Source organism: Zootoca vivipara, chromosome 1 (assembly GCF_963506605.1).
Source record: "Zootoca vivipara chromosome 1, rZooViv1.1, whole genome shotgun sequence".
Classification (NCBI taxonomy): Eukaryota; Metazoa; Chordata; class Lepidosauria; order Squamata; family Lacertidae; genus Zootoca; species Zootoca vivipara.
Window position 1 is genome coordinate 75,015,572 of NC_083276.1, and position 144,179 is coordinate 75,159,750.

Consider the following 144,179-nt stretch of genomic DNA (forward strand, 5'->3'; position numbering starts at 1 on the left):
CTGCCAGAGACTGTGGCAGATGCTTCCCCACCAGGGGGCAGGGATGACTCCAGGGTGTGGTCTGATGTGCCACAGTGGGAGGATTCGGAGGTGGAGACACACCCGGCGTTCTCCCAGGGAGAAGAGGAAAGAGGAGATGTGACCCCCAAGACTTACAACCCTATATCTTGTAGGAGTCCCTATATTGTATCTGGCTCTTTCCATGCCACTGACTCTTGTGTACTTATATGTAATGCACCTGCTGTCATGGTCTGGGTGGGAGCCAGGACAGTATGTTGTATGTGGACATTTGAAGAGGAACTTCTGGGTCCTAATCACAGGGAATCCCCGATTTGTGAACAGCTGCTCGTCTGAAGGGGTTCCTTTACAAATGTGCATGCTCAACACTCAAAAATTAGAATTGGAGCTAAGATGGCCACATAGTGTCAGAGTGGTGCCAGTGGTGTGGTCCCAATCCTTCTTTACCCTTTTACCTTACTACATAGGGGTAGCACAATGATAGAGCTTTAGAGACCTCATATTATTGTTGGAGCACTACAGCCCCCAAAGACCTGTGTTATACATGCATACACTTATAAAACCATCACTAACTCTCGAGTGGTATTTTGAATGGAAATGCCATTATTATTCCAGTGGAAAGAAGGTACAGAGCAACCATAGCTTTCAGTGTATTAACATGCTTTTGTTTTCTTTCAAAGTCTATTAGAATGTCAACAGGATCTCACGCGACCAAGTTTTGCTTTTGGGTGGAACTATAAACTACCCTTTAATCTATCTAATATTTGCTCACCATAACCTTTCTTTATGTGTATGCATATAAATGCTGCTGTATTAGTATAACCAGAAGTGATTGTATTACAAACCACAGGAACAAACAATCCTAGCTGTTGGGGGATTGCTTTTTCACTTTGATTCGTATTTGTCCACATAGAACAGGGGTCAGCCAACTTTTTCAGCACAGGGCCGGTCCACTGTCCCTCAGACCTTGTGGGGGGCCAGACTATATTTTTGGGGGGGAAAGAACGAATTCCTATGCCCCACAAATAACCCAGAGATGCATTATAAATAAAAGGACACATTCTACTCATGTAAAAACACACTGATTCCCGGACCATCTGCGGGCCAGATTTAGAAGGCGATTGGGCTGGATCCCGCCAATGGGCCTTAGTTTGCCTACCCATGACATAGAATAATAATAATAATAATAATAATAATAATAATAATAATAATAATTTATTATTTATACCCCGCAGCTTCCAACAGAAAAATGAAATAAAATAATCTATTAAACATTAAAAGCCTCTCTAAACAGGGCTGCCTTCAGATGTCTTCTAAAAATCTGGTAGCTGTTTTTCTCTTGGACATCTGATGGGAGGGCGTTCCACAGGGCGGGCGCCACCACCGAGAAGGCCCTCTGCCTGGTTCCCTGCAACTTGGTTTCTCACAACGAGGGAACCGCCAGAAGGCCCTCGGTACTGGACCTCAGTGTCCGGGCAGAACGATGGGGGTGGAGACGCTCCTTCAGGTATACTGGACAGAGGCCATCATTTGCCTGTCTCCAGCTTTGTTGCCCCTCAGCTGTACTCCTGGATTTCTCAAAGATGTTAAGCAGAGGTTCTCAGAGTACACAAATATGTTCTTATACTGTCACCTGAAGACTTGGACTCACCTGAAGGTATTTCCTCACCCCCAACATCTGTTGAGGAAAAAAAAAATCTTCCCTCAGGTATTTTTGATTTAATATATCTGCTTGTGATTTGGGCTAAATTAAAAGGGAAGGTTCCTCTTGTTCCTATGCTATGAAAGATTTTGCAGTATGAATAGTGACACAAATTCAGTTCTCAGATCTGTTAGTGAAACTCCATTAAAGCAACCAACAGTTCAATATGCTGAGAGAATTCTGTATAAAACCAGTACAGTATCTCCAACTTGATGCTGCAAGGGTTAACAAAGTCCTCCCTAACTTTGCCTTCCCCCAATCCCCAATGTCTACTGAAATACATGAGGCAGAAAGAAGGGGAGACAGCAGGAGAGGAAACTACTAATATATGTTTTATCCAACTCTTATTCTTTTGTCCACCCATGTCCATTATTCTGCAGCTGGGTTTACAGTATCCTGAACATCATTCCAGATTGGAATTATGGCCTCTTAAAATCATGTCTTAATGGAATGCATGCACATGCAATTTATAATTTTTGGGTGTTGGGGGTAGAATATAGCATTTAGAAGAACCTTATCACCTGGTGAAACATTCTTTGGGGTGTAACCATTCAGTTAGCATCATTTTAGCTAATATTTGCACATTAAGGGAGAAAGAATGGAATGGGTGTGCATGTATGTATGTTGCTTTGTTTGCTCTGCCTTGTAGGATTAGGTGGCTATTCAATAGTGTAGATAAATGTTCCAGGGTAACATTGCTAATAATGCCTAGATTCTCTAGCTCAGGGGTGGGGAACCTGTGCCCCTCCAGATGTTGTTGGACTCCAACTTCCATCAGCCTGAGACAGCATGGTTATCAAAGATGAGAATTATATTCCAGCAGTACCTGGAGAGTCACAGATTGGTCATCTCTGCCCTACATGTGTGCACAAATCAAGGATTACATACAGTAGAACTTCACTGCAGTAGGATCCATTTTGTGGCTTTAGTTCATAGCATGAGCAGAATGTTTTTCTGCCAGCTATAATCCAGAGTAACCTGGAATCCATGCCAAGATAAGAAGATGCAACTCATTCACTCAGAGGGTTTACTTGCAAATTGTTACCTGGGAAGATCAGTTTCAAGCCCCCTACATACAGGTAGACTCTTATTAATTCCAGATGACAGCCAAGGTGTGCCAATTTTGCATGTTAGCTTGGTATTGCAGATATTTTTTTTAATGCTTTTTGTCAGAGGATCTTGGAAGACTGGTGTCCTGAAGACAGGGAGCAGATATCGATGTGCCAACTTCCTCCTTGCACAAGAAAGGATTAGCTACCCGGATATAGAGCAATAGTTACAAAACTTTTCCATATTTTGGGTAACTGTAGTCGAATTAACTTCGTTGATATTAAATAATCGATTAATGGATAGTTTGCTTTGCATTAAAGAATAAATAAAATTATGCTTGCTGTTGATTAGAACTGTATGAAAAAAAGTTTTGTAGTGAAATATTAGGCTGCCTTTGTTGGCAAGAAGTAAGTTACTTAAGTCCATTGATTTTAATGGTTCTACTCCCTCAAGGGTTGAAGAGACCTGACAGAGGAATACAAGATAACGTGTTCCTGGTAGTAATCTGGTCCCAAGTTTTTCAGGACATCACATGACAATAGTATGATCTTTAACTCGGCCCAGTAGCATATCGGCAGCCAATGAACTTCTTTCAGTGCAGGTGTTATGCATGGTCAATAGGAAAAAACCCTTTAATAGCCTTGCTGTGGCATTCTGTATTAGCATCTTCCAGACCAACCTTAAAGGGAAAGCTCACATACAGCTGATAGCAGTAATCCAATTTGGAGATTACCAATGCCTGGGCTACCATGCCCAAGCCTCCTGCACATGTTACTTTCATGAAGGGGGCATCATCTGGTTGCCAGGGGGTGAGGCCTCATTCCTGGCCCCACCCCTATCATTGGGCACAATGACTGATCCTAATCGGTAGATGTCCACAGGTGAACATACCTTTCAGGAAGTTGGACTGCAAGACCCCGAGGGTCCATTTCAGCTCTACCATTCTATGATTCTGTGAACATGTTGTCTGCAGTGAAGAAGCCTACATGTTGACATCCTCAAGGGGCAAACTGCTAGTATTGGGCAGTGTGTAATTTTACTCCTGGCAAGCTATGACAAAACATTTCCATAAACCCAACTTTGCTGTAAAATATAGCATGTGGATAATAAGATAATTGCCATAAAGAATGCCCAGTGCAATCATTTCTGCAGAGCACCTTGTTTCATGTGGAGTCATGTGAAACTAAGTCTTCTTATATCCTCCCCTTCTTTGAAGAATTTGTTCTGTATCACTGTGCCGGAAAGGCTGTGAAAAATAAAATGTCACCCAGGCAGATTTTATTTATCTTGGAGGCGGTGTGCTGACATCCTTGTATCTCAGAGACACTTTTGAAGTGACATTTCTTGATCATTGCTGGTGGCTAAAATAATGATTTCATTTACAGTTGGAATTCTTCTCTCTTGATCCCCACCAAGCCTGAAGAAAGGTATCTTTCCTAGAAATTGTGACAGGCAAGGGATCAATGGCAAGTTGCTTGGGGAGCCCTTCAGCCAGGAACAATACAGAAGTTTGATGGGAAATGCCCACTCAAGGCCACCTCCTGCATGACTTTTTTTGTACATAATGTGATGGGAGGGGAAGAGAAGCCTTGAATGTGCAGCAGCAGGGCTGGCCTTTTCCATAGGAATTTTCCCAGGCCATCCTCATGCCTTCACCTTCCACAGTGCTTATTTGTTTTTGTTTTTTATTTAAAAAATCTATCTTGCCTTTCTGCCTCAATTAGAGGCACTCTAGGCAGCTCCTAAGTGAACCATAACAAACAAGCAAGCAAACAAAAATTAAAAATACATTCAAGCCAAAATGGGGTGTGGGAATCAAAGCAGAGAAAACCTTTGTATTTGGCATCATCTGGATTTTTTTTAAGGAACTGTTTTACATTTTTATTGTAATGTATTATTTTTATATGTGCTGTATGCTGTTAAAAAGTGTGAGTCACTTGAAGACTTTTGTGGGCAGCATGCAATAAATAAAGAATTAGTTGATATAAACCAAACAGTAATGTTGGAGCAAGCAAAAAAGTCACGAGTAAAACCAAAAGACTTGTGGTTACAAGTAACATCAGATTGGGAAATAGGGCTTCAACCCATTTCAGAGGGAGTCACTCCATTTGAGGACTCGGATTTGCAACTTGAGGGTACCCCTTGGATTCAGACCTGAACCCAAATGCCTAGGTTTCAGCAGTGGCCAGGGGCACTTTTGAACAGTTGAGGCTCGCTGCCAGTGCACCAACCACTGTACTCCTGTTCCTGGAGATGTCAGACCTGACCGTGATGACACACACCTTAGTTATAATAGAGGCAGCTTCTGCCACTGAGCCTAGTCTCCAGTGAAACACTGTGACCGCATCTATGTCACAGTTACAGGTTAGAACCAAAGAGGGTCCTACTTCAGAGACACTGTAAAGTGCAAGAGTTTTCTTATCTGACCTTATGAGGCAGCAATCGAGAAGGAATCTTTACTAATTATTAATGCTGTATAAAGGAACACTGTTATTGCAAAGGCAGGGGGATAAGATGACATGAAGAATGAATTCATTATCACACAATCTCTGTTAGTGAGCATTTCAGGTTTCATTTCATGCCCATGGTCTCAATTTTTTTTAAAAAAAATGTGGGTAAAATACAGGACCATAAGAACTAATATAAATCTTGCCATTCAGTGGGACATCGCTTGCATCCTGGGACTCTGACTGCTACCAAAGTGTGAGGAATAAAGTTCAGCGCCTGATTTATTGCTCCCCCTCCTTCTGCCCATGGCTGCCACATATAGCTCATCCCCATAGCTCATCTCATCATCTTTTCACCTGACAGTCGTATTTTGAGAAGGATTTCACGTGGATCCTGGCTGACGCACTCAGCCTTGGTTACATGGCACAGTGTACAAGCACGTCACACTGATGCAGCCAGCGCCACACCTCAAATAGGCTGGTAGGTATGAGGTGGGAGGCTGCTCCATCTTATCCCATAATAGCAAGGTCTGTCTGCTTCTTTTGTGTGATTTCTGTTTGCCCAGTTTGCTGCTACCTATTCAAGCTGAAGTTGATTAAAGAATTTCAACGCAAAGAGAAGCTGATGTTTCTCTTGGCTTCTAGATCATGAAAGGAAGGATAAAGCTGTCATCCGGGGGTGCCTGGTACCCACTGGGACTGGTAGGGTGAAAGGCAGGGAGATCAACAGTGGGTGGAGCCAGGGCTAATTACAGGCAGAGCCAGCTAATTCTGGTTTTGTCTGCATCCTCCTCCCTGCTGAGTTCTACATGGGCAAAACTGAGACTAAGGAGGAGGAAGCTGACAGCCTGGTTGTAAGTAAGAAGGCAGGCAAGAGGAACTAGTTAGAGCAGACTGAGGTTGGTGGAGCAATGCCCCATTTGCTCTAACTGACCAGTCTCCATTACTGGTAATTGTGGTCCACTGGTCCATTGCTCCATTACTGAATAGGTTTCCACCCACATTCTGACACGTTGCTGAGATTTGCAAAGGATTTCATAGCAACCAGAGACTCAACTCCCATAGAATTTGTATGCTTCCTTTTTCCTTCAAGACTACACTTGCTCAGTATTTGTTTTGGGTTTGTTTGTTTTTTTCAAAACAAGGGCCATAGCTCAGTGGCCGAGCATCTGTTTTGCATGCAAAAGGTCTCAGGTTCAATCCCTGTCATCTCCAGCTGGCACTGGGAGCCTGGGAGAAACCCCTGTCTGAAACCCTGGAGAGATACTGTTGGTTAGAGTAGACAGTACTGACCTAGATGGACTAATGATCTGACTCAATATAAGCCAGTTTCCTATGTTCGTAAGACTAAGGGTGGATTTATACTGCCTTTTCTTCATGGTGAACAGACATAATTTCTCAATTTGGCCACAAGTGAACTGCGTGGCATGTTGAGCTATTCATATGACCTTAATCCAGGTGGAACTCTGCCAGAATACCATGGGGGGAAATGATCATACAAATTCACTTTCAATAGTGGCTCTCTGGGGAGTAGAATGGTATCACACAGTCATACCCTCCAACATGCTGAAGTCCCCAAACAGGGATGCACATCTTCCTGTCCAGGCTCCTGTGTGAGTTGTATAATAATAATATTATAATAATTTATTATTTATACCCCGCCCATCTGGCTGGGTTTCCCCAGCCACTCTTGGCGGCTTCCAATAAAATATTAAAATACAATGGTCTGTTAAACATTAAAAGCTTCTCTAAACAGGGCTGCCTTTAGATGTCTTCTAAAAGTCTGGCAGATGTTTTTTTTCTCTTTGACCTCTGGTGGGAGGGCGTTCCACAGGGTGGGTGCCACTACCGAGAAGGCCCTCTGCCTGGTTCCCTGTAACATGGCTTCTCGCAGCGAGGGAACCACCAGAAGCCCCTCGGCACTGGACTTCAGTGTCCGGGCAGAACAATGGGGGTAGAGACGCTCCTTCAGGTATACTGGACTGAGGCCATTTAGGGCTTTAAAGGTCAGCACCAACACTTTGAATTGTGCTCACCTGTGTGAGGTGACAGAGCACAGAAGATACACTTTTTTTTTAGCGCTGTGCTGTCAAAATGTCCCAAAACTTGTATTTTGGTGCACCATGTGCGAATGTGGCCCTGAAAAAAGTGTGTTGGTTATTTTCCTGGGCAAGACCTCAGCACAGAATCATGAGAGATCCAGATTCTCCAAGTGTCGCTATTTTCCAGGGACAGTCCTGGATTTAAAGAAGCCGTCCTGGTTTTTTATTTGATTCTGGAATGCCCCACTTTTCCTTAAGACATCCCTGTTTTCATTGGAGAAATGTTGGAAGGTATGGAGATCACGTTGCCCAAAATGACCGTTGTTCTCTAGCGGGGAGGGGGGGGAGAGAGAGAGGGTGCCTCGGTTTTTCCGGGACACTTGTGGGGTATGCATAGTACTGGCTGATGGGGCAGTGTGGGCAGGCCATCCTTTCTCACTATGAGTCACTGCCAGTTACGAAGAGGAAGAGGGGTGAAGTAGCAGGCAGCCCTGCACAATATTAGGAAGCTAGGTGGGCAATGCCACAATGGCGGCCTCTGCTGGTACCACAGGAACCATATTCAATGTAAACCAGCTCCTAGTGACAGACTTCTGGAGAAAGGAGAGCTGTACTGAGTCAATGACAATAAAGTAGCAAACTCCCTAAAATATGGGGGGTGGCAGTCTCCAGAGGGATCCTGGTAACACTTTGCAGCTAGTGAAGGTCCTTTTCTCAGCTCTCCCAGTAAAAAAGAGCAACAGGTAGAAAAACAAAGTTGGAACTGGGCACTTTGTATTACATGAATGGCGTCTTTTGTTAAGTAATACGCAGTACCTAGCAATAGATTGTGGACTGGAGGCCAGGGAATAGGTTTTGGATGGCTACATGGCATTGCTGTCCTATAATTGTAAGCAATGTGATATCTTTGGGGAAGGTAATTCAGGGTTATTTTAACTAGGGTTTGAATTTTTAATTGGTGTATTTGGTCGTTTCTTTAAATATTGATGTTGTTGATTTTTTTGATGTACCAATAGCATGAAATAATAAAGTTTAATTAAATAATAAAGTTTAATTAAAAATGGGAGGCAATTAACTGGCGAAGTCAAATTTTAATGGGTGGGGGTGAACATTCAGAGCACACATCTATTGTTCCAGCTATAGTAGTTCTGACCATTAACAGTTATACCTAATAAAAATAAAAGATTGTCAACGGGCCCTTTCTTCTGACAAAGATTAGGAACAATTTTCATTTAATTAATAGTAACTACCAACAATACCTCAAAAAGACACCTCTCTTAAAGTCTTGGCAATGTACAAATTTAATCTATTAATGAAATTGACCAGTTTATTAAAATGCAGGTTATTAATCAACTTTTTCTTTTAAAAAAATCACAGCATAATTTTCTACAATAATACAACTGGTGTCAAATCTCATTATATTTACAGATATTTTGCCCTCATATTAGTTGTATCTCTTACTTACAGGTGGTTCTAAGTTGTTGCCGAATATCTGACAGGAGGGAATTCTAAAGGGTAGGTGCCACCACACAAAAGGACCATTTTCTCTACCACACGGAACAGACTTCTCAATAAGGTGGTATCTGCAGGAAGCTCTCTTCTTCAGGGCACAGCTATCATTTGGGTGTCTGAAAGGGAGATGATCTTTTAGGTGGTCATTACCTGAAGTAGACACCTTCATTTCACCTAATCCATGATCACTTTTCCACAATACATTTAAAGCACCGTTAAACAACTTTAACAGCCATGGCTTTCCCCCCAAAGAATCCTGAAACCTGTAGTTTGTTAAGGGTGCTGGGAATTGTACCCTCCAGATGTTGTAGACTACAACTCCCATTATGCGGACCATTTGGATCCCTTCCAATCGGGATTCAGGCCTCATCATTGGACTGAAACTGCCTTGGTCGCTCTGGTTGATGATCTCCGGCGGGCTAGGGACAAAGGTGAGAGCTGTTTCCTAGTTCTGCTGGATCTCTCAACGGCCTTTGATGCAATCGACCATAACATCCTTCTGGACCGTCTAGAGGGGTTGGGAGCTGGGAGGACTGTCATACAGTGGTTCCACTCCTTCCTCCTGGACCGTGTTCAGAAAGTGGTGGTGGGGAATGAGTATTCAGACCCCTGGGCTCCCACTTGTGGGGTGCCTCAGGGTTCCGTCCTCGCCCTCATGCATTTTAACATCTATATGAAGCCGCTGGGAGAGATCATCAGCGGGATTGGGCTGGGAGTTCATCAGTATAACTCTATCTCTCTTTTAAATCAGAACCAGTGAAGGCGGTGAAGGTCCTGTGTGAGTGCCTGGAGGCGGTTGGAGGATGGATGGCGGCTAACAGATTGAGGTTGAATCCTGACAAGACAGAAGTACTGTTTTTGGGGGACAGGGGGCGGGCGGGTGTGGGGGACTCCCTGGTCCTGAATGGGGTCACTGTGACCCTGAAGGACCAGGAGCACAGCCTGGGAGTCATTTTGGACTCACAGCTGTCCATGGAGCCACAGGTTAATTCTGTGTCCAGGGCGGCTGTCTCTCAGCTCCACCTGGTACACAGGCTGAGACCCTACCTGCCCGCAGACTGTCTCACCAGAGTGGTGCATGCTCTAGTTATCTCCCGCTTGGACTACTGCAATGTGCTCTACGTGGGCTACCTTTGAAGGTGACCCGGAAACTGCAATTAATCCAGAATGCGGCAGCTAAGATAAGATAAGATAAGATATCTTTATTGTCATTGTCCCCTTGCGGGAACAACGAAATTACTCGGTTGCTACATCCACTCCGATAAAGCATTCCGCATAATCCAAAATTATAAAAACCTAATTAAAAACAGTAAATATAATACAAAATAACAAGTTAAATAAGATGACTTCAAAGTCCAGGCTTTCCATTTAAGGCCAAAATCACTCTAGAGAAGAAACTGTTCCTGAGACGGCTCGTTCTTGCCTGCATAGTTCTATATCTCCGTCCCAATGGCAGGAGCTGAAAGAAATGGTGACCAAGGTGTGTTGGATCTCTTGATATATCTAGTGCTTTTTTATGGCACCTGGTGGTGTAAATTTGTTCTAAGGTGGTGAGTGAGCAGCCAATAATGCTCTCTGCTGTTTTAATAATTCTACACAGCCCTGCTCTGTCCTGGGAAGTACAGCTTCCGTACCACACACATAAACCGTACGTGAGCACGCTCTGTATGGCACAGTGATAGAAGCCAAGCAGCAGCTTTTGTGGAAGATGGTTTTTCCTTAAAATTCTCAAAAAATACAGTCTCTGCTGCGCCTTCTTCACAAGCCCCCTTGTATTAACACTCCAGTAACTCAATGCCTAGAAATCTAAACGTTGTTACCCTCTCCACACAAATTCCGTCAATCAAAAGTGGCTGGACCTCGTTCTTCTGTCTCCTAAAGTCCACCACAAGCTCCTTAGTTTTCTTTGTGTTTATGAGCAAGTTGTTGACTCTGCACCACTCTGTCAGCCGCTCCACCTCATCTCTATACTCAGTTTCACCCTCCTTATCAGAGATGAGCCCGATCACGGTTGTGTCATCTGCAAATTTGATGACCCTATTTCTAGGGTGGGCAGCGACACAATCATACGTATAAAGAGTATAAAGGAGCGGACTAAGCACGCATCCTTGTGGTGTTCCTGTGTTAGTCCTAAGCATGTTAGACATATAAGGGCCCAACCGGACCCTCTGGGAGCGATCTGAGAGAAAGTCCAGTATCCACCCACAGAGTGATAGCGGGAGCCCCAGATTTCCCAATTTAGTTATCAGACGTCGTGGTAGAATGGTATTGAATGCCGAGCTGAAATCTACAAAAAGCAGTCTGGCGTAGCTCCCCCGCTGCTCCAAATGTGCAAGAACAGCTTGGAGGGCAATCGCCACGGCATCCTCTGTTGATCTTTTCGTTTTGTAGGCAAATTGGAATGTGTCCAATCCCTCTGGTAGGCAGGCAATGACATAATTTCGTACCAGCTTTTCAAAGCACTTCATAATTATGGGTGTAAGTGCTACTGGACGAAAGTCATTCGGATTCTCCGGATTGGATTTTTTTGGTACTGGAACAATAATAGAGGACTTCAGGCAAGATGGGACAGTAGCCTGGGCTAGGGATCGATTTAAAATCCCAGTGAAGACTCCTGCTAGTTGGTCTGCGCAGTCTCTCAAGACTCTTCCAGCTACTCCATCTGGCCCTGTAGCCTTCCTTGAGTTGATTCTCTTCAGCACCTTCCTCATCTCTCCTTCCTCCACTTTGAATACCACATTCCTTTGCACCGATGATGGCGACGGTGGTGATGGTGGCCTAGACTCCACAGGTGTTGCTGCAGATGTTGCTTCAAAGCGGGCAAAAAAGACATTCAACTCCTCTGCGAGGGATGCCCCTCCCTCGTCCACCAAGGAATCTTTGGATTTTTGCCCCGTCAGTTCCTGTACACCTTGCCACACCTGCCTGGTGTTATTACTCTGTAGGTTATCCCCCAGCCGCTGTCTGTACGCCTCTTTGGCCACCCGGATACCTCTCTTTAAATCTGCTCTGGCTGAGCTGTACAGCATCCTGTTTCCACTTCTAAAAGCAGTATTTCTTGCCTTTAGCGGCCCCTGTACCTCCCTTGTCATCCAGGGCTTCCTATTTGGATAGATCTTTATCCGGCGCCTCTGTGTTACGTTGTCAGTGCAGAACCTGATGTAATCCAGCACTTCCTCAGTAAGAGTCTCTATGTCCTGTTGGTTAAACACCTCCCAGTCTGTGTCATGAAAACAGTCCTGTAGCTGTTGAGATGCTTCAGCCGGCCATATTGTAATACTCCTCTTTGTTGTTGGAATCCGTTTCCTGAGTGGAATGTATGCAGGAGTCAGGAGCAGGGACACGTGATCAGATTGACCTAGGTGTGCCAGCGGTTCAGCTTTATAGGCTTGCTTGACATTTGTGTACAGTCTGTCCAGAGTCCTTTCGCCCCTGGTTGCACACTTTATATGTTGATAAAATTTAGGTAGGACCACTTTCAAATCTGCTTGGTTGAAATCCCCGCATACAATAGATGCAGCCTCAGGATACTTGCATTGTTGTCTATTAACAGCATCGTGCAGGAGACCCAATGCCTCATTGATGTTCGCATCAGGTGCAATATATACTATAGTTATCAGTACTACTGTAAATTCTCGGGGGATGTAAATAGGTCTGCATTTAAGCGTCATAAATTCCACAGTTGGGGAACAATGACTAGCTATCACGGTGTGGTTTGTGCACCAGCAGTTGTTTACATATGCACACAAACCTCCCCCCTTCTTTTACCGGAGTCCTCTGTTCTATCATGACGGAACACTGTATAGCCTGTTAGTTCTATGGCTGAGTCAGGTATAAGTGGTGTCAGCCAAGTTTCTGTAATCAGCAGAAGACAGCATTCACTCACAGTTCTCTCAGTTGCCACCCACAGCTTCCACTCCTCCAGCTTGTTCACCAAGGATCTCACATTCGCATAAAAAATGCTGGGAAGTGGTAAGTTATAGTGCTGTGTCTTCAGCCTTAATTGCTTTAGTTGCCTTCCTCCCCTGCAACCTCTCTGGTGACTGGGAGTGGCCGCCGAGACCACATAACACCAGTCCTAAGAGACCTACATTGGCTCCCAGTGCGTTTCAGAGCACAATTCATAGTGTTGGTGCTGACCTTTAAAGCCCTAAACAGCCTCGGTCCTGTATACTGAAGGAGCGTCTCCACCCCCATCGTTTAGCCCGGACACTGAGATCCAGCGCTGAGGGCCTTCTGGCGGTTCCCTCACTGCGAGAAGCAAAGCTACAGGGAACCAGGCAGAGGGCCTTTTCGGTAGTGGCGCCCTCCCATCGGAGGTCAAGGAGATAAACAACTACCTGACATTTAGAAAACACCTAAAGGCAGCCCTGTTTAGGGAAGTTTTTAATCTGTGATATTTTAATTTATTTTGCTATTTGTTGGAAGCCGCCCAGAGTGGTGGAGGAAACCCAGCCAGATGGGCGGGGTATAAATAATAAAAAATAATAATCATCATCATCATCCCTAACCATTGTCCATGCTGGCTGGGGCTGATGGGAATTGTAGTCCAAACTTCTGGAGGGCACTACATTGGGTATTTCTGTCCTAATGGTTTCAGTTTCTTGGGCTGCTAGAACAAATATCTTTTATGAGTTTTAAATGCCATAAGAAACTTTATACTCATGTAAATACTGATACAGGAGCTGGTCACACACAGTCTTCCAATGTCATGAAAAAGAAATCTGAGAAATAATTGTTTGGGTAAGCAGTAGCTTTTAAACTGATTGCTAAAGCAAACAAATTGCAACACCATGAAAAGGAAACAGGTGGTTTTATTGTGCAATACTGGAATGGTAAGTTAATTCATAATAAAACTTAGCACTGAGAACATTCAAAGTGTTGGTGCTGACCTTTAAAGCCCTAAATGGCCTCGGTCCAGTATACCTGAAGGAGCGTCTCCACCCCCATCGTTCTGCCCAGACATTGAGGTCCAGTGCCAAGGGCCTTCTGGTGGTTCTCTTGCTGTGAGAAGCCAAGTTGCAGGGAACCAGGCAGAGGGCCTTCTACTAGTGCAGGCATCCCCAAGCTTCGGCCCTCTAGATGTTTTGGACTACAATTCCCATTTTCCCTGACCACTGGTCCTGTTAGCTGGGGATCATGGGAGTTGTAGGCCAAAACATCTGGAGGGCCGCAGTTTGTACTAGTGGCACCCACCCTGTGGAACGCCCTCCCATCAGATGTCAAAGAGAAAAACAACTACCAGACTTTTAGAGGACATCTGAAGGCAGCCTTGTTTAGGGAAGCTTTTAATGTTAATAGATTATTGTATTTTAATACTTCTGTTGGAAGCCGCCCAGAGTGGCTGGGGAAACCCAGCCAGATGGGCGGGGTATAAATAATTTTATTATTATTATTATTATTATTATTATTATTATTATTATTATTGCCGCCTCGGGGAGATTAAGCATACTCATACATTCCAAGTCTTAGAAATGCTCTGTGTCCATCTCCTGATGTTAACTTGTCAGGTGACTGTGCATTTGATGGCAATGTTCATCTTAATGTTGCCAGCAGTGATCAACAACTGTCTAGTTTTGTCAGTGCTGCACTTTCGGAAGGAGAGTTCACTCATATAAGAAAGCCAGTGGCCCTTCTAGTCTAGCATCCTGTTCTCCCAGTGGGATTTTAAAGCAGCAAGGACTATAAATCAACCTTATTATTATATTTCTCATTCCAGAAACCAAAGAAAATGAGTTTTTTCCCATTGTTATTTTTTTTGCTTCCTTTCCCTAGCTTTAATAATACCTTAAGAGTTGTGTTACTTGTTATTGATCACAATAAAATAAATTGGGGCTGCAAACACTTCTTTGAGAGTAAGCTCCCTCCCAGTGGGGCTTACTTCTGAGTAAATGTGCATAGGATTATGCTCCACACTGTTTGTTTCTTTTCCAAAGAAAAGCAACACGACATGTGATTTTAACTGTCTTAATTTCCTGAGAACAGAGTACTATCAACCCACACTTTCCTTATTTTGCAGAAAGCATGTCCGCCCCCCCCCCCCATTTTTAGATGGCTTCTCCATTTCATAGAAAATCTAGGCCAAAAAAAGAGTAAGACTACGTATATAAGGAATGTTACAGGACCTTATCCCACCCAAATGTCAATGGCTGGAGTGGGGTAAGATGATGTACAATTACCTCTCTGTTGTCCTATGCTGGTGGAGAGGAGTGCTTGCTGGTGTGTGTGTGTGTGTGTGTGTGTGTGTGTGTGTGGAAGGGGAGCGGGTTCTGCACAGGCAGGCAGTAAACTACCACTAGTTGCCTCACACATAGAATCATAGAATTGTAGAGTTGGAATGGGCCCAAGGGTCATCTAGCCCAACCCCCTGCAGTGCAGGAATTTCAACTAAGGCATCCATGACAGGTGGCCAGCCAACCTCTGCTTAAACACCTCCAAGGAGGGAGAGTTCACAGCCTCCTGAGCGGGTCTGTTCCTGTGTTGAGCAGAAAGTTCTTCCTGATGTTAAGTTGGAACCTCCTTTCTTATCTCTTGAATCCATTGGTTCACTGCCTGCCTGTTCACCTGCATCTCCCCAATGTACAAGTGTAACCAGAGCACAAACTTTTCTTCTTCTTTTTTTAAAAAATGAATTCGCTCCAATCCACATAGTGTGTCAGGAAATAGGTATCTACAGTACATGCCCATAATATGTAATATTTTGCCTTCTAGTGTTTGCTCTGCGTAAGTACAATCAGTTAATAGTAAGCTGACAGGTAAATCATAGTTGTTGCATATACCATTGTGCTAATTGAACTAAAACTTGCATGATTAAGTTGGTTCTCCCCCCCCCCCAAAGAGGAATCAGATAATATTCAGAGAGCTGCTGCCTGTTTCAGATACCTATCTGTAAAAATGAATACACAGCTTTTGAGAAATCATGGGTAGCTGCAGAATCTTTATGCGAAAGCCTTTAGCATGAGATTCAATTGTGCTCAGTCAACAAGACCAATGTGGCTTAAAAACAAAGCTTTTATCCCACTACATTCACAAGAATGGTCAAAGTAGCCTCTACATCTTTCCCTGTCCCCATTTTATCGTCATAACCTTGTGAGTTGGGTTGGGTTGAGTTGAGAGATAGTGGCTGGTCCAAGGTCACCCAGCTTCATGACTGAGTGGGAATTTGAACCCGGGTCTCCCAGCTCCTAATCCAACACTGCAACCATTGCACAACACCAGCTACAGTGTGGAACACAATTTAGAACTACTGTTGAATCAATTTCTTTGGAGATAATCAAGTTGTTCTGGATATCTGCTAGTGTAATGAGATTATGTCTATTTAGAATATAAGTATTTTGCCCAGTAAACCATTGGTTTTGAAATCTTGGTCCTGCTTTTTTGTTTTTTGTTTTTGTTTTGCTGATCTCCCTCAAATTGCTGTTCAATACCAAGGATTACACTGAGAATATACATGTGCTGTCTAGAATAGGCCTTTTCTATCAGATTTTGGTTTATTAAGTTTAAAATATAATTGAATCATAAAGTGGTCCGCTCTCAGACAATTCTTTTTGAAATGTGACACTGTGGTAAATTGTGTATGCACTGCCCTCTAGTGCCCTTCCATCAGCATGTGATGGAAACATCTTTTGAAAAAAAAATGCTTGATATGTACAATACACTAACGGTATTGCTAACTTCTTTCATCAGAAAAGCTCAAGAGCTGTTTGTTAAAAACAAATTGTACATGTAAAACATTTAATGCATTTCTTCCTACAACTGTATCTGGATTGACATCTGGTCTGTGTTGCCTAAACCAGAGACTCTTTGCTTGTGACTAAGGACACATCAAGGCTGTCACTGTTTTACAGGTAGAATTCAATCACATACTGGATTTGGCACTATTTCACATCAATTCTGCTTCCCCAAAATGTTGGTCTTTTGCAATAAGGAAAGTGAAAGGAAAATGCGTTGGAAACCGTGCAATAATCATGGCTTGCTGGGATGCTGCATAACCTCTACAGAAACAAATGAGAATGAATGCTAATGCTGCATAAACTCCATGAGAACTTTGTGCAAGAAAATCAGGAAGAATGCTCAATAAACAGACTGTTTTGGAAACCAGTAAGAACTCAGCAGCAGACAGTATGTACTCCGAATAAACTTAACTTTCAGCACAAGATGCAAGCTTCATCAGTTCACAAAGATCTTTAGTTGTTTTGGTGTCTTCTTTTTCTTTTTTTAAATGCAGTGGCTTTTAAATTGCTATATTTGGGTGAGCAGTGACCAATATGCGAACTGGTCCAGTTGACATCTGAGCTATGGGTGTCTGGCATAACAGCTATGGCAGAATTGTGATCACGTGTACTGCTATGCCAGTATTGTGGTCATTATATTTCTGAGGGAAAACAGTGGCTGCTGGTCAACCTGAATGACACATTGAATTGGTGTACGTCACAAAGGCAGATCAGAGTAGTAAAATAAATAAATTAAATGACACAAAAGGTGCAAAATGCTAAAATTTTATTAATCATTGAAACTCTTCTCTTTAAGAAACAAATAAAAACAGCAAAAGGTAAAGATATCCCTCAACCAGGCATCATTTGACAGATGGTGCTAATAGAGAAGAAAATAGTCTATTTTCCAGAAACAAATAAATAGTAATGGTACAACGTTAAAAAATAATTCATTGTCCTAGAGCAAAATTTATATTATTGATATTTACTACTTTGGTTTAAAAAGTTCTTCATATGACCAGTCAGCAAATATATCTATATATCTTATGTTCATTTTGTAAACATTTATATTTTTAAAAAATCCAGATCTTCATATAATTAATATGCTGATGATATCATGTAAACAGTCTTCTTCTGCAGCAGCCATACTTCATGGGGAGTTTTTTTTGCACAAAAATAGATCTACAAATAATATCTGAGTATTATAGCCCCACAGCCTTTGAGAGGTTGAAGTTTGTAGAAGGAGGAACTTGGGGAAAAAACACAAAAAAGGCTGACCAAGTTATGAAAGTGAGATCTAACTTTTGCAAAGGTGATGGAGAACAGGCCATGTTGACCAATGGAACTGAAATGGAACTGGACACTATGAGTAGCTCTTTCTGCTCCAGAGTTATGGCTGGCTTGTGCTACTTGGTGGTGGAAATTCTTCTGGATGTATTAGAAATGCCAGTGTTAATGCTTTGTTAATATTGGCATCATAACGTCACAAGAGTTCAAGCTAAAGTCCACCCTAACCTTTTATCATGCCAAATACTTTCCTCTCCAAGTTATTTGTAACTGCACAGTGTAGTCTCACAAAGGCCTTGCCCCAAGAAAAGTGTCACCTAGAATTTCTAATTGTTTGGCACCCCAAAGAAAAGAAAATACTTTTCTGCCAAGAGTAGATTTAGAAGAAGAAAAATTCATCTGTATGTTCATGTTGCTGCATTGGATACTTTTTATTTCAAAACAGCAAGATTCATTTTAATTTATCTTCTGTTAATTATTGGTGTTGGTCATTTAAAAAATGTCTAGGTCAGTCCTGGCTCCTGTTTTTATTTCTGGCCAAGCTGCTGTTCTTCTTGCTGCTGCTGCTGCTGCTGCTGCTGTTCTTCTTCCTGTTGCTGCTGCTGCTGCTGTTCTTGCTCTCCTGGTGTTGGGCTGGGCTTCACATCGCATTGATTGCTCACACAATCACATGCGTCAACATGGATGTATGAATATTCAATGGTGGAGCGATCAGGGCATATCAGTGTCACTTGCCTCTCGCTGGTTTTGCTTTCCTTACAGCATGTGCATGTGTGATCAATTGTGTTAGCCTCAGAAGAGTATCTAAGAGAAAACGAAGAAGACTTTAGCTGCTGCAGAATCAAGTCCACCACTCACACCAACACGCAGTGTCATCATTCCGCTTTTGTTTGTATCGGAAGCAATCAGTCTGACATGGTACATTTAGAATAGATTGTAAATAGCTTTCACAATAAAAGCATTAAAGATAAGATGGTTTGGAGTGTCGTTGCTCTAGGGTAGCCAGCAACCGCCCTGACAAAACTTATATGCAAATTGCGAGATCACAATATAATCTATCACACTGCCTCCATGCTTTGAAAAGTGGGTATAGTCCCTGGGCCAACCTCCCTCTATCATACCATTTAATATTAGCAAGTCCTTCTGCCTTACAACTTGGGCTAAACAAAGCCCTGAATAATTACATCTATGATCTTTAGATAGACGGGAGGTTCCCCTGGCTAAGAAAATACCTGGTTCCAGAATCTGATTGTAATGGGTATACAAATTTACATCGTTTACTCCCATACGTGCGTTAAAATCCCCTGCAATGATAAACACTGCAGTAGGATATAGGGATTCCAGGGATTCTATATAATTCTCTAGGTCTGTCCATATAGCATTTACAGTAGGTTTTTTTTTTTACAAGAAAGTGAATTGCCTGATGTTAGCTGTCAAATGAGTACATAATTGAGCTCAAAAATGAAGTGTTCTGCTTCCCAGCACAATTTTCCATGTCTTGCTAACCTGGACTTCAACTGAATGACCCCTGGACTATTTATTGAGTGTTAGAGTTTGAGAGTGAAAGTTGTTCCCCGGGGGAGGCAGCAATGCCCACTTTTCTACTTACATTGAAGAACTGCCGCAGTGGCCTTCGCAGTACCGTAATTCGACAGGTTCAGTAGCTTCACATCCATTATGTCTGATGAGACTTGTGATGTTCTTTGGATTACAATCTCCCGCTGTGAGAAGGGAGAACAACCAAAAACAAAAACCATCATGACTGTGTGCTCACAAATACTGCCTAACAGAAGACTGAGTAGGGTAAGGTGGTGTGTGTGTGCGCACGTGCAAACTGTCAAAAATGGCAATGAAAAGGGAATTCTAGGTCCAGGGCTTTTTTTCCAGCCGGAACGCACTGGAACTCAGTTCCAGCCCCTCTCAGGTGAGCACCATTGCCATTATAAGAGAACAAGGGAGGCATTCCTGCTGAGTTCTGGCACCTCTTTTTCTAGAAAAATAGCCCTGGGTTGTTGTTGTTTAGTTGTTTAGTCATGTCCGACTCTTCGTGACCCCATGGGTACGTTCATCATAATCAGAACCCAATTCTTGACACACTGGAATGTCAGTAAGGGAGGAAAGGACATGATAAACTCCTGTACTGATCTAGTCTAATGCCACTAGTATGTTTTGACAAAGAAGCCTGTGCTATACATTTGACCACAAAGACTTATTGTTCCACAGTACTAGTCTCCATGCTTGCACCTATGCTGCAAAGGTGCAGAGGGAAATCTTAGCAGTTTCTCTTTGCACAGCTAATTTATTGGCTCACTTCCCGCCCAATTGTAGCAAATATAGGCAAAAACACAGTCTACTGGAGGGGTGTGGAACTTTTGTTTGTTTTTTCTGTAGAGGGCCTTTTCCCCTCAGGCATAATCCGCTGGAACCACATATTGGTGGTATTGGGCCAGAGTCGAGTGAAATTAAGTTATGGACCACATGAAATAAGGATGTGCGCAGATAATGCCACAGATTGCCCACCCCCTGCTCTAGTACATTGTGGGATTTTTTTTGCTGTGCAGGCTTATTTTAACAATTTTGTCGGAACTTACGTGGAGGTCCGCACACCTTGCAGCAGCCATCTTCACTCAGTCTCACATTCTCCTGAAAAACCAAAATAGATTAGATGAATTTAAAGATACCTAAACAATTATTATTCTCTGAACAAATACAGTTCCTTTGTGGCCACGAGAGACCCACACCATCAGGACTGAACAAAGGCAGGTAAACAATATTTGGGCCCATAGACTCCAAAGCACATTGTCTCCCACAATACAGTTAATGCCATCTATTACTTTTAACCACTCTAATTGTGATGCTTGAAGATTTTTATTGGGCTGCATTTTTAAGCACTAATGCAAAGATTAGAACATAGATAGCATTCATTTTTTGCAGTTTTCTGAATTGTGATGCATTTCTGCACTTAAAAAACAATGTAAATGTATATTTCAGGTTAGAATATGTACAAAAATGTTTATGTGCACATTTGGGGTAAATTAATCCCTCAATGAATAATTCATAACCTGTTTATTAGAAGTTATATCTTAGATCTCTTACTGTACACAGCATTGCCAACTATTATACAATTCTGTGTAGTAATGCTCCTATTCTCTCTTGCTTGATATTTTGCTTCATCTTATTTACTCTCCTCAGACCATCTAAGTTCCTTTTGTTTTGATTTTATGTGATATTTGTTGTATTGTTGTATCATTGAAATTTAATATTTTTTATGAAATGCATATAAAAGTAAAATGTATATAAAATATTGTATACCTTTGTGGGGAAAATGCATATTTGCATGTGTTTAATAATGATGATTATGATGATGATGACGACAACAACAACAATCATAATAATCTACTTTTTTAAAAATTCCCTCCCCCCAATAATAATCCACTTGATGCAGAATCAGGATGAAACACTTATTAAAGAATACATGTGAAACTGACATGGACCAAAATTAGCCCTAAACAACAATTATATAACTACATGAGTATTTCATCAAGCCATTACAGTATCTAGTGAATCACACTTCTCATATTGCATTAAATAAAGTAGGGAACCGAAGAGATATATGACCAGGAACTTGATAAGGGCCAAAGTCTGACTCTGTTAATTTAGGCTTGGTTTAGGACCCTTGTCTATCATAATAATTCCAAACTACCTAAACAAACCCATATGATTTATGCATTAAAAAAAAACATACCCTCATCCAGCTTTTCTTAGATAAACCCTGATCTCATGGAGTAGCTAATCTAACAGACACAAAGACTTTTGATTATATTGGTAAACTTACAGGTGGGCAGTTAAGTGGAGCGCAGGGTCTTTTGGTAGGGACAAGAATATACTGGTCCTCAACCAATTCACATTCATAAGTGGTGCAGTTGTTTCCTGGATGATGCCAAATCTCCCCAGGCTGAAAAAAGTCAGAGTTATAATTATATTATTAGAAGCTGACACATGATTTTTATGTCCTCCAAAGGGCTTTGATTGTATCACCAAGGCAATATAGATAGGGTAAAAAAGCAAAGGAAATTCATTATAAATTTACTATAAGGAAAGGTCCTTATTAAAACTATGTGGGAAAGAATATAACCTTCATATTCCCAGCTAGGTGAACTCAGCTCTACTGAGCTACCTTTATCAAACTATAACAAAACATGCCCTCTGCTTTTGCCATTTGTATTCATCATTGTGTATTCATCATTACACAGATGTCTTTGGTTGTCTCAAATGCACATATATACATAAAGCACACACACATTTTTTCTCTCTCCATGCCTATCTTCATGACAATCTGCACTGTGAAACAGTTCAGCATCACTTTGCTACATGCGACTTAATTGGCCTCCCTGACACAAGGATTTGGCCATATATGAAACCTTTAGCTCAGGCACGTGGAGTCGGAATTCTGCCCCCAGATACTCATGACTGCATTCTGACTCCAGAGAAACAGACTGTGCGATCAAATGTCTGAAGGCATAGCTTGGTCACATGTGGCATCTTACTTTCAAGCATTCTCTCTGGAGTGGGATTGGTTCAAGTGGTGGATGACCACGTTTCCCATACTTTATGGGGAAGGGCGGTAGGTCAATGGCAGAACATCAGCTGTGCACACAGAAGGCCACAGACTGAATCCCATGCATCTCCAAGCAGGGCTGAGGGAGAGCCCTGCCTGAAATTTTGCGTTTTTTTCCCCTAAGAAGGTTGGGAGAGAACATAGGCTGAGTGGTACCGAAAAAGGAAGAGAAATTCTGGAGAGCCAGTGAATTTAGACAATTCTGAGCTAGACAGACCAATGGTCACACTCAGTAGAAGGCAGTAGAAGGCTCCAGGTTGCAAGCCTAAGACTCAGGAGAGTCCTTGCTAATCAGACTAGGCAACACTAGGCTATATTCATTAATAAAGCTACTATAAAAACTACACTACAAATTAAAATAAGGCATCGGTATCTCCTTAACAAAATGCGGGGAGTCAGCGCAACATTGGCCTGCCAGGCTATATGGGCCAACCATCTGATGCTTCTTTTTTCTCCCTTTTTTCTATTTTTATACTGCACAATTCGTTTCACAAGCAAAAAAGATTTACACTAAAGATTTATACTCAAAATATTCAATGGAGCAGAAAAAAGGCAATGGTAAGAAAATATAACTATGGGCATTTAAATGCAGAACTATTAATTATTGCTTCAGTTAATATCATTCATGGCCTCTAGTAAATTTCCATTCCAAGCATGAGAAACACAAGTATGATAGAACATGAGATTGCATGTATGGGTATTCATAAAACATCAACTACCTTGATAACCTGAACACTGGGTCCCTCTTTCACAACACATGCTACCACTGAGCATTTACCACAGCATTGTCCAGGGATTTCCTTGTATTCATGGGCCTGTATTTGAGAAAATATGGAAAGAGATTCATAAGATCAAGGAGGTGAAATAGCTAGGTTTGCAGATAGATTCCTGAAAAGCTGGGAATTTAGAAAAACAGTTTGTAACACTAACTTACCACTGGGCAGTTTTTGTCACATACTTGTGACACACATTCCACCGTGTTTATTTGGCTTTCTGGATCTTGCTCAACAGAACATCTGCATGTTTCACAGACGCCTCTTGGAACAACTGCTCCAGGCTAAAGAAGGGCAGAGGAGAAATGGTGCTGAATAATTCTAAACTGTTTTCATAATTCAGAAATATCACAACTGTATGCAACTGGCCTTCCTCCAGTGACTGAAAGCCCATTGACCCAGTATAGGCTTCCATCAGTGTCATGAGCGGGGAGGTGATTCAGTGATTCTCTCTCCCGCTATAACTTCCTGCACCACTTGCCATGTTGTTCTGTGGGGTTCCCCAACCCTCTGAAGCAGATTTGGGGCTGGGGGGGAGGGGGCAACGTGGCAAAGTAGGAGGGGTAAACACTGTAATTTGCTTTTCTTTCTGTTCTGCTGACAGAAGCATCCACTAGATCATAGAGCTTTCTGTCAGTGAAGGATCACCAATTGGATGCAGCCTCTTCATTTAATCTTGAGTATACAAACTCATTTAATCCTAAAAATGCTTGGAAATGTGTGGATTGTCTTGCTTCATCTAGCTTTGAAAGAACCCCAGCAACCAGCAGGCCCCTTTTCAACTTATGAACCAAGGTTTTTTTTTCTTTCCACCAGGATGCATAAATGTTTCCATGAAAGGGGTATATTTATCTATGGGTTGTGGAAGGGATTTGGAATTGTTAATCTGGGATGAAAAAGACATGTAGGGTTTCTATTCCCTTCCTTTGATCTGAACTGATAGGCAACTTATTTAAAGGGAAAGAGTACTGCACCTTACTACAGGATACACTGAGAATTCTCTTGGATGCTAAAGTATTTCTACTGTGATATTTTATAATCCATAGTTTGAATCAAAGGAAGATATGCAGGGTTTTTCCAGTAACATGACAACTTCTAAAAGCTTTTCATGGAGGGCTAAACACACTCACTATTAATCCGCCTCAATCAGAGGCACCATCTTCTGAAGCATGTTGAGGGCAAAGATGCAATGTCCCGACATTGCGAGCACAACATCACACAACATCCTGACATTGTTCCATGCCCAACTCCACCAATATGGGGGCCCGGCCCCCTCAATAACAACAAAACACTGAGGGGGCCCACAGTGCTATGGCATCAATCATTTCTGTGCAGATCATTTTCTTAATAAATTATTTTATTTTATTTTTAAAATAATGCTTTATGTATATTTCTTTTGTTATTGGTTTGTGTAATCTAGTTTTGCTTTATATAGATTCAGATGTGGACTGTTTTTGTGAGCAAGTGATTTATACATTTACCAAATAAACAAACAAATTATTGCTTCTAGCATTCATTATTATAAAATGTACTTACTTTGTAGAATACGTCGTTGTCAATACAGCCCGGTATTTTCACTGTAAAACAGAAATGTGCAATGGCATAAATCACCAATTTTTCTTTTCATTGATAAGAATGGAATATTGCTGTGTACGCTACAGAGTATGCATTTTAAATGCATGTAAAACACATTCTCAGCCACAGACTCAAATAATCCTGGAAATGGTAATTTGTCAAGGATTCTGGGAATTGTAGCTCTGTGAGAGGTAAACTACTGTTACCAGGATGCATAGTGTGTCCAGAACCTTTGAAGGCAAACAAGGAAGTACCAATGTAGCTGTGATTCAAATGGTTTCTTGATGAGAGTGCAGTGGGTTCTTCCCTTAGAGTTGTTTGAGGAATTCAGTCTTTTGGGAAGTCCAATACAAGCTAACCTGATGTGGACCACACAGACTAATGCACAGATCAGAACTTAACTATCCACCAGATTTCAAACTTCACTAAAAGCCACAATGCAGTTCTCAGTAATTTGAATGTTTCAAAATATACATTTAAATACATATTTTGAGAGAAATATATATATCCTAAATAATATATGGTTTGGAAGAAAATTTGTTTAGTAAATGTAAACAGACATTTAAATTTGAACATTCATGGGGATTTCATCTGAAAAATGCAGATCAGCATGGAAATGGGATGGAATGGGTTTATGGGTACACACATGTGGACAGGAAGTGGATGGATCCACCCTAATGTCTTCTCCTAGTAACCATGTCAGGATCAAGTACACAAGCAGTAAGGATTCAACTTGAAGTTCTGCAAACCCTACCTTATGCAGGTTTGCAGAAATGTATGTGTATATGTCACAAAATATCCTCTCCCAAAAGAAAATCTTATAAAATAGCCCCATTGCAAAAGAAGCCCCAACAAAACCGGGACTTGCCAGCAGCAGCTTAATTGACCAGATCTATAACAAATTAAGCATCTGCTTCTTCAGAACAATTCCAGGATTCTTGCAACAGGAAATAAAAACAAAGAGGCAAAATGACCACTGAAATGCCAGCTCGTAGTATGGGAGGTAGGGATGGAATATGACTCATCTGGAGGGTGGGGAGTTGTAGAGAGAGAGGAAGAGAGAGGGAAGGGGGAAGGGAGATAAGTTTCAAATACTCCTGAGAAATGTCATGTTTCAGTTCTTACCACAAGTGGCTTTAATGCAGCAATCTCCTGGCAGCTTTTGTTGTTTTAATTCATATCCTACTGGACAGGTCTCAATGGATTCAGGACAGTAACTAGTGTTGCATACTATATAAGACAAAAAAAATTAAAAGCCATAAAAGAAAGTCAGGATATTTTCATTATAACAAGAACATACAGGGCATTTTTCAACACTCCAGTTATGTCCAGAAAAATATCTGCTTCGGTGTCTGAATAAGAGGTGTGAATCTCTACAGGATGTTTTCGGGCTCCAACTGCCAGACCCTGTGACCAATGGAGATGCAGTCTAGTAACAGCTGGAGGGCCACAGGTTGCCCTACTCTGCCCACCAGCACTCCTGTAGTATGGATAGATTAACCACTATGCCACATGATTTGCAGCACAGAGCTTCAGCCCAATTGTAGGACCTCCTGTGGTGTAATTAATGGGAATTTCCCTAAGTGAAAAAGGTACCCATTTGGAAGTGGTTGCTTTGAGCTATCCACAATGGATTACATCCAACATTGCCGAAGCAACTTTGCTGAAGCAGAAGTAAATTAAGCATAATGGACCTTTCCCTTTGCCTCCCCCCTCTTCAGTCCCCCGTACCCACACAAGCCTCTTAAGCCAAGAGGCTGAGAAGTGATAGCCTCTTCTACTAGACAGCATGGGATATGTGGGATAGTCACCTTGAAACTCACCGGGGGAAAGGACAGGTGTATGTATGTATGTATGTATGTATGTATGTATGTATGTATGTATAAATAAGATTGTGTCATTTGCAGTTTCAGTAGGAGGAAAGAATCACCCAAAAATGGGCAGAGAAAACTAACATTGGTACAAGATTTCTCTTACTGGTTCTGGGTATTTCCACCCTCTCACTTCAGCCCCAGATAACATTGCCCATAGTATTTAGCAATCCCCCACCATCAGCCCCGGAAAAAGGCTTTTTAGGAGAATGCAGGAGGTAGAGAGGAAGGGAAGGGGAAGATCGGTTGTGTGAGCTGTCTTCTGCTCCTGCAGCACTGGATTGAAGCATGATATATTTTGTTTCAAACAGACAAGTGATTGTACTTACCACATTTCATTTGAGGACAGCATTTATCTTCAGGTGTTGTGACAATGACAGGCACAAAGCCTTCAAATTCACAGGGCTCTGGGACAGGTGTTGCACATATCTTTGGTGTACACTGCACTTTAAGAGTATATTTTTCACAAGTACACTCCTGGCAGTTGCTGGTCCATCTTGCTCCAGGCTGCAAAAAATTAAAAATAAATAAAAGGTATTGAAAAGAAAATAAGACTCATCATCCCTAAATTTGCCTTGTCAGAGATCATGTCAGAAAGAGTGCCATCAACATATATTAAGGCTGTAAATACTTAGCTGAGTAATCAGTTTAATTACTTACTCAATTATTTTTGACAAAAAGGGTGCCTCCAATAAATCAGCTGATTAAAGCCACAATAATTACTGTACAATCACTTGGGGGGGGGATGACGACGGCAGATGCATCTTAAAAGAGGCACTCTCTACTGGGTGAGACCTCTCGCCTTCTGTTCTGCTCAATTCACTACATCAGAGTTGCAGCGCCCCTAGGCTTGGCACCCAGCACAGGCGAACCAGTTGTGCTGCCCTGAATCGGCCTCTTCTCCCAACACCTTCTGAGGTGACCCATCCACATTTTATGAAGTATGTATATTTTAGTTACCTCTTTGGGCATCCCGTCTGGTCCAGTACAACCTGAAAGAAATGTAATAACAGAGATTTTTTGCACTGCTGTTCCTAAAGAGTCCTGGAGCAAATTTAGCTACCTGAGCAAACAGGCCACGGGGCAATCTGGCATTGTTATCTGGGTCAAAGGACAGTGAAAAGGTGCTGGGACTGTGAGGTGCTGTCGAGACAGAACTGTACCAGAAAGAACGACAAAAGTTCTTGTGGTGCCTTAAAGACTAAACAACTCTGTGGGAGGAATTCATCATAGTGCTAGTTAAGTCAGCACAAGCATTTCTTGACTCCTTCAGAGCCAGGTGCAGGGTTGCATGGAGGGAGGAGAAACAGGGAATGCCCTGCTGCGTTGGTGGAAGACCTTGTGCTAGGCTTCTGCTAGCATGGCTCGTTCATTGAATCCTGCCCGTTATTTATAATTATTTAAGCTGCTACAAGATTCTTCGGCTATTTTTGTTGCAACAGACTAACATGACTATCCCTCTGGAAGTTGGAACAAAATTAAAAGAATCCTTCCAGTAGCACCTTAGAGACCAACTAAGTTTGTCATTGGTATGAGCTTTTGTGTGCATGCACACTTCTTCAGATACACTGAAACAGAAGTCACCAGACCCTTATATATAGTGAGAGGGTGGGGAGGGGTATTACTCAGAAGGGTGGTGGGAAGGGGTGATTCGCTAATAGGTGTGGTGAACCTGTTGACGACTGTTAATGACTGCAATTGGTCTTACAGAAAAAGCAAGGGGTGAGATGGCTAAAAATAGCTTTATCATGTATATTGAGATAAGAATCCAATGTCTCTATTCAGACCAGGTCTCTCCATGGTTTTAAGTTTGGTAATAAGTTGCAATTCAGAAATAGACTGGAAAGAGAAGTTGCTGAATTGCAACTTATTACCGTGGATGTCATGTTTGAAGGATACATGAAAGTTCCTCATTGTATCTAAACTCCATTTCCTTCTGAAACTTGTGCAAGGTGACCACTGATCACATAGCATTCTCTTGAGTGATTATTACTGCTTGTTGAGTTACTCCTGGTGTTTCTGGAAATCACTTTCTTTTGGGTTTCTAAGGGTGCTTCTGTCTCCCTGCTGAGGCAACCTAGATTAAGCTCGCCTGAACTGCAGCTGAGGAACCCTCCACTCCATATAGTGTTGCTGCAGTGTGGTACCCTCTTCTGTCCTTGAAATAAAAAACACTTACCACATTTTTCTACACAGATATCATTGTAGGAGTTGAAGAGCTTGGTTCCAGGAGCACAGAAGCAACCTTCAACTATGCCAGTGCCATTATGACTAACCCTGCCGCAGAAAGAAAGCATGGGTTACGGTCATACAGCAACCTTTTGCAATGTAAACATTCAGCCTGTGCCTTGAATCATCAGCACTGTTAAGAGGGTGTTGGCTCTGAACTGAGTTCAAATCCAGCATGCTATTGACTACATAACACTGGCTCCAACAACTGGAGTAAAACAGACCTAAACAGAGATTCTGTTCTTTCCTTACCTATTATCACATGTGGGTGGGTTGATAGGTCCACATGGGTCATATACTTTGCCTTCAGGACAGCTGTATGCTAAACATGGTGAGAAAAATAAACCAAGGTGAACATAAAGACATACTTTGATACGCTTTACATTTACAGCTACTGCAGCTTCAGTATGACCTTCCCCACACTTTTCCTCTCCTTTTACTGGTAGTTAATTGTATGGGGCAGCCTCTTTGTTAAAAAGAAGCAAACAGAAACCAACACCCTAAAATTTCTAGCCACATTTCAACATGTTTAGTTGCCATATATTCTGCTTATATTCATATAATTGTTTTTATTAAATATGCTTCCTGTGAACATGATGGCAAATTCCTGTGATCATAAAGATAGAACACTATACTTAAATGAACCAGAAGGGCCCAGAGTCTAGATCTCATTTGGACATGTCCCCTTCTAAAGCCTCAGTAAATGAAGAGGTTCTCAAAGGCTGAGAATGTCCTCTCATCTGTATTTTAGTGATTAAACTACAATCTACTAAGATGGATCTATTTACAAAAATAAAATTGACTTTTGCAAATTATTTAATGAACAAGACTCCCATGGCTGTATAATTTGTGAAGAAGCTGTGGCATTGATTAACACTCCAGTACTTACGGCATGAACCATTAGTCTTCGCTCTCCAGTCAATGCAAACACCTTTAGTGGCACAGAGTGAAGCATATATCTCTAAGCCTGAACACTGCATGGTGGTATTGTCTATGTGGCAAGAATCAAAGGCGCAACCCTGGTGGAAGGGCTTTGGAGGTATAATTTGATGGCAATCAGAGAAGACTCTGTAAAAAAATATCAAAAAGATATGATAATCAGGGAAGACCCTGTAAAAGATATCATAAACACTTGACATGAACATACATTTCTGAATATGACTATTTTCACTTCTGGGATTTGAAGAGCTGGAAAACAGGATTTTTAAAAAAGGTTTCTCAGGACTGAATGTTCATCATGGTATAGAATTTCACGCACATGAAATTCAGCTTTCACTAATTTCAATTACAGCCGAAAAATATGACACAAAAGGGAATAGTAAGAATTGTATTTCCACCAGAATAAAATATAACCCATATTCACAACAGAAATGTAGCTTTCTGGAAGAAAGATGTGGTATGGTGCAAAACAAGTCTGCGTTAAATGCACAGCAAATTAGTTGATTGAATCAAAGGTCCCCCAAGAGCCTAAAAAAAAAGGGCTGTCGCAAGCCAACTTTCACATTTATAACAAAGTTTCACAAGCCAACTTTCCAATAACAGCAACAAGAATATTATAACTTAGGGTTGCCATACGTCCGGAATTTCCCGGATATAGCCGGGATTGGGTCAACAACATTTATTTCCAAATTTCTACTTTTTGAAATATGGCAACCCTATTATAACTGTAAATGGATTTTTTCAGTGAATTTGTAAGTTTGATATGCAGGCATGGAGAAATGTGAAGCTAGATGTGTTAAGACACACTCCGCCCCACAGACCTTTATAGTAAGAGGTAGGGCTGTCTAGAACTTGAGCTAAAGGGCCTTTTGTATAGCTGCGCTCTTGTACAGAGAAATCCCAAGCATGTTGGCTCAGAACTACATCCCTCTCTCTTCAGTAGAGCTGACCCTGAGGAAGTTGTGCATCAGACTTTAACATTATTTCCCCTTCCCCTTCCATAGGATACTTTTATTATATTATCTAAGCAGGAAGGCATACATTAGAACAACCTTCCAACTTACTCGCTCAAAATTATATCGCAAACAGAGGAAGGTGTGCAAGGTACTGCTGGTGTTGGTGTGATAGGAAGTACTGTTTTGTTATTGCAGTAGCTCTTATTTTCATCATTGACTTTCCAATGGGGAGCCATGTAGGGACAACTGGTTATCTCACCAGTTGGTAAGCGACATTCATCTTTTCTGTCATTTGTACAGGTACCTGGGGGGAAACAAAACAGAATCAGAACAGAATGGAATGGAAGGTAGAGAGCTTTATATATTTGCAACAAACTATTCAGTGCTTTGAATTCAGTGCAATGCTAGAATCACTGAAATACATAACATTTAAATCATGCTATTGGTTGAAGAAACATTCTCCTTTCTTTTGAAGCAAATGTCTTGCTATTCCATTCTGAGTTTTCTCCTTCTCAAAATTTTCAGCAGTATCCAGGATTTCTGGCATCCAGGATTTGGGGGGAAATAAACGAGATTTTGAGGAGGAGGAGCAGTCAAATAGAGAAACCAAGGTGCTTTTTGAAAATAACAAAAGTGAAACTGAATTGAAAAACATGGTTCTGACTTTACTTTAAATTGCTAATTGGTTCCAAAGAGTGAACCAATGGTTGATGGAACAACACGGATTTTCATGGGAGTAAAGCATTTTTTCCCTTACCACACTGTCCTTCGGTGTTGTTGCCAAATTTGCTATATGGAAGTTTTATTGAGAAGATCAAACCGCTGAAGGTGATGTAAGCCTCAAGTTCAGGAATCTCAACTACCATGTTGACACCAACCATGGAGACATAAATGCCGTCTTTCTGGAAGCCTGGGTTGACAATCTTACCATCGAAGTAGATCTGTAAATGAGATTAACATCTCTTTGCTTTGCTATGGTTTTTTTAAAAAGTAATTTATCTACTTTTGTAGATATGTTATTAGAGTATTTATTATAGAATTTATATTCCACTTGCTCTACAAAAGTAAACTTAAAGTACATGAATTGAATCTACACAAATAGTACTTCTGCATCCACATAAGATGTGTGCCAATTTCCCCTTCTTGTGATAGCCTCCTGTGCCTCATGGAATACCACTGCACAGGGTCCCCTAAATGTCTGAGAAGGAAATGAGCCGTGTGATTGTGTTAGGAACTGTGAGACTGAAAATCACTTTGGATCCCAGTCTTGCTGTGCTATTTAATATGTACAATGCTGCCTTTCACAGCTGACACTCGGTTCAGATTTGTTCACAAAATGTGTTGTTCACATTTTATCTGTCTCCTTGTGTCCCTAAGCTAATCAAATGTGAGTGAGTTGACTTGCACATAGCCTTTTTACAGTTGACCATAGCTAATCTAGGCAAGATTTCACTCTGTTGAAGATCAATAGTATTTTCTAATAAGAATGAGACAGCAATGTTTTAACTTCAGAAATCTACATTTCTGATCTTGCAGTAAATTTCTGATTTCTCAGATGGGGGTAGAAATATAGGACAGGCTTACCCATGCATGCTCATCATCTGAAGACTCAGTGATCATGTAACCCAGGGACTATAACCCCCATCAACCTCAGTCAGGACCAGATGAGTGAAGGCTGCTATACAGTACTCCTACTGAAAATTATTGGACGTAGCTAATCATGTTCTCTTGAGTGGGCTTTGTCTTGGGTTTCCCTTTACTCATTAAAGCAAGCATGGCCAAACTTTTGGGAGATGTTTTGGGACTACAATTCCCATCATCCCTGACCACTGGTCCTGTTAACTAGGGATGATGGAAGCTGTAGTCCCTAAACATCTGGAGGGCCAAGTTTGGCCATGCCTGCACTAAAGTAAATATACCTAGCTCCTTCAGTCCTGTTGCATTTTCTATAAAATAATACATTAAAAGAAGCAATTCAAGTAGTGTACTTTTTTTTATTTACCTTGTTAGCTTCCACCCCATCAAAGAGTTTGCGGGTTAGCACTACCACTGAAGTTTTGTAGTAAACAATGATAGACTGAGGGCATGAAAGTCCATCTTCAGCATCACAGAAGTAATTATCAATTAGAATCTTGAAGTTGTCGTATTTAGGTGTAATCTGCTGCACCAACACATATGTGCAGTTGTCCAGGAAGGTGTAGTACATTCCATCAAATGTGATATAGTGAGGATCACCCCAGCCACTACAAACACCTGGTAAATTAGAGGGGGAGCATTAGGACTTAAGTTAGACTTTAAGAAACACATAAACAATGACTTAAACAAGAATATGTTTGAGGTAATGTTTGCACCATGAAAACGGAGTCATGAGTGCTTCTTTAGAGATTTATTTTCACTCACATTCGCATTCATAGTGATAACAGCAGCCATCTTCACTGAAGACTTTGTTTGGTGGGTACCCATTTTCACAAACAATATTCCTCACTGGTGGACACTGCACTTGCTTTACAGAAATTTTATTGTTTCCCTCACAAGTTGATACGGTGCAATTCGATACCCATTTGTCGCCAGTCTGTGAAGAGAAAGACATTGTTGCCGCTGACACTTACAGTTAGGCACAGCTAAGGTTTATGTATCATTTTATATATAACTGATAGGCATTTCTTCTTTGGTTCCTGCTTATTTATACCATTTATACTGTACATGGATTGTACAAGTGATTGCTACCCACTTAAGAAATCAGAAATCTCCCGGTATCTAGTTTTCTTCAGCTCACCAACCAACTAGAGGTTAACCATAGAAGCTTTCCAAAATGGCCGCAGCGCCAGAAGTTGCTTCTACGCATGTCTGGAAGTGCGTAGAAGCTCATACCTATGACAAACTTAGTTGGTCTCTAAGGTGCTACTGGAAGAATTTTTTTATTTTGTTTTGACTGCGTCAGACCAACACGGCTACCTACCTGTAACAAATACCTGGATAGTCACTGGGCAACCTAGGCAACCCATTACCACCCTGTACTACTTTTCCCAAGAGCACCTCTGGCTTGGACCTTTTGAATACACATGCTAAACCAGGGTTCCCCAAACTAAGGCCCGTGGGCCAGATGCGGCCCGCGAGGGTCATTTATTTGGCCCCCGGCAACTCCTCCCGCCCACTGCTGCCCCCCGCTCTCACCGGCATGGCATGGCACAGCGGGCTGCCCTCTTCCAGGTTGCCGGAGCGTCAGAAATAGCTTGTGCGCATGTGCAAGCATAATTTCCGGCGCACTTCTGGGCTGGAGGAGGCCCATGCGCACAAGCTATTTCTGGTGTTCAGGCGACCCAGAAGTGCACCAGAAATCATGTGTGTGCACGCGTATGGGTGCGCGCTCCGGCCCGCAGCGCAATCGGTGCTGGCGGGACCGGCCCTCTGTGAGGTACGTTTGGGGACCCCTGTGCTAAACCCTCATCATGGGGGGTGGGAACACCTTAGCAAATATTATATTAAAAGCCCCCAAAGTCATGACACGTGGGGGAATCATGCAGAACTGATCTAGAAGCAAATTCTTCCAATACAATAAATGGAGAAAATCCACCACCATTCCCACACCTGTACTGCAAAGATAAGAGAGCTCACTTGATACAAAGTTTGAAAACATCCGTCCGTCCCCGTCCCCCGTCCCCCAAGGATGGAGCACTCAGGTCTGGTAAAACTTTGTGGATAACTGGAGTTACACACCTACATGGCATTCAGGCTAAAGCTTACTGTGCATCGACTTCCAAAGGGGGAAAAAAACATTATTTCAACTCAAGATGAAAAGAGATTGGTACCTTTAAGGGTGGTTTAGCATCTGGGCATCCAGGTTGCTCAGTTGTGGTAGTGGTAGTGGCAATGGTAGTGGTGGGGGTGGGGGTTGTGACAACAACTGTCGGAGTGGGTTTTGGTGTTGTTAGTTTGCATGGCCCTTTGGATCTCTCAACAGAACATGTTTTACTACAAACGGCAGTGAAAAGGCAACCATCACTGTCTGTTTTATTGTAAATCGTATCACCTACAAAAGGGAATCAAAGAGTTAAACTGTAAATATTTCTTACATACAACGTAGTAGCACAAAATAATGAAAGAGTAATGAAAAATGGGCTGCATTAAAGCAAAGTAAGGTTTAGCAAAAAATATGGCAAAAATATGCAAATGAATCCATGAGCAATTTTTTTTTATATTTTTTTAAGTAAAAAACGATGTCTATAGAAATCTACATTGATTACTTACCACGTCTGTAAATGGTTTCATTAATCTTGCAGAAACAGGCAGTTGGTGTTATTGGTACTGTAGTGGTTGGTTTGGGAGTGGTGGTGGTTGGGATAGTTGTTGGTGGGCAACGTGGGTTTATTTCACAGCACAACACCCGCATCTCATAATTCAAGCACTGCTTGAATTTTCCCATTTGCTGCTTATTCTCGCACACCAGTCCAGAGTCAACATTACACTCAACAACTTGACCAACCTGGTCAAGGCTGAGGTCTGGGTGATTTTCAGCCCTGCACTGGATGTTTGATGGCTTGGCACAGATCTTCCCTCCTGCAGCCCGGATCTTGTTATATGTCTCAATGTCACCCCCGTTAGGTCCGGAAGTGGGATAGTCAACATCAAACCAGTCGGTCCACTGACATATAGGTCCACAGGTTGTTGTTTCTGGAGAGGTGGTAGTCGTCTCAGTAGTTGTGGTGGTGACTGGCACAGTGGTTGTGGGCAAGGTGGTTGTGCTTACTGGCCGAGGTGTGGTGGTGGTGGTGGTTGGCTGTGTTGTGGTGGTTTTGGGTGCTGTAGTTGTTACTGGTGTGGTGGTGGTTGTGGTGGTTGTTTCTGGAGCTGTAGTGGTTGGTTTGGGAGTGGTGGTGGTTGGGATAGTTGTTGGTGGGCAACGTGGGTTTATTTCACAGCACAACACCCGCATCTCATAATTCAAGCACTGCTTGAATTTTCCCATTTGCTGCTTATTCTCGCACACCAGTCCAGAGTCAACGTTACACTCAACAACTTGACCAACCTGGTCAAGGCTGAGGTCTGGGTGATTTTCAGCTCTGCACTGGATGTTTGATGGCTTGGCACAGATCTTCCCTCCTGCAGCCCGGATCTTGTTATATGTCTCAATGTCACCCCCGTTAGGTCCGGAGGTGGGATAGTCAAGATCAAACCAGTCGGTCCACTGACATATAGGTCCACAGGTTGTTGTTTCTGGAGAGGTGGTAGTTGTCTCAGTAGTGGTGGTGGTGACTGGCACAGTGGTCGTGGGCAAGGTGGTTGTGCTTACTGGCCGAGGTGTGGTGGTTGTTGTTGTTGTTGTTGTTGGCTGTGTTGTGGTGGTGTGGGCTGCTGTAGTTGTTACTGGTGTGGTGGTGGTTGTGGTGGTTGTTTCTGGAGCTGTAGTGGTTGGTTTGGGAGTGGTGGTGGTTGGGATAGTTGTTGGTGGGCAACGTGGGTTTATTTCACAGCACAACACCCGCATCTCATAATTCAAGCACTGCTTGGATTTTCCCATTTGCTGCTTATTCTCGCACACCAGTCCAGAGTCAACGTTACACTCAACAACTTGACCAACCTGGTCAAGGCTGAGGTCTGGGTGATTTTCAGCCCTGCACTGGATGTTTGATGGCTTGGCACAGATCTTCCCTCCTGCAGCCCGGATCTTGTTATATGTCTCAATGTCACCCCCGTTAGGTCCGGAAGTGGGATAGTCAACATCAAACCAGTCGGTCCACTGACATATAGGTCCACAGGTTGTTGTTTCTGGAGAGGTGGTAGTTGTCTCCGTAGTGGTGGTGGTGACTGGCACAGTGGTCGTGGGCAAGGTGGTTGTGCTTACTGGCCGAGGTGTGGTTGTTGTTGTTGTTGGCTGTGTTGTGGTGGTTTGGGCTGCTGTAGTTGTTACTGGTGTGGTGGTGGTTGTGGTGGTTGTTTCTGGAGCTGTAGTGGTTGGTTTGGGAGTGGTGGTGGTTGGGATAGTTGTTGGTGGGCAACGTGGGTTTATTTCACAGCACAACACCCGCATCTCATAATTCAAGCACTGCTTGAATTTTCCCATTTGCTGCTTATTCTCGCACACCAGTCCAGAGTCAACGTTACACTCAACAACTTGACCAACCTGGTCAAGGCTGAGGTCTGGGTGATTTTCAGCCCTGCACTGGATGTTTGATGGCTTGGCACAGATCTTCCCACCTGCAGCCCGGATCTTGTTATATGTCTCAATGTCACCCCCGTTAGGTCCGGAGGTGGGATAGTCAAGATCAAACCAGTCGGTCCACTGACATATAGGTCCACAGGTTGTTGTTTCTGTAGAGGTGGTAGTTGTCTCAGTAGTGGTGGTGGTGACTGGCACAGTGGTCGTGGGCAAGGTGGTTGTGCTTACTGGCCGAGGTGTGGTGGTGGTTGTTGTTGTTGTTGGCTGTGTTGTGGTGGTGTGGGCTGCTGTAGTTGTTACTGGTGTGGTGGTGGTTGTGGTGGTTGTTTCTGGAGCTGTAGTGGTTGGTTTGGGAGTGGTGGTGGTTGGGAGAGTTGTTGGTGGGCAACGTGGGTTTATTTCACAGCACAACACCCGCATCTCATAATTCAAGCACTGCTTGGATTTTCCCATTTGCTGCTTATTCTCGCACACCAGTCCAGAGTCAACGTTACACTCAACAACTTGACCAACCTGGTCAAGGCTGAGGTCTGGGTGATTTTCAGCCCTGCACTGGATGTTTGATGGCTTGGCACAGATCTTCCCTCCTGCAGCCCGGATCTTGTTATATGTCTCAATGTCACCCCCGTTAGGTCCGGAAGTGGGGTGGTCAAGATCAAACCAGTCGGTCCACTGACATATAGGTCCACAGGTTGTTGTTTCTGGAGAGGTGGTAGTTGTCTCCGTAGTGGTGGTGGTGACTGGCACAGTGGTCGTGGGCAAGGTGGTTGTGCTTACTGGCCGAGGTGTGGTTGTTGTTGTTGTTGTTGTTGTTGGCTGTGTTGTGGTGGTTTGGGCTGCTGTAGTTGTTACTGGTGTGGTGGTGGTTGTGGTGGTTGTTTCTGGAGCTGTAGTGGTTGGTTTGGGAGTGGTGGTGGTTGGGATAGTTGTTGGTGGGCAACGTGGGTTTATTTCACAGCACAACACCCGCATCTCATAATTCAAGCACTGCTTGAATTTTCCCATTTGCTGCTTATTCTCGCACACCAGTCCAGAGTCAACGTTACACTCAACAACTTGACCAACCTGGTCAAGGCTGAGGTCTGGGTGATTTTCAGCTCTGCACTGGATGTTTGATGGCTTGGCACAGATCTTCCCTCCTGCAGCCCGGATCTTGTTATATGTCTCAATGTCACCCCCGTTAGGTCCGGAGGTGGGATAGTCAAGATCAAACCAGTCGGTCCACTGACATATAGGTCCACAGGTTGTTGTTTCTGGAGAGGTGGTAGTTGTCTCAGTAGTGGTGGTGGTGACTGGCACAGTGGTCGTGGGCAAGGTGGTTGTGCTTACTGGCCGAGGTGTGGTGGTTGTTGTTGTTGTTGTTGTTGGCTGTGTTGTGGTGGTGTGGGCTGCTGTAGTTGTTACTGGTGTGGTGGTGGTTGTGGTGGTTGTTTCTGGAGCTGTAGTGGTTGGTTTGGGAGTGGTGGTGGTTGGGATAGTTGTTGGTGGGCAACGTGGGTTTATTTCACAGCACAACACCCGCATCTCATAATTCAAGCACTGCTTGGATTTTCCCATTTGCTGCTTATTCTCGCACACCAGTCCAGAGTCAACGTTACACTCAACAACTTGACCAACCTGGTCAAGGCTGAGGTCTGGGTGATTTTCAGCCCTGCACTGGATGTTTGATGGCTTGGCACAGATCTTCCCTCCTGCAGCCCGGATCTTGTTATATGTCTCAATGTCACCCCCGTTAGGTCCGGAGGTGGGATAGTCAAGATCAAACCAGTCGGTCCACTGACATATAGGTCCACAGGTTGTTGTTTCTGGAGAGGTGGTAGTTGTCTCAGTAGTGGTGGTGGTGACTGGCACAGTGGTCGTGGGCAAGGTGGTTGTGCTTACTGGCCGAGGTGTGGTGGTGGTGGTGGTGGTGGTGGTTTTGGGTGCTGTAGTTGTTACTGGTGTGGTGGTGGTTGTGGTGGTTGTTTCTGGAGCTGTAGTGGTTGGTTTGGGAGTGGTGGTGGTTGGGATAGTTGTTGGTGGGCAACGTGGGTTTATTTCACAGCACAACACCCGCATCTCATAATTCAAGCACTGCTTGGATTTTCCCATTTGCTGCTTATTCTCACACACCAGTCCAAAGTCAATGTTACACTCAACAACTTGACCAACCTGGTCAAGGCTGAGGTCTGGGTGATTTTCAGCCCTGCACTGGATGTTTGATGGCTTGGCACAGATCTTCCCTCCTGCAGCCCGGATCTTGTTATATGTCTCAATGTCACCCCCGTTAGGTCCGGAAGTGGGATAGTCAAGATCAAACCAGTCGGTCCACTGACATATAGGTCCACAGGTTGTTGTTTCTGGAGAGGTGGTAGTTGTCTCAGTAGTGGTGGTGGTGACTGGCACAGTGGTCGTGGGCAAGGTGGTTGTGCTTACTGGCCGAGGTGTGGTGGTTGTTGTTGTTGTTGTTGGCTGTGTTGTGGTGGTTTGGGGGGCTGTAGTTGTTACTGGTGTAGTGGTGGTTATTTCTGGAGCTGTAGTGGTTGGTTTCGGAGTGGTTGTTGTTGTTGTTGTTGGCTGTGTTGTGGTGGTTTTGGGGGCTGTAGTTGTTACTGGTGTGGTGGTGGTTGTGGTCGTTGTTTCTGGAGCTGTAGTAGTTATTTTGGGAGTGGTGGTTGGGACGGTTGTAGTCAGGCAACTTGGGTTTACTTCACAGCACAACACCCGCATCTCATAATTCAAGCATTGCCTGAATTTCCCCATTTGTTCATTATTCTTGCAAACCAATCCATAGTCAACATTACACTCTACTACCTGACCAAGTTGGTGAATGCTGAGGTCAGGGTGATTTTCAGCCCTGCACTGGATGTTTGATGGCTTGGCACAGATCTTGCCACCCGCATCCCGGATGTTGTTATATGTCTCAATGTCTCCTCCATTAGGTCCGAAAGTGGGATAGTCAACATCATACCATTCGCTCCACCGACATATAGGTCCACAGGTTGTTGTTTCTGGAGTCGTGGTAGTCATCTCCGTAGCTGTGGTGGTGACTGGCACAGGGGTCGTGGGCAAGGTGGTTGTGCTTACTGGCTGAGGTGTGGTGGTTGTCGTTGTTGTTGTTTCTGGAGCTGTAGTGGTTGGTTTCGGAGTGGTGGTGGTCGTTGTTGTTGTTTCTGGAGCTGTAGTGGTTGGTTTCGGAGTGGTGGTGGTGGTCGTTGTTGTTTCTGGAGCTGTAGTGGTTGTTTTCGGAGTGGTGGTGGTCGTTGTTGTTGTTTCTGGAGCTGTAGTGGTTGGTTTCGGAGTGGTGGTGGTCATTGTTGTTGTTTCTGGAGCTGTAGTGGTTGGTTTCGGAGTGGTGGTGGTGGTCGTTGTTGTTTCTGGAGCTGTAGTGGTTGGTTTCGGAGTGGTGGCGGTCATTGTTGTTGTTTCTGGAGCTGTAGTGGTTGGTTTCGGAGTGGTGGTGGTCGTTGTTGTTGTTTCTGGAGCTGTAGTGGTTGGTTTCGGAGTGGTGGTGGTCGTTGTTGTTTCTGGAGCTGTAGTGGTTGGTTTCGGAGTGGTGGTGGTCGTTGTTGTTTCTGGAGCTGTAGTGGTTGGTTTCGGAGTGGTGGTGGTTGTTGTTTCTGGAGCTGTAGTGGTTGGTTTCGGAGTGGTGGTGGTGGTTGTTGTTGTTTCTGGAGCTGTAGTGGTTGGTTTCGGAGTGGTGGTGGTTGTTGTTTCTGGAGCTGTAGTGGTTGGTTTCGGAGTCGTGGTGGTCGTCGTTGTTGTTTCTGGAGCTGTAGTGGTTGGTTTGGGAGTGGTGGTGGTGGGAATGGATCTGGTGGTGGTAGGACTGGTGGTTGTCACCATTGTAGTCCTTTCTGGTGTCATTCTAGGCAAAGTCGTACTTACTACCTCAGGTGTGGTGGTTGCTTTTGTTGTCGTGATGACACTGCTGGTTGTTTCCGTTGTCCGTGTCGTGGTGGTTTGCAATTTTGTAGTTGTTGCTGGCTTGGTAGTTGTAACTTCTGTTGTCGGCTTAGTTTTCGGTGTTTCAGTTTTTGTAGTAATTAATGGTGTTGTCCTTGTTGTGACTTTTGTTGTTTGTAGCGGTTTAGGTGTGAATGGTGTTGTTCCATTTAGTAGCGGTGCTTTTGATGGATGTGTAGTTGTCTGAGTTTGTGTAATAATAGTCTTTGCTTTGGTAGTAGTTATTGGTGTTGATGCTGTTGTGGTTGTTTTGCTGGTGGTAGTTGTTTGTGAGGTTGTAGTTAAAGGCTTTGTAGTTGTTAGTGGTCTTGTTGTTGGACATGGTACAACTATTTTTTCACAGCATTCAATTCTCATCTCATAATTATAGCAAATTGGTGGAAGTTGTTCTTTGTTCAAACATATGAGTCCTACTGTTTTACTACAAATAACTTTTTGCTCTAATTCATTTAGTGGTGTATCAGGATATCTTTCTGCTCTGCATTCAACATTTTTTGGTGCCTTACAGACTTTGTATCCTTTGGCTCTTATATTCTTAAATGTATCAAAATCTCCATCATCTGGTGCGGATCCTGGGTAACTTATATCATACCACTGTGACCATTCACAAACTTCCTTAGTGCATTGTTCAGGTGTCGAAGGGGCTGTTGTTGAAATTGTTGTCGTTTCTAAACTTTTTGTTGTCTCTGGAACAGTTGTTACTGTTGTTGGTGACTGTGTTGTAGTTGGAGGTGTTGTGGTTAGGGTTGTTGCTTCAGAAGTAGTTGACACTTTTGTTGTAATTTGTGAGGTTGTTGATGTAGTTGTTGACACAGTTGGAGGTGTTGTTTCTTTTGTTGTGGGTGTGGTTATAATTTTAGTTGTAGAAGGTGTTGTTTCAGTTGTAGTTTCTGGAATTGTAGTGGACATTGGGGCTGTAGTAGTTGTGGTTGTAGATTTAGTAGTAGAAGGTGTGGTTGTAACTGTTGTTGTTTTTGGCTTAGTTGTCACTATTGATGTAGATGTTGTTTCTGGAGTTGTACTAGTAACCGTGGTAGTTACTGGAACAGTACTTGTGCTTGCTGTTGTAGTTTCTGGAGTAGTGGTCAAGCAGTCAGTATAACAGCAGTATACTTTGATCTGATAGTTATAACACATCTGAAAAATTCCTGGCTGTTCTTCATTTTTGCAAACAAAGCCAAATGTCACATTGCACTGAACAGTTTGTCCAATTTCATCAATAGATTTCTGTGGAAATTTCTCTGCCCTGCATTCTATACGTTCGGGTTTTTGGCATATATCTTTTCCTGCAGCCTTAATGATGTCATATGTTTCAAAATCCCCTTTGTTGTCCAAAGTGGGAAAGTGCACATCATACCATTCAGTCCATTTACATGTGGGTTTACAAGGTGTTGGCCTTTCTGTTGTGGTTGCTGGGGTTGTAGTTGGGATGCTAGTTGTTTTGGTTACTACAGTTGTGGTAGGTGGTAGATTAGGTGTTGTTACAGTAGGAGTTGTTACAGGAAGAGTAGTTGGTGTTGTTGTGGTGTGGGTAGTCCCGGGTGTCGATGCAGTAATGCCACATGGTTCAAAGCTACAACATTGGATTTTGATTTGATAATTGTGGCAGCTCATCGGATGCTGATCCTTGTTGTAACAGATTAGCCCCACTGTTTTACTGCATTCTACTTTCTGGCCCAGTTCACTTAATGGAGTATTGGGGAATTTCTCAGCTCTGCAGGCAACGGCACTTGGAGCTCTGCAGACTTTATATCCTTCTGCTCTTAGTTTTTCAAAAGTATCGAAATCTCCATCATCATCTCCAGAGCCAGGCTGGCTCACATCATACCACTGTGACCAGTGGCATACTTCCTGAACACAAACGGATGTTGTTACAGGCACTGTGGGGGTAAAAAGATAAAATGACACATTAGTATTTTTAATCATTTTTCGACTTTTAAATGTTAAGCGTGTATAGTAGAAGCTATGTGTAAGAAGGAAGTTTCCTTGGGGCTCTTCTAGACTGCCACCATTTCCAGGTGGGATCAGTCACATACCAGAAAATTCATTTGGTGCAACTGAAGCTGATTTGGTGCTCTTGAGCAACAAACTTACTCCCTTCTAAAACTGGGTTACTTGCAATGAGACTGGGAAATGCCCTGGAAAGGGGTGGGTAACATTGGCTCAAATCTGTGTTATCTAACCTCCCTGGCAAACAAATCAGAATGGATGCTCAAGAAACAAATGATCTGCATAGCTGCCAAGTTTTCGCTTTTCTCGCGAGGAAGCCTATTCAGCATAAGGGAAAATCCCTGTAAAAAAGGGATAACTTGGCAGCTATGGTGATCTGGAAGCAACCTTTGAGGGTTTAACTAAATCAGTTCACTTAGTTCATCCGAGCCATCTGGACTGAACCAATCCATTGGACCCCTCTGGAACTGGTTGCTGAGTAACACAGGCTTTTAAATATCACTATTTCCTTTCGTAAGAACACAATGTAAAATCAAAATGTTCGAGTGAGGAAATGAGAAGGAAAAGTGATATGGGCTGCTGGGACTGGAGCTCGTCAGAGACCTGAATCAAGAAACTGGGTAGCAGCTGATTGATATGGGAGGAAAACTGAATGAAGTGCATATGAGATGGGTGGAAGCACTATGAATAAACAGGGTATTGCAAGTTGCCCAGAAATTAGTCATGGAGAACCTGGAGCAAAGCACCTTCCTTTTTCTCCTCAGCTCTTTGGGAGATTAGAAACACATCACAGGAGGGACCACAGCTTATTGGCTTACTTAAAAGTATCCTATATACATTTACTTATGAGTATTTCTTCACACCAGTAAAAAAATGCTTATTGTTTTCTAAAACATACTTATACATTTCATTGAAAGATTTAAACTACAGAGGCACAGGTCATATTTTGCATTGCTGGAGCTGGAGAGATAGCCCTCTCATCCTGGCTTCCCATAAAACACCCATCTCTTCCTAGATTGATTGAAATGGCTGGTATTCATTTCCACCAGCTCAGAAAATGCTAAGGGTAAAAAACGCCCATGCAGTACCATTCCAGGAGGCAGTACTATGTCTCCGCCATAGCAATGTATACCATACAGCTATGCAAAAGGTGGTTAAGAAACTACAGAAATCCACAGACAATGTTGCATGGTAATGCTCTTGAAATTTCTACTCTACTACAACCTACTAATTCCAATGTGCTGGAGATGGGTTTCACTGAAGAGGGTGGGGAGGGAGTGAACCATACGATTGCACTATCATCAGAGTTTTTACCTGCAGTAGTGGTTGCTGGTGAAGAGGTACTGGAAAAGTTAAAGACGGTAGTGGTTGGTGCAGTGGTAGTGGTAGTGGTGGGTGTTGTTGTGCAAGGGAAGATATTCCTCTCTATTGTCCCGTTCTTACTGCAAGTCGCAGTGATGCACCCTCCAATGCCATCTGTTGTGTTGTAGATGACATCCCCCGGCTTGCTAATCTTCCCTTCATAGATGCAGTGGCATTCTGTCATTCAAAAGAAATTGTCAGAATTAAACTTCTTAAAATGTAAAAGGCTGTTCCAAATCACTCACAATTCATAATAAAACTTAGCACTGAGAACATTCACAGTGCTGGTGCTGACCTTTAAAGCCCTAAACGGCCTCAGTCTTGTATACCTGAAGGAGCGTCTCCACCCCCATCGTTTTGCCCGGACACTGAGATCCAGCGCCGAGGGCCTTCTGGCGGTTCCCTCACTGCGAGAAGCAAAGCTACAGGGAACCAGGCAGAGGGCCTTCTCGGTAGTGGCGCCTGCCCTGTGGAACGCCCTCCCATCGGAGGTCAAGGAGTTAAACAACTACCTGACATTTAGAAAACACCTAAAGGCAGCCCTGTTTAGGGAAGTTTTTAATCTGTGATATTTTAATGTATTTCGCTATTTGTTGGAAGCCACCCAGAGTGGTGGGGTAAACCCAGCCAGATGGGCGAGATATTAACAACAACAACAACAACAACAACAACAACAACAACATACCAAGTTCATCATATCGACACTCTGGTTTGCCAGCCATTGAACAATAGCTGAAAGGAAACAAGACACATTTGAAGGTAGTTAATTTTCTTTAGTAAGCAAAGAAGACACTAACAGCCCTTCTTATATTAGTTGTTGGCATCCGTCTGCCTCAAGAGACAATGGAGTGTGCCTCCAGGGGTTAATTATATACAACCAGTATAAAAAAATGTTTATAGAGGCGAAATTCTGAATAAATTACTACTTTTGGATTAAGAAAGCAATTTTAGGCTTTGACTCTAATTGGTTTTACACATTTTCTCAGAGCTAAATTCTATGACATCCAGTAGAGCTTCCGTTTTCCGGGTGAGTGTGCGAAAGACTGCATCTTACTTGCTGTTGGAAGGAAGTTCCATTGAAATAAATGGACTGCACTTCAAAGTAAATGGAATTAAAATCGAATCATTTATCTTTTTGGTTCCACAGGGAACACCCAATGATTAACTCTAATTTTCTTTTTGTAAGAGCAGATACCCCCCTTCCCCACAACAATTGGTATATTGGCTGTTGTTTAGAAGGCGGGGCTAATCATTGCACCTCATGCTGCAGCCATTGTTTTGTGTGGCTAATCCTGGCTCTAGGGGGTGATCTTATCTGAAGCTGCAGTGCAGAGGTAAAATATTAGGTCCTTCTCTGCCAGGGACCCAGTTCCCATATAAATTGCCTTTCCATGGCTGCTTTTACTAACTACAGTGGTGCCTCGCTAGACAAATGCCCTGTAAGATGAATTTTTTGCTTAACGAAGAGATTTTTCGAGCGGAGTTTGCCTCGCAAGACGAATTTGTTTTATGAAAAATTCATCTAGCGAATCGCGGTTTCCCATAGGAGTGCATTGAAATTCAATTAATGCGTTCCTATGGCCAAAAAATAAATAAAATTCAATGCATTCCTATGGGATTCACTAGATGAATTTTCCGCAAAACGAATTGACTCACAGAATGAATTAAATTCGTCTACTATTCGTCATACTGTTTCTGCAGTATGAAACAGAGCATGCTATGCTTCTGCCACAATTTTAACCAATTTTACATTCACATTCTCATTCTCATCATTTGAAAGACAAGCATTACCATGATTCACAGCTCTTTTGTGAAGGCATTTTTTCTCCTGGTTTATAGTGGTTTCCTTTGCCATCAAAGCAGCCGCATGCTGGAAGATCAACACACTGCATCTCATCTTCATCAAAATAGGGCTTATCAGCTGGACACTTTGGATAGCAGCCTGTGGTAAGAAAGAGAACTTGCTCTAAGAAACAATCTTTTACCATACCCTGTACAAATGTTAGCCTTTAAGCTGATTTTGTGTATGGTGCTGTCACACCATAAACCAGGGATGAGGAACCTTTGGCCTCCATACATTGTTGGACTCAAGCTCCCATCAGTCACAACCAGCAGGACCAATGGTCAGGAATGATGGGAACTGTAGTTCAACAACATCTGGAGGGCCACAGGCTGCCCATCCCTGCCATATCTTGATCTCACAATTCTAAGCCATATGTTGATCCATAAACTCAGGCTAGTAGTCACACTGACTTGAATCCAACTGTGTATCCCCACTGGCAGAAGCTCTTTGGTCCAGCAGAGGATTCTGTGAGTGGAATTTTTTGTGAGTCCAGAGGTAGGTTATTCTTCTGCATTTATACCATGATCCTTCCACAGATTGTCAGTAAAGTTTATGGTAAAGAAAACTCAAACAACTGTCATTTACCAAGGCTGGGGCTCAGGAGAAGAGGCCATGGATGCAGAGGGGATCTCTTGACCAAAAGGAAGATTGACTTCAGAACCAGCTTTAGACATTCCTACCTCCTTGGGTGTTCTAGCATCAGAGGAGCACATGATGCCTGCACCTCTCCGCCTTGAAGAAGTTGCCTTGTCTTCCTTGGACTCAGGTCTCCAGCTGAGAGGCAATAACTGAACCTTGGTCTCCCCCAAGCTTCCAAAGTGAATGGTTCCTAATGGGTGGGCCTCTTTAACTGTAAGGGCTCTATGCATCAGGGAAGAGGTTAGCTTCCCAAACGAAGCAGCAATCCTACTTAAGGCTCAGTCCAGGATAGTTGGATGCTGGAACAACCTTCCAGCCTAGACTTCACTTGGAGCTAACTAGCGTGTTACTACTATGTTTGTTTGCTCATCTGCCTTTTTGGACCCCAACCTCTGCTTTACTTGACTCTGTTTATCTGGACCTACTCTCTACTTTGCTGGCATGACCTCAGTGGAACCTGATCTATGTTTTACTTTGCCTGACCCTGATCATCAGAATCTGACCTTGCCCGGCTGAAACCCAATCTCTGCTTGATCTGGCTTTGCTTCTGGATGCCAGACAGGGACCAGCAGTATGTGACCTTGAATTTTCTGTGTAGCACATGCCTCCACTGGGCTAGATCCTGTCCCCTGGACTGGGACAAAACAGTAACTTCCCTTTCCCTAAACCAAACTTCCCATATTCACAGAGCATCAAGTATTTCATTTTGGGCAACCACAGTTTTTATAACAATTAATATAAAATGAAGCTTTTAGTTTCCTGTAGGGTACCTTCTAAGCCTTGTAACTCATGCAGGCATTTTCCACTTGGGTTTCTGCAAGTCTTCATACAAGGAGAGCCACAAGGCTGGTAGTGCCACTCACATTCCTCTTTTGGATTATAGTAATCACAGAACAGAGCTGCAAAAGGAGGAAAGGTGTTTTTTAAATGTTAAGCAAAATGCATTAATTTCATAGCACTCAATACCTATCCTTGCACTGTATGCCAGTCCTTTCTCATTTCTATGTTCAGTGATCTGTTAAGCAATATTAGTTGTTTGTTTTTCCAGTGTCATTATTCACTTCACCAGTCAGGAACACCATCAAATGAATTTTGTGAGCAGGGATGTCAGGAACAGACCCAGTTACCCTCCTGCTTTATCTTCTCCTGGTAGGAGGTAGGATCAGAGGTGTTGGACTGGGTGGATAACAGGTAGGATTGGGTGGTGAATGCTGGGCCTGGTGAATGGCTACACTTCCTCTGCCAAAATATAAAAGATCTATGGTCTTCTAAACATGTTACTGGTTTTGTTTGTTTGTTATTATGTTATGTATTCTGTGTTTTTGTACTGTAAACCACCCTGTGGTCTTAGGACGAAGGGCAGTATATAAATTTAATGAATAACAAGGCAGGTAGCTAGTAGTAGCAGCGGTACTTGTTCCAGGGAAAATCTTCCTATTTTCCTTGACCTCATGGTTACAGGCAGCAATGGATTGGGAGACAGTAAGGAGGGGATTGGATGGCTGGGCCAAGTTTTGCATGCGGGAACTACAGTTCATTAGTCAGAGGAAGGGGAAGCTTAACTTTGAGTGTTGGGTTTTGCCAGGGATCCTAAGGATGAGAGGAACCCACGGCTTCCTTGGTTCAGGGAATAAGGGACTTACTTGGTTCCATCCCTGGAATCTCCAGGTAGAGCTGGCAAAGAATCTCTCCCCAAACCCCAGGGAGCTGCTGCCAGTAAATATAGAGAATACTGAGCTAGATAAACCAGTGGTCTGACTCAGTATTAGACAGCTTCCTATGTTCCAGAGCAGCATGGAGACACGAGGGTACACCAATCACACAACTCTCTGAATATAAGATTTAACCCTGAGATGATTATTATTATTTTATGCTGAGATTTAGCACATTCTGAAGACATTTAGCTCTTGCAAAGTTGAGATAAATACAAATGTTCATGATATGAATGTGACAAGCAGGAATCATGTTGTGATCGTGTCACTACATCCAAAATGAATGCAGAAATTGGATTACAAAAATATGTAAACGTTCAGTAATGCTCCAACCTACCTACCCCCTCCTGTCCTACCACATACCATATATGGTGCTACAAATATAGAAACATTAGCCTACTCCTTGTTCTTACTAATCTATCTTTTTGTTATTACTTTAAAAGGGAATGGGAAGTACTCACGGCAGATGGATGGAGTTCTCCAAGAAATGCAACTGCCAGCTTCATTGCACGCCTGAGCATAGGCAGCTACAGCAGTACAGAAGCATTCACAGTCTCCCCCAGTGTCACAAGCACAGGCATCAGAGATGCAGGCTTCATAATATTTAGTTGGTTCAACCTGTTCGAGAAGGAATACACATGGTTTGATTTGTGGTTCGGTCTTAGCAGGCCATGGTCAGAGAGGGAGGATGCATTTTCTGATTATATTCTATTACAGTTCTCGTTTCTCCGACAAAGTCAGCATGGAAAATTTGTGACACCAGTCATTGTTTTTATTTTCAAGTTGCACATTTTGTTATAGCAACAGAATTACAAGGAATTAATTTGTCATTGAAGCAAAGGGTATTTTTATGCATCCACTGAGGAAAAAGTAAAATTGGTTGGCAACCCCCTAAATATTAATTATCTATTAAATGTGTTAATATCAGGCATTTACTGTGCTGGGGAGCCTAACCAATCTGGGGCTCACATTTAATTTTTTCTTATCCAAATTATTAGCTGAAATGCTTGCAATGATATAAAAAATCACCAGAGCAATGATTATTTAGAAGAAATGGAGAAATTTCAGTCAATGTTCTTAATAGCCTACAAGTAGTTGGCTTCAATATTGTTTTTAGTCTTGAGAGGTCTTATTAAACTCCAGTTAATGGTAATGAAAGATATATTAAGGGGATTTATCCTATTTTTAGTGAGCTTTTAAATTAAAAAAATCACAGCCATAATTGAAGTGTCATAAGATAGGGTGGGGTCCTAAAGGTAAAGGTAAAGGGACCCCTGACCATTAGGTCCAGTCGTGACCGACTCTGGGGTTGCGCACTCATCTCGCATTATTGGCCGAGGGAGCCGGCGTATAGCTTCCAGGTCATGTGGCCAGCATGACAAAGCCGCTTCTGGCAAACCAGAGCAGCACATGGAAACGCCGTTTACCTTCCCGCTGTAGCGGTTCCTATTTATCTACTTGCATTTTGACGTGCTTTCGAACTGCTAGGTTGGCAGGAGCTGGGACCAAGCAACGGGAGCTCACCCCGTCACAGGGATTCGAACCGCCGACCTTCTGATCAGCAAGCCCTAGGCTCAGTGGTTTAACCACAGCGCCACCAGGGTGGGGTCCTATAAGATCCTATAAACAGAGCTCATGGACTACTTCTCTGAATGAAGGGAGGAAGGAGGTGATTTTTGCCACTTTCCCCTGTAGCCCTTATGTCCCCTGAAAAGTTGAAGGACTGGGGGGCCATTCTGGAACAGTGTGGTTGTGGCCTGGGGGATCGTAAGGAGAAATGGCAAAAACAATGTCCTCTTCCTCCAGTGGGAACCTCCACAGGATCTCAGATGCATCCTTAAACAGAAGGGTTTGTTCAGTTCTGTTTCATTTGCAGAAGAGATATTCTGGATCCTGTCCAGGGGCACACAGAACAGAACAGAGTGTGCAAAGGTAACCAGTTATTAAGATTCCTAAACTACTTGTGCTGATCCATCTCAAGACTGATGGAAGAACATGCGCAACTTATATAGCTGCCATGTCCTCAGCACTGTGAATGGAGCCAGAAAGAAGACCTTCTGAATGGATGGGAACATTCACTTTACATGCTAGCAAGATTCATCCTAGCTACATGCATTGTAGTGGATCTCCTTGCAAGGCAATGTATTTAGAATGACTCTTGGTGGCATGTGAAGTGAACATTTCACATTCCTATGACAAAGGGACCATCTGTATCTTAATCTTTTGCTGTTATAGGCATCACCTGTAGATACAAAGTTGGCTGTAGTCCAGTCAAGACCCATTGACTTGAGAACTTCAAAACCCTGGAATATCTACCTGCAATATTTTTGTAAGGTATGCAGTGGTTGGTACAGCCTGTCCCAAGTGCAGGCACATCAAGTCTTAAGCTTGGAGCTGTTCAAGTGTCCTATACATTATTTTAAAAATGCATTTGCCCATACCTGAGTGTGGCAGGAAGCAAACACTTTGCTGTTAATGATGCTACATTGCTTCTGGGCCCAGGAGCTCCTATATGGGTTTGTAGAACAAGGATCTCTGCTGCCTGGCGCATCTGGGCAAGTGGGAGACACCTTCCAGCTGTTACCAAACTCCAGTACGTCTCCTACAACAGACTGGCTCCTGGTGGTGAAGTCATTTATGTCATTGCCATCATAGTTTCCACAGAGGCCACAAACTTGACCCTGCAGAGAGACAAGCACAAGTTAATGAGGAGTGGAAGATTTATTTTCCTGGGATTAGGGACCCTGCATTTTCAAAATGTAATGATACTTTGGTTATTTATAGTGACTGTCATACTTTGTGGGTTCTCCCATTCACGAGGACTTTTTTTGTTAATTTCTGCAGAGGAAGCTGATCAGCGTGTACATGCATGGATAGATTGACTGTCCCCATTACATGAACTGATAATTTCATGTGCTCAGGGACCCTATGTACACATCAAACACATGCAGTACACTGAATTAGCACACCTGTTTGAGCATAGCCTCGTAACGTATATAGTATATTAAAAGTTATATTTTAGGCTTCTACCAGATTGCTCTAACAGTTGCTTTTATTTAAGCAGAAAAAATGGCATGGCTGGATTCCCCACCCACTCTCAATCACATTTTTAAAAAAATCAAAAAGTTTCTTTTACAAATAATGATATGTAGTTCTTTTGTGAAAAGTGAACGGAATCAGATACTGCTTGCCATAATTACAAATAAAAAAACCAAAAAATTGAGTGATTTGTTTCTGCATCATTAGGGAGTGCTTGAGAGCAGAGGTAGTAATCTCCTTGGGTTTAATTCATTCACCCTTGGTCAACCCTCCTAAGGCTGCATCGCAGTGATGGATGGGACCAAAAGTAGATGCAGCCACTACAGGTTCTCTCTACACAGGCACAAGGGAATTATTACCACTCACTTTCCTATGTATCAAATGATCAATCTGATGACCAGAGGAAGGGCAGTTTCCATCACTATCAGGATGTTCTGCTTGTCCAATTTGGGATGGCCAGCATTTACATATAAATGTGAATGTCAACACTAACCATATTTTGGATATTGACAATCACAGCATATATTTTGCTGCATTATATCACATTATATCACCTTTATATACTATCACAGTGGTAACCAACATGGTGCCCTTAAGATGTTGTTGAACTACAACTCCCATCAGCCCCAAGCAGCATGGGCAATGGCCAGGGATGATGTCAGGCGCCATGTTGTCTATCACTGTCCTGTAACCAGTCTTGTGCGCATTGATCATGCAAGAATAAATAGTTCTGTGATAAAAATGATAGCTAGAATGTAAAGAGAGCCACGCTGGATATGGCTGCTATAGTCTAGCCTTCTTTTCTCACAAGGGCCATCCAGATGCCTGTGGGAGGCCCACCATGAGATCACATAAATAATAATCAATGGTAATTTCTGGAGTCATACTTCATCATAATATGAAGATACTACATTGTCTTGTACTTTGTTTTTAATGTGACCAGTTTCTCATTACTATCAATAGTTCTTCATACAGACAAAGAACCTATGTTAAACTGACTATGAAGAGGTCAAGATAAATAAACTGACTGGAATATTTAAATGCTAATATTAGCTTTTAATGTTTGTCCTTTACAGAATTTCCTGGAAGAATGTTGTAGCACTTCTCTTTCATTACACACACACCCCTATATAATCTGATCTGGCATCCTCAGCATACCTTAAATTCGTCATTGAGTTTGATGAAGATACTGGTTTTCTTGTCCCACAACAGGACCAGTCCAGCTGTGGTGTCAATCACCATGTAGATTCCCATGTAGCGGACCTTGAATGGCACTTCACCTCCACCAGAAAGCCTCTGTACCACTTCAAATTTTTCATCAGCAAGTATCAGCTCATAGGTCTGAAAGATGAAAAGCAACAATGAGTTGTAAATTCAGCAACTTCTCTTTGAAGTAATTACAACGGAAAACTATGGGGAGACCTGGTCTGAATAGAGATATTGGATTCTTGTCTCATTACACATGCTAAAGCTATTTTTGGTCATCTGCATACTATCCCTTGCTTTTTCCTGTAGGACTAATTCCAGTCATTAACAGTCATCAACAGGGTTACCATACCCCTCGAGTCAATCACCCATCTCCTACTACCCTTCTAAAAAAAACCACCCTACCCTCCCACTATATATAAGGGTCTGGTGACTTCTGTTTCAGTGTATCTGAAGAAGTGTGCATGCACACAAAAGCTTATACCCAGAACAAACTTAGTTGGTCTCTAAGGTGCTACTGGACAATGTTTTTATTTATTTTTTAATTTCGACTATGTCAGACCAACACGGCTACCTACCTTTCCATTTAGTTACTTTGCACTCCATGATTTCCCCATTTGTAGATTTAATATAACCCAGTTCTGTCCAGGTGCACAAATCATATCTTATGTGCATCTTGTATGAAGCTACTTACCCCCATGAAGACTTTAATGGCTTTTGAGCAGGTTGTCCCAGTGGTGCCACAGGGGATGTTCTCCGTGATCACTCTGAAAGTCCCTGCATTTGAATTGTTTTTACCGCAATGATCCTGTGGAGAAGAGGGTTGTATTGTGTTCATGAACACAGCTTGTCATATATCAAGACTAAAGACTCTGCATTTCAAAAAAGCAAGTGCTCGGGGAGAAAAGTATTATACCTGGACCAGTGTGTATTCACAGTCTCCACTGAAGCTATAGCGTTTGCCATCAAAAGTGATGTAATGACCATCTCCATAAACAGAGCATGTTGCCAGGCAGGGTTCAGTGGAGCACTCCCACTTTCTGTTCTTACATGTACTGCACAGACAAAAACATGGTTAAATTTCACAGTGGGGGGGGTTGTTTGATCCCCCCCCTGTTTAGATGGAAGAGTTCAATAGTTTTAGTTCAGCTTATAACAGGCTGTACGTACCAAGTATTACATTTCACCTTGATGCTGTCCCCTGGCTTGTATGTGGCTTCATTGTGAATGCATGGGCACTCTTCAGCAGCTACACACCCACCTTGGCCATCCGACACCAACTCCTTGGGACACATGCAGCCAGAGATGCACTGTGTGCTGTACTGTAACAGAAGATAAGGCAGCAAAAGATGTTACTTGACAAATCAATAGGTGAGAAACAAAAGTGACTAAGATACTAGACAGAGTGAAGACGAATTCAAATCAGTATCTGTCTCCACTGGTGGGTTGCCAACAGAGAGTCAATGAATTAGCAAGCTATGCAAAACTGCTTCAAGTTTACTCTTTCAGAGGAGTTTAGGTGTGGAGAACTTTCCTTGAACTCTTTGGGAGAATGTGATTAGAAATCACTAGATTGTGACTTGGTATATATTATTGATACCTTTGATATTTTAAAAAATGTTGAGTGTAAGAGTGATTCACAAGTCATAACATGGTGGTTAAACTGGTTTACCGTACCATACCCCATGCCCTGCGCCTCCCTGTCTCTACCCCTGAAGTAACTTCTGATGGGTTCTGTAGGCTAGCTCTGATCACTCTGATCACCCATCAGCGTGACTCCTATTTTGTAACGGGAGACCATGATGAATGCTGAGCGGCGCTGACAGTTTCATAAATTCAGGAAATAAGTGATAACTGCAATCATCATAGGAACAATGTAATGCATAAGTTGAACAGGTAACTTAGATAAGACATGATTGCAATGTAGTCACACTTACGCATTCCATGTCAAGAGTCTGACAGCTCTTCTGACACTCAGCTCCAGTGGCTCCTACTGTGGCATTGGTGCAGTCAAAGTAGACCATGGGAGCAAAACATTCTGATAGAAAGGAGAGCTAGATGAAATCTCAGTTTGAAATGAAACATTAGTCACCATAACAGTGAGTGTATGTCATGAAAACTAGTTCAGGGCACATCATTATCAACACCTCACTTAAAAACACACATAAAACTCTTTGTATGATGCCAACATTATACTTCCACTGCCAATTTTAAGACAGAGGATGGTGGCTATCTTGGCTATGGTGCTTAGCAGATAATAGGAACTTGCATCACTCAAGGTTGAAAAACAACTCCTCACATCTGTACATTGGAGGGAACCTATGGGATATTTTCAACCAATTTGCAGAGGACTCAAAATCCAATTGAATATTTCAATTTTACAAGGTCTCTGGAACTACTATCATCTTTTTCTGTGATTTGGCTTACCTGGTTGTGGTTTCACTTCTCCAACGCACTGAAGCTTTCCCTGTGTGCAAGTGCTGCAAGAGATGAAGAATGTTTATTATTTAAAAATTGAACCAGTTTTACGAAGAGCAGTTCCTCTTGCCTGGTTAAAGGACAGCAACAACAAATCCTTCATGGTGTGGAATGCTGAATTGTCACCTTGTGACCAAAAGGAAAAGGTTTCCCTTTAAATAGCCTGTTAAAATGCTTTAAGAATTCCTCTTTGGTGGATCTGGACTGGGGTGAGGCATTTTTATCAGGAGTGGACAGACCTCAGAGATCCACAGGGCACCTGTGGTGTTGTTGCCAGTCTCAAGTTCTCTCCTCACCCTCCACCACCCATTACTAGAAAGCCCGTTTTTAACAGATGTGATAGTTTAATGGTGGGAGGTATAGGACAGACCTATACAAAGGGAAGCACAAAGAATAGTTAAACTATGGAATTAATTACCAAATAACATGGTGATGGTTCACAACTTGGAAGGCATTACAAGAAGATTAGACAAATTCATGGAGGACAAAGCCACCCACAGCTACTAGTCATGAAGTCTTTATTGCCTCTGAATAGCTGTTGCTAATGAGCATGAGCAGGGTTGCTATTGCATTCGTAAGTTGCTTGTGAGCTTTGCACAGGCTTCTGGTTGGCCATTATGAGAACAAGTTGTTGGACTAGGCAGGCCTTTGGTCTGATCCAGCTGGGCTCTTATGTTTTTCTAACACAAATAAGAAACTTTGGGGCATTTAGATATGTGTCACAAAGGCACCCAATATCTAAGCACCAGACATTACAAAATTAAATTGACTTAATCTTCCAAAAAAATTTAAAAATCATAATTAAGGGCAGCTTAGAAGCAGGGTCCTATGGAAGGAAATGTTGGCTATTCCCATCACCTCATGACAATGCTTATTTCAAACCATCACTTACCATATGACACCTTTTTCATGGATAACTTCTCCAGACAGTAGAGGAGTCCCTTTGTAGTAGCAGGGGCAGCTGGTAGGAGGTACACATTTGCCACTCTCATCCATATACATCCCTTCTTCGCAGGTGCATCCATCCACGGAGGTAAACTTAATGTTGCAGGTGACATCGGGCTCGCTCAGAGATCGGCAGGTGGGTTGGCAGGAACTAATGTTGTAACGGTAAACCAGGGTTTTGGGACACATTTGGTATTTGGCTTGAGAGAGGGAAAAGAAAAGAAGTTGTTCCAGAGGTTATCTAAGGGCTACTGTGGCTATAAATTACTTAGATGTGTATCTGTATATCTGGATGCTGGGCTCTAGTCCCAGAGGCGGGAGAAGCTTGGAATGTCTGCCTCACCATCCAGGTGTGATGGTGTAAAGTGATGTATGCTGCTTTGTGCATAAAGACTGTATGAACAACTGTATGAACGATTGCTTGGGTGCCTTGAATTAAACTTAACTCGCAGAAGGGAAGTTACTCTCTTGTGTGGGTTTATGAAAAGGAGCCTGTTCAAAACGTGACTGATCCATGTAATTTATTGGCCTTTGACTCAAGCTATTCATCTTTAAATCACAGCTTTGAAAACTACTCATTTCATAGTTTGTGTGTTTTTCTATCTTTTCCGAAAAATATGTATTTTACTCCACATGTCTTATCCAGTGCTGTCAAGAATTATTTGGTGTAACTAGAGAGATAAATTAGCACATGCTCCATTATTCACATAAGATTGCAATGCTCTTTTGGTTGTGATTTGCCTCCCCAGGGCAAGCAATAACTTTATTTCCTTCTGAACCTTTTGCAGCTCCCGTAAGCCTCATCTGCACCTGCTCACCAGAGCAAGACTTTCAGGAAACTACTGGCACCACTTTGGGGTTGTCACACAAACAAAGCATAGATGCTTCAAATTCTTGTCCAGGATAATTTTGAAACTACAGCTGCTACTAACTGGCAAAGATCAGTCCACATAAAAGCCACCTCCTTGAAATGAGTTGTTTTGATTCATCAATACTTCAGGCTGTTGGGGGGTGGTGGTTAAAATTCGCTTGGGAGGGAGCAAATTGAACCAGGCGGCTTTGTTCTGATGTGAGTTGGGGAAATTCAAAATGGCAGCCAACATAAAAACTGCCTTCTTTGCCACTTACTAGTAGGCAGCAGTTGAATTTCTATAGAAAAACACACACATCTACAGATGAGCAGATGTTTCTCTCTAGCAGCTCATTTTATTTGAGAGATGCAGTGGCTGAAGCAAATGCATTAAAAATAAAGTCACAAAAATGAAGTGGTGTTGCAAACAACCTCAGTATATTTTTAAACCCAAAATGCCAAGACTACCCTTTAAAAACATTTGGATTTCTTTCTTCTTCTTTAAAAAAAAGAATCAGTTGTAATATGCATTGTTACATTATGTATTATGCACCCTGCACCCTCCCCAAACCTGCTCTTGAGGGTTGGAGGAACTCCAAGAACACATTTAGGGGGTGCCCAGGCGAGGGGAGAAAAGAGAAGAACTTTCCATCTTGCGCTGACCGAGATTCACCCAGCACCATGTTGGATACTTAAAAGTAAGCTCTGTTAATTTCATTGAGACTTACTACTAAGAAAACCTGCAAAACAATTCAGCGACTCTGAAAAAAATTCCACAAATGTTGGGGTGAATCATGGATTTGAGTTGTATTCGAAACACCTTGAAAATCTCTGGTAACTTGCTTTTTGGTTTACAAAATCCTCATAACTTACTACAGACGCTGGTTCTCCATCCGCTCAGCAGCACTCCCTTTGCAGCACAGGCTCTGACATAGGAGGAAAGGGCAGCACACATACAGTCCTCACTCCTTTCACAGTTGCAGGTATCAAACATACAGGTCTAGGGACACAGAGAATAGCCATTAATATTAACTTCCCCCTCCAGGGACATTTGCTCTTAAACTTTCACATGCAGAACTCATCTACGAATTTAATCTAAAAAAACAGGTTTATGTGTCTTTATGTTTCACACTGCTTGCTTTAAACTACTGAGGACCTGGGGGTTTCCTGGGAACCAGCTATTTAAATGTTAACCTCTGTCTCAGAAGTTGGCAAACTACGTGGCCAACCACGCAGAATGGAATGAGAAGATGCTTATATTTAGTAGTGAAGCGAGAAATGAATGTGTAGGATTACATGATATGGGGACAGATAATATACATTGATGACAGAAAGTTTGGCAGAGAGTATACTGAAGCCCTGACATTGTTTATCCACTCTGACGAGTTTAACCCCCCCCCCCCCGAGGAGTTACGTTCAGATTCTCGTTGGCACTTCAAAGAAAGAGAATGTACAAAGTACCGTGTGGAAAGCAGTAGGCTCTACTGTAGAGTGGCACTTCTGAAAGGGTCCATTGCTGTCCGTCAGCAGGCCGCACCAGTGCGAAGCATATTTTTCTGTAAAAGACAGAGGGCAATGGGGTTTTATACATATTACTGCAGAGGTGGGCAATGTGTTTCAGCCCAAGGAACACATTCCCTTCTGTGCAACCTCTCAGGGACCTTATGCCAGTGGTGGACAGGGCAGAGCTACAAACTTCACCTTTGTACAATAGTCTAGTTTCTTCAAACTCATGCGTCCCTCTCTATCCTCCACCCAGGCATGTAAGAATCGCTATCAGAGTTTGAGGACCTATTCCAGTCGGTAAATGAGAGAAAATACTGTATTAAAACTTGCTCTCATTGTTAACTGTATCTTTCTGCCTTGCTTCTGCATCGTATAGTTGTGCTTGCTTGCTCAAGTCACCTATAATCTGCTTTAACCCGTCATCTTTTGTCTGTCATGCAACTTTTCTCTGCGGTCTTAATACACCATGAACAGGATAATGTGGAATGATCTGCAATGATTGTTCCAGCTGTACAAAGCCTTTTTCTCTTATGGGGAGCCACTGTCATCTGAGAGCCAGTGTGGCATAGAGCAACAAACTATGACTTAGAGAGTGTGTGTTGGGCTCACCCACCCAGCTGTTAAGATCCCTAGGTATCCAAAGACCAGTCACATTCTCTCAGACACGCTCACCTCACAGGGTTGTTGTGAGGATAAAATGGGAGGGAGAAGAATTAGGATGCTGCTTGAAGGAAGGGTGGAATATAAAGGCTAAAAAAGTCAACATGACCTTTATGTCCTTACCAGCCCTATACAAGGGCATTTTCTATCTAATAAATAATAACAATAATTTATTATTTATACCCCGCCCATCTGGCTGGGTTTCCCCAGCCACTCTGGGTGGCTTCCAACAGAAATATTAGAATACACTAATAGTTAATATTTTAGAGTTAATGTGAGTTTCTGCTTAAAAAAATAATAATTCTAAAGGGTCTTTCTAATTAGGCTGTTGGTTAAAGAGTATCCTAGGAGAAAAGCTGCAAAATATTTTCTGCAGTGCACATACCATTTTCTATGCTGAGAGTACATGGGTTCTCGAAAATATTTTTGATGTCAGGACAATTGGCCTGTGCTTTCCACGTGTTGGCAAAAGCAGCTGAAGTTCCTTCTACTACTCCACTGGCAGCTTTGAAGTCATCTGCTTGGACACTGTTGAAGTTTCCACAGAGACCTGGGACAAAACCAGAGGGACTTTAATAAAATAAATAATAATAATAATAATAATAATAATAATAATAATAATAATAATAATAAATAATTTTTATTATTTATACCCCACCCATCTGGGTGGGTTTCCCCAGCCACTCTGGGTGGCTTACAGCACATAAAAAATGGTAAAACATTAGACATTAAAAAAATTCCCAATACAGGGTTGCCTTCAGATGTCTTCTAGAAGCCAGATAGTTGTTTATTGCCTTGACATCTAATGGGAGGGCGTTCCAGAGGGTGGGCGCCACTACCGAGAAGGCCCTCTGTCTGGTTCCCTGCAACCTCACTTCTCACAGTGAGGGAATTGCCAGAAGGCCCTCAGAGCTGGACTTCAGTGTCTGGGCTGAACTATGGGGGTATACTGGGCCGAGGCCGTTTAGGGCTTTAAAGGTCAGCACCAACACTTTGAATTGTGTTCGGAAACGTACTGGGAGCCAATGTAGGTCTTTCAAGACTGGTGTTATGTAGTCTCGGCAGCCACTCCCAGCCACCAGTCTAGCTGCGACATTCTGAATTAGTTGTAGTTCCTGGGTCACCTTCAAAGTTAGTCCCATGTAGAGCACATTGCAGTAGTCCAAGCGGGAGATAAGTAGAGCATGCACCACTCTGGCGAGACAGTCTGCAGACAGCTGCCCTGGACACAGAATTGACCTGTGCCTCCATGGACAGCTGTGAGTCCAAAATGACTCCCAGGCTGCACACCTGCTCCTTCAGGGGCACAGTTGCTCCATTCAGGACCAGGGAGTCCCCCACCCCTGCCCACCCTCTGTTCCCCCCCTTTCTTGTCAAGATTCAACTTTAAATCCTTGCAATCATTCATACAGTATCACAGTGATTTCAGTGAACATTTCCTCTATGTCTTAAGACTAATGATTAATCGGCTCACTTACCACATGTCTGCTCTTTGTGGGCTGGGTCCAAGCGTACAAATAATTGCATGATGGGCACGATCTGGATCTGTAACTGGAGGCCAAATGTTGTTTCCACCACGATGAAGAAGGATGAAGGCCTGAAGATGGTGACATTGGCTGTCGAAGTGAAATATACAGTAATGAGTTTACTAATGGGATCAAACATTTCATCGGGTGTCAACTGATGATTCATATGGCTATGGCATTTGCTACAAGGGTATGAGGGTATTTGCATTTTGCATACTTAACAATGAGGTAATATCTGCTTATGCTAAGCATATTAACCATTTTCCGTAGTAAATGGCCTTCTAGCATAAGAGAAAAGTCTAAAATTCTAAGAACATCAGAAGAGCCTTGCTGAAGGTATCCCTCATGTTGAGAACAATAATAGAGTAGGAGAGTGAAGAATGATGAATGTCATATGTTATCTCTAAAAGGAGAACTTACATGCTGAGATAGGCAGCTGGGAAAGGATCATATTCAAATACACGACCCCAGAGGACTTGATCACAACTACCTGGCAGAGGAGAAAGTGAAGATAATGATGAACAGGTATGGTTAAAAATATCATATTTACCATAGGAAATATGCGCTTGTTTCCCTGTTTCCCTACTCTTTTCATGCACATAAACTGCCAACAAAATCCATATTGTATTGCATCTGTAGCAGTGAAGTCTCTGAAGCCAGCTGATTGTACTGGAAATGGACTGTTCACGAATGCTCCAACTGCTCAGGAAACAGAGCTGCTAGAATGTCTGGAATAGCTTTTATCGGGGAAGGGACAACTGTCAATTGACTGGGATTAAATCCTCGCACAGCTCTCTATGGATCAGAGTAGCTTTGTGAGGCAGTCTAGAGAATGGGAAGAATCACAAGCAGATAAGGAAGCTAAGGGAGGGAGGGAGAAACCGGAAGCAAGTAAGTTGAGGGCACTAGGCCAAGAAACAGTAACCAGAGAAAAGGATAGATATGGGGAAGGACACTTGAAGAAAGGGGCATTGGAAACAAAGAAGCGGGAAGGGAAGGAAAATGTGCATGAAAGGAAAGGTGGTGGGCTTGAGGTTGTGGGGCAGTGGGCCTGCAATATTATGAAATCTAGACTGTAAAGGAAAGGAAATCTAGACGGTAAAGAAAGGACTTACTGTAACCTAGAGGGGAAATGAGGGCCACAGAAGGGTACTGAAGTTCACATTCTGATTGGGGCAGATCAGCTGGTTTATTGTTAGGAGCAGTAATTGAGACTAGGAGATAAAACTGAGCAGTTCTACATATTCTGCATAAGAATGAACATATTTGCTGTTTCACTGGGGGCGTGCCTCTATAAATCAGTGTGTAATCTCCCTTTTAAGCATATAGTGGGCCTTGTTTTCCATACTTACTGTCTGTCCTCCATCTATGCTGATGGCGATGCCTTTCAGGCAGGTCTCGGTGTCTGTCAGGCCACACTTTCGAATTTCTCCCAGAACAGTGAAGGCATTACTGTCGCAGAGCTGGAAGTGAAGAATACAGAGTGTAGGCAGCATGCAATGCCTGGCTTTTTATATAACCATTATCGCATTTTGAGCTACCGGTAGTTGGGTTGTTTATTTAAAATAATGATAGCCTGCCCTTCATTGTCAATATGGGGCAACGTCCCACAATTAAAACAATATAATCCTAACATTTTTTTAAAAAACAAAAACAAAATATGATATAAATAAGACTAAAACGTGATAATTTAACAAGTCAAATATCATACTGAGCTCCTATGGAAGATTAAGAGCTTGCCTAAACAAACATACTTTACCTTGTATTTGAAAGGCAAGGAAGATCAAATAATTGGCATTTCTCTTAGAAGGGTGTTTCACAGAACAGGAGCCAATGCTGTAAAGGGTCTGTCCCTTGCTCCCATTGATGTTTCCTTGTAAGGAGCTAGCACAAGAATAGGGCATCCTCTCTATTATCTTAATGGGCAAGAGGGCTCATGGGGTAAAAGAGCTCCCAAAGTTTTGCTGGACCAACACCAACACCTCCAGATGCTGCTGAACTACAACTCCCATCATCTCTGACTGACTGGAGGCCACAAGATCCCCATCCCTGGCTTAGGGCTTCATACAGGAGGTAATCTGAGGAGAGGTGCTGATCTGAAGTGAAAGCTTCTGGGCTGGATGTAAACTAAATTAGTCATACTTTAGCCCCATTGAAATTAAGTCATGCTAAACTCAAGTCCCATTAGTTTAATGGGAACTAGGTCCAACTAGCTTAGACTCAATTGGCCTTGTGTGAGATGAGCCTTGTCAATGCAGCTGTGTCATTCAGATATAGCATACACATGAAATCCAATAGGGACTCAGACTCAGGATTTTCCAGGCCCCATTCCATCTCCCCAGCCACTCTATGTGCTTGGTTTCCCAGTCTGAGGAATACACTGCAATACTTAAACAGCAGTGAATTAAACTAGTCTTCCCCAACCTAGTACCCTCCAGATGTTTTTGGATTAAACTAGTCTTCCCCAACCTAGTACCCTCCAGATGTTTTTGGATCTCATCATCCCTGACCAGGGCCATGCTGGCTGGTGCTGAAGGCTGTTTAACAGACCATTGTATTTTAATATTTTGTTGGAAGCCACCCAGAGTGGCTGGGGAAACCCAGCCAGATGGGCGGGGTATAAATAATAAATTCTTATTCTTATTCTTATTATTATTAGGGGGCTGTTGACCAAAATATCCAGGTTGGGGAAGGCTGAATTGAACAGTTGCATATGAAATCCACGAAGCATGACAACTGCAGTTCTTTCCTATGGGACTTTTGCAAAAGCCTGCTGACATCAACGTATTTATTTTATGTTGGACTCTTTGCTGGTATTTCCTGTGTATAGAAAATTACTGTTGATGTCAATTGCTTAATTAAATCAAACCTTTCCCCTGTGACATTCTAACCAAGCCATTTCGATCCCTGCATGTGGGGATTTCTCCAATGCAAAACCTCCCCAAAAGTTTAATATTGCCTTTTGGTTACCTTAGTTAAGACATAGCTACAGTCCCCAAAGACCGAATAGCGTTTCTCATCAAATGTGGAGATGTGGGAGCCTCCTTCAACAGAGCACATTCCGGGGCAGTCAAGGCTGACACAGGCCCACTGGCCTCCGGTACATGTACTGAAAAGAAGAGAGTGGTGTGCATCAGGTGACAATGTACACAAGGAATGATACATGGAAGGAAGAAAGAAAATGAGACATTGCACTACCTTTGTAACCCAAGAAAATCCTTAATAAAAATAATTATTTAAAAAAAGGAAGAAGCAAAAAAGAAATGTACAATAATTAAAGCTAGGCTATTTTAATACACTTATTTCCATTTCTTTAAGTGCTGCTGTAGGGTGTGGTCTTTTATTAATGAACAACTTTTCTGTAGGTAATCCAATGTTCCTTGATGAGCTATAGCAATGTTAATAACCGTTTTTGAAAGACGTTGAAACAATAAACAAGAAATCATAACCCCTGTATTCCTGAAGGCTTCATATTTCAAAACACACTGCCGAAATGGGGCCCTTTGGTTAATTTTGGAATAGAAATGGATTGATGTCACATATTTGAACAAAAGCCTATTTAAACCTGCATCTCCTTCATATACAATATGAATGCATTCAATGGTTTGTTTGTTTTTAAAAAATGGGATTTCTCCTCCTCCTCCTCCTCCTCCTCCTCCTCCTCCTCCTCCTCCTCCTCCTCCTCCTCCTCCTTCACAATTACATTAACCTGCTCCTAAAATATCCTCAAATATCTCCTCTTCTTTGTGAATTTTGATGTCAAATATACCTGGAGATATATCCTAGAAACAGTAGGATATCCTTTGAATATGGATACCTGTACTTGACATTCAGCCATATTAATTCACTCATATTAATCTGATGCCTGTCAGCTGATGTTTTTTCAGTATTTTGTAGCTTATTTTATGAATTCATTTCATTTCATTTATAGTCTACCTTTCTTCTGTCATGGAACCCAAGGGAGCATCCATGTGGCTCCATGCTGCAGTGTTTTAGCATTTGACACAATTGACACTAAAGTAGTAAACATCAATACTGGGATTCTTTTTTTTTAATACCACAACATTCTACACTTGAGTCATTATTCCCATCACATTTATTTTTTAGCCAATAGGAACGAGCAGATGTGGGTGTCTTACCATGCAGTGCACTGGGATGCAAAAGAAGCTCCAGGAGAATAAGTGTCTCCATTGTAAGTACAGTGACAGTCCTTCACAGCGATGCAACCAGAGCTGCTTATGTCATCAAACACAGTGCCTAAAAGAATAAGGAGCTAGGTTAGGTATCAGTTTCATTGTTTTAAAGATCTGTGAGGCACATTACACCATTCCACTGACTTTGGTATTGTCATGCCAGATTCATGATGGCAATCTACCATGTTACCATTTTCCAGTAGCTCGAGAAAGTGGCATTGTGGGAGCTGCATTATGTGGGATGTAATGCACTGGGAGCAGTCAAGTACAACATTCCTTGTTTTGCTAGAGTGCACATGCAAGGGAATGTTTGGTCCAGCCAGTCAAAACTTCCTGTTCCTCCTGGCCTGGAGCATCCTTCCTTGCATGTGACTAGTAGGTGGGCATGACCTTTTCAGACCTGGTAAAAGGCCAAGCCACACTGCTACCTTCCCCTTTTCAACCTTCCCGTTTGTTCTGTCTGCATCCTACATCACCTGGACTACTACTGCTGGCTGCCACAGCAGTTCCCCATGTTATCTCCCCTACGGGGTAAACCTGTCTGTACATGTGTGTAACTTTAAGCCTAAAGCCTGCCTTCAGGGATCACGCTGTGCTCTGCCTGATCGTGAGTAAAACTACTTTTTGTTACATATGAATAAGACTGTTGTGTCTTTATTCATTTAGGAGGGATTCAAAAATGGTCTTGCCAGGAATATTAGAGCATATCTCAATCTGGGCTACCCAAATTGAATTGTTTATTGTCTTAAGAAACTCACATGAGTTTGCAACCAGTTTTCTGCTGCGTAAGAAGGGGAATGCACTCTGCTAAGTGAATAAACTTGCTAGCGCAAGTTGGGAAGGATATTAATAATCAATATATCCTCTCCTGCCACCCTCAACATTCCCACACTTTAAACACCTGGAGTTGTGTGTGTGTGTGTGTCATAGCTGTCAAGTTTTCCCTTATTTTAGGGGAAATTCCCTTATGCTGAATAGGATTCCTCGCGAGAAAAGGGAAAACTTGACAGCTATGGTGTGTGAGTGTGTGTTCTTGACCAGGTTTGCTTTGTTTTAAGAGCATACAAGCTACCATGCTGGATCAGTTTGTTGAGCCATCCAACTGAACACCCTGCCCTCATAAAACTTGCCAGTCATTCAGTCTTAGCAAAGTTCACAGGAAAAGTTTCCCTCTTTCTGCTAATACTAGAATTAAGCATCACCCACTGAAACAGAAAGTTACTCAGAATAGCACCAGCACTTCAGCATTGAATAAATAAATACATGCATTTTTTTAAAAAAAAATATGGCGGAAAACCCCTGATCTTTTTGATTGTATGTATTTCTATTTTGCCTTTCTGTAAGAGTGTATGACCCTTCCAGCAAGAAGTATTAAAAATAATTGAAAACATTTAAAAAATAAAATAAAATATGCAAAGAAGTGTGCATATATCAAATTTTTAATTTGCCTAGCCACAAAAGCACTCTATACTGTATAGATATATAGAAAAAGTAAGATCACAGAAGGAAAATAAATCCAAAAGTGGGGGGAAATTAAGAACCACCCTTAATTTTCATAGCAGAGGATAGCAATCATGACTATCTCATTTAAAACTGTAACTAAGGAAGCTGTTTTCTATCGAAAGCTATTTCTTAATACTCAGAGCCCCCGCTGTCAGCCTAATGCATGTGTTTGGTGACTTACCTGGGGGACAAAAGCAGCCATCTGTACAATGATCTTCACAGAGCTGGGATCTTTCGGGATTGGTACAAGTATTAGAACAGGGGGACCCACATTCCTGGTGCACCATATTGAAAGGGCATGACTTGGCTGAAAGGAGACATAAATTATGAAACATTAGATGACCTGCTATGTAATTTTTGTGTTTGTTGTTTTCTTGAGGTGAAATTGCTTTAAACAAATGGTGTTTTATGTTCTTGGGGGGGGGGTTAAGCAGGAGTATAGAAAACAAGCCCATTGAGGGGAAAATTAAGAAACTGGGTATATGTATACTGGGCAGGGACAAGAAAGCACACTTCCAATACATGAAGAACTGTCGCACCAAACAGGGAAAATGTGTGTCTTCAGCTGCCCCAGAGGACAGGACCAAATCAAATGGGCTTAAGCTACAGGGGATAGATTTCAGTGGAACAGGAGGAGAATCTTTTTTGATGGAAAGTTCTATTCAAGAATGGAAGCCATTGCATGGGGTTGGGGAGTTCCCTCTCACACTAGAGGTCTTTAAGCAGAGGCTGGGCAACCATCTGTTGGGATTACTGGATTTTTGCATCAAGCAAAGATTTAGGCTAGATGGCCTACAACAGTGCCTCCCACATTATGATTTGATGAGTCTGACCCAGAGAGGCAGAAGTGCCTTTCACAGATACTTACCACACAGATCTTCTGTCCTCCATTCCATTGGCAGTCCACCAGCATGGGCACATTGCCGGGAGTATTCAGCAAAGGTGTTGCAAATGCAGTAATCAGTGGCAGACTTATCACAACTGCACAGGTCTTGTATGCAAGCATCAATGTAATCTTGTACTTCAACCAGTGCATTGCAGCTCATGAATGCTTCACCAGTCAATACCGTTTGGCAGACAGTACTCTGGAAGTAGGAAATAGACAGTGTGTGTAAACAATGGGCTTCATAAAGTACCAGTTAGCTTTTGAACTACTACTGATTTTAACCAATGGTATTTGTAAGTTAGCATTTATTTCCAAAAGTTCATTGTCTCAGTTTCTTCTGCATTCCCTGAAGACAAAGCAAAGGGAAAGAAAATATCAGATCTCCCTTAAAAAGAAGGTATAACAAAAAGAATCCTTACAAACTCCTGGCTGCAATTGCTTGCAGCTGAAGGGGAAGGATCTTGGCATTCTTCAGTGGGTCCGTCCATCTTCTGCATGTTTCCAAACTGCACAGGATTCAGTTTGATGTCTGCAATAAGTATGAATAGCATCATTTTCAAAATGGTCATCCTAAAATTGTAATTAGAGCAGGAGTAGAAAGGGTAGAGCCAACCCTACCGGTCCAAGTTGGCACAGGCCACAACTTTATTTGCTTTATGCCACATACGTTTGGCAGATGGATGCAGAAGCAAGAGCTTGAGCCCATGAGATGATGGCCAGGTCAACTGCTGGAAATCCCCACCCCTACCCATCTACCTCAAGAAAGCCCAGATTTTGTCCCATACCTATGCATTAACAAGTTGTGATCAATCTAACAGCTATAGTTCCTACTAAGGTCACTGAGGGAAAAGTAAAAACACCCACATCTGTCTGCTTCATCTTGTTGGCAATCCCAACCAAGATGCCTTCCTGGCCACATCAAACCAGAAGTTGCTCAAGATCCATAGTGAATTAACTCCCTGCTGGGTGGGCTGTTATCCTTTAGGACAGATGGGTAGGAGCATATGGCCAAAAACAGAATGTAGGTCTGCCGTCTTTCAAACTTCCATGAAGGAATACTACCCACGTCTGCCTTGAAAGATCGTGCATCCCAGACTAGCACCACATAGTGGCATAGGTCAGGGAGACAAGATATAGCCAGATCAGAAAGTTGGAGGAGGATGTTCTGTGCTACATCATTACTCTCCTTGCTTGACACAAACTCAGGAAAGGGCCATAGCTCAGTGGTACAGCAAGTGTTTTGCATTGAGAAGGCCCCATGTTCCATTTCTGGTGTCTCCTGGTAGGACTAGAAGAGAACCATGTCTGAAACCTTAGAGAACTGACACCAGCCAGCATAGACAGTGCTAAGCTAGATGGATGGGCCAATGGTATAAGGCAGTTTCCTATGTTCGTATATTTGAAGTTGGGAGCCCCATTCCCACATTGTAAAAAAATAATAATACTCATGTTTTAAAGATGTAATAGACCATTTACACAATTAGCTACAAAAAAGACAGGGGAAACAAAAACTGCAATTTTTGCAAGAGATCACTTCAGCAGACGAGCCTTGGTCCTTTCAAAATGCCACACAGCCCTTCACAAGTGTTTGCCAAAATAAAAATTGCCGTCTTACAAATGAACTTTCAGAAGCAATAACAACAGTGTGCGTTTTTGTATACTTACTGTTAGAAACAAATTCATTGAAAGTTGAGATTCCATTGAAGTCTCCACAAAGTCCACAAGTCTGATTAGCATATTTCTCATTCAGTTCAAGCTAAAACAAATGGGGAAAGCAAGAGATAAGTATAGTGAAAGCACAGAATGCTGAATATGATGAATAAAAATGAGAGCGGATGGCAGGTTTTGCATGAGAGTGGTGAACTACTGATGTAGATGAACCCAATATTTACAAGCTCATAACTACCTGATTTAACTAATTTCTAATGGCTGATTTTGATTACTCTCTATTCTTAGAACAGTTCCCCCTTCTTCCTTGAACCCTTCTGCACCACATCATCTTCCATGTTGGTCTGACAGGCATAGCTGCCAAGTTATCCCTTTTTTAAAGGGATTTTCCCTTATGCTGAATAGGCTTCCTCGCGAGAAAAGGGAAAACTTGGCAGCTATGCACTGACAGGCTCCCCAACCCCCTGGAACAGATTTGAGTGGGGGCATGTGGGGCTGAAGAGAGAAGAGGGAGATGAAAAAAAGGAAGCACACCCATCACTTCTGCCTGTAGGAGTGTCTGGTTAGTGCAGCTGTGCCTCTTCAAGTTTTGATCCAACCCATTGAATTAGGATAGCAACATGATGAAACATAATGACCAGACCACCAAGGAAATGATCCAAGAGCTCAAGAGAGCAAAAGGATATGTTGAATAATCATTCCGGTTCACAATATCAGGCATGACTTATGAAGTCACTCATGAGTAAAGGTAAAGGTACCCCTTACCGTTAGGTCTGGTCACGGACGACTCTGGGGTTGCAGTGCTCATCTCGCTCTATAGGCCGAGGGAGCCGGTGTTTGTCTGCAGACAGCTTCCAAGTCATGTAGCCAGTCTGACTAAGCTGCTTCTGGTGAACCAGAGCAGCACACAGAACGCCATTTACCTTCCCATCAGAGCGGTACCTATTTATCTACTTGCACTTTGACGTGCTTTCAAACTGCTAGGTTGGCAGAAGCTGGGACCAAGCAACGGGAGCTCACTCCATTGCGGGGATTCGAACCGCCAATCTTCTGATCGGCAAGCCCAAGGCCCAGTGGTTTAGACCACAGTGCCACCTCACTCATGAGTAAACTAAAAAAAAAACATTTTTAAAAAATCGCAAGAGTTGTAGCTATCTTTACATTTCACTTTTAAAATAGTCTGAATTTAAGTGCTGGAGTGCCTGGCGTGCTATGGTCCATGGGGTCACGAAGAGTCGGACACGACTAAACGACTAAACAGCAACAACAAGTGCTGGATTGTCCTTGTGCTTTTATCTTCTAAACTGTGTAGCTCAAGCATAGCTGCCAAGTTTTCGCTTTTCTCGCGAGGAAGCCTATTCAGCATAAGGGAAAATCCCTGTAAAAAAGGGATAACTTGGCAGCTATGAGCTCAAGACCTTTCTCCAAAAGATATGCACTCAGGAATGCTGATTAGATGAGAAAAGTGATACATTTTTTTTTTAGCAACAGCTTTCTTCTTGTTTCCCCCCTCTTTACTAAGAAGAAGGTAATCTTGCATTAGGTAATCTTCAATGCCAGAAACAGACAAGTTTGTTTTCCCCTAATTTCAAAACGAAATGGATGGCATCACATCTAAACTGCAAATACTTTAAATCACCACTTACTTGCTAACAAACACAAGATAAATAGTGCCATGGTTGTTTGTTACAAAACAGCATATTGAGCATTCGTATTCTTACCAGAAGGCCACCCTCTTGGTTCCACATGATCACCAGGCCTAGCTTCGAAACAATTTTCAGGTAACCTGAGACTGTCTCCATCAAGATTCCCAAGTGGTTGTAGGGCAGCTGGACACTGGAGATAAAGCAAATTGCAACTGAAGGTGGCAAATAGAAAACCTCTCATTGACAAAAACCTAATTCATCTTTTTAAGAACATACATGGCATCCATTCAATTTAAACAGATACATGGTTCAAGCATATGAAATACCCCATTCTTATATAACTTGAAGACTGATGTGGCCCAGGTCTAACCATGGCTATTCTCATGGAAAGACACTTTTCTCTTAACACTTTCACTTATAAATCAGCCTTACTCCAGCACTTTAGGTGCCTGATGACAGGATCGTTGCTCTCTGACACACGGGAGCCTGTGAACTAAAGCTACAACCAATAAAAGCTGTGGCATTTATAACCCACCTTGGACTATCCATAGCTGTTTGCTCCTGCACCACACAGCCACTCTGTGTTGTTGCCCCCAACAGCATTAATAAGGTCATTAGTAAAGTAACTGAACTTACTGTTCTGCATTGACAGTAATGGAGTGTGAGGTCAGTTCAATGGCTGCTCCATCAATTTTTATGATGATATGGCTGATAACGGCAGCACTCTCAACCACAGAGCGCCTTATTTGGATGTTGAAGTCTTCATAATCAGATTTGCAGTGGGAGGAAAAGACGTAGTTGCAGGTTCCAGGGAAATGGTAGATGTCCCCGTCAAAGGTCTTGAAATGGAAGTTGCCCCATGTGCTACACACTCTCCCATTGTGAGCAGAGTTTCCAGCTGTGGATTCAAAATAATCTGTAAGGTTCTACCCAAATCCTTTGCTCACCCACCCACCTATCCATTCATCCAGGAATCATCCTCAGTTTATCTTCAAAATCTACATTCCTATAAAATACGGCCACATTATATTCTTTTATTTGCTCTTGATCTGTTGTTTGACCTTGAAGGGAAGCCCATGGGTTGTTTCCCTTTCCCTTGTTTCTCTGTAGTCCATTTCTAACCAGTATGATACTAAAGTTCAGTTTTGCAATCTTCCTTTCTGGAATACAGCTGCTAAAGAGCCTTTGAAGTGAATGGAACAGAACTTGAATCAGTGGGAGGAATAGTTCCATCAGGGAAAGCATTTCAGCTTGTCATATGGAATAATTGCCCTCTCCTCTACTCCACCTCCCCACCGCCATTGGCTCTGGCGAGCTGAGAGAGTGCCCAGATTGGGGGTGGGGAGGTGGAGTAGAGGAGAGGACACAGGGGAGATGGGGAACAGTAGAGGGGTAGAGGCCCATTGCACAAGTGGAAGTCCTTGCATAGGGCTGCCACTGATGGGACTCATTTGTTGAATTTCAACCAGTGAGTGGAAGATTATTGTCTAAAACACAAGAATGTTGTTTTTGGTCCACTTACCTTTCACAGCCAGAGTTGTTCTCATGGATGGGATGATGGTCACAGGACTACGAGATGGTGTGACAAAAGCTGATGGAAATAAATATGATTACAGCTTGTACCAGCATTTCCATAATGAAATAATAGAGAGTCATATATCTCCAAATCCATATGATGAATAAAGCTCTAATGTAGTTTCCCCCTGCCTGGCGCTCTCCAGACCTTCTGAACTACAACTTCCACGATCTCTTGCTGTTGGCCTTGCTGGCTGGGGCAATGAGAGTTCAACTATGCTTCTCAATTCCCCTCCTTTTTTCCCCTATTCTAGATAGTGTGGCTTTTAAATGCAAATTCTAGTGAGCTATTAAAGGATTCTAAGGTAGAGGCCAAGTGGCTGGTGATGAAATCCTGAGATTTGTCATACTGATAGCCCAATCCTGTACATAGTTTACCTGGAAGTGATTTGCCAGTGAGTTTACTGAGATTTCTTCTCAAATAAGTAGGGATGAAATTTCTGCTTAACAATTCTTAACTAAGATATGAGGAAATATTGGTGTCACACTACCTACCACTTTCTGCAGAAATAAAATGTCAAAAGTGTTAAGTCAGAATTGGCACCAAATACAACTTGTCAAAACAACCAAAATGGTGCCAACTTTACTCATGTAATGAGGCTCTTCTCATGTGGAGCATACGGTAACTGAATATGATACTAGCCTCTTCCAGGTAAAACTAGTCACATTGAAAATTAATTGCTTTCCCTTTCCTTTGTGAAAGGGCATCACATACACTGTGAGCAACGTGAGAGGGATTAAATTTTTTCCACTGTGTTTGGCTCTCAATATAAATGGAGGTAGTGGAACAAAATGTGATTATGTTTTATGGAATATCTTGTTGCTGAACTTGCATACAAAGAGATTTGCACTGAATGTATCTAGGCATAACAAACAGCAGCATCTATAATAGCATGGTCTTGGTCTGGATTACATGTAACATGAAGCCATCGTATGTTGAATCAGAGTTGTTTGTTTGAATATTCAAAGCTGTAGTCAAACAGATTAAGCATGGTTTGGTTTCTGGTAACAAACTATGACACACCATGGTTTGTTGTTGACTTTTCAGCCATGGCTTATTTTAACAAAGGTTTGTCATTTTGTCCAAACCCAGAAGCCTTGCTGCTTTGCCTTGGTTCATTTGGCCATCCTGCCTGAGACAATTGCCAAGTAACAGAGGCAGAAGAGTAGAAACAAAACATACTTTGGGAAAATAAACTGTGGCTTGCTTACTTGTCTATATAAGATGATATGTTGTGGTTTGTTAACCTAGCCATGGTTTAAACGAACCACGGTTTAACTGTATGTGTAATTATAGCCGTTCTGCGTTGCTACACTGAAGTAGCAGTTCATTAAACCTTGTGTGAGATGAAAGGATATCAGCATTTGAGGGTTTCCCATAGGCATCTGGGTGGCTACTGTGAGAAGAGGATGCTGGACTAGATGGGCCATTGACCAGATCCAGTGGGTTCTCCTTGCCTTAGCCTCTTTTGTCATTTCTGAAATCTCATTATGGGCTAGCCATGATGCAGGAATTGCTTTCAGATATTCCTACACCAGTGCTTGCCCCTTTGCAGTAAAAGTATAGATTCTGTTCAACACAAGGGCTATTGCAACATACAAGAAGAGAGGAGGGAATAGCACGTTTCCTCCCTTCCCACTAAGATTCACCAACACTTGTAGTTTAGGTGGGACTGAGGTGCCAGTCATATGCAGTTTTTTTATGGAAGAATTTCTACAGTTTGAAACATAAAGCTTTCTACAGTTTGAAACATAAAGCTTTCTACAGTTCCTCCAGAAAGTCCCTCTTTTCTGTGTTGTTGTTTTTTGAAAAAATATATAAAAGATAATGAGATCCAGAAAAGTTATAAAACATTAATTAGTGCAGCTCTTAGCCTGCCTTTAAAAGGAATACAAAACTTAACTCTTGAATCTTGGATGATTCAAAATGTGAATAGTTTTGATCTTTTATAGCTCCTACCATGATTGGATTTATGAAATGAATACCATAGGTTTTTTTAAAAAAAGAAACCACTTTGGTTATCCTTTGCATAACTTGTGTCAAAGAAATTTACCTAAGAATTCTTTAATTCTATTTAACTGGGCAATATTCAAAGTTAGTCATACTCAGAGCGGACTCATCGAAATCAATTGATGTAAGTAATTAAGTCCATAAATTTCAGAGGGTCTACTCTGACTTCGCTGGCTATTTCCCATCATAGTTTGTAGAGCGTGAAACCCAATTAATGTTAGATTAAGGCAAAGCAAGAGATAATCACCTATTTCTCAGAACAGATAAATTTGATTGTAAATTGCACAATGTGATGAAAGCCAGTGTTCAACAGCACATTTAACTCTTCCATTGAATTCAAAGGGGCTTTACAGTGTTTGACTTTGGCTGGGTCATGGGCTGTGTTCCTTTCTGAATCTCTTTAACTTTGGCTTCTCCCTGTCAGTTCTGTTCAAACTTTCATTCTTACTTTAGTTAAAAGGGAGCCAGTTTTTATGCATATTACGTAAAATGGACAATGTGCAATTTATTGTAGAAAGGAAGGTATTCTTGCCGGTGAGCCATGCAAACAGCTTTGTCTAATTATTCAAAAACACAATCTAACATTCTTAGGCATTTCCAAAATGATAAAATTACTACGCGGATATGCTGGACCTGTCCCAGTTGGGAGTGATGCAGTTTAGAACTTCTAAGCACAAAGGGATGTATTAAATGTCCCACTATCATGGGTGTACCACATGGGTGTACACCCATGCTCACACAATATATTTGTGTGCTGCGCAAACACCTATGCTATGCAAACATAGTTCTAGATTAGCATGAGGGTGTTTGCTTGCTCTTTGACTGATGGAAATTAGCATAATCTCAAGATAAAGAAAACTTTATCCACTGTACACTATCTAAGAATCAAGCCTTAAGACTCCACATGTTCCCAAAGATAACAAATTAATAGCTTGAGGAGCTCAGTTTTCATTTTCAGAATGAAAAGGAACAGGTGCAACTCAGAGGAGTGTGCAGTCATTCACTTTGCTAAAGCAGAAAACATTTAGCTTCAGTTTTGCCTCATCTCTGCCTACTAAGTGGCTGGGATGCAAAACTATGTAGGAATTTAAGGCAGAGACCAAGGATATGGGAAAGGCGGAAATAATTATGGCTTGGCAACTGGCATTGCAAGCACGTCTGGCTAGCCCTGGAGTCCAAATGAAGTTAGAAACACCTACGGTCATCATGTGTCGGCTGCACAGAAGGATAGTCGTAATTTGACTGCTGCTGATCATACTGCTGGTCTTCATACTGGGATTGCTGGTCTTCATACTGGGATTGATCACCCTGGGCGTTGACTGTGGTAACAGTTAAAACAGTGAGAAAGGGAGAATTATTATGGACTGCAACAATTCTGCTAACCAGCAAATGGCAAAGGCACACGATTTGACCAAACTTTAATTAATTTCTTTATTAAAAAATATTTTTGCCAGGCCCATCAACTTAACAGCTAACAACCAAAACTACATACAAAACATCATTAGTGGGGGAACGGGCATCAGCTCAAAATACAATTTTCAAATAATCAACCAGTCTCCTAAAGCCATTGATTCCCTTCCTCTTTCAAAAGCCCAGCTAAACAAAGTTGTTTTTAGCATGCTTTCTGAAACCAAGAATAGAAGGGGCACTCTGAAGTCTAAGCATCAATATTTTAAAAGACCTGTCCTTTGCTTCAGACCATGGAGGCATATTGTGCATGGGTGTCTCAGCACACAGGCAGGCTCACATACAAGTAGGCAGACCCACAGATTTGATCTCATGCTAACAAAATGAATTCCAATAGGGACAAATGTCAGGTTCTACACTTAGGCAGGAAGTACCAGCTGCACAAATTTAAGATGGGGGACACCTAGCTTGCCAGTAGTACATGTGAAAAGGATCTAGGGGTCTTAGTAGACCACAAGCTTAACATGAGTCAACAGTGTGATGCAGCAGTAAAAAAAAGAAAAGAAAAAGACCAATGCTATTCTAGGCTGCATCAACACAAGTATAGTGTCCTGAACAAGGGAAGTTACAGTACTGCTCTGTTCCGCCTTGGTCAGACCACACTTGGAGTCCTGTGTCCAGTTCTGGGCACCACAATTTCAGAAGGATATTGGCAAGCTGAAAGCTATGCAGAGGAGGGCAACCAAGATTAGCAAGGGCCAAGAAACCAAGCCTGGTGAGGAATTGGGTATGTTTAGCTTGGGAATGAGCAGACTAAGAGGAAGGATAATAGCCTTCTTCAAGTATCTAAAGAGCTTTCACATAGAAGATGGATCGAGCTTGTTTTCTCCTGCTCTGGAAAGTAGGACCTAAACCAATGGCTTCAAGTTACAAGAAAGGAGATTCTGGCTAAACATCAGTAAGAACTTTCTGATGGTAAGAGCTGTTCAACAGAGGAACAGACTCCCTCAAAAAGTTGTGGATTCTCCTTCATTGGAGGTTTTTAAGCAGAGGTCGGATGGCCATCTGGCAGGGATGCTTTAGTTGAGATTTCTGCCTTGCAAGGGGTTGGACTAGATGACCCCCAGAGTCCCTTTCAAGTCTACAAGTCGATGATTCTATGATTATCTGTGGCTTTCCCATTTGTAAAGCTTCAGATGCTTTGAGTTGTTAGAGAGTTTGCTCCACTGGACAAAGCATGTGTCTTACCACTGAGCTCTGACCCTTCCAGTAGAAGCAGAGTATCAAGGCAGCAGACCTTTCCCACTCTCTCCCTCACTCCACACAACTGATACTCTATTCAGATTTGTACTGCATGAACATGGAGGTTCCACTTAATTATTATGGTTAACAACCTGCCCTCCCTGGCTGGTTTTCTGCTCCTCTTTTAAAGTAACCTAAGAGATGCCTTCATCTTGCAGCATCAAATTCCATAAATGTGTGTAAAGTGATGAAGGACTTTCCCTTATCTATCCTGAATCAAGTGCTAATCAGTGTTGTTGGGTAACTCCCTGTTCTGGCATGAGAGAGGGAGAAAATGCCTTTCTGTGTCCACTTTCTAAACACAATTCATGCTTTTGTCAACCTCTAGAATTTACCCTTTAGTTACCTTTCTTTTTTGAAGAAAAAAGCCCCCTTCTATTCTGAGCTCACATTTCCTGAGTGGGAAGCTGCACCAACCCATTAATCCCTTGAACTGACCTTGCACAGTTAATGAGATAAGGTTGCCAGAACTGTGCAGAATTCATGTTCATCCACACTTCTCCTTGTCTCATGCCTAGAAAGCATGAGTCTCCTGAGTTTTCCATTTGCCAGACTGCTTTCCCTAGGAAAACCTGCTCTTTCCCACTGAAACAGAGCAATCATCAATTCATGGAAAATCCAGTTGACATTTGCTGTGATTCAGTTGTAAGGAGCGAGTTTCCCCAGAGGAAAGTGGTGGGACAAGATAAGTGTGGATAAGTCCTTCCAAATGCAAGTACACCACAGACTTATATAAAGACACTGGTGTGAATCAAGAGACTTAGTGGAGCAGACCCACTGAATGGGGCTTAAATTGGTCTGGAGGAACTTTACCCCATTGATTTGAAAGAGAATAAGGCATGATTAACTTGTTGTTGTTTAGTCGTGTCCGACTCTTCGTGACCCCATGGACCATAGCATGCCAGATTAACTTAGTCTGGATCAAACCCATTATGACGCATTGCCTATTTTATTTCCAATGCCTTTCATAACAAAACCCTGAGGTGGATTTTGCCCTTCAACTGCTGCAGCATCCTGAGTTGACATTTTAACTGAGCTTTGCATCCATTGCCACCCTAAACCAGGTGATGACTTTGATGGGAGTGGGATTGGTTATTAGACCTTTGAAAACTGTGTGGAAACTGACAATTGACTGAACACCAAAACCTATTTGCACAATTTTTTGCCACAGTGTAGCTTCTTGTCGGTATGCAAAAGCATACCAAAACATGAACCAGTTGAATCAGCCTTGGGCAGCTTTCTCTTCTGGACCACCCACCTTTTTTTTTTTTTTTAAAAAAGAAACCTAAACAAACTTTCCCTTACTTGCATACAAATCATGTGCAATTCTCCCTGAAACAGCTGTCCTGAATTCTATGCTATTTCTTCAGTATAAATGGGTAGGAGGTGGTATCTTGAATAAGGCGGATTTGTAATGATAGTGATGTAGTTCATTCCATGTAGCCTATACCAGCTGTCATGTGGTGGAGTATTCACTGTATTTACTGATGCCCGTATAGAAGATTGTAGCTGTAAGTGGAAACCATCCTGTTTCAATACACATTTGCAATTGAAGGGGAAGAGAGAGAAGTCATTAACTCAAGAACACTCTCTGTGGGTGCACTGCTGAGGAAATAACTGGCTCTGGGCTTGGCTGGTTTAGTTTTCAAATAGCTATGTATTGTGCTATTTTCAGAACCTCCTAGAGTTTGCATCCATTTTTGCTCTAGGCTCAGAAAGAAAATGTGAATGGAACTGGTTTTCGAAAGACTCTTGAAATGGTTCTCTATCAAAGATGCTGATAGAAGGAAAGAAGCTTTCAAACCTGTGTTTCCCTTAAAAGTATTGTCTCATTTTCGCAGAGCATTTTAGTTCCATGGATCACAATAGATATGTCCCTTATTTCAGAATACTTTGATTCCATGGAAGGACAGAGAAAAATGCTCAACCGGCATAAAGTTCCTATTCTGGTGCCCCTTTTCTGTATGGCTGATCTCAAACATAACTGAATTTAAACTGGAGCTTTGCCACTGACTTCAAAAGGCTTACCGTAATTATGCGATCATATGGTTTTTCTCTTTGCCTTATTAACCTGCCAGGTTTGCTCCTTTCGACAATCACATTTTACAAACCTCATTCGTACTAGCAAAAATCAATCAATCAGTGTCTGAGCATAAAAGATGAAACCAACTTTTAATGGCTTTTATATTGAGGCTGATCTACTTACTGATCATGGCCTATTGATCTACCAAAAGACTGCCTCGGGGCACTGGGGCAGTAAATTTTATTACCCTAAAACCTGAGCATATTGTCATTAGAATGGTGATAGGAAAATACAGGGCAAATATGTTTAAAGTCCTGATTAGATTTAATGAGGCAAAGCAAACAAAATCACTGTAAAGTCCTTCGGACCATGGAGAAAGGAGGCACTAGCTGTTGCCCAGGGAATGAAGTTCCATTAAAGTTTCCTACCTTTTTGGCATGTTAAGGCGATCACTAGCATTGGTATCCATAGTGGTATCCTTGCCCCCCTGCCTGTCCCCATCTTGGCTGGGATTCGGCAACAGGTACCGAACGACAGGCTTCTGAGGAGGCACCTGTCTGTTGATGACTCTTATATAGCAGGAGTGTGGACTTTGGCTCAGTTCCCAGATTGTTTCACAAGTTTCCTAAGAGGTGGGGCTTCAGAGATTTTTAGCAGGTGCATAGGTAAACAGATGTGCTTTTTTTTACTCTGTCAGGGGCTGGCCAAGTGTATTTGCATCTGGGGAGGAGTATTAATTTTAAGGGACTTTTTTTTTCCTGTGAAGGAACTCATGAGGAACAAGCAGTGGAGAACATCCTTCCCTTGGGGCTAATTTTTGTTAAAACATTTTTGGAAGACCTGTAAAGCAAATGTAATTTTGGAATGCTTAGAGGAAACTGGCTGACTTATAGTGTGTGTGTGTGTGTGTGTGTGTGTGTGTGTGTGAGAGAGAGAGAGAGAGAGAGAGAGAGAGAGAGAGAGAGAGAGAGAGAGAAATTGTTCTAGGACATATCTCATAATTGCAGCTCGCATAATTTCAGAAGAGGTTTTGTGTTGATTGCTGTGTTTGCTGGGAATGGCGTGGTAACTAAAATTACATGAAGATTAGCAGCCCAAAAATTATTTATTTATTTGCACAATTTTTGGACTACCCTTTCCATCTAGTCAGGAGTGAGTGCTGAAACCAACATTCGCTGAAATGAGATCATATAAAATAAAAATAAAAACAGAATAAAAATCAAAGCCTGGGCTGGCCCAGGACATTTTGCCGCTCCAGCCCAAACTGAAAATGCTGAATCCACCTCTTACTCCACAGCCACCGTTGTCTGGAAGGAGCCAGAGAGAAGTGGGTGGTGGGTGGGTGCGCAACGGGTGAGTGGTAGTGGGTTCACGGTGGCAGCACCCATCCCAGCTGTCTGGAACCTGCCACCCTGAGGTGATGGCCTCAACATGCCTCATAGGCACGCAGCCCTGATCAAACTGCTTCATAGCAATAGCCAGACAACATAGGCCTTACTGAAAACCAGTAGAGATTAATGAATGGCATTGTCTTTTTTTTAAAAAAAGTATTGAGTTTATGATAAAACATTATTTGGGGAGATGCCCATTTCAAGCTCCACAAGTTGAAGGGTAACTATCTGCAATAGGGCACTCATGGGTTTAGATTTAGAACCCTCATTGAATGCACCTCAATTGCGTATTTCAAGTATACTGTATGGGTGGGTACACGTTTAGGAAGGCTTTTGCAAACGGAAGAAATGACAACTCCTCAATCCTTCATGTTTAAACATTCACATTTCCTCAGTTGCTGTGTTATTCTGCTCAGTAACCCCTGGCAGATCAGATCTTTGCTATCGCCAAACAGGTAGTATAACTTCCCATAAATATTTAGATATAGTGTATATCTATCCATATGGTATATGTAGAAATGAAAAAGGTCTCACCTCACCATATTTTTCACATAAAATTTTATGAGCCTGTTTCCCACGTTGCACAGCAGAAATATTTTACCAGCTCTGTAGCTTTAGAGGAATTTATTTTAAGAAAGTACCATTGTATTCAGAACAATGTAAATGCTAGACAGTAAGCATTTTTGTAAGCAGGCCAGTGGTTTTATTTAAAGAACTATTACCTCTACCTGCTAGGCTCTTCGATACATGTCATCTCTTGTTGCACAAAGACAAGCACTTAATTCAACAGATCTAGCCCTGTAAGTCATGTTCTTGCTGAAGGGGATTTGTTTAGACTTGGCAAATTTGTTTGAGCTGGGAGAGGGTGGTGAGACCTTTACAAGGTGACGGAGAAGGTAATGTTTCCCTTGTACACCAATCGGCAGTATAATAAATTTGCACTGTACATAAGAATAGCTCAGCAAAGACCATCAATCACCTTTTGCTTCATGAATCACAACTCTGGGAAAAACCTATTGGCTGGATTAGGGTTACAAGAGATATTAGACAGAAAGAATGACGCCCAAACAAATGTGGACCATGTCGCAAATTACTCAATAAATTTGATTGTCAACAAGGCTCCAAATTACGGGAAGGAGGCAAATTATAATGGCAGAACTTTATGATTATCTTTCTAATACTCCGAAACAAACAACCCAACCGAATACTTACATATGAACAGTGCTACTCATTTCTGTCTTTCACTTTAACTTAAGCATTTGTGTCTGTCAACTAGAGACATTCCAGCCAGACAGGCTGATATGCATTCTATACTCTTAGTTACGGAATTTATGGATGTGAGCTCATTTACCTCAGAATCCAGTGGTCAAGCTTTTCTTGGACTGAACCACTTCAGGCTGTGCAGGCAGGACTAACAGATTAGCACATAACAAATGACAACTCTCTGATAGTCAAAATGAAAATTGGACAGAATCCTTTACATGCTAGCCATTCTGCAAATATATACTGGCCATCGATGAGCAGAGATGTGTGCAAAAACCAACCATCTTAGAATAAATAACACTAATTAAATACACCTCCATTTTTAGTTGCATAATTTAATTTGCTGTGAAGGCAAATTATGCCATCAGTAGATTTATGAAATATTTGTACTGATTTCAGTCAAGGTTGAGTAACATCCTTCAGGCACCCATGTGAAAGGTGCCATTAAAAGAACCTGTTTCCATGGGCAGTCTGATTATAGGATTTGGTTCATATGGCAGCGTTGGAAGCAGAAACATGAACCAAGGGCAACTAAAGTGTGGCTTTGTTCTTGGTAAATGCCTGTCCCTCAACAGCCATTATGCTATAGAATCTGCCTCTACTGTTTCAATGGCCCATAACAACCCAAAGAATGCCACACATAGGGATGGGATCGGGCATTCCCTGCACAGTGGCACAAGAACCATTGAGCATGAATGTTGGCAGCATTCCATAATCTTTGATGGATTCAGCCCCCAACCCATGGAGGAAACTTGCATTGGCAAGTTAATTTGTAATTAAACCAATGGCAACTTTAGATTGGCTAAATGTAAGCCATTCTTAAAACGGATGCACAAAAATAACTCAGGTGGAAGATGTTTCCATAGTGCTTGCAAATGATTCAGATAATGACTTCACTCTCACTTCCTGCTTCCCCATACTTTTTACTTCAACTCAACACATCTCTGACCTCCTCAGTTGCTGAAATGCATTCAGGAAACCAGTTGATTGAAGGCTTTTAAATATAACAGGCCACTCAAGGCATCTCCCATTAATGTTTGTGACGGAGGAATAAATGTCAAGGCTGGTGATGGGGAGGATGCTACAAGAAACAAAGCACTCAATAGTGCTGAGCATTTTGGTCAGTGGCAAGCACTGTGGCTCTGAGCAAGACAAACCAAGCGGCCATTGTTATTTTTGTTGCCATTGTTGTTGTTTGCTAAAAAGAAATAATATGAATAAACCAAGCACAACATGAGCAAGAATCCAAAAATGACCAGAAAGTATAATCCACATATGCTCTGTCTACTGATGTTAGACAGGTCCCGACATTATGCACATTTCATCAGATGCTAAAAACTCCTGTCTCTGTTCCCTAGAAGAATGGGTTGACTCACAGATTTCTTTGGGGGAACTGTGTTTAATCTGCATTATTTATTCTATTTGTATTGTTTTATACTGATACCATATTTGCTCAAGTTCAGTGGTCTATATATTTTCCACATAAATAAATACTAAAAGCAAAATTGGATGTTGTCATCAATGGAATTAACCATTCAAAAAACGTACAGAAATTGAGTACTTCCAACCATAAGAACGACAAGTAACAATTGACTAAGTCCTCCTGAAGTTACTTCAGCTGCAAGTGGCTGTTCAAAGGGCCATGGGATATATTGGATCAACTTCTCCAATGTCAGAGACATTAGAAACAGAGATCTGGTGATGGACAGAGGCAGCCATGGAAACCTCTAATACCCTGGTCCAACCAACATCAAAAGTGGAAGATGTCAGGGATGTGCTGAGGAGAATTAGGAAAAGAATCAGGCAAGCCCACACTCCCCAGGAAGGTGTACTTGGTGCCACCACCATTGCTTTTGGACTAATATTTCTTTTACCCCCCCCCCAACCATACACACACACACACACACACACACACACACATTTATATTTTGATCATTTTGTTGCTGTCTAATGATTTTATGCTAATCACATAGAGGATTCTGAACGAAGCTGGCCTTTCTGACCCAGCAATTGCACACAAACATTCTATGTGCACATTTCTTTATGGTCTAGGAACAGTGTGCACAAAAGGGCGCTGCAGCAGCAGTTCCAAATAGCTGGTTTCTTTATCCAGTGCTTGGAATGGCACATATAATGATTTGGTGCTGTCAGAGCAGATTTTTGTGCCAATGATCTATATTGAGCAGCTTATCAACTGCCGTGTACAGACACAATTGCACAACAGCTCAAGGCCAGTCCTTAGGAGTCTGCATAGACCTGAGGCCAATAGATACAAGCCAGTCGTTTCACACAGTGAACGTAAATATTAGCAGAGCATCAGCTAATATAATTTATCATTTCTACATGAGCGCCCCAGCAGCTCAGTAGTTCAGTGGTAGAGCATCTGCTGTGCATGCAGAACCTCTTAGGTTTAGTCCCCAACATCTCCAATTAGGACTGGGAGAGACCCCATCTGAAAGCCTGAGTTGCGAGTCAGTGTTGGTAACACTGAGCTAGGTAGAATATGGTCTGACTTGGCATAAGGCAGCTTCTTTGTTCCTGTGCAACCATTCTGGATTGTAATCATTATGTACATCCTCTTGGAACAACAGTAAAGTTTAGAAATACTAACTGATATGTCATTATTTCTCCTCCAATTCTTCATGACTTGGACTAGAATTATATTGTTTGACTAGAATTATATTGTTTGAAGAAATAGTTAAGGAGAAGCTGTAATTAAAGTAGCCTTTATTTCTTTCAAAGCAACTCACGAATCCAGCAACCAACTCATTTGACTGAGAACCAAACAGCATCTACCCCCAAATAAATGGGATTAGGACTGCATCCTTACTAAGTGCTAGGCCAACACTGCATTAACATAGGAAAGTGCCTTATAATGAGTCCAACAAGTGCAGAGACAATGATCTATCTGCCCACCTCACTCTTGTCTGAATCAGCCCATCTAGCTGGGTTGTTTACATTGACTGGCAATGACTTTGCCGGGTTTCAGGCAGGGGCCTCTCTCAGCCCGAATTTTGATCATATGGATTTGCTGCTGGGATTCAATGTAACATTGTCAACCTATGACTTTCTTTAATATTTCACATGTGTCTATATCACAGGAAATCTGATTATCAGAAATCTGCAGAATAAGTGACTGTTTATATGTGAGATTGTCATTGCCATGGGAGAGGGATTCTGAGGAATGAAAGGAAGAGGAAGAAAAGTGATTGTTAACCACTTTGCAATGTCTTAATTACGCAATGAAAGCATCATTAGTTATTAGTACCTAAATAAACTGGCAGATAAATAATATTTTAATATTGGACAGTAAAAATACTGAAATAACTGGCCATGCTTTGCGTTAGATAATTATTTAACCCAGGTGGCGCTGTGGGTTAAACCACTGAGCCTAGGGCTTGCTGATCAGAAGGTCGGCGGTTCGAATCCCTGTGATGGGGTGAGCTCCCGTTGCTTGGTCCCAGCTCCTGCCAACCTAGCAGTTCGAAAGCACATCAAAATGCAAGTAGATAAATAGGAACCGCTACAGCGGGAAGGTAAACGGCGTTTCCATGTGCTGCTCTGGTTTGCCAGAAGCGGCTTTGTCATGCTGGCCACATGATCTGGAAGCTATACGCTGGCTCCCTCGGCCAATAATGTGAGATGAGCGCGCAACCCCAGAGTCGGTCACGACTGGACCTAATGGTTAGGGGTCCCTTTACCTTTTTAATCACTATTATGCATATAACATCAACAATGTAGTAGAGACCACAGAGTGACATGCTCCCTTCCTAGAGACCTTTCCCAGGGTTGGTCTCTATTTGCCATAGGATGGGCATCCTTTTTTTAAAAAAACTTTCCTGGCCATACCCCTTTCCTGGCCATATTGCTTAACATAATCCACTGTGTGATTCAGCACAACTGTGCCATAAGCTTCTCCTACAAAGGCAAATGCTACGGACATGTTTCATGGCCTCCTGGGTAAGGATCCACTTGGTTGATCCACTTGGTTAAATCCATGAGGAAAGCACCACTCTTTGAACGCTCCTCCATCAATTCCTGTTTTTCACTCCCTTGAGTCCCCCTCCAAAAATCTGTTCCGAAAGGTGTGGGAGACTCTTTGGAACATCATGGCAGATGATGCGAGAAGAATTGGCAGTAACAACATAAAATCTATCCAATTTCCTTAGTGGTAGGCTCTGATGGATTGCAGTCACCTCTATGAACAGAAGGCTCCTTCAATTTCTGGTGGAAATGTGGTGGATCTAAGCCACTATATCAGTGATCAGGAACTTACAGCCCTCCAGTTGCTGCTGGACTGCAACTACCATCATGTCTGACCCTTGCCCAGGCTGACTGGCTGAGGCTGATAGGAGTTGGAGTCCAACAAGATGTGGAAAGGCACCACTTCCTCCCCTCCCCCCTCCCTTGCAGTAAAAGGTGCTCCTGTGTTATCTGCCAAAGCTTAACTATATAATTCAGGCTCTTTCCAGGTGCTAATTATTTTAATTAACTGGGGGTTATAGAGCTTAATTGGTTTCATCAACAAGGTTCTTAGACCTTAATTGGTTTCATTAACAAGATTTTATAGAGTTCTGTAACAGGGCTCTTACACAGTTTTGCTGCAAGATTTCTTCCAGACCAAAAGAAGAGTTGAAGGAAGGTGTCTAGAGGTGAGGTTGTCATTAAGGGAACAGTGCATAGTTACCCCCTGAGGTTTCTGGCCTAAGTTCTCCAGTTCCTTCCCTTCTCGGACTTATTCCTATCCTTTAACTTTGTCTGTGGTTCATCCCCTCAGATCCTGTGATGTTACTATTGCAGGTTGTTCCCCCATGTTACATTTGCTTTCCAGTAGATAAAGCCTTCTCCTTTGACTCTTGGTAGATCTTTTTCTGAAGTGGAGGGGTAAAGAAAGTTTAAGCTTTTTAAAAACAGAGCTGAAGAATTCAAGAAAAGAGAGCTTGAAAGGAGAAAGGAGAAATGCATTTCAAGATTTACCCTTTATAAAGGGATGTAGATTTTACAGTAATGATGATCAGAGAACTGCCACTTCTGTGCTTCTAAAGGGAAAGCAATGAGACTGGATCAGACTCAAGGACTGAAGTAGATTGCTCTCAGGTTCAGTTAATTCCTCTCATTATCTTGAGAAGCAAAGAAAGGACAAGTTCTGGACAATCACATCCACCCTCCCCCAAAAGATCTGCTCTGGGTTATGGATTGTATTTTTTCTACTTTTCCAGAGATGCTCAATCCATTAGGCTTCTATGCAATATTCATGAATAGAAATGGTTTAAGAGTTGCAAGTCTGAGACTTGGGTCTGGATTGAGGATCATGAAGAGGAAGTGTAAGATTTCCCTAAAGCTAAAAGTAGGCATTGCATTTTTCAAAAGATTTAAAAGAGAATATTCCGATTTTCTCTTTCTCTTTCTCTTTCTCTCTCTCTCTCTCTCTCTCCATTGCTAATGAGTGAGGGTGACATGACAATGTATGATGTGTGCACCTAGGTTTTACAAAAAGGCAAGAGACCTGTTATATAATTCACCCCAAAACAAACCAGTCTGAATTCCCATTGATTTCAGGGAATTAAACATGTTCAGCTCTCAAAGAGTACTCGACTCTGGATGGGTGATGACCAGTATTTGTAAAGGGAGTATGTTTGTTTCCATTCCCACAGTACTTTTAGAGGTATGCCCCCACTTGCTTAAAGCTATTTCCTATCTTTTACACCCAAATAATTCCCACTACTCTATAAAGCTAATAAGAAATGTAAACTTAATCAGAAAACTGCAGATAAAGTGCTAAAAAGTGTTATGGGACAAAAGCAGTATTGTAATTGAAACATGTGTTTGACATGTATTTACATTGTAGGTGTGTCTGTAAATGTTAACAGAGACCCCCTTGGAACTCTTATCCCCTTATCAATTTTCTTCAATAGCATTTATTGTAATAATTAAGGCACTGAACTGCTCAGCTCTCCTCTGGCATGTTTTCTGAATGGGAGATAATACTCAAGATATATGCAATACACCATTCAAATGCTGCTATAAGAGAGATGGGTGGCAGCTGGTAACTGAATCAGGAGGATTGCTGCTTCTGCCCAGCAAGGACCATCCTGCTGAGAGCCTGAGGGCCCTGCTCCTGCCTCTCTCTACCTGGGCCAGCAAGGACTCTTTGAGTGTGTGTTCCTGGAGTTGGGCAATCGGAACAGACTAGGGAGTCTGCTGGTTTGCCACCCGCCTCGCTACCCAGCAGTCTCCCTGCCTGAGCTGACAGAGCTGGTCTCAGAGGCGGTGTTGAGGACTCCCAGGCTGCTGGTTCTGGGAGACTTCAACATCCATGCCAAGGCAGCTGGCTCTGGGGTGGCTTAGGACTTCATGGCCACCATGACAACCATGGGGCTGTCCCAACATGTCACCAGCCCAACACACATGCCAGGCCACACTCTGGATCTTGTCTTCTTGACTGAGCAGGAAGATGGTGATTTGAAGGTGGGGGACATTGACATCAATCCCTTGTAATGGTCAGATTATTTCCTGTTGAGATTTAGGCTGTCCGCAGAGGTAGGGGGCTGATGGATCCAGTGGGATTCCAAACAGCTCTGGGGGGTTTTCTGGCTGAAATTACTGATGTCCCTGTGAGGCAGTGGAAGTGCTGGACCAGTGTCTTGCCTCAGTAATGGACTGGATGATGTAGGAACGTTTATATAATATAGCAGAGTTAAACAATTCCTTGCTTGAATTTACACATCAGCAAACAGATTGCTAACTCGTTTGAGTCCTTTTAATATTTATGCCTCCTGCCTTCTTGCCTTGCTGGTTGATAATCCCTTTTGTCCCTCTTAAAGAAAAATACACATAAATCTGAATGATAATAACATAAACTACTTTACTGTCAGATTCATTGAGTACATACTTAGGTTACATAACATATAAACTATATACTAGATATTAGGTAAAGGTAAAGGGACCCCTGACCATTAGGACCAGTCATGACCGACTCTGGGGTTGCGCGCTCATCTCGCATTATTGGCCGAGGGAGCCGGCGTATAGCTTCCAGGTCATGTGGCCAGCATGACAAAGCCGCTTCTGGCAAACCAGAGCAGCACATGGAAACGTCGTTTACCTTCCCCGCTGTACTGGTTCCTATTCATCTACTTGCATTTTGACATGCTTTCGAACTGCTAGGTTGGCAGGAGCTGGGACCAAGCAACGGGAGCTCACCCCGTCACAGGGATTCGAACCGCCGACCTTCTGATCAGCAAGCCCTAGGCTCAGTGGTTTAACCACAGCGCCACCTGGGTCCCTTATACTAGATATTAAAGGTAAAGGTAAAGGGACCCCTGACCATTAGGTCCAGTCGTGACCGACTCTGGGGTTGCGCGCTCATCTCGCATTATTGGCCGAGGGAGCCGGCGTATAGCTTCCGGTCATGTGGCCAGCATGACAAAGCCACTTCTGGCAAACCAGAGCAGCACATGGAAACGCCGTTTACCTTCCCGCTGTAGCGGTTCCTATTTATCTACTTGCATTTTGACGTGCTTTCGAACTGCTAGGTTAGCAGGAGCTGGGACCAAGTAACGGGAGCTCACCCTGTCACAGGGATTCGAACCGCCGACCTTCTGATCAGCAAGCCCTAGGCTCAGTGATTTAACCACAGCGCCACCTGGGTCCCATATACTAGATATTAGTGAGATATTAGTGAGATATTAGTGAGTCCTAAAAAGATTCCATCAGAGCATTTACTACTTAACACTCCTATCAGCAGCAAACCAACTGACAAAACTGACTGTCACATAGAGGCAGTTAGTCCTCTCTCAGAATGTTGGATTTGACTGACATATCCCACAGAAAAGAGCCAGCAAACTGATACTCAATCCAGATAAGACTGAGGCACTGTTGGTGGGTGGTTCCCTGGACCGGATGGGTAGGAGATCACCTGCTCTTGATGGGGTTACACTTCCTCTGAAGGAGCAGGTTCATAGCTTGGGGGTACTCCTGGATCCTTTGCTGTCACTCGAGGCTCAGGTGGCCTCAGTGGCCTGGAGTGCCTTCCATCAGCCTCGGCTGGTGGCCCAGCAATCTGGACAGGGATAGCCTAATTATTGTTGTCTATGCTCTGGTAACCTCAAGGTTAGATTAGTGCAATTAGTAGGGCTGCCTCTAAAGGTGGTTTGGAAACTTCAGCTTGTGTGGAATTCAGCGATCAGGTTGCTCACCGGAGCAAGGTGGTCTGAGTATATTACACCAATCCTGGTCAGACAGCACTGGCTACCAATTATTTCCAGGCCCAATTCAAAGTGCTGGTTTTGACCTATAAAGCCTTAAACGGCTCAGGACTGTAATACTTCAAGGACCACCTCTATCTATATGAACCTACCCAGACTCTGAGATCATCTTCTGAGGCCCTTCTTTGTGTGCCTCATCCTTGAGAGGTCCAGAGTGTGGCAACACAAGAATGGGCCTTCTCTTCAGTGGCTCCCCACCTGTGGAATGCTCTTTCCAGGGAAGTTCGCCTGGAACCTTCATTATACACCTTTTGGCACAAGGCCTTTTGTTGATTTGATTGACATCCTATGCCCTTTTAAAATGTGGTGGGTGGTTTTTCTTGGCGGGGGAGGATTATTGGGTTGTTGTTTTTATTTTGATTATGTATTTTGTGGTGTTATATTTTGATTTTATTCTGTGAACCGCCCTGAGAGCTCCGGCTATTGGGTGGTATATAAATTCTAATAATGAGGAGGAGGAGAGTCTGCCCAACCCCAATTTGTAACAATATAAGGAGCACTTTTCTTTGTTGTGGGGTGGAATGTTACGCTTCTATGGTTGATTCTTAGGAAAGTTAGAAACTTTTAGGATAGGTTTGTGTGAAAAGGTGCCTTTCCTGGCCACTACCAATGCAATGCAGAATATTATGTGCCAATAGCCGATCATGAGAGGTTTATCTCATGTTAATATTGACAGAAAGGGCTGGTTTGAGTTGTTCGCCTTATCAACACACCTTTCTTGATAAAGCCCCAATGGTGGCTGTAAGTATTCCATTGTTTCCAACATCTTTGTAGAGATGTGCATTGGCAGAATATTTTTTTGTGCTCCAGAAAGAAATAGAATGTGAAGACTTTGTATCAGTATGCCATAGCAGGAGCTTGGATCACGGGAGGTTTTGAAACCACTGTGGCCAGCCTGCTAAAACCCACTATTTCCTTCTCTTCCTTTACACCTTGGAGAGAATGGGATAAGGTAAATTTGCTTTTATGGTGTGGGTCTAGATGGTATGGAACACCTTTGTATGCTCATTCATTCAATCTGATTCACTAAAGCAAATGGGTGGGAAAGCCTTTCAGTGCTGACAATATTTGGTTTCAATTCAATGCCTCTGAGAAGCTGATTCTCATAGAGTAGTACAAATCTGGAGTTATTTCTCTGATGCTAGCTGTCTTTAAGGGGGCACATTGCAACATTTGCTGGAAAATACAGTGTTCCTATCTCCTAACTTATCAGGGGGGGGGGTAGGGTCCCTAAGTGATGGTTTCTGAGATGTCTTGACATGTGTTTCTGATAAGCTGCTTTGACAAGCTTATAGCAGTGGTGGGCAACCTCCAGCCCATAGGGATAATTAGGCCTGGCATGCGTCCCAATTTGGCCCATGAGTATGTCTGCTCCAAACCACACCTATTTGCCCTACACCTGGTGTCATATGTGTTTTACAGGAGATTGGAAGGCCCTTACCATCCACCAAAGAGATCCACTCCTGGTTTATGGATACCACTCTTTTTCATGCAAAACCATTTGCAGTCGTTTTCGGTCATCAACAGCTATCAGTCAGTCAATCACCCACTTCCACCACCCTTCTGAGTGATCCCCCCTCCCTTCCCCATCCCCACCCCCTCCCCACCCCTTCTCTACATAAGTGCCTGGGGACTCCTATTTCACTGTATCTGAAGAAGTGTGCATGCACACGAAAGCTCATACCAAAATAAAAACTTAGTTGGTCTTTAAGGTGCTACTGAAGGAATTTTTTTTATTTTACTCTGACAGAGTTATTCAGTATAGTACATAGAATCATAGAATCACAAACTTCCCATCAGCTTTCTCTTGTGTACAGGTGTTTCTTGCATCTGAAGGCCCATACTGATTTTAAAAGACTTACAGCAGAATTCAACACAGGTTTTCTTAGAAGTGCATTCCATGCGGTAGTGAGTGTGAATAGGATTGCAGGCAAGAACCTTGCAAATCTTTAGACCAGGCATCCCCAAACTCAGCCCTGCAGATGTTTTCGGACTACAACTCCCATCACCCCCAGCTAACATAACCAGTGGTCAGGGATGATGGGAAATGTAGTCCCAAAACATCTGGAGGGCCAAGTTTGGGGGTGCCTGCTTTAGATAAACTTCTGTCAGTGACCCAAGAGGAAACTGAATCTCAAGTAGTATTTCAAGATCACAAACTTCTTTCCATGAAGACCTCCCCGCCCCCAATTCTGCTTTCTAAACTGGTATATAGCATAGCTTCTAGGTTCAGTTAATAACCCAAAGATTGCCTCTTATTTTCAAATACTTCCTTTATTTGAAAAAACCTGCAAGCTCATGATTCACAAAGCCCCATAAATAGTTTTAGTTCTCTTTGGTTTTGAAACATTGTCTTAGAGACGTGTGCAGGAGGAAGGGACATCCAACATAGAAAGCTGCCTTATACAGAATCAGACCAAGGTCCCACCTGGCTCAATACTGTCTACACTAACTGGCAGCAGCTTTTCAGATCTTCAGACAGTGAGTCTCTTCCAACCAGGGGCAGAGGAAGGGGGTGTATGGTGGGGGCTGTTCGCCCTAGGTGTCACCACTGAGGGGGGTGACAAAATGCCAGGTGGCACTCAGTGTGCAGGTTCCACGCTGCCCCAAACTGTCCGCTCGCCATCTCTCCCTCAGCTGTGGGACAGCTGAGTGGGAGGAGGCAGGCAGACTCCTCGGAGGCCCCACAGAGCGTCCTGCCCCAGCTCGCCCTGCCCCGCGGGCGGTTGGCCCCACCCCGGGCACAGGGCATGCATGCCGCCCCAGGCATCTGATCAACTTGCTCTGCCACTGCTTCCAACCTTATCTGGAGATACCAGGAATTGAGCAACAAGACCTTCTACATTCAAAACAGACGCTGTATAAATTTCCTCAGGAATCTGTGTGTATATGCGTGTGGAGAAACCTGAGCTTTGCAAGGAAATCCATGTGCTGGGCAGTTTACAATATTAAAACACAAAAATACACAATATAATAACAAACAAAACAATACCTCCCCCCCACACCCTCACTGGTTTAAAAGGCCATCATTTGTTAAGTTAACCAAATGCCTGGGAGAAGAGGAATGTTTTTGCCCGGCTCCTAAAGATATACAACGAAGGCACCAGGCGGGTCGCCCTGATGGGAAGTGGTCCTAAGATGGCACACTTAGGTATATGGCTTGCCAGTTACATGATTCAAGGTGCGCTGAGCATTGTGCTGTGGAAAATGAACTTGCAAATACTGAAAGATTAAGAGAAGGAATGCAGGCCTATATGGAATGCGGAATGATACTGGGCTTTTAAAAAAAAAGAAAGAAAGAAAAGAAAAGAACATACAAACCAGATTGGTGGGATTCAATACTTATAACAAGTATTAAAGTGTGGCCAATGAGTAATATGTGCACAATCTCTGGTGTTTGGCCAAGACCAAGATGCACTTAGATGGATCAGATGAACGTGACTTCATGTCAAAGACATAAATACATTTAGGAATGAGATGTAGGGCAGGGATTGACAGGCTGGCCTCTCAATAAGAATATCGGTTACACCTTCTTCATGCCGCCTGCAGCTCCTTTAACTTGAATTAATCTTGTAGGAAGTTATCAATTGCTTCCTTTCCAGCAAAGAAGCTGGTAGACAAATATTCTCACCGGCAGCTTCTGCAGTGTGATGAAAGTGTGGCCAAAACCACTATCCCCCCTCTGTGCTTCAGAATTAGATAACTGTTGCCGGCATCTTTGCTTAGAGCTTCAGAAACACAGTATTTAAAGAAGTTGTGATTTATGCTGGCTCCCACCTAGGCAAACATAGCTAATGAGAACATGGTTCTTGAGAAACCTGGTCAAAGCCCACACTGCAAAGGCATCAATAAATAAGCGGAGCTAAGTGCATTCACTGCTCTTGTATAACCAGCACACTGATTCACACTGCAAAGTATGAACACAGGAGATTAGGAAGGGCAAACCCTAAAAAAAATCTTAAATACACAATCCGCTCTTGGCAATATCTGGAACAGAACCCAAGTGATCTGAGCAGTCTATTATGTAACAATAATGGCGTGGGTTGAACTTCAATAGCGAGTGAGAGCCTGAACAGAGACGGTTATTGTCACACAGCCCACTTGAGCTACTGGACGGCAAGTTATTTTCCGTTCTTGTTGTATCTTCAGAACAAGGCACGAAAGCTGCTATCTGGGTTTCATGGTGTGAAAGCAGTCCTTAATGAAATATTGGGTATTTGAGACAATGCTTGTGCTAGTTGGCATCAAAGAGTACTTTGTGCCTGTTCAGCCTGTGAAAAGAAAGTTCTGCTAAGTGTGCTGAAATAGGTCAAGATAAGGATCTCCTTATGCTGTGTCCTGCATTTTCATTCCAAAACAACCATAAAGTATAAAAGCCTACACTTCATGGAAGTGCTATTTGAAAACAAGCCTTGCACAGGAATGTAGAAGAAACTTTCCTCAATGGGAATAAGTTGGGCAAGTCAGGAGAGAGTAGCTCATGTTTCACTCAGTCACTTTGAGAGCTTAATTTAATCCACTGGATGCTTTACAGCCAAGGAGTCATGTGCATGCAATGTTTTGATGCATGGACTGCCAACCTGTGGTCCATGGGGCCACACATGGCAGGCAGGGCTTATGGCAGCAGGAAGCGGCGGACCTGTGCTCCTAGCTATGAGATACAATTGGACTTCTTCCATCTCTGTGGGAGAGCCAGTGTGGTATAGTGGTGAAGAGCGGTAGACTCGTAATCTGGTGAACCGGGTTCATGTCTCCGCTCTTCCACATGCAGCTGCTGGGTGACCTTGGGCTAGTCACACTTCTTTGAAGTCTCTCAGCCCCACTCACCTCACAGTGTTTGTTGTGGGGGGTGAAGGGAAAGGAGAATGTTAGCCGCTTTGAGACTCCTTAGGGTAGTGGGATATCAAATCCAAACTCCTCTCCTCCTCCTCCTCCTCCTCCACCACCACCTCCTCCTCCTCCTCCTCTTCTTCTTCTTCTTCTTCTTCTTCTTCTTCTTCTTCTTCTTCTTCTTCTTCTTCTTCTTCTTCTTCTTCTTCTTCTTCTCTTTTATTGTAGCACATGAAACCTTGCTTGCATAAGTCACCCACAGGTATTTGCTCTCCAAGTGTTCGTGTCTCCTCTGCCCAGTGCCTCTGCACTCTGTGGCACATTGGTAAACTGGATTTCTATGTGTTGTGGCAGAAGAGGAAGCTAGCTAGATGATCCCATGTTCTGCAACATAGAAACAAAGCTACTGTGATGCAAATTATTTCCATGAGCACAAACTGATGGGAGGCCAGCATGTGCTACTGGACATGGGATGCGCAATGTCTCACCACTTATTTCTTGTTGGTCAGAGATTTGATGCTTCCACAGTTGTGCTAATCTCTTTGAAAGGAGGATTTCTTCTATACTAAATAACTGGAACACAAAGGCAACAAAGAGCTCCCAATGAGAAACAACACCCAGGAGAGATTCACATAGGGACAGTAAGTGGCCATTAAAAAACAACATTTTTTATAATAACAATAAAAACCCTCCTCTAAACTAAAAATCTATTTTCATTCAGGCACCTAACAAATGAACATCACATTTTGCATCCCAGATGTTGGTGAGAACCTTTAAATTTGTTTGCAGGGAAGACTTCTAATCTAAACATCTCCAGATTTTTTGAATATTAAGTTCAATATTTTACATCAAAGGAAAAAGGCAAACATTTTATGTTTTACTTTTCTTCTTCTGACATATAACATGGAGATCATGTTAGTGTACACTCTGCAATTTGTGTGTGTCAGGGTCTGGGCAGAGGAGGAGGAATGGTGGAGACCACCTCTCCATCCTGACCCTTTCAAGGAGGAGGAAGAGGAAGAGGAAGAGGAAGACAGTATAAATTTACAACAGTGGTTTGCGGCAGATCACAGCTCAGAGGCAGATGAGGGGAAAAGTTGGGAAATAATGGGACAGGAGGAGCAGGCAGAGCTGGAGCAGCAGCTGGCTGACACATCACCAGCAGCAGAGCATATGCCCACGTCGCCCAGGGTGGGCACGCTTCCGAGGGGGCAGAGGGTGCCTTCCCAGGCACAGGATAGCTGCTCAGGTGTACAGAGTGGCGCATGAGCCCTGCAGCTGGGGGTGGAGTGAGCCACCCACGGGGGTGGAGCAAGCTGCCAATGGTGGACATTTGGCATGCCACCCACCCGCAACTCCCAAGCTTCCACAGCTGTCAAAACGAAAGGGGGAAGGGGGGAATGCTGTCGGCAAAGCAGCACAGCTCCCCCCTTCCCCCGACAGCTCAGGGTAGGATTGGGAGTTGCGGGCAGGCGGCGCGCCAAATGTCACCCTCCCTCAGCAAAGACATCTGGGGCGACCCGCCCCCACCCCCCTTCCTCTGCCCTTGGTTGTCACTAGAAAGTATTCCAAGCCCACCATCTCCCAGAAACTGGGGAACCTTAAAAGTAGGAGAACAAAGAGTTCAAAGACAGAGGGCACTTAGCAGCACCCATAGAAGAGAAGATGATGATTATAACAAAATTGATAAAATCAATGAAATTTTATTATTACAGTATTTACTTATTAAAATATATGTAGAATAAATTTGGAAGAAATTATTCCTATTTTCTTCTTTTCTTCTTTTTCTAACCTTTCTTTCCTTTTCTTATACTTATTCTTTCTTCCTTTTCTTTTTTCTTTCTTATATACTTTTCTTTTTTATTAACAACATTATCGAGAACTTTGTATATATGTACGTAATTGTAATACTTTGTTTTGATTTTGCAATAATTATGCTGAATTAATAAAATTTATTTTAAAAAATAAAAATGGACTGTAATTAACTTTTCCTTGTCTTTATACTTTCCTGGGCAACCAGTCAGGAGCTGCTGACAGCATCCTGACACTGTTGTGTGTTTTGATTGGCATTTAACAACATTTGGATAATTGTTTTAATTTATTATTCCCTGCAGAGAGCTTTTAAGATGGGTGGAGTTGCAAATCTTTTTAAAAAAAAGTCAAATGTGACCAAACATTATGAAGAAAAGTAGCAGAATTAGTGAGGAATTCATCAATTGCACCATTGCAGCAGCAGAGACCTCTCCCGCCCCCGCCCCCCATCAAGAAGTTAATCATGAATTGCCCAGAAGTTCGAGCAGGAAGTTCAAGAGAGGCATGCAAATTGTTGGCTTTAATCATTTGCAACACAGATTGCTAATGTAAACACAAGATTTAGAGGGCAACACAACAATTCAACAACCCAGCACAAGTGCAAAGGCACCGCAAGAAGGGTACTAGCAAACAGTTCAAAGCACCCATGATGCTATTTCAGCAACTACCATAAGAAAAGCGTATATAGTACAATCTCTGTCTTTGAAACTTGATTTCAATTTTTCTGTAGTATTGCTGCCATCTTCTTATACTGGTTTTAGGTGTTGTATTTTTTTGTACAGTTGTTTTTATGTGTGTGTTTTCCTTTGAAGAGGCACACATTTGTGTGTGTATCTTCAAGAAGGCAGTTTCTGCATGTGCTGTAGAGGGAAATGAGGGGCAGATGGGGCTCATCAACCTGGGAAGGTATCCCATCAAGGAGAAGGAAAACTCTGATCCTAAACCTCTGCTGCATTGCAGCTATACTCATTTGTGAGAAAGGCTTTGGAAGTAAACCCTGAGGAACAATCCATACCTTGTGGGGCATCTTCAGGAGGAGAAGAGGCTAAGGAGTAAACCTATGGTGTATCTGCAGCAGCACAACTGGGCACTTTAATCTGTCCAAACAACAACACATGTCTCTACAGCCACAGCAGGCTCTGTAACTCTCCAATGGTCTGACTTCATCTTCAAAGATGCACCCCTCCATTGTCTACCAAGACAGAGGGATGCCAGTCAGATTATCATTCAAAACTCCCAAGTTTTCTTCTATCTCTCACAGCTCATGAAGAGGCTGTTCTACCTGCTCTATATCAAGATCAATTTTTTTTGATACTGGTTGGCCTGATTTAATAATTGCATTTACAACTGCAACCCAGAACATATCAGATCACTGGATCTCCTCTTGACTTATTGTTAAATGAATGACCAATGACGCAGAGAAAAGAATCCCGTAAAAACTCCTATGTTTTTCACAATGCTATTCTGAGTTCAGACTTGCCATTTAATTCACCATGCTCACCTTTTCCAGGAAATGGTGCTCAGAAAGTTTATTTGGCTTTTTAAATTATTGCTAAAACCTAAACCTAAACATTTAAGGCTCCAATCCATCACTATGGAACTAGTCTCTTAATAAGCTGGTTATCTGCCAGTGCATTTGCACCATGCTGACCTTGCCAATACCTATCTCCTTCCCCCAGTACAGTGGTACCTCTGGTTAAGAACTTAATTCATTCTGGAGGTCTGTTCTTAACCTGAAACTGTTCTTAACCTGAGGTACCACTTTAGCTAATGGGGCCTCCAGCTGCTGCCGCACCGCCGGAGCACAATTTCTGTTCTCATCCTGAAGCAAAGTTCTTAACCTGAGGTACTATTTCTGGGTTAGCGGAGTCTGTAACCTGAAGCGTCTGTAACCTGAAGCGTTTGTAACCTGAGGTACCACTGTATCACATAGCAATACTGGTGATACTGCCCCACCCTGCCTCTCCAGATGCAGTGGAGGCAGGGTGGGGCAGTAGTACTTACCTGACAGTAGGCTAGCCGGGGGGTTGGGGTTGGACTGGGTCACATGACACATGGAACTCTGTCCTCTAACATCCTGCCAGTGCTACCCATTCTCCAGCATCTGCTTCCTGAGCCAGTCGTCTCCCTCAGCCTAATGTTAAAGCCAGCCCTGTTTTGTGCATGTGCCCCACAAAATATTTACTTACTCTGCTAAATTTGCATTCTGAGGTGCTTATTCAGGAAGGAATTGCATGTGATATTTTTATTCAGTCATCTGCTTGTAACATCTCTCCATAATTTCCAGGGGAAACACCACCGTGAACATAGATGTGGACGTGATCCAGATCAATGAATCAAGCAAACCTCATAACCTGTCATGAACAACCATTTTTCTTCATGAAAAGTCCAGTCCACTGATATTTCAGTGACTGAAGCCAACACAATAACCCTTTAACTGAGAGAGGAGCAGTAAATTAAATACAGGCAGCTTTAGAAATAGGCTGGCATGAGGTAAAAATGCCCAGCCTAAACTGAGATTGATGGACCCAACATGGGGTCACTGACTGAAGTGCAATACTGTTGCCCATATTACTGTACTTGCTTTTCTATGACCTGAACATGGGACTTCTTCTTTAATTAGAAAAGGGAGAAACAACAGCGTAAAGATTATAAAAGATAAAACAACCTATCATTGTTCAACAAAAATACATAAACTAATACCCGCATGTTCAGAGAAATGTGATTGACATACGTGACTTGCAAGGATTCTAAAGATGACTGGTAGATTTAAACAAAGGAAATGAAGCCAGGCTAGTAGAATAATAATAATAATAATAATAATAATAATAATAATAATAATAATAATACATTAGGAAAAGAGGTAGGCTCCAGCTGCAGGACTGAATTTCATACATACAGTAGATTGGAAAATGTGTATGTGAACTGAGTGGGCTGGTGTTTCAGTGTGATGTATAAGGAAGTGGTCATCTGATTGTTCAGTGGAGAGAAAATGTTTGCACTATATATTGAAAGGTGAATGGAGAAGTTCCCAAATAAAATACACAGCTACCTGTGCAAGTTTGTCTTTGATTTCATTTTTCTGGTGCCTCTCTAACAGCTTGGGTTCTTATGACCAGATTTACTTCAGACTTCAGCGCCTCTCTTTCATTTTTTTCTTTTCCGGTCATGTTTCATAGATTGCATTGTCATGCATTTTAGCATGGATTTCCGTCACATCAGTAAAACTAGCAGCACCTCATCACTGAATAATGGAGCACAAAATGTTGGGTGCAAATAAATGGCACACTGAGCTGAGTGAATGCTTGGATCCTTGGCAAGGGGCACCTCTTTGCCCTCGGCTGAGTGGATATCTGTGATTTATTCTGCTTTGCTCTGCCCTGGAGATCTATGCTCCTGTTTCATTATTCTGAAATTGGTAGGTTTTGTGGTTTAATTTTATGATTGTAATTGTACATTGCACTTATTTTTCTTATGATGTTTTGGTATGCCACCCTTGGACCATTTGGTGAAAGGTGGGCTGCTAGTACAAAACCAACCAACAAACAAATGGTGCTGCCTAGGAATGTATACAAACTGTCCCTTCATTTCCATCATTATTTTTTCCTGGAAATGCCACAGTGTGTCTTGGTTAACATTTATTTTAGGAACTGCAGTAGCTTAGCTGCCAAGTATCCCATTTTTTTGCGGGGAAACCCCCGGATTTTAATCCGTTTCCCACTGTTCTCCTGAATGGAGAAAAATCCCGGAAATCCCCCGGATTTCCTACCTGCCGCATGGCGGTGGCGGTCACCAAGATGACTGCCGCCATGTGGCCACCATCAAGATGGCTGCAGGGCACGCATAGAAGTGACTTCTGGTGCCGCTCTGCCCTATTTCCGGTGCCCACACATGGTCAAAGCAGCCCCGGAAGTTGCTTCTACGCAACATCCGGTGCCGCACCGCTGCTGATCCCGCATTTTTCAGTGGGAGACTTGGCAGGTATGTGCAGTAGTAAATCAGATGAACATCGGAATGTGCAATTGAATACACATAAAAATATGGAAACTCACCATTAAATTCTATTTGATGCACATCTCAGATGCGCTTCTTCAGGTGCCATCCTTTTCTTTCAACAGAATGTTCGTTCAGATACACATCATGCCCATTCACTAGCTGGGGTGTGCAAAAATAAATAAATGTGCTTATAGAAATAATTTAAAAGTAGATTCTCCCATTTTTCTCCAGTAAGCTTGCTCCAGTGAACTAGCAGTGGTAATCAGAAATGAATCAGAGACAGACGAAAAATAAAACAAATTGGAAAGATTTATTTAAATCAAAGGCCAGAAATGATAAAAGTATGCAAGCAATGAGTGAAACATGAAAATGGAAAAATGTATGAATGAAATATAAGAGGGGAATTTATAAATGAACAAATATTAGATTGTTAAATAAAAATAATGAACAGCTACCAACAAAATGGTTTTTTTGAGAAGTGTCCACTCCCCTGGAACTCAAAGCTGCTACATTAGCACAAATTCTATACTGCTGCCATTTTTGGAAATGCTCCTTCTCGTTTGATAGCGGCCAGTTAAATGTCATCAAAGTGCCAACTGACACATACAGAGGAAATTATTTTCTTACAAACCTGAGTAAATAGTACTGGAAGTATCAGTCCTCCTGCAGACCTTGTCCTATCTGGCTGATAACAGAACATCAGAGGCCCAAATGCATTTCAAATGAGCATTTTTTTGTACAATGTTCTTTCTTAGTGGAGTACAAAAAGACTTTCCCCTTGCAACGGAGAGCTGCACCGGGTGGCTTTGTTTTTAAATGCATCTAGTTTTTACACCTACTTTCTATTCTAAGAGATCATGTTTCACAATTGCTATTTGTCATGTTTGTAGGTTGTAATTTTATATGTAGTTAGGCAGCACGTTATGTACTGAACACTGAAGTTTTAGAAGACTGGGACCTGGCAATGGATTGCAACTCATTGTAAGGAAACTTGGTGATAATGTATTGTTGTGCGCTACCCCAGTCTCTGAGCGGTGTGAGATTCCAGGTGTTCCTGGGTTTGTGTTTCCTTTGGGATGAGGCACAGCAGAGACTGTGGTGTCTTTAGCGATGGCCTATTTACACATATATACAACCTGAGCCTGTGATGGACAGGTTCATAGCCCAAGACATCTCCCATAGCCACAGCATTGGATTTCAGCAGAAATCAGGCATGGCTCTCTCTCTCTCTCTCTGCCTTTCCAGGCCTGCAGCTTCACTTCCACCTTCTAGCTCACATGACTTAACTCTTCACTCTGGCCTTTTATCTAACAGACAGTTGTTTATGATCTGAAGTATTTCTGGTGCTGGGCAGAGACCCAGATGTTTAAATATTTGCTAATGTGTTTTGCTAATCATCATCATCATCATCATCATCATCAGCCCCATGGCTGGAACCTATCCAGGTAATTCTCTCATGCTGAAATTTATCTTTTGAACTTTTTTGATTGCCTCAAGGGCCTGGTTCTAGAAATTCCTGTTTTCAGTCTAGAAAATGGTGAGCAAACATTTGATGCAATGATAAAACAGGACCTTCAAGATTCTTAAAAAGTTATCTGAATTCTCTTCACTTTAAATAAGAATCATTGCAGAGCATTTTATTAACCAAAGAGGTTTAATTAGTTCTAATTTTCGGCTGTGAGGCAGGAAGGGGGAACTCATGAACTACTAATAACCCTGTTCCCTTCTAAATGCAGATACTTATCCATTTTCACAACCCAACCTTTTGGGGAGTGATATAAAATATATCATGTTCATAGTTATACATAGAAAAGAGGTCAACCAGTTTAGTACTACCCCTGACTAAAATATTTACTTTGTTTGCTTATTATACACTAGTTGTTCATTATAGATTCCCTGCAAGGAGTTCTGGTCTGAACAACAACAGAGAATTCCAAGGCAGAATCCCAGGAAGGTAACTAAGATTAAATCTGCTTCACTTTAAAGGCAAAGCTACTTTAATGATTGTTAGACCAGGGCTGGGGAACATCAGGCTTTCCAGATGTTGCTACACTGCAATTCCCATCACGCCTATTGGCCATGATGGCTGGACCTGATGGGAATTGTAGTCTAAAAAATATCTGGAGGGCCAAAGGTTCATTTTTTAAAAAAGTACCGTAGGTACAATCTGCCCTCTTTTTTTAAAAGTTCAGAAGAAGTACTTTGATCATAAAAGAGAAGTTTTGTCTGACTTGAAGCTTTCTAACATATATCTGTGTCCTTCACTCACTGGCTAGGGGCAGACATTTTTCTGTATGTCCCTCTTGTGTAACATGGAAAATAGCAGATACAGTGGTACCTCTGGTTAAGAACTTAATTCGTTCTGGAGGTCCATTCTTAACCTAAAACTGTTCTTAACCTGATGTACCACTTTAGCTAATGGAGCCTCCCGCTACTGCCGCACAATTTCTGTTCTCATCCTGAAGTAAAGTTCTTAACCTGAGGTACTACTTCTGGGTCTGTAACCTGAAGTGTCTGTAACCCGAAGTACCACTGTACAGCTATTTAGCAGTGAGATCCTAAACTGAAGGAAGAGGATTATGCACCATCTGAAGATGAAACTCTATTCTCAGGGGAAACAGAGGGTGAAATTTAAGATTGCACTCCTGCTAATGGATTTGCAACCTGTCTGAGACTGCTTGGAGCAGGCACTGCACATTTGAACCAATGTCTCCATATGAAGAGTGGACACAAAGGTGTTGCAAGGATCCTGGCAGTTGCTGAAAGGTTGCCATGATCACTTGAATTGCAACTGGTGTGCCAGTAGCTTTCATATGGAGATGGTGCTGGAGCCAAGGCCTCCTCACAATCTCATGTGGTCATGTGGAGCCTGGTGAACATATTAAAGAATATGGTCCAGATTAGAAATGGCAACTTGACACCCAATGGGCCAGATCCACGCCTACCCCCACCAAACAACTATGTCACACCAAGTTTTAATCAATTTTAGTTTTTTTAAAAAAGAAGATTGCTCAGAGTTTCAGTAGTAAGGAAAATCATTTTGCATCCCAAAATTGGGAGATGCTCCACACTTTAATTTCACTCTTAAAAAAGGTAAAGGACCCCTGACAGTTAAGTCCAGTCGTGAACAACTCTGAGGTTGCACGCTTATCTCGCTCTATAGGCCGAGGGAGCCGGCGTTTGTCTGCAGACAGCTTCCGGGTCATGTGGCCAGCATGACTAAGCCGCTTCTGGTGAACCAGAGCAGCACACGTAAATGCTTTGACGTGAACTGCTAGGTTGGCAGAAGCAGGAACCGAGCAACAGGAGCTCACCCCATCGCGGGAATTCGAACCACCAACCTTCTGATCAGCAAGCCCAAGAGGCTCAGTGGTTTAGACCAATTGTGAAACACTTACTGCTATTGACATTAGGCAGGCACCCTCAATATTTTTTAAAATATTGCTGATTAAAAAAAACAATTCAGCAAGCCTAACCAATCAAATAATGTAGTTACCTACCTTAGTGTGTGTTTAGAAATAATTGCAATACTGATTTTATCTGTGTTTTATTGATAATTATTTAATGTATATTTGTTTTTTATAGTTTTGTGGGTTTTAGCTGTGTTTCATTTACAATTTAATTATGTACACCCTTGTGAGAGGTTTGGGATTGCTTCATCAATCTTTCTATATAAATAAATTAAATAGATATATGTGGCAATGCCTTTATTGTACAACCAGACAACTCTTGAGGCGGTTGGACGGCCCAGCAAAGCACACCATCCATTTCCCAGAACATTGGCTAGAAAATGGCATCACCCTGAGAATATAGAATCCACGGTCTACATTGTTGTCCCCCATTGTGTGCAGCAATGAAATTTATTCTCTGCATTGTGTTAGCAGAGTGACTCATTCTTTGACCTTACAGAGAAGCTAAAACCCTGTGATTCCACGGTCTCTAACAATGAGGAAAAGCCCTCATTTGCTGATAATGTGATTAAGAGGTGAGTATTCTGGGTGAGGCTGTGAGCTTCCCACTTTCTAATCGCTCCTGGCTTCTCGCTATACTGCTTTGTGCAGTGATCTGGCCTTCAGCAAACGTTTGCTGCAAAAGATTCTTAATGCACTTGAAGATAAATTGCCCTGTATTTGCTCACCTTGCTACTGGGTGAGGCCCCTCTGTTTGTCGGATTCAGTTTTCTAAAGCTTCATATCAGGATATTTTGCTTTTCCATCAGGTGCCCTTTATAGAGTTGCTCTATTAACATACTCAGTTACCAAAAAATAGCAATGCGTATGTTCATAGTTCATTACACTGATGAGTCATTTGCTTCGCTATACATTAGCAATGTTCACCAAGAGGATATAGTTTAGAAAATTAGGAGATCCAAACCCTTGTCTTTGTTGAAACCAGTAGGACCCTAATGTCTAATGTCAGCTAGTTTGCACAACTAGATGCTTGGGTTCAAAGCGTCTGAGGCAAAGCCTACAAGGTCTTTTCCTTGTCAATTTTCAGTGCTTTTATGCCCCACCAACGTCAGTGGGAGAGATTTAAACACAAGCTTAACTCCAGAACTGAGCTGAAATATCGGGCCCCACATTTGCAATGTTCTCCCTCTGCAAAACTCCTGCCAACCTAGCAGTTCGAAAGCACGTCAAAATGCAAGTAGATAAATAGGAACCGCGAACAACTCAAACCAGCGAACAACTCAAACCAGCCCTTTCTGTCAATATTAACATGAGATAAACCTCTCATGATCGGCTATTGGCACATAATATTCTGCATTGCATTGGTAGTGGCTAGGAAAGGCACCTTTTCACACAAACCTATCCTAAAAGTTTCTAACTTTCCTAAGAATCAACCATAGAAGCGTAACATTCCACCCCACAACAAAGAAAAGTGCTCTTTATACTGTTACAAATTGGGGGTGGGCAGACTCTCCTCTTCCTCCTCCTCCCCATTATTAGAATTTATATACCACCCAATACCCGGAGGTCTCAGGGCGGTTCACAGAATAAAATCAAAATATAAAACCACAAAATACATAATCAAAATAAAAACAACAACAACCCAATAATCCTCCCCCGCCAAAAAAAACCACCCACCACATTTTAAAAGGGCATAGGATGTCAATCAAATCAACCAAAGGCCTAGTAGTTAAATAGCAACGTTTTTGCCTTGCGCCAAAAGGTGTATAATGAAGGTTCCAGGCGAACTTCCCTGGAAAGAACATTCCACAGATGGGGAGCCACTGAAGAGAAGGCCCATTCTTGTGTTGCCACACTCTGGACCTCTCAAGGATGAGGCACACAAAGAAGGGCCTCAGAAGATGATCTCAGAGTCTGGGTAGGTTCATATAGAAAGAGGTGGTCCTTGAGGTATAACAGTCCTGAGCCGTTTAAGGCTTTATAGGTCAAAACCAGCACTTTGAATTGGGCCTGGAAATAATTGGTAGCCAGTGCTGTCTGACCAGGATTGGTGTAATATACTCAGACCACCTTGCTCCGGTGAGCAACCTGATCGCTGAATTCCACACAAGCTGAAGTTTCCAAACCACCTTTAGAGGCAGCCCTACTAATTGCACTAATCTAACCTTGAGGTTACCAGAGCATAGACAACAATAATTAGGCTATCCCTGTCCAGATTGCTGGGCCACCAGCCGAGGCTGATGGAAGGCACTCCGGCCACTGAGGCCACCTGAGCCTCGAGTGACAGCAAAGGATCCAGGAGTACCCCCAAGCTACAAACCTGCTCCTTCAGAGGAAGTGTAACCCCATCAAGAGCAGGTGATCTCCCACCCATCCGGTCTAGGGAACCACCCACCAACAGTGCCTCAGTCTTATCTGGATTGAGTATCAGTTTCCTGGCTCTCATCTGTGGGATATGTCAGTCAAATCCAACATTCTGAGAGAGGACTAACTGCCTCTATGTGACAGTCAGTTTTGTCAGTTGGTTTGCTGCTGATAGGAGTGTTAAGTAGTAAATGCTCTGATGGAATCTTTTTAGGACTCACTAATATCTAGTATAAGGGACCCAGGTGGCGCTGTGGTTAAACCACTGAGCCTAGGGCTTGCTGATCAGAAGGTCGGCGGTTCGAATCCCTGTGACGGGGTGAGCTCCCGTTGCTTGGTCCCAGCTCCTGCCAACCTAGCAGTTCGAAAGCATGTCAAAATGCAAGTAGATGAATAGGAACCAGTACAGCGGGGAAGGTAAACGACGTTTCCATGTGCTGCTCTGGTTTGCCAGAAGTGGCTTTGTCATGCTGGCCACATGACCTGGAAGCTATACGCCGGCTCCCTCGGCCAATAATGCGAGATGAGTGCGCAACCCGAGAGTCGGTCACGACTGGACCTAATGGTCAGGGGTCCCTTTACCTTTTACCCTCTGCAAAACATGCCTCCTCTTTCAGCAATATTTGGAGGGGGGTGTATTGTAAAACGAGTCAGAGATGCTCTCCTACTTAGCTGAAGAACAGGATGCCCTTACTTTGATTTGGTTTCATGAGGTTGTCACATGGCCAAATCTACATAGCATGCTGGCTCCATGATTCCTTATTGAAATGATCACAAGGCCAACTATTTGATGTGGACTTGGACCCTAGCAGGTGCGCAAGTGGTGGAGGTGGGGGGGACTTTAACCCTTTACCCCCATGGTGGTTCCAATGGAGATCAACACACCCACCCACACCCCTTACTTTAAAAACCAATTGTTTGGTCCTCACATTCCAGTATAACATCTCATGTTAGTAGATCTTGTGCTTCTTCTATACTTCATGACATATATTTTCTCAAAGATCTGAAGAAGTGTGCATGCACATGAAAGCTCATACCTATGACAAACTTAGTTGGTCTCTAAGGTGCTACTGGAAGGATTTTTTATTTATTTTTTTGACTGCGTCAGACCAACACGGCTACCTACCTGTAACTAATATATTTTCCCAGTTTCCTAAGCAGTTACTTCTTATGTTGTTTTCTGATTAATATAGCAAAAGTAGATTCATGAAGTTATACACACGCCTTGTGGGTGTTGATGGTTATCATTGGTTATGTACCAATAAGGTCCAGCATTAAGACTAGGATAGGCAGATGCAGCCTGCAGCTAATAGTTCCTGCTGCCTGCTATGATCCTCACCCCCAGGCTGCACACCCCGTCCCTTGTAAAAGACAATTGCAGCAAAAATTTGCATCCCCTGGGGAAAACCTCCTGCTGTAGAATGCTTGTGGGAAGGATGTGACATTCAATTTATTTGCTTATTTATTTTAATGATGTTAAAGACACAGCTCTTCATTACAGAACCGGAAGACTATGGACATGATTCAGTTGCTGTTAAGTGACTCTGAACCCCAGTATGGGAATGTTAAACACGTGTTTCAGTTTCTCCTGTTGAAAGCTACGGAAGTCAATGGTACTTACTTTTGCTTCTATTTCTCAGCTAACAACAGTCTCAAAGACTGCCGCATATCTTTCATAATACTTTCGATGTGTGAGGTGTATTGTCCCTCACAAAAGCCCCACATAGTATGTCACCAATAGTCACATTGTGAGGGTGGCCATGGAAAATGAAGCTACAAGGTGGTGATCTGCAAAGACAGTTCCAATGTCTCCCTGAAGGACTCTCCTTTCTTCCAACAAATAAACTGAAACTGAACTGCCAGAAAAGGGGTAGGATGAGGCTACGTTCCCCTCATTCAGTCTCTGACCTGCTCATTTTACAGAAATGGAAACAAAGATTGAATGGGTGGTTTGGCCAGGGTCACACATTGAGTCAACAGTGGTGGGGCTGAGCTGCGACCTTCCACGCCCAATGACAGTTATCAATCAATGGGACCACATGTGTTCCTCTGTTAAAATGGGTTACTGACACTACAGTACAATAAAACAACTAAGGACACACAGGTACACACTGCCTGCTTGATTTTTTGTTTTGTTTTGATGCAAACTTCCCCATCCATCATCCTTTATATTATAACTTCTAGGTTAGTCTTAGACAGCTCCCCAGACTTTTCTGAAACTTTTCCCCCATGGCACTTAACTTCTGTCCCTTTTTAATTTGTGTTATGTTATTGTGTTTGATGGGAAATCCTCACTGACTGCCTCTTAATGAATTCAGGGAGGATGTCTCCAGATGGTCACTATTTCACAGGAGGTATTCTTGCACATACAGGAACTTTCTGTTTGCCCAGTTAAACTGCATTAAAGGGTTCTGTTGCCCTCACCTAGCACCACAAATCTACTTTGGAAAAGAATCAGACTTCCTGAAGTTTGGAAAGTGTCATGGAAATAAACAGCAAAAAATGAGATGCACAAAGAAAACTAGTAAGGTGCAATTAGTTGTTAGAGCGTTAGACTAGGACCTGGGAGACCAACGTTTGAATTCCTGCTCAGCCAGAAAACTCACTGGGTGACCTTGGGCCAGTCACAGCCTCTCAGCCTAACCTATCTCACAGGAAAATAAAAAAAAATTCCTTCAGTAGCACCTTAAAGACCAACTAAGTTTTTATTTTGGTATGAGCTTTCGTGTGCATGCACACTTCGTCAGATACACTGAAACAGAATCAACCAGACCCTTATGTATATTCAGAAGGTGGGGGGTGGGAATGGGTGATGGGCTGATAGGAGTGGTGAACATGTTGATGGCTGTGCTGTTAACGACTGCTGATGACTGCAATTGGTCCTGGGGGGGGGGAGCAAGGGCTGAGGCACAAAAGAAAGCTATATCATGCATAATGAGATAAGAATCCGATGTCTCTGTTCATCCCAGGTGGCTCCGTGGTTTTAAGCTTGGTAATGAGTCCCAATTCAGCAATTTCTCTTTCTTGTCTGTTTCTGAAATTCTTCTGTAATAAAACAGCTGCTTTGAGATCTTGTATAGAATGTCCTCCCCTTCATGGATCAATGCCTTGTCGTGGCGAAGGGGCTTGAATAACTCGGAGAAGCTATGAGCTATGCCATGCAGGGCCACCCAAGATGGACAGGTCATAGTGGAGAGTTTTGACTAAACGTGATCCACCTGGAGAAGGAACTGGCAAGCCACTCCAGTATCCCTGCCAAGAAAACTCCATGGACAAAGACAACAGGCATATAAAAGTTATGACGCTGGAAGATGAGCCCCTCAGGTCGGAAGGCGTCCAACATGCTACTGAGGAAGAGCGGAGGACAAGTACAAGTAGATTCAGAGCTGATGAAGCGGCTGGGCCAAAGCCGAAAGGATGCTCAGTTGCGGATATGCCTGGAAGCGAAAGGAAAGTCCGATGCTGTAAAGAAAAATATTGCATAGGAACCTGGAATGTAAGAACCATGAGTGGAGGTAAGCTGGATGTGGTCAAAAATGAGATGACAAGAATAAATATCGACATCCTGGGCATCAGTGAACTAAAATGGAAGGGAATGGGCGAATTCAGTTCGGGTGACTATCATATCTACTACTGTGGGCAAGAATCCTGTAGCAGAAATGGAGTGGCCCTCATAGTCAACAAAAGAGTAGCAAAAGCTGTAATGGGATGCAATCTCAAAAATGACAGAATGATCTCGATACGAATCCAAGGCAGACCTTTTAACATCACAGTAATCCAAGTTTATGCACCAACTACCGGTGCTGAAGAAAGTGAAATTGACCAATTCCATGAAGACCTACAACAACTTCTAGAAATGACACCAAAGAAGGATGTTCTTCTCATTACAGGGGATTGGAATGCTAAAGTAGGGAATCAAGAGATAAAAGGAACAACTGGCAAGTTTGGCCTTGGAGTTCAAAATGAAGCAGGGCAAAGGCTAATAGAGTTCTGTCAAGAGAACAAGCTGGTCATCACAAACACTCTCTTCCAACAACACAAGAGACGACTCTACACATGGATATCACCAAATGGGCAGCATCGAAATCAGATTGATTATATTCTCTGCAGCCAAAGATGGAGAAGCTCTATACAGTCAGCAAAAACAAGACCTGGAGCTGACTGTAACTCAGATCATCAGCTTCTTATAGCAAAATTCCAGCTTAAACTGAAGAAAGTAGGAAAAAGCACTGGGCCAGTAAGATACAATCTGAATCAAATCCCTTATGAATACACAGTGGAAGTGAGGAACAGGTTTAAGGATTTAGATTTGGTGGACAGAGTGCCTGAAGAACTATGGATGGAGGCTCGTAACATTATACAGGAGGCAGCAACGAAAACCATCCCAAGGAAAAGGAAATGCAAGAAAGCAAAATGGCTATCCAACGAGGCCTTACAAATAGCGGAGGAGAGGAGGCAAGCAAAATGCAAGGGAGATAGGGAAAGATACAGGAAACTGAATGCAGATTTCCAAAAAACAGCAAGGAGAGACAAGAGGGTCTTCTTAAATGAGCAATGCAAAGAAATAGAGGAAAACAATAGAATGGGGAAAACCAGAGATCTGTTCAAGAAAATTGGAGATATGAAAGGAACATTTCGTACAAAGATTAGCATAATCAAGGACAAAAGTGGTAAGGACCTAACAGAAGCAGAAGACATCAAGAAGAGGTGGCAGGAATACACAGAGGAATTATACCAGAAAGATATGGAGGTCTCGTACACCCCAGGTAGTGTGGTTGCTGACCTTGAGCCAGACATCTTGGAGAGTGAAGTCAAATGGGCCTTAGAAAGCACTGCTAATAACAAGGCCAGTGGAAGTGATGATATTCCAGCTGAACTATTTAAAATTTTAAAAGATGATGCTGTTAAGGTGCTACACCCAATATGCCAGCAAGTTTGGAAAACTCAGCAATGGCCAGAGGATTGGAGAAGATCAGTCTACATCCCAATTCCAAAGAAGGGCAGTGCCAAAGAATGCTCCAACTACCGCACAATTGCGCTCATTTAACACGCTAGCAAGGTTATGCTTAAAATTCTACAAGGCAGGCTTAGGCAGTATGTGGACCGAGAACTCCCAGAAGTGCAAGCTGGATTTCGAAAGGGCAGAGGAACCAGAGACCAAATAGCAAACATGCGCTGGATTATGGAGAAAGCTAGAGAGTTCCAGAAAAACGTCTACTTCTGCTTCATTGACTATGCAAAAGCCTTCGACTGTGTCGACCACAGCAAACTATGGCAAGTTCTTAAAGAAATGGGAGTGCCTGATCACCTCATCTGTCTCCTGAGAAATCTCTATGTGGGACAAGAAGCTACAGTTAGAACTGGATATGGAACAACTGATTGGTTCAAAATTGGGAAAGGAGTACGACAAGGTTGTATATTGTCTCCCTGCTTATTTAACTTATATGCAGAATTCATCATGCGAAAGGCTGGACTAGATGAATCCCAAGCCGGAATTAAGATTGCCGGAAGAAATATCAACAACCTCAGATATGCAGATGACACAACCTTGATGGCAGAAAGCGAGGAGGAATTAAAGAACCTTTTAATGAGGGTGAAAGAGGAGAGCGCAAAATATGGTCTGAAGCTCAACATCAAAAAAACCAAGATCATGGCCACTGGTCCCATCACCTCCTGGCAAATAGAAGGGGAAGAAATGGAGGCAGTGAGAGATTTCACCTTCTTGGGCTCCTTGATCACTGCAGATGGTGACAGCAGTCACGAAATTAAAAGACGCCTGCTTCTTGGGAGAAAAGCAATGACAAACCTAGACAGCATCTTAAAAAGCAGAGACATCACTTTGCCGACAAAGGTCCGTATAGTTAAAGCTATGGTTTTCCCAGTAGTGATGTATGGAAGTGAGAGCTGGACCATAAAGAAGGCTGATCGTCGAAGAATTGATGCTTTTGAATTATGGTGCTGGAGGAGACTCTTGAGAGTCCCATGGACTGCTAGAAGATCAAACCTATCCATTCTTAAGGAAATCAGCCCTGAGTGCTCCCTGGAAGGACAGATCGTGAAGCTGAGGCTCCAATACTTTGGCCACCTCATGAGAAGAGAAGAATCCTTGGAAAAGACCCTGATGTTGGGAAAGATGGAGGGCACTAGGAGAAGGGGACGACAGAGGACGAGATGGTTGGACAGTGTTCTCGAAGCTACGAACATGAGTTTGACCAAACTGCGGGAGGCAGTGCAAGACAGGAGTGCCTGGCGTGCTATGGTCCATGGGGTCACGAAGAGTCGGTCATGACTAAACGACTAAACAACAACATAGAATGTCCTGGGAGATTGAAGTGTTCTCCTACTGGTTTCTCTGTCTTGTGGTTCCTGATGTCAGATTTATGTCCATTTATCCTTTGGCGTAGGGTTTGGCCTGTTTGTCCAATATAGATCTCACAGGAGATGGTGGACTCTCAACCCCAATGAGATTTCCACTATATGGTGGCTTATTTTCAGTTACAAACAACAAAAACTTTTAAAGTAAAGAATGTTCTGAAAATATTGTAAACCAGGCATGGGCAAACCCAACCCTCCAGATGTTTTGGGACTACAACTTCCAACATCCCTAGCTAACAGGACCAGTGGTCCTTGTAAACTGTCTAGAAAAAACTTTGTTACAGCTAATGATACCTAACATTCACTAACATTAATGTTTTGTGAGATGTTTTTCTTACCTCATTAAGAAACCTGCAAGAAAGCTGTCCTTGGTGGTTTGTGGAAACCTACTGACAGCTAAAAAACTTTCTTGACCATTCCCAGACCATTTGTCTATTTAAAAATGATGATGCATTTTACTACTCTTATTTTCTACTATTGACTAGGGTAGTAGACACAACCCAATGGCAAAATTAAATGCATTTCTAGGACACTTAAGGCTACAAGTGTTTGTTTGTTTTTTGTTTCCATAAGAAAAATAGCAAGTGGTAACTGATTGAAATTTGGGAGCATTGTGAGGGACAATTTGTGACAACACCCAATAAGGACTACCCTGTAGGATTAATTATGTGTGAATTTTGCAATGAAAAGTGTGTCAGTTGGAAGCTTTGAACCCCACAAATTTCATGAAGATTATGGGTGATTTTTATTGTGTGTGTGCATTCTTGTGTTTTTAATTTAAGAAATATAAACATAACTATCATCACTAATCAAATGTTTACAATGCCACTTTACTCCTTTGCTCTCATAGCATGCAAGCAGTGCCAATTTTTGAACAAACATTGACAATGAACTGCTTCAATGAAGTTCTTCCTCATTAACTTAACCAAATTTGCCTTCATTGGTCTCAGAGGACAGGATCCAAAGAGGCTCAAACAAAGAGCTTGAGAAGTTTTCCAGAATTATGCCAGAATTTTTTTTTTTTACTTCTTCCTGTGCATAGTCAGCTCACATACTACATTGCAAGCTAGTTTTGGGGGGAAACCCCCAGCAACCCTCAGTTTTGAACTTCCACTTAGCCAAAGCCCCCCTTAGTTCACAGCTCTTTGAACCCTAACTTGTATTTCAAAATGTGACTTCTCCTTTTGGTAATATTTCTGAGAGCCCTACATTATTTTTTAAATGACATGCCACAATGAGAAAGATACAACAAAATTGACTAAATATAATGCACTTCTGATGTGTGCATGCTTTTCTAACTACTTATCCATTATGACAAAACTTACATTTCTATCCCCCCTGAAGTCTGTTATAAACCTGCTCAGTGTATTGTACATCACTATATGAGACCTATTCAAGCAAAATAAAACTACAAGGGAATAATATTTTTCAAAGTCTAGCTTCATTAGGTTATGGTTTCCCGTTCCACCCCCCCCCCCCAAGTTATAATTCAAGGTTTGGTTTTGAAAAACAAAAGAAAATCTATAAGACTTTTAATGGCTTGGTCCCTTCATGCTTTGCAAAATACACACACAGTTTCAGGTGCCATAAATTATTTTCCCCTTAGTAGTTTTAAAAAGTAAGTTGTTGCATTTACAAGTGCAATGGTAAAACAGGGGGTTTTTTTGTCTTTAAATGCCTGCTTATAGGCAAAGTGAAGATTCTGATCGATATTAGTAGTCAAGTATGGAATAAGTTGTAATTCTGGATTAATGAACTGCAATAATGGATTAACTGGCAATAGATGGTTTCCCTGTGACCAATGATAATAGATCCATTAAAATATAGGATGGTCAAAATTAATCACTTTTTAAAAGAAATCAATTCTGCGTCAAGGAGGCCTAATTATGTCAATGGGAATATGTCAAAAGCTAGAAGTTTCCCTGTAAACTGTCTTTCCCAATTTGGATAGGATTTTCTCTACCAATCTCTACTCTGCGTTACTTACCAGACGAGGAGGGGCAGGTGCTCTTGAGACGCATTGGAGACTCCTGTGCACGTTTGGCTCATCCAAATATAATGAAAGCTGCAGTGCTCAAAATGCCCAGATGCCCTGGCTATGTCAGGCTTGCACAAGTGACTTTGGGGGTGCTCTGCAGCCTGAGCCCATGGCTTCCTGAATAGGACACTCTCTGCTCCTCTCTACAGTTGGTCTATGTAATGGAAAGTACAGCCAAGTGGCAGAGAGAAGGTCCCATCCAGGTCAAGAGCCCTAGCATGTTTCAAATGATATCATAAAATCCTGTGTTCATATAACTTGTATTCAGCTACCAAGAAAGGTTGGTGAGAGATATAGGAAGTGTGCATTGAACAGGCTTTCCATTCCAAACAATGGATTTGCAGAACCTAGACTCATTACCATGACTTTTGACTACAAACTTCATATGAATACTCAGCAACACACTTCTAGGCTCTTTCTGTGCATTGTCCCAAATACACAAAGTTCAAAATGAAAGAAGCTCTGGCCTTAAATTGACTCATCTGGGTATTCTTAGCACTTTTGTTTGCAAATTAGATTATATTTCAAATAGATGTGACAGACAGACGTATTTCTCTCTCTTTCTTATCATTTGTGACTCATGCAAAATGTGGATTGTTTCCTTGTGTTGAAACATCAGTTAGTTATTAATATCAATTATGAAAGACAACCTCCTTTCCTTCTTTGCTGAATGTAATATAAGGAAATTCCTCTTGACATCAGACGGGACAATAATGGTGTTTTTACTAAGTTGTGCCCATGTGAAGCCATGAGTACTAATAACAATATTAAACAAGGATATGATGCAGCCTACAATAAACATGGGCATGTCCTGGAATTTTGGCACCGATGTTCATTTATCTTCGTTCATCTCTAGCTGAGGTCCTCTGTCATACAATTCTTGCCAGATAAAGTGAGAGTCAGAACTGGGATGAGACTTCCTTCTAGGTGCAAACTAAACAAATGGTGGTGGTGGAAAGAATGTCAGAGATTAAGTACAGACAAGTTAATATATTTGGCAGCCCCCCAAGTGACTGCCCACTGAAGCATTTGAAGCTACTAGTAGACTCACAGTGGGAATTCTGTGGAAATGCTCATTGTAGGTTTCACCAGAGGAGGGGGAAGGAATGGTCATCACTCATAAGACTCCTTGAAAAATAGCAGTTGTCATTTCACAAATTGCAAAAGGAGCACATGTACAGTTCACACACAGTGCTCCAGTTCATTGGTGCTTCCAAAGATACCTCACTTCAATCCACAGTGCCAAATTATCAAAACAGTTCCATAACAGTTCTAACCTCCCAGCAGCATAGTCCATAGGGCAGGCATAGGCAATCTTGGCCCTCCAGATGTTTTTGGCCTACAACTCCCATGATCCCTAGCTAGCAGGAGCAGTGGTCAGGGATGATGCGAATTGTAGTCCCAAAACATCTGGAGGACCGAGTTTCCCTATGCCTGCACTAGGGAGACCTGTGGGGGTTTTTGGGCGGGGGTGCTCTTTTTTAGGTGCAAGGCTGCAGTTCCTTAAGCATAGTCTCTTAAACATTGCCTCCTTGGAGAGAGCATTTCACAAGCAGGGAGACATCACAGAAAAGGCCCATTCTTGTGTTGGCACCCTCTGGACCGCTCATGGCGGAGGCGTGTAAAAAGGGCCTCAGATGATGATTGCAGGATCCAGGTCAGTTCATATGGAGAGAGGAGGTCCTTGAAATATTGTGGTTCTCGACCATTTAAGGCACTTTGAGTCATCTGGGAGAGTACCACTGTGATTTGTCACAACAACTTGAAGGGCCATTTAAACTTAGAGTGGGGGAGGAAAGGAAATTCCAGCAACAAAAATTGGTGGTGGTGCAGACGCTTTCCCAGCTACTTTGCCCAGGATGCCTCACTCTGAAGAATGTTGGATCAAATCTGTGTGCATATATCTTAATGACAGCATGAATGTACTTCTCTCAATTTGTTGGCTTAGGGCTTGTGAACCCTTTCATCCTCTGTGTGCTTAATATGGCTTGGAGAGCTGTATGTGAGTACAATGACCGTTCCCCACATAAAAGGGGAGGCGCATTTTGCGCAGTCGCGCACAGCCCCCTGGGGTCCCTGAGGCAGCCCTGGAAGTTCGGAGGCCGGTGCTGCCTTCCTGGGCTGGATACTGGTGGACTCCGCCCATGTAGTTACCTGTCCAATCCAGCTCAGGGAGGCGCTGCCGGGGGATTGGCCAAGTAGTAGTAGGTAACCTTACCGTGCACATGGCTGAAGCAAAGTCATTTCTGGGAAGCAGTCGACGGCTCCAGAGCTTTCCCACCCTCCACTCCCAAAAAATTAATGATTGCATTACAGGTGATTTTCTTCCACAGGGGTACACGCATGCAGGCGCCGCTACAATAAGGCTGCTGTTTAAGGGCCGGAAAGGAATTTCCATGCTTTGGCAGGTTTCGCCTTTCCCGTAGCAATTCATCACAACTTTGGCGGATGCAGGCCTTGGGTGGAATCCTTTAGTCATCTACATAAATAGGGGGGAGTAGGGCGGTGACCCCCCACCCCCATTGCGGCGACGATAACAGGGTTCCTGTAAATGGGGCTAAGGGGGAGGCATTGACCATACACAATAGGCTGTCATTGCCCTCCCTCTCCAGCGGCTGCGATCGAAGGGGGCGGGCTATCTGCTTGAACATATGTTCTCCAGAGCTAGCCCAACCCCCACACATGCTGGATAACCCTGAAATTACCCAGATCCCCGGCTGTGGGCTGGGAAGGATATACACCCAATGCCTGAGCCAAGGTCTTCCTACATCTGAATTCTTAATGAAGTTGTGGCCAATTTTAATCCCATAGGATGTGGTCTTGTGTCATCATTCCACTCGGGGGCTGCATTTGGCAAATAGTAAGTTAATTTAAATGCTTCCAGATATCAGAAAACCTATGTAGTAAGTGTTTACCCTGCAATCATAGTGTGTTGACTTTTCCCATGTTTCTACAGAGAAAGGAAGTTCTGGATTGATAAGTGCAGCCTTGGTCTTTGTCTCCAGTGCAGAAAACCCGAAGATGCCAATAAGATGAATTGGTGTTACTGTTTCAAATGCTTAGTGTTTCATGATTGATGATAAGCAACAGATTTCACTGTCAGTGTACTGTCATCTGAGAGTCAGTGTGGTGTAGTTGCTAGAGAAGCTTTCCCCTACCTGGCGCCTTCCAGATACTTTGAACTACAGCTCCTACCAGCATGCCCGTACTGGCTAGGGGTGATGGGAATTGTAGTCCAAACCATCTGTAGAGCACTAAGTTGCCAAAGGTTGCACCAGGGTAAAGGTAAAGGGACCCCTGACCATTAGGTCCAGTCATGACCAACTCTGGGGTTGCAGTGCTCATCTCGCTTTATTGGCCGAGGGAGCTGGCATACAGCTTCCAGGTCACGTGGCCAGCATGACTAAGCTGCTTCTGGCGAACAAGAGCAGCACACAGAAACGCTGTTTATCTTCCCGCCGGAGCGGTACCTATTTATCTACTTGCACTTTGACGTGCTTTCGAACTATCCTACATCACACAATTATTTTGAGGATAAAATAGGGGGAGTGAGCCATCTATGTCACCCTGACTTCCTTGGAAGAAGGAGAGAGAGAGAGTTTTGTGGGAAGCAGTAGGCTGCATGACAAGACCTTTCTAACCCTTGGATCCAGCCAGTGTTAAAATGTACGCCTGGTTGGCTTTCTGATGAGGTGATCACCTGGGAGACAGGCCATTAAATCCAAGGGTGTGGCTATGGGAGAAACAAGACCATATTTGGGCGTTGATGCTGTGGACCCCTCCATTGTAGGCTGAGGTTATATATGTTTGTGTAAATAAACCATATATACAACACACATTCTCTGCTGTGCCTTATTCCAAAAGAAACACAAACCCTGGGTAAGCACCCACAATCCCTGCAACCTCACACCACTCAGAGATTAGGGTGTGTGTGTGTGTGTGTGTGTGTGTGTCCATCTAATCTCTCTGCTGGACAAACAGCAGAAAGTAACTATGGCTACTAGGTTTCTGTGTTCCATAACTCCATACCACTATGGGACAATCTTTCTCTTATTCAGTAGGCATGTTTCTGCTGTTTGTACCTCATGTATGAAACAAGATCTTCTTAATTATATAGTTGTAGACAAGTGGGTAGAATTTTAGTGTGTGTGTATACAGATGATATTTTTATTGAATCCCTTTTCCTGATATCACATGTCATATTAAAGCTGGGGAAATCTGGGATCAAACTTTTACTGAAAAGGTTGCAACCGCATAGTTTAACTCACAATCTGAGTAATCGCTGAACCACTCGCAAGTCTTGTTCAACAATGAACAAACCCAATTAAGTAGTCAACTCATATTGACTTCAAGCGGGAGGAAATGGCCATGGGAATTTACCCCAGGAAGGTTGAAACTTCGTAACCAAAGCAGTTGCAACTTCAAATGCAAGAACTGTTGTGGATGATTGGGGGGGGGGGGTGATTAAAAAAATCAATCCTCCTGTCAGACTGGGAATATCCCCTCACTCACCCAGTTTAGGATATTCCACCATTCTTCAGCAGAATTCCTTTTCTTTCAGCAAAGTAAGCAGCTCACGTATATGTGAAACAAAACTTCAATAATAAAGAAAATTGTAACCATAGGTGCCAACGACAGGGGCCCCTGGGGGCCCAGGCACCCACAATTATTATTTTTTGTGGATGCTCAGCACCCACAGCGCAAGCTCCAACGCAACTTCTGGTTTCTACCAAAAGCTGTGTCGGAGGTTCTGCCAGGCCTCAAAAGCGCTCCTGCAGGATGTTGATGTAACTTGACGTAATGATGTCACAATGTCATGACATCATGTTACGTTGTGGGTGCCATTGGGCGCCCATAACCTGGGGCCCAAGTTGGCACCCCTGATTGTAACACAATAACATACTATCTGAGGAAAATGAAAACAACATCATGAGGCAAGAATGTGGCAAGAATGATTCCTGTCTCTGTAACTGAACTGAACTGAACACCCAAAGGGAGGGGCCAATTCCACAGCACAACACAAAAGCCCCAACTACCAGTTGCCAGACATTTTACTGATCAAATTAGTGTTTTTCTTACAATTCCCTTCTCACTGTACCTAATTTGAATTAATCAAATTTAATTTTTGACATATTTTCTTTCTTTTGACAAAGGCTTTGTTAAAATATCAGCTGTCATTTCCATTGTTGGACAATACTGCATTTCAAAAAATCCCTTCTGGCTCAAATCTCTTATTGTGTAACATTTTGTCTGCTTGCTTACTATGTGTATTTATCTTCTCTGATTGCACCAATATCAGACAATTCTGATTGTCTTCCATAAGCTTAAGGGGTTTAGAATCCGGCATTCCCGGATCCTCTCAAATCTGGTTAAGCCATTGTGCTTCTTTCCCTGCTTCTGCAGCAGAGACTGCTTCTGTTGAAGAGTTAGCTACTGAATTTTGTTTACGACTAGTCCAACTTACAGCTCCATTCCCATATAAAAACAAAAACCCACTGGCAATATCCCCTTTAAGCTTGCCCAACTTTATATCCACCTCTTGATCCTAGCCCACGGTAATGTCTGGCAGCTTTGACACGCAGCAAGTGTTCCATCAAACACTGCGGGAACACATGTAGCAGCTTGATTTGTTTTTGAGCAAGTCAGAAGTCAAAGGTGGACACCAAGACTTGTAGAAAATACAAAGAACTAGAAAGAATAGACTGTATTGCAGCTGCCCTATCTTATCCAACAAAGAATATTTTGTTAGACATAATCAGCTGGCAAAAATGCAAAGATAAACCAGAAACAGTAGAATAGCTGCCCTATCTTATTCAATATTGAATATATTGTCAGACATTATCCAGAGTGCCAAAAAATCCAACGGCAAACCAGAAACAATAGAGTGTATAATAATGGCCCTATCTAATCCACTACAGAATATCTAGCTAAACATAATCAGGTTGCCAAAATCATTCACCACTAACCAAGCAGGCAATGCCAACCAAACAATAAAGAACCACCTCTTATTAAAAACCCTTACGGCAACTTTAAGGATGGGGCAAACTGAGCAATGACCTGGCGCCCCACATTTTAGAGGGCCGAGTCTTGCACTAAAGTCTGCTGGCAGCTTTTACAGTCGGTCATTCTCAGACTGCCTTATCTTTAACTCAGTAGGATTGCAAGCAAGCAAGCCCTTCCCTACAAAAACAGATAGAAGTCCTTTCTCAATTTAAGACAGGTCCATCCACACCAACTTCCTTGGTCGGGAGCTGTCCTTATGCCTTTTCCCCCTGTAAATGATGGCAATTTTTTAGGGTTTTGTATTGTTGTTTTGCTATTTCTGTTTACATAAGAGAGGTAATGGCTTGCTTCAGTTTTGTTTATGAATTGCATTCATGTATTTACAGTGTGTTGACTATTAATACATTAGTCTCCATTCCAGTTGTAATAAAAATTGACCACCAGGAATGTACTACGATACATTTATGTATGCTTTCATTGCAACTTTGGGTATATAATCATTCTGCTGTGGTCTATAGCCAATCATATTAAATGCTGTTCTATTCATGTAAAGAATTAAGAGAAAATTTATGTCCAAGTTGCTTTCAGACCTTTAAGGGGCCCAGGGGCTCTCAACCCCTAGGGCCAATACTGCTTGCTGCAAACTAAAAAAGGTAAAGGTAAAGGACCCCTGACAGTTAAGTCCAGTCGCAGACGACTCTGGGGTTGCGGTGGCTCATCTCGCTTTACAGGCCGAGGGAGCCAGCATTTGTCTGCAGACAGTTTTTCTGGGTAATGCGGCCAGCATGACTAAGCAGCTTCTGGCGCAACGGAACACCAAAACCAGAGCAGCACAAGGAAACACTGTTTACCTTCCCGCCGGAGTGGTAGCTATTTATCTACTTGCACTTTTTTGCATGCTTTCGAACTGCTAGGCTGACAGGAGCTGGGACCGAGCAATGGGAGCTCACCCTGTTGCGGGGATTTGAACTGCCAACCTTCTGATCGGCAGGCCCAAGAAGCTCAGTGCTTTAGACCACAGTGCCACCCGCGTCCCTTGCTGCAAAGTACTAGGCACATTTACTCAGAAGTTACTCAGAAGTAGAACTCATTAAACTCAATGGGGTGTGTGATCTTGCAAGGGTGCTTGCAGCCACATGGTGGAATCATAGGCATGTTGACATCAACCACTGGGGCTCACTCTCAGGCAAGTCTTTAGACTTTCTTTTTAGATGACACAATGCACATGTATTTTGTAGATCGTATCATTTTAGATGTAGCCTTCGTCCCTGTGTGGTATCTCCAGATGGGGCAGAGAAAGACTCCTGTCTGAAAGCATGGAGTGTCATTGCCAGTCAGTGTAGAGTAGACAAAACTGAGTTAGCTGAACCAAAGGCCCAACTCACTCTAAGGCAGCTTCCTGTGTTCCTATATGTGTGGGAGAAGGCAAAATGTTTCTTCTAAGATAGGGTGCCTGGCACCCATCATTGTGAACATTTGTCAAACTTTTTTTTTATATAAAAAAAATACTTACTTAAGTAATCAAAAGTATTTTCTTTTGGTTTGCTGACTAATCAGTTAAAATTACAAATCTACAAATCTCTTTTACTTTCACCCCACAACCAAAAAAGTAAAAGAGCATATAAGTCCATCCCATCAACCAGAAATGTAGTAAAAAAAAATAGAATCTTCTGAGGAACACAAATAAGTTCTCTAAGAAATAAGATCAGTCAGTAATAGTTGTTCTTCCAGACATTTCTGAAGAAATATTTGAACTGCCATCCTGGATTAAACTGGACAAAACTGCAAAGACAGTCACAGTTCACGTTGACATAAATCATCATGTACATTCAAGCAGTGCTATATCTTTCAGAAAACCTGCTGAGCTACTTTTAATGCCTCCAGCTATGTCTGGTTGTTATTATAGCTTACCTATGATTGACTTTAGAGCCATGACCTAGGCCCATGAATCTTGTTTTCTTGTTTAAAAGCGGCAGGACTCAGGTAGAAATTAACAGTATGTAAACTACAGGAAAAAGACTACTTGTGTAAAAATACAGTGCTACATTTCCAAGGCAAAAGAATTAGCAGCAGTTTCTGATATTACACAGTATAACAATATCTGCAACCACAGCCTTACCTTCATGAACAATCTTAAGCCATTTACTCTATAAGGACCACCCCCACCCACCCGTGTCCTCTCCTCTGCTCTTTGAGATGTGCTAGCATGGAGAGCCAGTAGTCCTGTCTCTTGGTAGAGAGGTAGACTGAAAGGCAAGCCTCTCTCAGGCCTTCATTTCTAGGATTCTGCCTGACTTATGGAGAAGGCAATCCGAATGCAGGGCTGGCCCAAGACATTTTGGTGACTGAGGTGAACCACAAAATGGTCCCCCACTTTCTGCCAGGGAAGAAGGGGTGAGTGAAGATCTACATCAGGAACATGGGGCAAATAAAGATCTACATTGGGATCTTCTGTCCCTGTGGACCCTGCTACCTGAGGTGGTCACCTCACCTTGCCTCACAGGTAGGCCAGCACCATAGGGTGGTATCATGACCTCATGACCTGACTCCCCTTTTTTGGGAGTGAAGCTATAACACTTGCAATTAATTACCTGAACCAGTTTGTGTGTGTGAAGGTGAGGGATAGACAGAAAGTTCTGCCTCCTCACTGATTCCTTCTCTTTTAAGTACTACTTGTTGGTAAAGTAATTATGTCCTGTCAGACTTTTTCTTCACTTCCGCAGCTTCTCAAAGTTTAATTAGCTAAAGCTAGTCAGTATGAGTTCGCATGTGCTAGTGTGAACATCTTGGCCCCATACAGGCCACAGTAAACCTGCACTCAGAATGCCATTGTTTGCTTTGAGTAATAAACCTTAACTTTATTCTTACAACCAACAGTCTTACCAGTCTTCTTATTTCCATATTCAATTGCAATATATTTACCACATTTCAGCACCCTTCCTTAGAAATTCTAGCACAAACCCCTTGAAACTCACATATTGGTCAAACACTTAAGAAAGCAGGTCAGGAGCCAAAGAACAAAGGAGCTTATTTTTCTCTCAATCGTTAACCGGAACTGGAGATGAAAAGAGGGACTTGCCCTGAGAGGTGGCCTGGGAAATCCCCACTGCCCCAGAAGCTCCAGTGTAGGGGAATCTCATTCTGCCAGGACATCTCCAATCTGAGGAAGTGGCATTGCAACACCTGGAACCTCTAGTGGGACCGTGGTCTCCTTCCGCCCCCCCAAACACATACATTTTTAAATAAAATGGTTGAAGATTCAGGACAAACCAAAGGAGGTGAATATGGATTTTGCTAGCATAAGACCTGGTGATGGGTGCCAGTTTAGTCAGTGCTAAAATGGAATTAGGCAAATGCACGGAAGAAAAGCTGTCAATGGCATGCCTCTTAATTTCAATAGCTGGGGAACTACAATGGGAGAAGGGTAGAGCCTCACATTTTGCTTGTGGATTTCCCAGAGCCATCTGGTTCATCAGTGTGGGGAACAGGATGTTGAACAGTTGATCTGAAACCACAGGGCTCTGGTGGGGTTTTTTTAATTTGTTGCAAGTCACCTTAAGTGTATGTGTAGGTGGCATAGAGGACTTTCTGTGATGCATACCCTGCAATAGATTCAGGAACAGAAATACAACTGATTAAACTGAATATAATGGACCTATGGAGAATGAGCTTTTCTCTTGGCTGGGTAGGCAAAAAGCAGTTAAAGCATGGTGAACAGCTATTTGAAACGCAAAGACTTGTGACTGCTGTTGAGTCATTCACACATCAAGATTAGCCGTCTACACTAGCCTTGTTAGTGCCTTATCTCGTTCTCAGTATAAGTTTGTTCTGGGTTTGGGACATTCCAGGAAAATGTGGCTGTTTAAGATCTTCTTGATATCTTTTGAAATTATACTGGTAAGCAGGAAGCCAGAGCCTCAGTTAGGTGTTGGGGGCTGAAAAATGTGTGGGCTGAAAACAGGGAATGGGACAGGGGCCCCAGGCATGCAGTCTCATCCTATATAATAAAGTCCCTGTGTCTCTGCGTCCAAGTTGTCCCGTGTGTCCCTGGGTTACTGCGCATGTACCCCAGGGACACAGGGATTGGACGGAGAGACAGGACGCACACATGTGCGCGCTCTCCCCCCCCCCACCTACCGTTTCCCTGCGGCTGCCAACCGCTGCTCCGGGCTGGACTGAGCGTTGGCGGGGGGGAGCGCGCACGTGTGTGCGTCCAGCAAGGACAGGTCCCGGGGTTCGGAGAAGCGCTGCGCAAGCGCTTCTCCGAACCCCAGGATGCCTCCTTCCTGTCCGCGGCTTGGGGAGAGGAACGGAGGAGGAGAAAACAGCGCTTTCTTCTCCTCCGTTCCTGTCCCCCTGCCGCTGACAGCAAGGACAGGTCCCAGGGTTCGGAGAAGCGCTGCGCAAGCACTTATCCGAACCCCGGGATGCCTCCTTCCTGTCCGCGGCTTGGGGGGAGGAACGGAGGAGGAGAAAGCAGCGCTTTCTTCTCCTCCGTTCCTGTCCCCCTGCCACTGACAGCAAGGATAGGTCCCAGGGTTCGGAGAAGCGCTGCGCAAGCGCTTCTCCGAACCCCAGGATGTTCTAGCGCCCGTTATTGAACGGGCTGAAATACACTAGTATTTAGCATAAATTCCTATACAGAGTTACTAAGTTCAATGCAACCTTCTTGGAAACCTCCTTGCAATCAGAAGCCCTAATTAGTTGGGGTATCTGGTTGAAGGGAAGTTTCTAAGCATATTCAGCAGAACATGCTTAGAAACCCTGTGCAGACCTTTGCATGGTCAGGTGGAATCCCCCAAAGCCCCCAGGCAGCCCCCAAGTGGAATGATGACACAAGACCACGTTCTATGGGATTAAAATTGGCCACAACTTTATTAAGAATTCGGATGTAGGGAGACCTTGGCTCAGGCATTGGGTGTATATCCTTCCCAGCCCCCAGTGGGGGGGGGCTGGGTAATTTCAGGGTTATCCAGCATGTGTCTGGGGTTGGGCTAGCTCTGGAGAACGTATGTTCAAGCAGATAGCCCGCCCCCTTCGATCGCAGCTGCTGGAGAGGGAGGGCAATGACAGCCTATTGCATATGGTCAATGCCTCCCCCTTAGCCCCATTTACAGGAACCCTGTTATCGTCGCCGCAATGGGGGTGGGGGGGTCACCGCCCTATGCCCCCTATTTATGTAGATGACTAAAGGATTCCGCCCAAGGCCTGCATCCGCCAACGTTGTGACGAATTGCTACGGGAAAGGCGAAACCTGCCAATGCAGGGGAAATTCCTTTCCGGCCCTTCAACAGCAGCCTTGTTGTAGCAGCGCCTGCGTACGTGTATGCCTGTGGAAGAAAATAACTTGTAATGCAATCGTTAATTAATTTTTATTTTTTGAAGTGGAGGGTGGGAAAGCTTCTGGAGCCGTCGACTGCTTCCCAGGAATGACTCCGCTTCAGCCGTGTTCAGGTAAGGTTACCTCCTCCCACCTGGCCAATCCCCCTGGCCACGCCTCCCCGAGCTGGATTGGACAGGTAACTGCGTGGGCGGAGATCACCAGTATCCAGCCCGGGAAGGCAGTGCCGGCCTCCGAACTTCCAGGGCTCCCCAGGGATCCCAGGGGGCTGCGTGCGACCGCGCAAAATGCGCCTCCCCTTTTATGTGGGGAACGGTCATTCTGCTCAACACATGGAGGTCTAAAAATACATGGAGCTCATAGCCATAAGGTTTTGACATTTTGTTGTAGCTTTAGAGTTGGAGCCTGCCTGAAGCCACGGCAAGACCTGAAGAGAAATAAGAGAGGCAAGTGGCACCAGAATGAAATCAGACAGAGGCAAAGTGGAACGTCAGGAGTTTGAAGGTGGTCAGTTTCCGAGACAAACAGGTACAGAGCACATTGTGAGGGGCTGGTAAGCCAGATACCACGCCAGGCAGATGTGGATCAGAGGCAGGTCATGGTGAATGATGGAATAGCAGACAAATGCCAGGGGTACGTTCTCTCATGGACATTTCCCCAACACTAGATCAAAGACTAGAAGAGATCTTGAAGAGGGTTGGCAGAATCCCTGCTGGCTTCCTAGGTATAGTGATTCCTCTTGGACTGACTAGCTGTGATTTCTCTTCCTGCCAATGTCAGGGGGACACTGTGGTGACCAGTCAGTCCCTGGCCCTGTGAGCTGCCCTAGTGGTGCCTGTGCTTTGCTCTCTAATTCTTTGACTCCAGCCTGCTGGCTCCTTACATTATGTGAAGACCCCACCCAATCAGACTTCCTCTGTTCACTTAAATAGGGGATAATTGTGTTCCTAGAAGGAATACATATGCTGAGCTGCACCTTCTTTAAGTGAATGGGGAAACTCTTGCATATATAGAAGCAACAGAGATCTCACATGCATAAGGAAGCCACCCAAATTGAGTAAGAAATAAAAACAGCAATTCTATTTACAATGTGGAAGGATATCCACTTCAATGGCAAAAATTAGAGCCACTATTGCCAGAGAACCTTTGCTCACTTGATTTGTTCCTGTTTCTTCTGTCCGTATGTTTTTTTTCTATCTGTAGGAGAATGCTATATTTCTCTGACTTCACTTAATTCCAGTCTGAACGGAACTGTAGACAGTATGATAAAGACATGCACCCATTAAATTTAAAGCTCATAGACATACCAGTTTTGTAACATATTTGTGAGAAACCTATTTGTAGAAGGAAGATAGCCAAGAGGCTGAATAACTGTCCTCATTTGACAATCTGGGATTTATGTACCTAGAAAGCTGTTGGTATGTATTTATGGAAAGGTTATGTAGACTCCAAAGGCTATATAAATACTCAGCTGGGGTGAAAATATGTTTTGACACATTCATGTTTTATGTTCGTAACCCGAGGCAAAGTTTAGTAGCAAATATCTCACAGGAAGTACAAAGTGCCTTGCCACAGCATGTTGGCTAAAATGCTGTGAAACATAGGTTTCATTTCATTTCATTTTTATATAAATAAACTGATTAGGAATTGGGCAGCCTTTGCCCTTTCACCAGTATGGTGATGCATATGGTACTCTGGTTTCTCTTCAGATCGCATAAATCTTTTGCCTTTTACCAGTAGGGTGATGCTGTTGGCCCAACCAAATGATAACAGGACATCAAGTGATGTGCAGGGCTCACAGCAATGGTGTTTTCACATCTTGACGTAGCCCTAGGGTTGGGGACTGCCTTAAGCCATGGGAAAGGCTAGGGTGGAAGAAGAGAGGCAAGCGGCACCAGAGGGGAGGTGGGCAGAGGCAAGCTTGAACATCAGGAGTGGCTGTGGAGGCTGCCTAGGAGGATCAATGGAGAGGGCAATCTTCCTGACTCTGCAGTGTTCCCTGGCAGAACAGGGAGCTGGCAGACTCATCAGCCAAGGCAAGTGTTTTATTGGGGAAGGGCTGTAGCTGAGTGACAGACCACCTGTTTTCCATGCATAAGCTGCCAGCTTTAATCTGCAGCACCTCCAGGAAGGGCTGATATCTTTCTGACAGCTACTCCCAGTCAGTGCAGACCCTCCTGGTCTAGATGGGCCAATGGTCTGACTTGGTGTAAGGCAGAATCCTACTGTCAGGGACTGTGCTGGGGAGGGCTGCGCTGAGGAGGAATGCTGGGAGCCACCCCCTCCTCCTGCTCCTGCCCCTGCTCCTGAATCTTCCCAGGAGCAGGAGGACAGTATAGATTTGGAACAGTGGTTTGCAGAGAGGCATAGTTCAGAAGGCAGAAGCTGGGAAATACTGGATGGGGAACAGCTAGGAGAAGAAACACTGGAAGAGAGAGGGTTAACAGATTCACAGTCATTGGACAGCATTCCAGATCCCCAAAGTCCCAAAGAACTCAGAAAGTCTCATAATAGAAAGCACAGAGGTTACAAACTCAGATTACAAGACGTAGGGGTGACGTAGATTAATAGGGACGGAAGGGGGTGTGATCCTTAATTGGGAGCCCCACCATTACTAGGAGAAGTGTTATTTGTTCTCTCACTATGATTATTAAAGCTTCTAACTAGTAAGACCCTCCCTTTCTTTGATCTTCTTATCTACTGCCGGGGGGGGGGGGGAGCCAATTCCCCGAAGCCTGACACCTACATTCCTAGCACTGTTTGATATTCCTGGATGAAGGTGCATATTCTGAATTCTTTATAATCAAAAACTAAACAGGAGCTGTAAACTCTGAAAAGGATTGAAAATTACATTGCAGTCAGGGATAAACTTCCCCAAGATAAGACTATAGTTGTTTAAACTAAAGGTTAGCTAACCTATGGGACAATTCAACTAATGAATAACATTGCTCTTAGGAAAAGATTAAGTAAGGGGCTGTAAAAGCTCTCCTAGTTGTGATGTTGTGACGCCATTCTTCAAAACACTATACAGCAGTCTTATCTTGGGGAAATTTATCCCTGACTGCTATGTAATTTTCAATCCTTTTCAGAGTTTACAGCTCCTGTTTGGTTTTTGATTATAAAGAAACCTCAGTCCCTAAATATTTTCCTTCTGAGGAAACAGATAGAGTTTTTCCAGTGAAACGAGTCACTTAGCCGGCACCTTTTACTTTATTTAGAGGTTACTTTGAGAAATTCTTGTCTTTTCTATATTAAAGTTTCTTTAGGGAAATTTAAACCTATTATGTTTTTTGGAGTAATCATTAGTTGAGTTTTAGTATTATTCACTTTATCAATATCTCGTTTCAGGGATTTATCATGGCACAGTTTTGTTTCTGTGGGCTTCCCACAGGCATCTGGCTGATCATTTTGAGAACAGGAAGCTGGACTAAGTTGGCCATTGGCCTGACCCAGCCAATGATATGAACAGCCACAGCAGCTTAATGAGAACTGGATTTGTGAGATGTGTGTGGAGTATTTGCTGCCTCCATGCAGTGCTGTGTGTTGGAGAGGATATTTGTTTGTTTGTTTTAAGAATTTATACCCCACTTTTCACCATTTAGGTCTCAAGGTAGAGAGAGGCAGCCCTAATGTAATTAGATTTTGTTATTTATGAATGCTACCTTTTGAGATTTAAAGGTGGACCAGAAACCAGGGAAATAAATAAATAAATAATGGACGAGGACTGAAGTGGATGGCCTAGCCCAGGGGTGGCCAACTCCCAAGAGACTCTGATCTACTCACAGAGTTAAAAACTGGGAGTGATCTACCCCCTTTTGGGGGGTTCAGGTCAAAGCTGTTGAGTTTTTTTAAGGAAGGGAAGCCCTGTTTTGTGGGCTTTAGGTCAAACTTGTTGAGCTTCTTTTAGGAGGCAGGGAGGCCCATTTTTGTTTAGGGCTTCAGGTCATAGTTCAGCTTTTTTTTAGGGAGGAGGAAAATTGTGGGTGAGCTTTTTTTAGGGGTGCCAGTGATCTAGCAGTGATCTACCACAGACATCCAGTGATCTACTGGTAGATCACAATCTACCTGTTGGACGTGCCTGGCCTAGCCCATGCTGGCCATGAAGTGGTGGCCCAGGAATTTGCCACCATTGGTCCAATATCATACAGAGCATTGATGGGCTGATTGGGGGAGATACATGCTGAACTAGTGCATTCTATTCCCTTGCACCCCTTATGTGGAAGGACAATTAGACCTGCACCAGCAAATATGCAAATACCATGGCGTATGTGAGACTCAACTTTGCCTTGGCATTCACTACATTCATGTGGTGTGTTTTAATTATGTTATAAAAACATGGATAGAAACTTTCATATTGTGAGACATTTCCATTGTGTTTCTCTGTGCTGAACGATTTGTTTGTCCCTGGCTCGGGTGATTCAGGTGCTCAGCAGATTTCCTGATTTTGTGTACTGTAGCCTCTAGCCTGCATTAAATTTAGTCTTCCATCCCTGACTAAGAAGAGTCAAAATGCTTATGAGACAAGTGTTGTTTCGCTAGTCACCCTGTTCTGTTCCATCTCCTCATAACATGAAGTTGATTATCTGCAGAGTAAATGTTTCAGTTCATACAGGGAAGGGTTTTCCTTTCCCTCTGCATGTAGTTCTGTTCCTATCAAGATGGCTCTTTAAATGCTGAACCCCACGATATGCTAGAAGAGTACGGAATATAAAATGCCCCACCTGCTTTCAACAGCATCAACGAGGGAGACAATGTCATTCTGCTATTTGTTTGCTGAAGTTATCCTCTGCAGGAAAGCATGGCTGTAATGTGATGGATTCCAAAAAAGCCCAGGGAGCAGGGGCACTCTTTGCCTGGGATTTAATCAATCAATAAAGCAACTAAAACTGTTTGAATAAGTTAATCCACACCATCCTGGCTACTTTGCAAACAAGCTGCATGAGTTTCCTTTTGCAGATGAGCTATTCCTAGGTGTTGGCATTTACTATTTAAAGCATGTGGTCTGTGGGAGATTAAATGGAATGTCAAAAGAGGTAAATGGAAAGGAGCTTAGTGGAACATTGAGCACTGCAGGCTCAGTTACCTTCTGTAGAGCTGCCAAAAAAAAGCTCAAAAACTTTTTGGGGATTTTCTTTAAAAAACAGTTTCGGTGGTTTCCTAAAAATGGCAACCCTACCTTCTTCATCTTTTAAAATACAAAGACAGACTAATGTTTGATCATTAGGTTGTTTGTATTGCTTTTCTAATGAACACTTGATTAGAAACCTTGAGTAGAGATCTCTGTGGATCCCTCTTGTTGGGTCGTTGGGCATGGCTGGTGAAATGTGTCATGTCTGAGAAAGCAATGTTCTCTTTGGGCACAAAATAGTGAAGTTGCATTTTCCCCCCTCTCTCTTTTAACTTTCATTCCTACTGATAAATTGTTACTATGAATCCTTCCAGCACTGTACCCAAAACAAGAATGCTAAGTATTGTAAGCTTAAATACAGACAGGCTGTACCATTTAAGACTCGCAGAGTTGGTCACAAATCTTTTGTTCCAGTAACTTAACAAAATGTTTTGAAAATTCCTTTAGCGCTGACAGTTAAAACAGTTTCAATGTGTTTGGGCCTATACTTACCATAATACCTGCATGAAAGTAAAAGGTACTTCATGAACAATATTCTTTGACAGCACCAAACACCTAGGGTGCTTTCAGAGACGAGGAACATTGCATTAGATTTCCTGGTTTTAATGCTGGCACTTCTTTCCCACTTGCTGATGTTCCTTTCATACTCCAGTATGTGTTGTGTTATGTATCTGTGACTTTTTGACCAATATACTGACATGTAAATTTCATTCCCACCTGTGAGCGTAGCGTAACACAAAAATGAACGTCATTGGACAACATCACTGCTCCCTCACCCTTTCTACACATGTGCGCTTCGGATCCCTCATGGCTCACCCATGAAAATGTCAGAAAGAACTGTATGGCAGTATACTCTCCTAAAAGGTGTCACTTTGCTCCTGAGATTTCAATGGTTGATGGGGTTGCAAACAGGTTATTTCTGGAACCAATTGATTTGGAAATGATAACTAAACTTCCACTATATTCTGCTAGATTTCCAGAAGTGGCTTTTATGTCATGTGGAAGCTCACATATATTGTGAAAAGGAACAGTTAGGAAAATGTCAGGGAAATGGAATGAATCATTGCCATATAAACACATCCCTACTAGGTCAGATAAAAGGTACAAATCCCATCCCCAAAACCTCTTGTCTTCTCCCATTTCATCCATTCTATCAGAAACCTCGAAGTTAAGGTGGAGCTATAAAGGAAAAGAAAATATCCAGCTTCCACGGATGAGAGAGGAGGTGTACTAGGGGATGAGTTCTCTGGATGTACTATTAGTCAGTTTTTATTATTAAGTCAAAATAGCAGGTTTGGTGTGATAACAATATTTCCTGAAAAATATTTTGTGCAAATACTAACGATTTCTCCCCCTGTTGTTTGATATGACTGTTCCACCTGGCTGCTATTGCTTGAGCAGCACTTTTAACCCCTGGTTCCTGCTTGCTTCTGAACCAGTGACATGAATGATCCCAGCCATTCAGGGATTGCATACTGAATGGGATGATGTCACAGTACTATATAGCCAATCAAATTTATCTGCTATGATAACATTATTGACAGCAGGTAACATGAATAAAATGTCTAAGCAATACAAATTGAATGTGAATATTAATATTTCTCAAGGAATGCTGAAGAATAGAGAAATATGCATACTTTTATCCTGACAAAAAATAATCATGAAAAATAATCAGCTTAGACTGCTGATCTCAGCTCCTATTTAGAAAACCACACTTATTTTTGCCCTTTCTCACAAGGAAGGAGGAAATCAGACTAAGATCTACTTTGGTTCAGAAACTACAGCAGTAAAACATTTGGGTCATAATACATTTGGGTTCCACTTTACAAGTGACCCAGACCCCATTTTAAGAGTAACCCTTGGCATAAAAATCCTGCTCAAACTGGATGTGTTATATTGCATTTCCAGCGTTTGTTGTCTGCCGCACTCCTTGCAAGTTGTTATGGTGGTGAATTTCAGAAATGGGGAGTGGGGATTCTGAAGCAATCATCTGGAGTTTGGAAACCCATGACCCTCAACATGATGTTCCTGTTCCCAGCCCCTCCCTATATTTCGCTCACAATCGCTTGCCACCAAGCACTCACAGCTGCCGAAGTCCCTTCTCTCTACACTGCACACTTTCTCAAAGAAGTTGCAAGGAAAGGAGAGGAGAAAACAGCAGCCAAGAGGGCTGGTAGAAGCTGGGGGGTTTCACTGAGTTTGCTGCATTACTATCTGGTTCCATGAGGATGCTCAGAGCTTGGACTGCTAATGAGGACGGAAATGTTGTGTGCAGGTTTATTTGAAATTTATTTTGGGTCATTGATCAGGAGATGAAACACAAATGCAAAGTTATACAACGGATCGAGGAATGTTTTCTCCACTGCAGCAAACATCCTGGGAGGTCTGTCATGCAACACTAAACAGAAAAATTACATCTGATTTAAGCTGAGAAATTCCTCATAACATACCCCTTGCTTGAAAGTCCCAGTGCATTAAGCCTAGGCCTGAGACATGCTTAAAATCTCAGCTATGTCATGGATTTGCTGGGTGCCCTGCGTAAGTGTTGATCAATATCTACTCGGAAATGAAGGTGCCAACATACATGGAAGGAATCCTGTTGAGTTTCAAGGCAGTGTGTATAGCATTTCTCCATGGTTCCTCAGTAGAAATAAACAAAGACTTATCCCTGCAGGCCTACATCTGTCTGCCTGTCTGTCTCCAGACTGGTGTGAGGATAAATATGGTGGTAATTGTGAACCAGTTTTGCATTAAAAAAATTCACCTATCCTTTTCATTTTTTTAAATAGGGAAGTATATTATGCTGTACCCTCTTTCTCCCTCTGGTGGTGACAACCAGCAGTTTACACCTGCTTTTCTCCATTTGCCTTGAGAGTCATTAGCAAAGCAACCTCAGCCAATTGCTGTTATGTGCTTTGAAAGGGATCAGTGTTGTTTTTCCAGTCACTTGGTCTCAGTCAGCCTGATGTATGGATCAAAGAGATGCCAGCTATTAGCAGAAGTTTGATTAGTGTTTGGATCCTGGGTTTTGAAATAACCTGTAACCTCCCAAATGGGTATTTTAGTCTAATAGGAGAAATGAACATGACTTTCCCCTTCTTTCTTTTTAAAAATCAGTTCTATTTATTTTCTGTCCCACATTTTTAAATAAAAGAAAACCCTAAAAAGAGCAAAAATGTTTAAAGCACATTATTTAAAAAAATAAAATACAAACCACATATTCACAGTTATAAATATAACTATGTGAAGCAAAGGAATTGTTCCCTCATCTATAACCCCTATTCCAGATCATTTGTCCATCTGCTTGTAATATTGATATTATTATCAATATAAGATCCGAGGGTGGATTACAACAATTCAAAAATGAATTATTAGATATTAATAATGCAATATTGCTGAGCACATACACAGAGGGTGGTGAGAAAAACTGGCCTCTGTTGAGCCTACTGGAATCTTGTATGTGCACATGGTCCTCTTGCTGCAGATTGGCTCTGCCCATTGAAGCCAAGGGACTGGAAATAATGTGTTTTGCCAAGTGGGGTATTCTTTCCTGCTTTAGTGTTATACCTCAGTGGAGTTCTCATGCATACTGGCACCCACTTAGTCTCATTAATACCAACCCATCACAAGGGAAGAAAACATTGGGGAGTACTGATGCAGGACTAAGAGAGGTCTATTTGTTCAGTAAAGGGGTGAATTAGTCACCATGTTTGGTAAACAGAAGTAATGGTTAACTTGGACACAAGATATGGGAGATAAACAACTTATTAAAGCAATCTCAGTTGTTGCCCAAATTGTATACAGTACTACCTATATATAAGCAATATATGATGCAATATATGACTACAGAAATTACAATAAAGATACTTGAGGGAAAATTTACAGGAAAAGGGAAGGTGGAAGAAGAGGAAACTGAGGAATGGTGGGATAAAGTGAAGGAAGTTTGCAGCAAAACTACAATGTAAAGTATGCCGACCATACATATATAATTCAGCTTAGCTCTCCTGCAGTACATGATACACAAAGGCAACTTGCACAAAAGTCTCCCATTGCTTCAAGTCTTCCCCGACTCACAATTGGACAAGCCTAGATTATTTTTTCAAGCTGAGCAGAGGCAAAGGGCCCAAGGAATATGGTGGAAACCAGGCCCAGGACTTCCTGAGCCAACTTCATGATAGGGTGAGGTCAGGACCCTGGACAGGAACAAGGGTAAGCAGTTAAGCAACATTTCTGTAATGGAGAGCACAAAGAACGAGCTGCCTCAGCGCTACCTTTATAGCCTGACCCAAAGGATCATGAATGAAATCCTACCTTCTGTGCGCTGCAACATGATAAAGGGCCAAAGTCCTTTGGTGCAGCTGTTAGCTCCTAGATGGTGAGACTGAGCTATGAGGACTTGGTTTGTGGATACTCCACAATGCTTTCTTGATCCTCAGAAGCACCAATAGTTGATTATTCATAAGCAAAGGTGCATCCTCAGGCTTTGAAGGGCCAGGTGCAGACTCTGATGCCAGTGGGATGGTCCTGGATATGAGTCCATATTCTCCTTGGGGTTATTACTGCTCAAGGCCTCAGTGACCAGTGGTCATGCCAGACAGAAGAACTGAGGAAATGCCCACCTTCACCCCTGCAGTGCTTGCTGCCCCTCACTAGCCCAACCCCAGAAATCACATTGCCCCTAACCTTACAGTCAGGATGACAAGCGGACCAGCAGCAATCTTAATGGTTTTTGAAAATGATTACTATCCTTATTCAGACATCTGTGCTTGAATTAGGAAGTAAAGGGGATTAATGTGTCTTGCATTTGGGCAAGTTTTATATATACCTCAGTTATGTTTATACTTTGGACTCTGAATCACAAATGTTTGGCCACTGAAGGGGACTTTATGTTGAAACATGTCTCGACTGTTCATCTAAGGAGCACATACTTTTGAATGGCATTTGGCCCATAAGCAGAATATAGGAATGCATTACTTATATTTGTCTGTAGCTTGTATTTTATTTTACAGAATTAAAAGTTTGGGGTGGTTGTAAAAACTACTGGTAAGTGTTTTTTCCCCTCAAGTCAGCCTTTCCAAAAGGAACAAGAGGCACTCTCTATATTCTTGGAGATGAAATTATTATTATTATTCGAATTAGCATAGAGAGTGAATTGATCCAGTTCCATGCAACCTTGGAATAAAAATGAAATTGTTTACTTTTAATAGTCACATTTTAAATTCACAAACCACTGCTCATTATATTTGACCCAGATGAGATACACATTACTTAAGCTTTACTGGTTGTCTGGCCATAGTCATTTTATAGCACGTTGACTGCTAGAATCCTCCATGGATACCATTATTATATTTTCAGAGGATTTAAGAAGCATTTCTGGGAAATGGAATTGAACACTTCACACTAGCATGTGGTGCAAGTGAGTGAGTGTGTGTTCAGGCCTGTCTTAACCACATTGAGCGCTGTGGCGCAAAGGCCCCTCCGCCGCCGCCCCCCAACTCACCGCGGACGCAGAAGAGGGACATGGCATTGGCGGGCCAGGTGCTGAGGGTGGGCCGGGCTGCCTGGTTGTCCTCCGGGGCGCCAGCGCCGCCTCCTCCTGCGCGGAGGCCTCTGCTGGGGGTGGTGGTGCTGCGCAGCGCCTGGCCTCTTGTCCTCCTCATGCTCCCAACCCGACCTGCCAGGCTGAGGCCGGGACTCGAATCTGCGGTGGGAGGGAGGGAGGCAAGGAGCAGGGTGAGCGGGAGGGCGGCCGGGCTGTCTGGTGGGCGAAGCGCGGTGCCCCCTGGCGGCCCGGCGTCCTGGCACATTGTGCCACCCAGCCTTGCCTTAGGGCCGGTCCTGTGTGTGTTTTAGTTGAGAAAAATGACTTGCAATGTTGAGACATGTGTTCTGCTTTATCAAGATGTTTAGTAACAAACTTTCAACTATGTGTGTTATATACAGGTGGTGGTGGGGAGTGATGTTCATGGTCAATATGGATCATGTTGCTCTTTTTCAGAGTGGGCCAGAGTGGGACTTTCCCTTAGATTTTACAATGATTAAATACTTATAAGCTACAATTGCAGAGCACCTGCTAGTGAAATGGGGAAAAATATATTTCTACTTCCTCTTTGGCATTAAACAGAACATTAAGCTCAACAGAGCTTTGAGAAAAGTGTGTTGCAAATCCGCTCCAAGTATTTGCTTACGCTGACCGCACCATGACTCCTAAGCATACACAAAACACAAGAGAAGATTGGTCAACAAATTGAGTAATCCCATGTGAGAGTGTGTGTTTGTGTGTGTGTAACCCTTCATCCTAATATCTGCAAATATAAACTAAAGAATATTCATTGTTGCTCAAACTACGGTCCTTTGGATAGCCTCCAGGATTCTGAGGCACTTCTTGACAAGGTTCAAGAGTGTGGAACCACTTTAAGAATACAAAAAACAACCACCCACATTAAACATGTGATTTTAAAAGAAATCAGTAGTAGATGATTTTACCTATGTTCACATTCTCTCTCTCCCCACCCTCCTCTCTATATATATTCATTTGTCTGAGCAAGTAAGGATAATGGCTGCAACCCAGCATGAAGTTGAGGGTGCTGGAAGTGAAAAGCCTTAAGAACATCAAAAACACTGTGCAGCATTATGGCTAATCTCCTTTAAAGCACATATGAAGCATGTGACTCCCCACAAAGAATCCTGGGACCTATAGTTTTTTGAACGATTTGTTACAGGATTCTTTGGGAGAAGCTGTGTGCTGTAAATGTGTTTTAAATGTATGGTGTGGATGTGACCATTTTAGGTAAATATGTCAGGATTTCAACTGATCTCTGTGATGCCCAATTCCGTCCCAACTAGGGATCTGTCAACTTCTGTTTCTCTCAGTTGCTCATTTTTCCAATCTTAAATTTAGCTCTTCAAATTTCTGCATCACTTTGTGGTTTTTTTAAACAGTTCTCAGAAAAAAATACCAGCATTTTAAAGGGCACAGCTCCTGATTTATTTATTTATTTATTTGCAAGCAGTTAGAACAACAACAACAACAACAATAATAATAATAATACCATTATTGTCATTGTACAACCTGTGTACAATGAAATTAAATGAGCCTCCACCCACCCACCCAAACACCCAGTCTCGTTGCACTCTGTGTAATAGAATGCATTTTTGTGATATTTTCACTTTAAAATACATTTTTACACACATTTCTCCTAATATACATGTGCTGAGTACAGAAAGGCATTGCCAAATGTGTGGATTTTGAAGAACAACTGTGTTTTGGTTCGTGCAGGAAGTGTGAATAGGACAGGTTCAAATCAAAATGCAAACTGAGCTGAATTTCATTCCCTTTGCTGTGAATCAGAGATTCACAGTTGCAAAGAGTGTTCTCCTAGATACTGGTGGGAATAGAAATACTAGTGTCCTTGTTTGCATGTAATGCTAAGCCATACCATAGCTTATTGTGAACAAGCGAATCAAGAGATGATGTAAAACAGGCATCCTCAAACTGCGGCCCTCCAGGTGTTTTGGCCTACAACTCCCATGATCCCTAGCTAATAGGACCAGTGGTTGGGGAAGATGGGAATTGAAGTCCAAAACATCTGGAGGGCTGAAGTTTGGGGGTGTCTGATGTAAAATGTTTACGCTTAATACAATTTAATAGAACAGGGTATGACGCACAATAGCCAGGTGTATTGAGAAAACCTCTCTTCCTTCCAGAGGGGAGGAGTTGTGAGCAGGAGCTGGTTCCCGAACTGGCAGGGGGTGTTTCGGCCCCCTGCCCAGCTGTCCCAGCTGCCACGCCACGCCCCCTGCAGCCTGCCAATAGGGCTTGCTTGGGGGCGGGGTTTAGGTGCACTTAACCGGACGCGGCAGCTCTGAGCCCTCAATGTGTGCTGGATTTTCATTGGATGATGACATGGCGGATACCGCATCACTCGTTCCATGTCTCTGATACACGAAATATGTGTATGCTCGGCTGACGAAGCCTGGCAGGGCAAAACAAGGTATTATTCCGGGAATAAAGTTCTTTCATCTAACACCGGCATACAACAACTATATTTTGCAAAGGCACATGTTAAGATATTTCTTTCCTTTGTCTGATACCTGCATACAGCAGCTGTATACAACAACCATACTTTGCAAAGGCAGATGTGGAACATCACAATGAAAAGGTTCATCTTTTTCAAGTACTGGTCCTTAAAGTTGTTACGTTTGACACTTGTAATTTGCTAAGACATACGTGGAACACAAGAAGCTTTTATTTGGACATGACTTTTTAAAAAACTGATTCATTTGTACATACGTGGTATACGAAAGCTTCTATTTGGACATTACATATATAAGAACTAATCTGTTTGTATTTCCTGTCCTAAATGTTGGTCCTTAATTGCTTCTACTGAATTAGATAATGTGAAAAGAGTTGTGTGAGTTATGTTTATATGAGGTACTGTATAAAGAATTTATATAGTTAAACACAGCCAGTTACGTTGTGGGTATATTTGTTGGTGCCACAGCTTGGTAATATGCAGATAATGATGGAAGGTGTGCCAAAATTATTACTAGGGTATTACAGCTTTGAGCTCCTCTCTGCTTTTAATTCTGGGTTCATTGTTTCCAGTAGGGCTTTTTCTTCCTAAATGAGCAGCCTTCTTTAGGAAAAAAGACTGTACCCACACACTCCTGCTTCTGCCTGATTCAGTGTGCACATAAGAAAGAGATATGGTGCCCACTTCTGGCTTCTTCCTACTGCAATAAGTTGAGACAGACAGACCCACAGACATAACAATGTACTTTAAAGTTACTGCCCACCTCATAAAGCTTGTCCATTGTGACCTCATACTGATGCTGCTTGCCTGATGAAGAGAGAGAAAACTGACCAATGTGCTTTTTCTATACCTGCTACTCAAGTGAAGGTGGCAGAGAGACATTGGTCCTCATGCCCACACACTACTGACCACTTTGATTCGAAAGGAGCCCTTTGTACCCTAGACTAGGTGGAAGTTTCTTTCTTCTCTCCCATCTCCTGATGTACCTCTTCTTATGCAGGTAAGAAGACATAGCCCGTCAATGCTTTTACACAGGATGACTTCCAGCAAGAGTGCCTGCCTGTGTCATGTCTTCTTCTTTGGCGATCACTCATAGCCGAGTAAGATTGTCTTCCATAAACAGGTTTTAACAATGAGTCCATAAGTGACTGTGTAGGGCAATTCTGGATCCACATGTGCTTCCACAGTGGGGACATTGGTTTCCGGGTGGGAGTTGATCACAGTGTGGATTTGCCAAGTGTGCCTTCCTCTTAGCATGTTTCTCCCTTGTGTTCTGATTTCGCATGTCTTCAAAGCCCATTACACCTTTGGTAAAGCCTGTTCTCCAACTGGAGCGCTCACAGGCAAGTGTTTCCCAATTGTTGGTGTTTATACTACATTTTAAAAGATTTGCCTTGAGACAGTCTTTAAACCTCTTTTATTGACCACCAGCATTACGCTTTCCATTTTTAAGTTTGGAATAGAGTAGTTGCTTTAGAAGATGATAATCTGGCATCTGCACAGCATGACCAGTCCAACAAAGTTGATGTTGAAGAATCATTGCTTCAACACTGGTGATCTTTGCTTCTTCCAGTACACTGATATTAGATCGCCTGCCTTCCCAAGTGATGTGTACAATTTTTTGGAGACACCATTGATGGAATCTTTCGAGGAGTTGGAAATGGCGTTTATAAGTGGTCTATGTTTCACAAGCATACAGTAAGGTTGGTAGTACAATAGCTTTGTAAACAAGCATTTTGGTTTTCCTGCAAATATCCCAGTCCTCAAACACTCTGCACTTCAATCGGGAGAAAGCTGCACTCACAGAGCTCAGGTGATGATGGATTCCGGCATCAATGTTGGCCCTTGTGGAAAGATAACCACCCAGGTAGGAGAAGTGATCAACATTTTCCAACGTTACACTATTGAGTTGGATTTGTGGCACTGCAAAGGGGTTATTTTGTACTTGTTGGTGCAGAACATTGGTTTTTTTGGATGTTGAGCAACAGGCCAAGCTTTTCATAAGCTTCTGCAAAGATACTTAGGATGGTTTGGAGGTCATCCTCTAAGCGTGCACACACTATGTTGTCATCAGCATACTGAAGCTCTATGACGGAAGTTACAGTAACTCTTTGCTTTCAGCCTGCTCAGATTAAAGAGCTTTCCATCTGTTCGATATATGATTTCTACTCCAGTGGGGAGTTTCCCTTTCACAAAATGTGGGATCATGGCAATGAAAATAATGAATAGAGTTGGAGCGATATCACAATCCTGTGCCATGTGCCCCTGCCACTTGCTACTAATTTCTCTAATGAATGAGAGCCCTGAATAGCAAGTAGTCACTATGTAGGGATGTAGCTGCATCAGAAAAACAACTTGAGAAGGGTTGTTGACATAGAGAACAATGGAACCAAAAGTAAATGTTTTAAGCTAAATTAAATTAAGTTAATATCAAAACTGTACTAAAACAGGAGAGGCCATAGGGGGTGGGGTTGATGCAGCAGACTGGTTTGTCTCATTCAGGGACAAGCTTTGTGACTCTATTTTGCCTTTTAGAAGTACAACTGCGGTTACTGGATGTTTGCTGACCACCAGTTATGAAGCTCTGGTCTCAGATGGAAGATTGGGAGGCAGAATAACGTAGTTACACTGAATATATAAGTAGGGTTTTTTTTCCCCAGCAGGCTTTTAGACCTTAATTCCTGCCAGGACATCATCTTGATCCTCTACCTCTCTGCACTAGTCTTGGAATAGTTGCAACATGCAGTGGGAAAGCCAGTTTGGTGGGATTTTTTTTTTAACAGTGTTGGGTTACTTAAAGAGCAGAACATTTTGTTGGCTGAATTATTGGAAGGGTTGATGGAATCAGTAGACCTCGTGAGTCTGCAAAATTGCTGCCTAACACACCAGTCCAAAGTGCTTGCTATATATATATATATATACACACACTATATATATATATATATATATATATATATATATATATATATATATACACACACTATATATATATATATATATATATATATATATATATATATATACTAATGTTTTTATTAGTTTTCTTACGTTTTACAAATTGTTCCATTTCTTACTAACAAGTAACACACACACACAATGAAAAAATGAAAAAGGAAAAAGGAAGAACATCCATCCATACACCCATAAATTCTGAAAAGATAATTTATGCCACCATATCCTTAATTTCCAATTGGTGTTTACTCCGTCTTCCTCAATGCGAGTCAATCTTATCTTTTTGTTAATCTGCTTCTTTGGTCATTTTCCCATTTCCTCTGTTATCTGTATGCTATACTTATAATCTGTCTTGTAATTTGCGGAAATTAATCAAAGCATGTCCAGGTTTTGACTTGGGGACACTGGTTTTTTTTTTTTGTTTAATTCTTTATAAGTTTCCCACCCCTTTTTGAACTTTTGGTTTGGCTGTCTCCTAATTGTCTAAACAAAAAATTAAAACATTCCTTCCAATAGCACCTTAGAGACCAACTAAGTTTGTAATTGTCTGTCATTTTTGCTAATTCTAGATATTTAAATAGTTTATTCTGCCATCCCTCTTTTGTTGGTATTGATTCTCCTTTCCATTTTTTTGCAATCAGTATTATTGCTGCTGTTGTAGCATATAGAAATATTCTCCTTTTTTTCAATTGGAATATCTGAATCTAAAATACCCAAGAGGAGGACTTCTGGTTTCTTTGTAAAAGTTTGCTTAAACATTTTTTTTTCAATTCCTCATAAATAATGTCCGAGAAATTCTTAATTTTTTGCAGCCCCACCACATATGAAACTATAACCCTTCCGCCTGTTTACACCTCCAGCAAGTATTAGATCTCATTTTATACATTTTGGCCAGTTTGCTGGGAGTTATATACCACCTCTAGAACATCTTCAAGAAATTTTCCTTTAGTGTATAACAGGCCTTAAATTTCCATTCTTTATTCCATAATCTTTCCCATGCTGACAATTGGATATTCTTACTAAAATATTTTGCCCACTTAATCATTACTTTTTTCACCTCTTCATCTTTTACCTTCCACTTTAAAAGAAGCTTGTACATTTTAGATATTACTTTTCTTATTTTGTATTCATTCTTTATCTATTTTTTATTCTTCTGTTGCAAAACCTTTTTTCCTGTCTGTCTTAAAAACTTCATTTAATTGGTAATATTGTAGCCAGTCTGTTAGGTGATGTCTGATTGCTTTGAATTTTTTCACTTTCAATGGATTATCTTCTTCTTCTAATATGACTTTGTTTGTTGTTGTTTAGTTGTTTAGTCATGTCCGACTCTTCATGACCTCATGGACCACAGCACGCCAGGCACTCCTGTCTTCCACTGCCTCCCAAAGTTTGGTCAGACTCATGTTCGTAGCTTCGAGAACACTCCCAAAGTTTGAGTCTGACCAAACTTTGGGAGGCAGTGGAAGACCGGAGTGCCTGGCGTGCTCTGGTCCATGGGGTCATGAAGAGTCGGACACGACTAAATGACTAAACAGCAAATAACAACATAAACCTTAGCCCAAAGTTTTGGGGCTGCAATTACATCCTCACTTTTCATTACAGTATTTACAAAAAAAATATAGAAGTACAGTAGTCCTTAAATATAGTCCTCCTAGGGCAATGTCACCTACACTGTATAAAGCAATTTCACCAAGTTTCAGGCAAATTTTACTGTTTTCTTTTTTTTCAGAAAGTGTCTGAGGTAAAAAAGTCTCAATAAGTTTTTTGCTTTGGGATTGTTGTGGGGGGTTGTGTGTGTTAATGTCTCTCTCTCTCTGTCTCTCTCTCACACAGAAAGGGAGAGAGAGAGAGAGAGAGAGCGCAACACAAACACACAAACCCCAACACAAAATGATTCACTGATGTACATTTGGGGCCCATAATCAATTTTCTAATTGAAAACTAACAGGAATGTGAGCCAATAACAACAACAAGAAGTAGATTTTTGACACTTTTTTGACCCACTTTTTAACATATTGGGATGAGTCATGTCCCATGGCATTTTTTCAGAGAAAATGTTGATCCCGGAAGGCAGTCTTCTTCTGACAGCATATCCTTGGTTTCTGGGACACTTCATTCCCACAAGATACATTGGAGTTTAGCTTACAGCTAGAAAAACATCCCTCCCTCCCATTTATTCCTAGATATATAAAAATATGAGGCCATCACAGCAC

At 42.6% G+C, this 144,179-nt stretch overlaps 1 protein-coding gene across 1 annotated transcript; it reads right to left on the minus strand.

The window, feature by feature from the left end:
* Positions 1-17,253: 17,253 nt before the first annotated feature.
* Positions 17,254-79,324, minus strand: MUC5AC (mucin 5AC, oligomeric mucus/gel-forming). Its single transcript, XM_060276363.1, has 49 exons — positions 79,192-79,324; positions 75,231-75,350; positions 71,968-72,036; positions 71,082-71,343; positions 70,521-70,635; positions 68,797-68,887; positions 67,551-67,660; positions 67,114-67,330; positions 66,427-66,552; positions 64,689-64,806; positions 63,520-63,658; positions 61,902-62,012; positions 60,970-61,039; positions 60,502-60,639; positions 59,409-59,573; positions 58,319-58,413; positions 57,731-57,857; positions 55,955-56,207; positions 55,012-55,064; positions 54,522-54,622; positions 53,755-53,906; positions 53,501-53,639; positions 53,279-53,392; positions 52,537-52,719; positions 50,781-51,020; positions 48,801-48,957; positions 47,398-47,526; positions 45,937-46,087; positions 44,831-44,877; positions 44,098-44,322; positions 34,980-42,713; positions 34,541-34,761; positions 33,132-33,303; positions 32,734-32,984; positions 31,489-31,672; positions 30,840-31,035; positions 29,726-29,904; positions 29,089-29,158; positions 28,787-28,884; positions 27,568-27,599; positions 26,937-27,114; positions 25,862-25,966; positions 24,698-24,738; positions 23,323-23,445; positions 23,108-23,203; positions 21,606-21,725; positions 20,362-20,413; positions 19,380-19,491; positions 17,254-18,574 (listed from the first exon to the last, which is right to left on the minus strand). Exons 1-49 carry the CDS (start codon positions 79,262-79,264, stop codon positions 18,298-18,300), a joined length of 14,331 nt encoding a protein of 4,776 aa, XP_060132346.1. The 5' UTR covers positions 79,265-79,324; the 3' UTR covers positions 17,254-18,297.
* Between the last annotated feature and the right edge of the window lie 64,855 nt (positions 79,325-144,179).

Bases quoted from the DNA above. Each gene is read 5' to 3' on its own strand.
- MUC5AC (XM_060276363.1), bottom strand. From the start codon at position 79,264: ATGGGGACAGGCAGGGGGGCAAGGATACCACTATGGATACCAATGCTA. The intron at 56,208-57,730 runs GTAAGTTATGAG...CCCTCTCTCAAG, and splicing joins ATGGAGAACCAGCGTCTGTA to CCAAATACCAAATGTGTCCC. The intron at 54,623-55,011 runs GTAAGCCAAATC...CCTTTCTATCAG, and splicing joins AGAAGTGAAACCACAACCAG to AATGTTTTGCTCCCATGGTC.